Below are 138,545 nucleotides of genomic sequence, written 5' to 3'. Positions count from 1 at the left end.
ATTACCTGTAAGATTTGTTATTATAAATATTATTATAATCCAAAAAAAGAATCAAAGAAAAGGGTTCAGAATTCAATGTGTTGGCCGTTGGATCCAGTTCTAGAAAGTTGAAAGTGTCAAGTGCAAGACATGTACGAAGTTAATGGGATCTACAGCCAACCTGCCTTCTCCAATAGCCGTGTGTGGTACAAACAGGCAGGGACCAGCCTGGTACAGTGAGGAGGGAAGGCAAACATTGACTGTGGAATCTACAGTATTGGGTGTTTTCAGCTGCTTGTCTCCTTTGGCAATGTGAACTGTAAGGGTTACGGTGTCTGCACATGTTGGATGCGTGGTTTAATCCAGCTGCTAGAACGTGGTCTCCCAGCACACTTCCTTTTCGTTGTCCGGACATTGTGCCCTGTGACAACAGAGACGTCCGTTCGTACCGGAGTGGGCTCTACACCAGCTCCTACAGTGCATTTCGGCTGATCTCCGGGGGGGGAGATAAAACAGAATTGTTCTGGAATTCTGAAAAACAAAGCATCAGCACAGCGACAGATGGAAATACAATCTCACTTTTAATCCTCTAGGGGGGATTTATTGACCCTCTTTTTAAAATCCCATCATAGAATAAGACATACGACGATACTGTAGTGCAGGGTTACAGGTTATTTAGACCCTCCACTTTTGAGACTGTGTGCTGCTGGCTGTCTTCTTAGCTGCTGTCTACAAAAACGGGTGAAATTCCTCACTGCTTAAAAGCAGGCTATACACTTCACTTGATACACAGGTATTGTGTGTATACAGTCCCCCTTTGCAACAGGGATATTAAGAAGTGGTGTAAGGAATATGTACTAAGGGTTCTGTAGATCCTTATCATAAATGATGTGTGTTTCGTATGAAATGGACCGTGGCATTTTCTTTTAATTTCTTAATCTGAGCAGGTCTATCGAGGGTGAAAAAAAAGACCCAACGACATGGTTAATTTAGTTTAATGGAGTGAGGGAGTGTGGAATTGAGTGAACGATGTAAGCATCCAAATTACATATGCTTTGGGTAATCAGTAGATTTCAGCAGCAATTAGTCTCATCGTTCACCCTTCCTCGATCTGTTCTGTTCCCATAGTTTAATCCCCACGCCCGAGGTTTGAAATATTAAACTAAGGATGCACTCTGCTGTAATCAAATTTAAAAACCTCTTCACCTACCAGCTGAAAATCCGGCAGAAAAGGAAATATAGATTGTGATTTTCAGAGATGGCCATGTTCATAAGTTTTTTTTCAGCAGTCGTCCAACAATTGTTTAGCAACTTTCATTCTTTTGACACCAAAGGGGTTTTAGCATCGCTTATTAAATATTCTGCAATGGTAAAACTTATATGAACATATAGCCCAGAGTCCTGTGTGTTTTATATATGAAACGAGGCCAGTAAAAATTAATGTTGACTTTCTAAAAACTGATCTATATTTAACATCCAGAGTCCAATAAGCTGATGTTAAGCTCTAGCAGTCTGGCGCGTAGTGATTTTCAATGCATTGTTAGTGTTCTGCCTTCTGTTTTGTTTAATATTCTGTTCATGTTGCAATGGTTAAAAGGAATTTGGTCGTTTTTATTTTTCTCTCTTTGTACAAACCTGTATAAAAAACTTTCTCAAACGGTTGAAAGTCATTTAGAAAGCAGTGCTTTAGAATGAAAGTATGTGTTCTACCTGTCACGCCTGGGACGTGTCAAATAAATTGGTTTGCTAAAGGCTGGAAAGGTCGTTCCAGACTTTATTCTCTGCAGTTTTTCCATTACAAGAAAAATCAACATCAAGTGATTGGATATGAAGCGTTGGAAAGTAGCAGTCATTTTCCAGTCTTGTTTTTAATGGGCTACTATATGTTTATCTTGGTGAAGGGTAGGTTTGTGAAAGCTGTTCTATAACTTGGCACTATTGTATTTGCTGACATGTACAATGAATTGTGTTGCCAGTAGAGTGATGTTCACGTTACAGTGTGCAGGAGACAGTAAAGGGTTGTTGGGTTGTTTTCATTTATATTACTAGATGCCTCTTCATGTGACTTGCAATAGTAGCAGCTGATCTGTACTGATTAGCAGTGATCTTGGGCTACCTCATGCTACCTTTTAAGGTAGTCCAAGGTTAGTGCTAATCGAGGTCTGCGAAACCTAGCTGTAAATGCTACCTTTTAAGGTAGTCGGAAGTTTGCAAAAACTGTTGTAAGAGCTTTGGTAAACAAATGTTGTCTGGAATTCAAACTGTGTTGGTAATTAACATTTGAAGGTGTTTAAGCAATATGTATTGTGTGTGATGGGTTGTGACTCCTTCTTAAACTTCATTCACTGTAATGTGTCTATTAACAGATATTTCTAAGAGGAGCCTCTGCATTGCAACATCAGGGACAATTGCAGCAAAAGGTAGGCTAGTATATTACGTTTAGAACACTCCCCTTTCTGTAAAGAGATGAATGCAGTTACTGAACCCTATCCTTTTAAATGTAGATGGCTGGTTTCATAGCCCCTGCACTAATCTGGAACTACCTAATTTTACCTTAGGTAATGTAATCCAAGGCTTGGCTAGCGTTAATCAGGGTCTGTGAAACCAGCCAATAAACTTAAACTAGTCCCAGTTTTTTTTTAGTTAAAATCAAGCAAGCAAAGTTCCATCATTCAAGCTCATGTACTTTGTCTTTCTAGTGTAGGTTTCCTCTGTACAAGAGAGGCTGTGTCCACAGCACCAATAGTCTCCCTTAATTGCTTGCAGATAATGCTGCAGTAAAGATTTCCAGACCTTTAAATCATTTCCTACTAAAACACCTGCAATAGGATTTTCATTTTATCCTTAATGATTTCCTTTAAAAGCCAGAAAATTTGATTTATTTTCCAGTCTATATCCATAGTTAATTGTACTGGACCTAAGTTGACTTAGTACTGTACAATATTGCATTAAATGGATTTGGTATGCCCCTGGAATACATGGTAGTAGTAGTTCTTTTTTTGTTTTTTTCTCTTCGTTTCTGTAGTAGGAATGATGTTGGAGATGTGCATGGATTTCTATATTGGGAGGACTCAGTTTTATATCATAGGCATAACATTCGCAACACACTGGGTCACATTATGGAATAGAGTGTCTTGTGCACACTTTGGGTACTTCTGCTGTCGTTCTTCCTCTGAAGAATTGTTTGTGGCTGTTCTGAATTTGTCAGTTGATTGTGTAACAATGCTTAAAAGGTGAAACTCTATAACCACGACTGCACATGAGCCCGGCTCATTTGCATTGAGGCGGAGACGCTCACTGGCAATGTGCAGGCTGCCGGTTCATGCCCAGCCTCCTCTTTGTTACAGTTGCTTCAAGTACACGATGACACTTGTTGCTAAATAATCAGATGCCAAGGTTTTAAAATAACGTTTTCTTACATTCGGCATATCCACATTCTTACCAGTCCCCTGTCATTTTTCTGTTGGGTTCGTATTCCAGACTTCAAATTCCCTTTGACTCGGGTGAAGCCAGTTGTTCATCAACACCGATGAAGACTTTAGCCAAAAAATGTTTGTGTACTTGAATAATTTTCTTTATCCTCAGGTTTTTTAATTAAGCTTGACATTTGAAGTTGGGTGGACGAATTATATCCTTTCATCTCAGTTCATTAACCTCATTACTTACTAAAATTTGTTTCCATCAAAACCTTTGCTATTGTACACTATTACTCCAAAAAAAAAATAGTTTAATTTATTTTCTTAATCTTTGTGCCATAGTTGCTGTAGTGTTAAAATGATTTATGTTTTAAATTGGACTGAGCAAAAAAAAAAAAACAGACCCAGGCACACACATTTAGTCTTCACAGGGTTTTACCAAATGTTCTATTGCAATCATAAGTTCAAATAACGAAATGTGTTATATTGCAAATATATAATGTGTGGTTATATTTCATGCAGAATGAATTTAGAAGTAGAGCAAAGGCATTAGGGTTATGAATCCCAGATATGGTGTGTGTGTGTGATATTAGAAACGGTTTGTGTAAGCTGTTCTATTACAGATGCCTATGTACTGATTGATCAAGCTAATCAGATCATTCAAGTCAGAGTAAGATAACTGTTTAGATCCATAAGGAAGTTAAATACAATTCACAATCAGACGAGACCTGCTACAATGCTATCGATGGTTAGCATTTCTTTACCATTGATTTTATTATTATGTATGTTTTTAATTCAAACTTATTTTCTGTGCTGCTGCTGTAGAACATGTATAAAGGAAAGATAAAGAGAATGTCTGTGTTACACAGTATGTATATCTCTGAAGGCTGCTATGTATAGTTCCGATCCCTTATTGAGATTTTATGTCAGCAGACTGAGCCTAGCTCATTTTTAAGTACATGCCTTTGTAAAACAAAAGGTGAAAATGCATGTGGACAGTGTGTGGTTTCTTTGTTACCTATAGCCCTCCCACTAAGCACAACACTTTACTTTGCCCACCCCCCTCCTTGAAACTTAAGCCTCCACCCTTGTGCACGGTGCATGGAAGCACAGTATTACACAGCTGCTAGCTGATGTTCTAAAGGGAGTCTTGCTTAGGGAGATTCTTTCATAGGTGGTAGAGATGGTGATGTTATTAAATGTTAGTGAACACTCTCTACTGTTCCTGCCTCATTCTACAGTTAATTATTGCATTTTTAGCCATGGAAATTACTTGGACCCATTTTGTACATTATTCCACTGATCAGTTGCGGGAACGCTACCAAAGTAATTTGTCTGCTTGTTACTCGTTTGGAGAAGACCTGTATTCTATCTTCTGAGCGTCATATTGTGTAAACAAGGCTAGAAATACTAAAAGAAACGCAAATTAAATGACAGATGTTTCGACAAAGTCTTTTTCAATGTAATTTTTCAAAACATCCGTCATTTAATTTTAGTTTCTGTGTCTATAAAAATGAAGCACTGTTGAGTGTTTAACTGTTATGGATAAATCTGTCACTTTCAACCAATCCTTTTGTTGCTGAGGACAGGGTGGGTAGGGAGTGAAATGACTTTGGTAGCATTTCCCATCTGATTTGCACATATAAATATCCAAACAATTGTAATTGTATTTAAAAATGACATTCCCAACAATGCACAGCACACGGGGTACAGTCAGCAGTGTTCACTAATGTTGTTTTAATGTATGCTGCCACCTTTTGGCAATCTGCAAGAATTATGGGGTACAGTTTATTTTTTTTAACAATAGGTTGGTCAAATTGTTAATTTGTTGTGTGCAAGTTATAGGTGTATGTATCATTGGAATGCTTTACTGTATTTACAGCATGGGATAAGAATCCTTGTATTTGGAGGGGGGAGGGGGGAAGACGGGGTAGTTAATTGCTGCTATCAACCTGACAATCAACTATTTGGCCAACTCTTCTCACATCTGCCAATACTACTGTTGAGTGGGAATTAAAAATAAATACATAAATCAAAAGTTCTATAAACTTTACAAAATCTATGCAACAAATCAGGTGTAATTGTGTTATTTGAAACATGCTAGCTTTGATCACTTTGGCTGTTCTGTTTGTTATATGAGTGTAAACAACCCTCTAGCAGCAACAACACTCTCGCACGTCTCTCTTTGTTTTTTCTGTTTTCGTTTTCCTGACTGACATTCCTGCTCAGGTGAGGGCGACACCAAAGGTCACTTCCAGTGTTACAGGTAATAGGACGCACATGGAAAAACTAAGTGTGGTCAGGTGGGATCTTATTAAGTGTAACACAGGAAGTGAATTTGCAGAAGTACTTCTATTGGATTTAGTGGTGTGGCAAGATAAAAGTACTTCACCTGAGACAAAGAAAAAAAAAATCAGAGGCACGTGTGACAGTGTTGTTGTTTTAATGTGTGTTTTTTTTTTTAAGCCTTGATTCTGACACCTGAAATAACAGATAGTGAGACATCATTTACACACACTGTTACACACTGAGGCAGTCCTCTGTCTGAGTGTGTCTGATTTAGGGACTACATTTCCAGCACTGCAGTTCTGTATCAGTATTAGAAATGACCTACAAAACCTGAAAGCATTGTTTTTCCACAGAAGTGAGGTATCTCTGCCACTGCACAGACATACAGAATTGCTTTAAGTGTACAGTATGTGGGACCAGTGCAAAGACTTTCTTGTGACGACAATGTTTATTGTGAAAATATATTAAAAGATGCTGGGTATCCATTCAGGGGTCATTCAATTCATGCATGTAAGCCATTCTCTTTACAGCTGTTCTTGCCAATGGGTAAAGCTGTTGACATAAAGATGTGAACTGTCGTACCATTGATGATGTAAATATCTGTCTGAAATTAAAAAAAGGAGTATTTTAAATCCTTGTAAATAAAGATGTACAAAACAAATCGATCAGTCTGCAATGCAGAGAGAGAAAGATCTGTCTGTAATGTGTTGAATAAATATCGTGCTGTTTCTGGACAACTAACTGTGTCTGCATTTTTCTTTTTTTCTTATTATTTGTTTATTTAGCAGACGCCTTTATCCAAAGCGATTTACAGAGACTAGGGTGTGTGAACTATGCATCAGCTGCAGAGTCACTTACAATTACGTCTCACCCGAAAGACGGAGCACAAGGAGGTTAAGTGACTTGCTCGAGGTCACACAATGAGTCAGTGGCTGAGGTGGGATTTGAACCGGGGACCTCCTGGTTACAAGCCCTTTTCTTTAACCACTGGACCACACAGCCTCCTTATAGGTACTGTTTGGGTAACTAGAATTTTCAGTAAGTCAACAGGGCAACATTTTACAGAATTCTGTAATACTGTAAAAAATGTAGACAATCACAGCTGTTAGTAAGTAGCGGGGTCCTGAATGATATAGCGTTTCATGTCCCCACATGTTGCTACAACTGTTTAAATAACGTACGTGTGTTTGCCATCATTCTAAGTGGTTCTGGGTTATGTTGTTCCAATATTGATTAATTATGAATGTTCTCTAAATCTGCCATTGTCTGGAGAATCCCTAGTGCCAGGACTGAGCAGCCTTCCTCATTATATTCAAATTAGTGGACAATGTGACTTTTCAACTCTGTTTGCCCCAGCTACTCTGCAAATAGATAGACAGAGTTACTGAGTGCAATGAATCTCCTATTAACGGCTGATGAGTTAATAATACTAGTATCAGCATAAGACACTCTCTTTAGTTGAATGGCAAGGCTTTGATCTCTTTGATCCATATGCTGTAGTTTGTGGTCCTCGTCCTGCCCTTGCCTTTCCATTCAATTCAATGGGCTGAGATGCCAATTGATTACAACTGTCACATGATTTCAATGGAATGACGTCATGTAAAGCTACTTACTCTGCAGTCCCTGTCTGGCACGGTCATTTTAATGTCATACCATTGCAAAGAACTGTTACCTTAAAAAGTGGGGCATACTGAATCGTCAAAAACTAGTAAAAAAGTGAAATGACTCAAAATTGTATGCGCTTCGTCTTTTCCTCAATATAGTGTGACAGGCAGATTTTGCTGAGGTGAGTCACCTTGCTTAAGCATCAGAACCGTTAACGGTATGTGGCTGCAGGAAATAGGATTCAGACCGGCGAAGCGGAACATTGTGAGAATCATTTATTTAATGCAATATCAAAACCTCACTAAAATATGTAAAAATAATGTGTGTGTGTGTGTGTGTTTTTTTTTTTGTTATTTTTTTTTTGTATATTTACTGTTTATAATTAATTGTATTTACTGTATAGAGTTGTATTGTTATTTTTTAAGATTTACTTGAATTGGCGGTTTTCCTTATACAATGCTACATTCTAATACAAATATTAGGATAAAAATACAATTAAATACGTTTTGCAGAAATATACTGTAATAAAACCATTGATATAAAATGGGCACAGTAACTTTTTAATGCAGTACGACTGCTTCCAAAACACGGTAATATTACAATATAATCAACTACAACTCCCATACTGCTACGAGACACTACAACAACCAACATACCAAGTGCTGTGCTTGGCACTCTGGGATTTGGAGTTTTTAACAAATTCTCTGTTTTGATTGGCTAGATAAAAAGCATTTGCCTTTACCCTTTGCCCCTGTTTAAATACCAACGGCTGGCGGGAGTTTTTCATGTGGGTAACGCATTAAATAATATTTACAATTTGTTTATGTTAATGGAAATGTTCGAGACTGAGTTTTCTTTACAATATACATTTCATATTACAGTTGCGGTGCGTGAAGACTTGTGAGGCGAAGCTGGTTTGTAATTTTAATATTTTTTAACTGATATTATGGCAATATGGCCACCATCAGTCCAAGTTTTTAGATCTTTTTTATCAGAATCCTTCATGTTTTTTTTTTCCTTCAAACATAACACTTTTTACACTTACGCGTTTTTAAAGTGTGTGTATATATTGATCATAAAAATGATCACGTTATTTGCCTGTCATACATGTTACGTTGTATATTGTGTCAACTATAAGTACATCAAAGCTCGTGTTTATTTTTCTTACATTTGTTTTCTCGCAATTTCACGAGACGCGCCTTTCACTATCGGATCAAGAGTTTCTGGCGTTGGCACACAAAAGTCGTTACCCATGCAGCAAACGCCATTTCTGTGTGTTTCTCGTATAATGTGTTACACACTACACTACAGTGTTACAAAAACAGCGTTGCATTGCTTTCCAGAGATATCTGACGCTAACCCTCTTTCTGTTCCAACATGACTCATGAGCATGTCTAGTACAAGGCTCACAGCGTATGTGTGCCAAACAGGTGTGAAAGACGATTTTGTTGTCCAGAATACAAATAATTGTGATGAATGTATACGGGACTGTAAACCACAGAAGGCTAAATTATAGGAAATGAATTTGGTGAACAAACATTCAAGAAGTATAGTATTCATAATTTAGTATAAACAACTACTTTTGGGACGTTGCGGCTTTAATCATATTAGTAATTTTATTACCCCGAAACTGAAGCACACCGCACCGCTTCAGCTTTGTTTTTTTTATATTGTGAAAAATCTTGTATACTTTTCTTGATAAACTAATACATAAATGCACAAATGAACCATTTCAATAAGCTTAAAGTAAATCACACGTCTGCATATTTACATAAACACAAATCCACAGAGCAATTCATAAATAAATAAACATTTAAATGTCAGCTGAAATACAAAAGCAAAGCAGATTTGTACTTCTGCATCATCAGGGGATACAGAATTTTATGGAGGTACAGAAATATGCGTAACACCAGTGTAAGGCCAGAAAGTGGTACATCATCAGAATGTGGTAGGCGTACCAAAACATGACCCGTGTAGCATCAGAAAATGGTACGCTGTCACTGACAACTGCACAAATCCCTACAAACAAGGCAAACTGCAGTTCACCTACAACATTGTATATGTTTACAATTTTAGAAAAACATTGTTGCTCATCAGTCACATAAATTAGCTAAATTGTGAAAAATAACTAAATGCTGTTTACCAAGTCATTGGAAATCGGGCCCATTGTGTGTTTTTATTTAACATGAAGTGTCTTCTCTTTTCACAGTAAGTAATGAGTTCACAGAAACAGCCAAAAGAGGGCCGGGTGTTGGAGGTTCGCTTTGTAGGAGATGAAGAGGTTTTGCAACACATTGTGGATAAACAAGAAGGTGCAGTACTGACCATAGTTAAACACTGCCAATGTCAAGTGACCAAGGCTACGAAATGTAACATTGAACTGAGTTGCGTGTGCTGTGAGTGTTCTAGTAAATGCAGCATGAAACTAAATGAGAAAACTACATGCTTGTTTTGTACGCTAGGCGTTAAGGTGGGAAAGAATGCCGTTCAGACTTTGGTATCCCTCAAGACTCCTCGGAAGAGTGAGCCCGAGGACTCTGAGGATGAAGACCATGAGGTTTGCAATGAACAGGACTATGTGGAGGCGCTGGGGACAGCAGCTCAGGGTAAATGACTTCATATGAAATAGGGCAATGCTGATGTAGTCGCAGGGGGACGAAAGCCATTACAATCTACTGCTCCCAGTATGTGCTTTGTACCCCATGATCAATTTGAATGTCTTTTTATTTAGTTTGTAGGTTGTATGAGATGTATACATATGTCCCCAAAAAACTGAGGACCAAAGTGCTGAGTATGAATACTGCTGTTAGGTGCATGGGGGGGTAAGGGTGTCTGCTCAGAAATAATAATGGCTTCTGATTATTTGTTTCATTCACTTGGTGGTTGTTCCTGAAGATGCCAGCTGTGGATCAGGGGGAGGGGATGTGTTCACATTCCAAGCTGTGAAGAGATCGAACAGGATGGCTCAGCTGGGTAAATTCTGCATGCTTTCAGGGGTGCTGTTGTGCGTTTCCGTTACTCTGTAGATTGCATATATGCAGTTTTTGAAAGCAAATGGTTGCTTTTATTATTGTAAACAGAATGAAACCCAATTTTAAAGAAAGTTCTCAGTTTGCATGGCTTGCTATCTGGTCGTCTGTTACTGTGTTATAGTATTAAATATGTTAGGCATCCTTGGGGTAACTTCAAAACACAGGTGCATTACCTATTGTAGCCCTGCTGTAGTAACCATGTAGTGATATTAACTACATGCACGTAGCATACAGCTCTATGATTGAGTACGGCACTACCTATAAAAACAATTTCTTTGTGTTATAAATAAATAATGTGAATTTTGAGTTCCACATTTTCATCTGACACATTTGTGGTTTGGAGGTACAGCCCTCTTTTTCTATTGCACTAGTTTAGTATAACTGTGGGGAGACAGTGATCTCTAGTGGTTGATTTATTTTTCAATTCCCAATATGATTTCTACTACAGTAAATTGTATTCATTTGAATGCTACTTTCTCCATTAAGTAAGCAATGATTTTACTGTACCTACTGGGCATTGATTACAATCTTCATATGACTTGGAGCCAGACTGCACTGTCAGATTGCCGTTGATTTTTAGGCTTACAAGATTTACAAATAATGTCGGATTCCAGATTCGACAGGTTCTGGTTTGTAGAGGGTTAAATTTAGTTTCATTCAGCCCCCAAAAATTATGAATTATACAGGCCTGTTTGTGGAGGGGCTGGATCAGACCAGTTTTACTAAAACTCATTTAAAAAACAAACAAAAAAACAGTACTTTTACGCATTTCAATTCATGTTTCCATAATATGTGACAGCGCCTTTCGGTGTTTCTTGTTTTACAGCCTCAGAATTGGCCAGAACCCCAGGGAAGAGTGTTAAATTCAGCACAGCCGATTCACCCTCTCAAGAAGTCACCAGTCCAACCAGAGCAAGCAACAGTATGTGTTTGAGACATCAACCCAATACAATATTCCAGGGTGTGGTTTCATACATGTGGTAGAGCTGTCTCCTTTATTAACTATACTGTCATTCTTTTGCAGGACAACCAACCCAATACAAGACCCCCTCAAAGGTGAGCAGAGATTTGACCAGGGTAACTCTTAAGAAAAGTGTGTTTACTTGACTTGGCTTCTTTTAAATTTTACCTTGGAATTGTGATAGAAAGCTTTGGATGAGGTTTTTGTCTAATGAAATGAAAACCGTTAACGCAGTTTCACAGATGTTTTGCTTTAATTTATGTGTTTATATTTTCTGTTTGTTTTTAGGGGAAAAAGAATCAGTTTGTGTCAACCACACCACACAGGTTGAGAAAAAGATTATCCGGTATGCTTATTTACTTTTTACTCGTGCTGGCACAAGCATGTTTTTTTGTGTGTGTGTTTTGAATGTTCTTTCAAAATTTCACATGTTCTTTCATTTTGAATTGACGTGGAAACAAAAGAATAATTTGTGCCATATGACAGTATAAACTTCTTGGGAGGAAAATAAAAGCAATACCCCACCAAATTACTGTAAAAAAGGAGAAAACAGTATAATTTCTTCTGTACAGAATAACGTATGTTCAAATATCATTTTTGCATTAATTTCCTTTGCATGATATCATTTCCTTTGTGTGATCTAAATTCTGTTATACAAACACATTTCAAGAACTTTGTGTCCCAGACATCCTTTTTTCCTCATTAGTTTTTCTGATCTGAAATATAATGTTACATATATTCTAATGTAGTGTGAGTGGGTGACCCTGAAAGACATGCAGCTGATTTTTTGTTTTATTAGTCCTTGGTACTTTTTTAAAATTCTTCTTTAGTATAAAGTCTAGCTGCTATCTTTCTGTAACCTTTAATCCACCTCTCTGTATGTATCAGTTTAAAAATAATTTTACTGAACGTTTTGCATTAGACTGCATAGTTCCATACCAAGAGCATGTGTTCTTTGTATGTTGCGGGGAAGAAGGTGTAACCTCTGTGCAGTAACTTGCAGGTGTTCAATGTGTTGTTCTCTAGCTCCTAATCTGAGGTCGGACAGTGACAGCGACTTCTCTCCTTCCAACTCTGAGGAGGAGCTGGAGGCTGAGGAGGAGGTCCTCAAGCCAGCTCCAGAGCCCAAGCCTGCGAGCAAGGCACCAGCTGCAGGGCTCTACAAGACACCAGCCAAGAAAACCAAGAAGGCTCCGGAAGTACGTTCTGAGGGCTTGGGTCGGGAGCATTAGTTTGGGTTGAACAGAAAATGTTAGTTAAAGTAAATGAACTGGCCCTGTGCTGAAAATTCAAATTAGTGGAAAACTCAGTTGACAATATCCCCTTCATAGAATATATAGTTTTGTTTTGTTTTTCTGTAGCATTGTACTGGAAACTTTTATAGGCAACTTGGCCTTGAACACGGGTTCAATTGGGGAACAAGAAGGTGATGTTTGAAGATGTCCTGTATGGATAATCCAGGTGATTTGTGTGGAATGTCTGTTCAAATAGGACACACAACAATAACAAAATCATCTTGGTTTCCATGGAGATCATCTTTCTTTAATTGTTAAAGTTTGGTTGCTTAGGCAAATACGTTGCTACAGAATACTCTTCCAGAAATGTAGGCCAAAAAAATATCTATACTAGCCTGGCCCACCCCTCCGAGTTGCACTCTTTTATTTAAATATGCATTTCTAAAATCTCAAGAACTATTTGGATGTCATAATGATGGCACTACTGATAAATGTGTCTTTTTATTTAGCCCAGCCTGGTAGAAGAGTATTTTGAAGCGCACAGCAGTTCAAAGGTGTTGACCTCAGACAGGACTCTCCAGAAACTGCAAACCCCACAACTGGACCAGGTCTGTGATCCTTGCATTTCCTTGTTCTGCTCTAGTTAGCTCAGCAGCTAGAAGTCAATACCACTATCAGTTTATGCTTTTTTTTTTTTTTTTTTTCTTCCTGGACATTTGATTTCTTTTGTTTGTTTCTCGGTAGGAGACGTTATGCAGGCTGCTTGATGGCACTTCTACGGCGTTTTCTGCAGAACTGAAACAGTTAAACAAAGAACATGAGAGGCTGTTTCACAAGTGGATGCTGCAGTTACAGTAAGTAGTACAGAATCGGTCAAAATCAACCTTTATGGGCAAAATTAGTCTTTACGCTAAAAGTAATAAAAGAACAAAGACACGTTCTTGAGGTTTGATTTCAGGCACTCACTGTTGGGGTCCTGAACACACACTGCAATAAATGCCTCTGTCCTTGGTGCTGAAGTCTTGCATCCACAAGCAGTTCTGGTCTAGCCTGATGCTGATTCAGGTTCTAATAATGATTACATTATTTATTCTGTGACAAGAGTGGTTGTTCTGTGATTATGGATTCTTTAGTTGGTTAGTCATACTCAGGGTTTGGTATCAGGACTTCCCTTGTTTAGATATATTATTGAAATGACCAGGTTCCAGGAGTTTGAACCATCAGTCCCCTGTTAAATCTGCTCTGAACTGACCGCGCTTATCACAGCATGATTGGTTCTTGCAGCTATAAGGTAGGAGCAATTGACGTCTCATCGAACCCCTGGGTCCTGATCAGGACTGGATGGCTAGTTTGAGTTTCAAGCCATGCTAACTAATCCTTATTACAAAAAATACTACATTTTGAACCTCACCTAAATCCCCTATTGAGGGAAACTTTAATGACCTTTCCCTGATGAAAATCTCTAATGTAATTCATTTTCATTTGAAAAGAGTGGGCTTCAATATAGTGCTGTTTGGGCTGGGCTCCAAGAGGACCTTGCTGGAGAAGTTCCGCACCAGCATGCTCTTGGGTTCCATTCATGTGGTCATCAATGGCTTCTTCCCCAGCATCACCATCAGATCGGTACGACCTGTCACGTGTGTGTTTTTTCTATTCTCATTAAACAGTTGTCCTATCTGTATTCACATAAAAAGTGTAAAAATATAAACTGCAGGCTGTCCGTGTGCTAAACATGTGTTACTGTGTCTTTTATGTACATTAGTATAGCTGCATGGACCCGTCATTCAGAATGAGCACTCGATAGCAAGCAGGCTTCAACTGGAATCAACCCCACTGTCTCTCCCCCGGGTATCAGCACCTGATTGCTGTGGGGAGCTCACTCTGCACTGTCGTGCTGTTTGTGCAGCTCCATGCGTTACTAAGAAAAGCTGTAGAAGGGTACATGGAGAAGATCAGAGATATGACAAGGGTAGTGGTCCTCGCTTATGTATTATAACTAACTTTTGGCCTTACAGATTTTGAATTCAATCACAGAAGATGTTTTAGAACATGAAGGACATTTCCGTAACCCACTGGATCAGCTGGACTTCATTGTTGAAACACTGAAGGAAGGTAAGAACAGGCTTCCCCCAGTGGTGTAGTGGTAAATAAAAAAAGTGGCCCTGTTTGGTGGAGATGAACAGATAGATTCAACAGAGACAGAGTGAAGATGAACAGTTACATTGTTAGCGCCCCATTCAGTCCTTTTCCTCTCAGGTGCTGTTCAGACCCAACGGTGCGCTTCCTGTGAACAGTTCTGTGAGGGTCCTTTCGTGGGCTAGGATGAAGGCTTCTGGCTGGTCCAGTGTGCCTGACAACAGAACATTAACAAAATATAAACAACCAATCACAGAACACTCACACTTACACTCACACTCACACAAACAGAACACACAGTCCAGTGGCCACGCCCCCATGCTCATGCCACAGTTCTGACAGAGCTCTCAGCTGTCAATCTTGCACGCAGCAGCAACACAACACAGGTGCTCACTGTTAAAATATCTTGTCTTTAACCTAGTATTTGCATATCACAGGAGAGAAATGAGTAAACTCTGTATCCCTTATGAGAAGTGGGTAAAAGCTATATTGCCAAATTAAAAGTGGGTTAATGCCGTTTACCTGCGTATACCCTCGACTACGCCACTGGCTACCCCTATACTTATAACTGCTGTATGGGTATAGGTAAGTACATTGCGTATAACCTGAAGGATTTGCCTCTAGTTAAAGTACTTAATGTTAAAGTGTCTGGAAATTGAGTCGTCTTGGTATTCATTTATCGTCCATACAAAAGTATTTATAAAGGTAGATAATTGGTGAATGATTAGAAAAGCAATCCATTTAGTTTGTTACTTATTTAAGGGACACTTTTTGACTGACATCACTGCTCAGCTCTCTGCATTGATCAGTCACTAATTTGATACAAATCAAAGTTTCTTTCGCATGAAGCATACGTGTATATTTTGGACACGACAGAATCGATTTCATAAATCCTTTTTCTCGGAATACGTGTTTTAAAAGCTGGAGGATAGCAAGTGACATTGCTGTGTATTTTGGCAAAGCTGCAGTCATGGGTATAGCATTTAAAAATAAAAAAAGGAAGGAAATTTTTCCGTGATGTTTCTGGTTTTGCTTTTAATGTCACATGCAGCTCATGGCAAAACCAAGAATGTCTGCTTTGCAATGGGAGTGAAGCCAAGGCCAAACCTAAGTGTTTTCAAAGTGCAGCACGTTGCAGAGCAGGCTCCTACTTTCATGCATGTCCCGGTACTGATTTCCAAAGAACATTATTTTGCAGGGATGGAAATAAGACTCCCATTGCATAGTTCCTGGTTTAACTAGTCTGATAAGACACACCTGAGCTTGTTACCGCTACACTGTGGCTAATCAAGGTTGTATTAAAACCTGGAATGGGTGAAACTGCTATGCAATAGGGGTCTTATTTCCATCCCTGTTTTTGGCTGCTTTCCATAGGATGCAGATGAATATACAGTATAATAATTGACTTTATAAAGTGTAAAAACTGTCAAACATTTATTTTTTTATAACAGATCCGGATCTTCAGCTCTTCCTGCTGATCCACAATATCGACGGGCAGATGCTGCGAGGAGATAAAACCCAACAGATACTGGGACAGCTGGCTGCGATCCCAAACCTTCACCTCATAGCCTCCATTGACCACATCAACGCACCTCTCTGTCAGTAACATGCTGTCTTTTTACTACAAGCGCCCAGCTTAATCTGTTAGGATACATGCTTTCAGTTCAGTCTGCATATTAGTCAGTTTATGCTATTCTGTGGCTTATGATTTTCCTTCCTGTCACATTATACGCTACAAATATTTTAGTTTGACCGTTCTGGTTTTAAAACGTCTTTAGATCAACTGTGGCCGGTTTTGAGTTGAATGTGATTTCTGTCATTTTATTTATTCATCTTTTAACTTGCAAGACCACACAATAACATGTAGTACTATTAAAATGAACAAACTCTGTCTTTTGAGAATGGCCTGCCAATGAGAAATAAAATAACTTTGTTATATAACCCTTATTCTTGAGTAAAATGGATTCCTGGGTTCAAATAAATCACAAGTGCAATTTTAAATAAGGTGGTTTCAGTGTAGCAGTCAGTGGCACAATTGACCTAGAGACTAATCTGCTCCATTAATACCACTGCTCAGATACACACACAGTACCACTGATTTGGGTTTTTGTTTGTTTTTACACAGCATGGGACCAGTTCAAGATGAGCCAGTTTAACTGGTTGTGGTACGAGACCACCACGTACCAGCCGTACATCGAGGAGACTTCGTACGAGAACTCGCTGCTCGTCAAGCAGTCTGGAGCCCTGGCGCTTAGCTCGCTGACACACGTCATGCGCAGTCTGACGCCTAACGCAAGGTAACACATTCCCTCTGCAAGACTGAGATAAACCGGGGGGGGTGTGTAGTAACTTCATACACTGATGGCTAGTTTCACAGACCCTGATTCTCACTAATCTTGGACCTGCTAATGTTATTTTAGGTAAAATATTCCAAGACTAGGGCTAATCGGGGTCTGCAAAACCAGCTGTGAGTGTCCAGGTGGTTTGTTACGGGTAATTGCTAAATATAAAAATGATATTAAAGGAATAAAGACGACATCCTATGCTAATTGTGTGCTCATATTATGCTCAACAGTTACCTACATTTTACTAGAGTTTTTAAAACTCTGCTTCTAGTACCAGCAGATCTAAAGTAGTTGAGGGTAGTTTCATTGCCTTGGCCTGTGCTAGGATTAACAAGGGTCATTATAAATACATACTGTTTTTTAATTAATTTTAGGGGAATATTCAGACTGCTGGCAGAATTTCAGCTTGAAAACAAGGATAATCCCTCTTATACAGGTAAGATATAAAATCGGAAGCTAATGTTTTCGGATTAGAAATAAAAAGCATTTATATGTATAGCCCATTTATATTATATTAAATAAATAACCATCAGGACATTTTCTTTTGTTCTACAAACTGCAGAACCTTGGAATTGTGAATGAGAATTCTACATGGTGTACTGTACTCAAAGGTTACTTGCTTTTCATCTTACTTTTTCTTTGTTTATGGGGTTAAGGTTTATCTTTCCAAGACTTTTACCAGCGCTGTCGTGAGGCTTTCCTGGTGAACAGTGACATCACCCTGAGGACCCAGCTGACAGAGTTCAGGGACCACAAGCTCATCAGGACCAAGAAGGTGAGAGAAAGAGCACTGTAGCAGGGAGGGGAGATCAGCTCAAAGTGCATGGATAATACAATTCGTTTTGTTGTTTGTTTTTCCTGTAGGGTGCAGATGGTGTTGAGTATCTGATCATACCCATTGAGACTGGAACTCTGACAGATTTCCTGGAAAAGGAAGATCAAGAATAAAGGCACGCTGGTGGCCAGTGCTACCTATACAATATCTTGCTAATACCAGTGTGCTCAACCCTGTCCGTTTTAAACTTAGTGCGGCTATCCAAAGCTAGTAAATCGTATCAACCCTTGACAGGTGTATTTAGCACTTATTATGAACTGTGCAAATTATTCAACTGCAGCAAATTAGCAGGGTGCTTATCTATGGACGTATCCAGTGAGGTGTGTTTTGCAGAGATCCTGTTGAAAGAATTCTGCGAACTGGCCCCAGTGAGTTTCTCTGCACTGTGTTGTGCACTGTGTTGTACAACGTGCTGTATTGCAGCATTAAGTTGGTGGTTGTTTTACCACTCAGTAGTACCACGATGCCTTAGCAAACCACAATTTAATAATTCAGACTTGATTTCAAGTTGAATGAATTTAAAAGGTAGTTCACTGTAGCAAGCTTATTAGTAGCTTTTGCAGAAGTACTATCCATCTTTGTGTTGCAATCATTGTACAGTGTATTTTGATAGCAGTTAAAGGTCTAGTACTGTAGTAATTGTTTTCAATACTAGAACAATATTCATCCCCCATGTGGCAAAAAATATGATGTATACAAAATGTATTTGTATGTAAATTTTGTATTTGTAAAAACACAAAATAAATAAAAGCATTGAATATGTATTTATTCATTTTCCCATTCCTATGCAAATGTGAACAGTTGAAATGTAACAGTTAACTCACAAGCACATGACTTTGTCAACAATGTAATATATACATATGAAATATTGCTGATAGAGGCAGCTAACATATACATGCCAGGTGATAAATATACTGTACAGAATAGTCAGAGAATTATTTTCCATTTTTTTTTTTTTTTCTTGAACTCTGTTCTTGTACTGCTATACAGTAAAATGTAGTATCATTGCACATAACAGTTTATTCAGTGCTTTATCATTTAACATGATCCATATACAAGGAAAAAATATATTTGTAAATTATATGCAGGCCATTTACTGTACATTAAATGATTACCTCCATTAATACTGTGTGATTTTACACTATACCTGACATGTCTTTTAACAAACTGGATGCACTAATAATAAAATATTTATATAAATCCAAAATATATTCTTAGTCTTTTCAACCTTGTAGCCAATCAACCAATTACTAGTGTTTTACTGAAAACACAAGATTACAATGCGTTACCTTAACAAACACTGTAAACATATGGTACAGTAATAAAGTTAAACAAACACTGTGTTTAAGATTATATTATTGTATACATGAATTTCCATCAAACAGGCTCTGTACACGCTGGTTCAGATACTGGAGACACAGTGTCCAGCACTCTACTGTGCTAACGCAATGTTGCAGTTCTCATGACTGTTAAATTCAGGAATTTGACTGCAAGCCAACTCATTTAATACCTGGTATAATGTCTAAACTCTTCTGAGTTTACACTTAGTAATGTGAAAGAGAAACGCAGCAAGGGCTCTTGGTGCTTATTTTTAATTTCAGGCATGTTTCGTGTTCATGTTTGTGAATGCATGCTAAGCTTGGTTAAAAGATTTTACACAGGTGACTGATACTCTGTATCTCTTTGGCTACTCCTGAACTGCAGCAGTCAGAAGAGGGTTGTGGATACGGCGCTCCTGTGGCACTGTCCTATTCGTGGTGGTTATTGCTTGAAGACCTTTTGTATATCCAGCTGGGCCTCCTTCCTCTGCAGAGTGTGCAATCTGTTCTCTGCTGTCTTGCGAACCACCTCCAGACTCTGTGCATCCAGATCCTTTAGCAGCAGCAGAACCGCATTCAAAACATTACTCTGTGAGAGGATCACACACACAAGAAAGCATGAATAATATTTAGACCAGGCATGAAACTGAATTGCACAAGTCCTCTTACTAGATTTTTTTTTTTCAGTCTCAGAATGTTTGTCATTGCACAAGACAGCACTTATGGAAAAAGACTGGAAAGTCTGAGAAGTGTGCTGCGATTGTCTATTGAGTAATCATAATAATTACTAACCTTTCTACCAGAAGTAGGTCTTACTTCTTTGGGAGAGGTAAAGGATGGGAATTTATCTCTGGTTAAGGGCTTCATCCCCAGCTGCTCACGGATTGTACTAGAAAAATCAAAAGTGATGTTAACGTCTCTCTGCGATGAGACCTACTGCACTGGTACAAGAATGCAGCAGTTTATCTAAAGCATTATATTTGCATATCCCGAAAGGTAAAACAGGACAAGTGAAGTACCAAAAAAATCTCAGCACCTGCATAATGTGTTACTTAGAGATGAAAAATTCAAAATATTTGAGATGCTAAGTACATACTGTACATTGTTTATTAGGGCTCAGTGTTACTTGTTTTCTGGCATTTGTACTCATGCCCAGATTAAACAAACTGAATGTGCCGTCGAATACAGTACACTGTTTTTTTTTTTTTTACTTTGCTGCATGTTCTGGACTACCTCTCTGCAATACCGTGCCCAGAAGTGAATAATAAATTACAACTTGAGGATGTTCTCAGTGAGTGAGATTTGTGTGTGGAAACCATAATAGTGGCAAGGCAAACTAACCACAATAAAAAGTACAGAATCCAAAATGTTATCGAAACAGAATTGTTGGATACAGCACAAGTGTGACTTCCTCCAGCCACACTACAATTGCACAGTGCATTCCTCTACTCATCTGTGTTGTGAACTTAACAGAGGGGATCAGAACTCTTGAACCTGGCAGACAAGAAGTTTCAGGAAAAAATAGAGAAACCAAACCACACGATAAAGGCATTAACCTAAGTTTTTGTTTGACAGTTAAGTTGTACCAAGCATGAAGATCAACTCCTCCTCCCTGAAGTTAAAGCAAGATCAAAAGTTCATGAAGTATACCCTGACTAGAAAAACTAAAGCCCAGTAATAGAATAATAAAATGCATTCAGTTAGTGCATGTGCAATTGCCTGTATTGAATTTCACTTCTGCACCAAGTTCCTATTTCTTAGCAGCAGATAAACCAGCCGACATGAAGCATTACAACACAAGAATTTTTTTAATTTGCACCTGCTCAAACTCGTAGCACATTTACAGTAAGTACATTAAATATTTTTTTAATATTGTTTTTTCTATGTATTGAGATGTAGGTTCATGATGGTATTTAACTCTTTCAGTGCAGGCTTTAAACAGCTGTAATTCTTAAGGGAAAATTGATAACTCTACAAGAAAATTAATCAGATTTCCTTTAACCTGATTGGTCAATATCAGGTGCTTAATCAAGGAGCTTGATTTGTTATTTTACAAACTATGTTTAAATCTGTGTTCCAAACCAATATGTCAGAAAATTTGCAAATACAGTATTCATTTATGTAATTTAGCCTTTTTTCTGCTTGCCCTCCGAATATTGTCTTTCAATGTAGACTAAAGTCTGCTTCCTCACGGTCTTATACTTTCCGTATTTAGTATAACATTGACCCCACGAGCCTGGGATTGGGATATTTTTGTAAAATCGTGCTTTGATCTTTTTTAGTGACAAGAAAGCTTTTCAAGGGTATGAAACCTAACCGCTGAAAGTAACCCTGTTCGAGCCGTGCTGGTAATTTGTCAGGCTTATTGGTAAGCAAGTGCAAAAACAAATGGGATCAGAGAGGAGTAAAACTTCTTTTGTTTTATACCGTTAATTATGTTCTAAAAAATGTCCTTCACAAAAAAAAAAAAAAAAAGGCCCCCTGTCTGCTTACTTGGTCTCCTCCATGCTGAAGTTGAGCGGGTCGTTCTCTGTGTCCGTTGACTGGTCAGTCAGGCTTTGCTCCTCGGGGAACAGCGGCACCCCATTGCCTGTGCCCTCCCATAGAGGAGGTGCAGTGATCTCCTCTCCTTCCTCCAGAGCACGGGACAGCTCCTCCTCAGTGACCGCTAAAACACATCAATCAGTCAGTCAGTCAGGCTGTTATACAGGTTCTCAACAGCACCCCGATATTCCTAAACCACCCTAAGTTTCTATTTGCTGTAACATTCCTGAAATAGGGTGTGTGATTTGTATACCGAAACAATTTATAAACATTACTTTAACAGAGCTCAGTATAGGCTAACCCATTTGTTGGTAACTGTGCATAATGATATGTTTAAGACATGGGCAAACTTCACAAAGATGCAATTTAGAAAACCAACTCACACAACGAAAAGTAAAACAATCAGAAATATTGGATAATTAGGCTCTAAGTTGCTAAAACAGCCCCCTACACTGTAATTGCGCTGAAATATGCTGTTCAAGAAACAACACAGCAAACAAAGGTTCTGCATGAATTAATTAGATAATGTCTGATTAATGGCTTCACTTTTAGTAGTACTGTTGAAAACTGAAGCACGTAGTCGTTTAATCTTGACACCCCAGCAACTGGTGTATTTCCCGGTTCTATGTCAACATTGAATCTACTTTTGTGGACTATTTATGTTTGAACTTGTTTTCTAATACTGGAGAAACAGTCGAGGTTATAACTTCCTTTGTACCAAACACAATACCTTTCATAGTTCTAACCTCACTTTTTGCTAGTATGACTGACCACCATTCAGTAGTTCCTCTTAATATATAACGGATGCAGTCAGAACTAGAAATGTGTGGCTTTCAGAGACATGGAATATGAAGGTAAAATGTAATTTTAAAAAAACCAATATGAAACAGGGTGTGCTTACAGAAACTGTGATTGTTTGGTCATCTTTACCTAATTATGCTGACTTAATATAATCAATCAATAATATACTTCATGTCATTTTATAGTACATTTTCAAATAAATCATATATTAAAAGATGATATTAAGTTACCCTTTCAGCACTGAAAGTGAGATATACAACCTGGTCAATTAGCTATAACACTCACTAGGAAGATATTCAGTTCCTGAAGTTCAAAGAATAGTTATCAGAAATTAGAGAAACAGTCCTAATTATCCAAACATTTGTCTCATTTTTTTCAGTACTAGTCAATAAAAGTATCAGCATTCTACAATGGATAAAATTTAAATGAATGTCAATGTATCTGATTTACATGTTTAGAATTATGTTTAACTTTAAATAAGAATGCTTTATTTATTTAAAAAATAACTGCTTTGCTTAATATGTTGAAAATGCACATCATGGGTTTATATTAATAAGAGTAACAGGTTAGTAAAGCACAGTCTAAAGAATCACTGGACTAACGCAATACCTTGTTTTACAATCCTCTAAGGGCCGGACGACTGATAGGTTGTGTTTGTTGCAATTGAGAACATCTTCTATCTGGAGGTGTTTGATCATCCCCAGTTAGGACGCTACTTTTAGTTCGTAAGCAATTGACAATTAGTGACTGTCTGAACTTAAACTAGACTGAAGCATGGATGTGTTTAAACTTGCCCCACTAACCCCTTCATAAAAAAACTTGACTTTTTTTTATTCAAGTAAGGAAGTGGGCTTTCCTAAATATAAACAAAGTACATAGATTTCGTAATCAGTGACTCGCAGGATTTTTTCACCCAGATGAGCATACACCAAACAGTATGTTAGTAATCTCTGGACTTCAATTTAATTGTGTTGTCATAGGTATTACATTATTTTTAAAATAAATAAACTAATCAAAAATAATTAAATACAGTACTCCCTTGTTATTTCACTCTTACATGTGCACATCAAAAAACATGAAATATTGAGGCCTGTGATTTAGTGATGGGCCCTTATGGAGTAAAAAACAAGTACAATTTACAAAATGTCTTCGCCACAAATTAACTGAATTATTGAATTATCAAATTGTGAAATAACAAGGACAGCGCTGTAGCAACACATTAATCAACATAAAATATAAACAATGTAGAGTCTGCTGCCTCCGCGGAGTGTACAATGGTTCAATGTGTGACCCTCTGATGCAACAGGCTGCTTGCAGCCCTCTTTATGTAATGTGCTGCCCTGAGCAATCCGGCCCACCTTGGTTATCCAGCTTCTGCAGGTTAGGCAAGTTGCGAAGCACCGTCAGCCTGAACTTCTGGGAATCTGGACCACAGCAGGGGTTCTCCGACAGCCACAGGACTCGCAGGCGAGTCAGGGGCTTGAGGTAGTACAGCTCGGAGATATTGCAGATGTTGTTCTTTCTCAGGTACAGCTCTGTCAGGTTGTGACACTGGCTGATGTGCTCCAGTGAAGAGATTTTGTTTGCACTGTGAAATAAACAAATACAAAAAAACAAACCTAGCATGAGTTAAACCAATACTGAATGCAAACTAACTTCCTGCCTTCTCTTCATATATTCAAAACAAATTTTGGTGTTTGCTAGTATTAAATATTGTCATGGTTGTCGCAATGCTAGCTTGTATTTCTGCAATATTTTTTTTAACATACATCAGTGTGTTTTCTCAAACGTTCTGGGTTAATTATCAGCCAGGGAATGTAGCAAAAAACCCTCCAATACTCAGGAATGGGAGTACTCAAAAAAACTTTAGAACTCAACTTACTGCTGATGGTTACCATTCCACCTTACAAGGATATTCATAGAAGGATATCTCCTGCAGATAAGAAGTGCTTACCTTAGTGTCAGGACCTCAATGTTTGGCATTTCAGTGAATATAGATATCTGGGGGAGGTATTGTACAAAATTTGTATAAGATTTTGCAATTGAGAGAAAGCACAGCACACTTATCAGAATAGACTATTGCGCTAAAGAATAAATACAGACGTCAGTACCATGAAAAAGCAGGTCACCATTATCAATAGCCACAGTATTGTATAATAATCTCTCAACAAATGAGTGTGTGTGTTAGGATTTGTCAAGAACAACCAGTTCAATATACTGTGAAGATAGTGCCTTACACAGCTAGGCCAGCCAGGTGTCAGTTCAATAAAGTCACCAATTGGTTGGCCAAATCTGAAACCAGATCCATTTCCATTCCAGGTTTGTTATTTTGGCATTATTAGTGTTCTATTGGTATCTGTTGCCGGTGTCAAATCAATGTCCTTTGTTAGGCTCTAAACTTCAGCCTCTAGCATCAGGGCTGTACCTCCAGACAACACAGCATAGCCAGGACATGAGATTCTGGCACCTTCTAGTTAATCAGATATTGATTTAGAAATGGATGCGCCATACTGAACATACAGCATCTAAAATACCCCTGCCAGCCTGTGTCTGTTTTTGACAGATTCAGTACTGTCTGATGATTATTATTTATTTATTTATTATCAGGCACCTTTATCCAGGGCGACTTACAATTGTTACAAAATATCACAGTACAAAGTATTGCATTATAAAATCGAACATTACAAGTTATCACATTATAAAATATCACATTACAGAATATCATAATACAGATAACAGCAGATATGAAAGTACAATAAGATCAAATTCAAGTAAGAGCAAAATAAAGAATACAGAGTACGGTATAAGTAAGAGCAAGTTTGACTAAGAGTAGGTATAACTTATAGTAAATATTTGCTCATATGAGTAAAGTCCAGTAAGAACATGTAAGTATGATAAATGGATGAGAATGATTTCCCAATAGAGCAAATACAAAAAAACATGAGTTTCAGGCTTTTATTACATTCTTAAACAACTCCATATTTATTTATATAAACGAGATCAAGCTTTGTTAACTGGACTCTTAAGAGTGATGAAAATGTAGTGGTGTAGCAAAAAATAATACAAAAAGTACTTACATCTACTAGATTACTGCCCCTGAAAACAAACCAACAAAAAATCAGGATACTTTCTCTTCTGTGAAATGTTAGTTTTGTAGCACGAATATATATATTTGTAAATTATCTCATAATTTATAAACGGTCGTAGTAATAAATTGACGCAAGGTAATGAGAAAGGCATACGATAATTGTTACTTGGGGATAACAAAATGTAACCCAACCCACAGGCTACAGGGAGCACCATACAGCTGCGTGACGTTTTGCCCTGCAGCATACGTTTTTGTTTTTAAATAATGAATGATAAATAATGAATGATACATAATAAAATGTCAAACACCATAATGCGTTGAGTACAAAATTAACAAAAGCCCTGATGTAGTACTACAAACATTCCAGACACAAATGAACAGGTACATTCAACAAATTATTTTAGTCCATGTCGCCATAACTGTAGAATATTAAATCATAAACGATTTTTCAATAACATATGAACGTTATTTGTATTTGTAATAAATAGCTGGGAATAAAAACGTTCAAAATGTATTTTTATTTTTTTCAAATGATGTTATGATCTTTCTTGGTGTAGTAGTACAGGCGCTCTGTTAATGTTTACACCAGGCTTGATATACTTGCCTGCTCTACTCACCAGCAATTGAGTTTCTTGACGCTTTCCAGGTCTGAAGCTTTGGCCCTGGCTAGGACAAGCTTCCGAGTTAACCTCATGTTACAGTTGATTTTTTTTTTTTTTTTTTTTTTTAGCTTTCTGTGCAGATTCAAAATCCCCAAACAAACTGCACATCCATTGAATCATTTCAGTGGTGTACCACACGCGCATGCGAGGTTTCTAAGGAAAGAGGCGGAGTTCGGCGTGTGGCGTCAGTAGGAACACTTTGGTTACCGCCTCAACGTTACATTGAGAGGATGGAGAGGACTGCCAGACTATGCAACAAGGGTAGGTTACGTGTTTCTGGGTATTGCCGCAGCAAAAGTAAATCAGCCAAAAGCACCATTTCACTTTTAATTTGTAGTTCCCAACACTCTTAGGTGAAATGTAAAAAAATAAAGTCAATACCTGTCATACAGTAAGAGAAATAAGTCGCCAAAGTAAGATAACAATTACCTCCTTTTTCTCCCAACGTATTTGTTTGCAGACCCCAGGCACTTTTATCCACGCATATGTATGTTACAGGACATCCGAGTTTAATGACAATTAACTTAATTTGTCAGCATGGGAATATACTAGAGAACACACTTATTGTTACTATATCAATTTATATTAAATGATTTATTTATGTTTTAAAATGGAACATTGCCTGCAAACATTTTTTTTGTTACGTAAATATAAAAAAAGGTCTGACACGCATGGGATTTTAAACTATAACATTCAGTTTGCAAGCATGTTGTGTTATGAACTGTCAGTGCTACACAATTAGTTGAGACAAGTTGTATTTGTACCCGATAGGCGCTGGAGGTGAAAAGCGCTCAGTTCCTACTGGCGCTGGTTTATAACACCTGTAACATGTTAAACCGCCGGTGACCAGCAGCCAATTGCAAGCTAGCAAGCCAATATAGAAAGTGTCACATGACAATTGTTCGTGTGGTGTTTTAGCTTGCTGAAATCATTTTCTTTAGAAACTTTATTTTTATTTTTGATGGCGCACATTGTAAGTGATATTCTGAAGACGAGGCTCCCTTTTCAAAGCGCGTAGAAACAAGCAATCAGCAGCGACAGTGCTTCCCGGCAGCTTTTGCCGAAATTCTCTTTTTATTTGTATTTTCTGTTAACATTAGTTTATGGATAATCTTGTTTGCTTTTAAACAAAATAAATTGTTACAAAAGAAAATACTATTCTATAGTGCATTCATTTTAATTCCGTACATGGTCTTGTTGTACTAGTGCTCAAACATACACTCCCTTTTTTCTTTCTATATTTATCCGAAACCTCGCTTAATATAATTTTAGGAAATGACGTGTAAGCACTGTGCTTGCATCCAGAGCGCGTCTGCCGATGAAAATAAAAATACGGCTAAAAACAAAACAGTATTCGGTTCAACAGAGACAGTTAGTAACTTAAAAACAAATAAGCTAAGTGCTCCGTGTCTGTCTGTAAGTTTGAAATTTGAATGTGCCGCCCCTGCTAGCTCTGCGACGCTCATCCAATAGGCAGGACGTTGAAAAGAATTGTGGGAAATGTGGGATCAGGCATAGAAGCAAAGGTATATTTCATGGTCTTAAAACGACATTTCCCACAATTCTTTTCAATTCTTTGCGCTATGGATGCAAGCACAGTGCTGACATGTCATTTCCTAAAATTATATTAAGCGAGGACTATAGAATAGTATTTTCTTTTGTAACAATTTATTTGGTTTAAAAGCAAACAAGATTATCCATAATGTTAACAGAAAATACATATAAAAAGAGAATTTCGGCAAAAGCTGCCGGGAAGCACTGTCGCTGCTGATTGCTTGTTTCTACGCGCTTTGAAAAGGGAGCCTCGTCTTCCAGAATATCACTTACAATGTGCGCCATCAAAAATAAAAATAAAGTTTCTAAAGAAAATGATTTCAGCAAGCTAAAACACCACACGAACAATTGTCATGTGACACTTTCTATATTGGCTTGCTAGCTTGCAATTGGCTGCTGGTCCGCCGCGGTGCGGCACTGAGCGCTGGTTTAACATGTTACAGGTGTTATAAACCAGCGCCAGTAGGCACTGAGCGCTTTTCACCTCCAGCGACAGTGTGTCACTGACGCTGGCATGCGTATCGGTTGTTTAAAGATGAAATTAGTACATTTAATTTGTATATCAGGACTGCACAGTTCTGTAAATCAGAAAAGCAAATGCCTTAAAGCAATTATTGTTTAAATTTAAAATAAAGAATATCTTTTTACAAACAGTGCCCCATAAATTGGGTGAGACTACACTATGTAACACAATTTTTGTTCCTTCTTGACCGGAGGGTTGTGGGTTCAATCCCCAGTGGGGGACACTGCTGTTGTACCCTTGAGCAAGGTACTTTACCTAGATTGCTCCAGTAAAAACCCAACTGTATAAATGGGTAATTGTATGTAATAACATTGTGATATCTGTATAATGTGAAATCTTTTAACAATTGTAAGTCGCCCTGGATAAGGGCGTCTGCTAAGAAATTAATAATAATAATAATAATGAAATGGTTGTTGGTTTCTGTCAAATTTTATTTAAATAAATTGAAAACAGACTTTAAAAAAAATGAATTCTTCAAACAGCTCAGGGCCCAGGATGTTAATTCACATACAGTACTGTAAATTTAAAAAATGACTATAAACCTCAATAGATGCATGGTTGCATATTATACATATTGTAGAATATTTGTAGGTTTCTCAAATAATGTGCAACTTTTGCCTGTGGCGAACTTACGCACTGTGTCATTGTACACAGCTAAACAAGGTTTTAAAAAACACCATTCCGGTCTGCACACATTCTTGCTAATTCAGTGTAACCATTGTGAACTCCAGCACAAGCCTATTCATTTTAAAACTCGTTCAAGGTAGCTGCTAAAGCAGTAGGTAGCAACACAAACTGCACAGAAGTATTAAAACAAAACAAAGAAACAAAGTATTGTCAACGGTTGACCAAGACCTGTTCAATGTTCAATGGGAGAGCCTGTAACATGATAAGTTCTTTAAAAAAAATCACCCGGAAATGGATTTAGATCACTGTGTCACTGGCAAAAAAACAAAAAAAACTAGTGAGCAAAAAACAAACAAACAAAAAAAAAGTGTGGGGTATTCACTCCCCACTTCAATAATATAGATTCATTTACCATGGTTCACCATGATTTGCCATGATTTTAATATGATTTACCATACCTATCTGAGCTTTACAATGCTTAATTATGCTTTATTACACGTTACTACGCTTTCCCTATGCTATGATACAATTTTCTCAGGGGTGTTACAAGTAAATTCAGAAAGCTGGACACACAACTAACCCAAACATAACCATTTGTTAAATTAAACATGCAATTAGGTTTTAATTAAACCCTTAAAGTGAGTTCCACTGGTGCCAGCTGACCTGCAATTATTTTACATTATCCATTTTACTTGTTACCTGGCAACAATCCCTCAGACAATAGGTGTGAGGCGTACCTGCAGCTGAGATGTGAGAGATACATTAGACCAGCACGGTGTTGAATACTCATTCAATACAAGACCATTATAGTACAAAAGAAAAAAAGACACTTATTGAGGAATATAAAAACGAAATGTTTAATTTTAAACCAAGGCGCGTAAACAACAAGTAAAGAATATATTGGAATTAAAATACATCGGCCAGCTAGTCCTCAAAGGATTCATAAAGCATTTATTTTTGGAATTGACAAAAACACATGAGGATATTAAAGTTGCTTTAAGGACCCAGTAAACCGACCGAGGCATACAGACTGGAGTATAAACACAAAGGAAACTAGCCCCAGAAGCTGAAAACAAAATTAAAATGGATTCAAATCAGGGTAAATAAAAAAAATAAAACTTTCGATTTATAGATTGAATGATACGCAGTTGGTATTAATGGGTGCAACACGCAGAACTGTATCATTTTGGAGAATTGATACAAAATTAACGCATATTGTTTGGTAAAGTGAATTTAGATGTTTATTTTTTAAATGTTACAATATTTAATTACTAAAACAAAAATATAAGCCTATGTATTTTATTTATTTATTTAATTATTTTTTTGAACGGAAACATCAGTTTGAAAGATGTGCTTGGGGGAGCATAGCATAATCACGCATATACGGTTATGATTGAAGACAGCAATTTAATCGTAATACAGTATTAGATTTATCACTGTGATAACAAATCCCCCACCTGTTTTAAAAAGTGCCAAGTGCATCTCAAGCTGTGTTAACAATTATAATTAGGGCTTCTAGTTTTTGGGGTGTTATTTTTGATCACGTGATGTGCCTTTAAACATATTCTGAGCCGATTCGCTTTCTTAATCCAAGCAAGCTGTTTCTTTTTACCCTGGTATCTTGAATGAGTTAGCAAACGACGTGCAGATGTGACCTGATTCTATTTGAACCTGCATTTCGTTCTGGCTCTAATCGCCGAATTCAGTTTATTAATTTCCATTGCGTTAGTTTCTAGTCGCTAATTTGAACAATCTGGTATCGAGTTAAGGCTTAACAACTATTAATTAAGGTTTAAAGGGAGGGAGAGAAATGGAAAATAAAAACCGAAAACTAGAAGCCCTAATTATAATGCTGCAACTGAGATTCTGGGCTATAAATTGTATTTCCTTTAACGGAAATGGGAGGTTGAGCAAGCTGACCCTTATTAAATATAATATATACAGAATTCCGTTTAGTTTAATACTTGTAAACATTCTGCCATTCACTATTAACTTTTAAGCTAAACTGACATTAGACACAAAATGCAGTCAGTTGTGTTTGGATTGAATAGTAGGTATTTCATTCTGTATCGCTTACTAAATAGCAATGTAATTAATACACAATTGCTGAATGTTGGATGTACTTCATTGTGCAAGGTTGTCTTTGTGAATTTGGCACTATTAATAGTGCATTAGCTGTAATGTAGTTACTGTTCAGTTTTGTAAAATACGTTTTTTTTTTTTTAATCTGATAGTTTGATGATAATTTCTGCTATGGCTGAATTTTATGTACACTATTTAATTTAAAACAATCAAGATTACTTGTTCTAGGAGCTAGCTATTAAATTTACATTCAATATATTAAATATAGATATTAATATATACACAGATTATACCTAATACAGATCATGTACAAGCCTCTTTGACAGCCATATTTCTGGAATATGCTATTTATGTAATCCTCATACACTGTGCATATGTGTGCTGAAAATAATGGAATTCTGAGCTGGTCAGCCAGTGATTTTAATGTTCGACCTTGAATCACCCATCTCTCTTTCATCTGTCTCTCCTTCACCTTAACTCTAAAACTCAAAAGAGAAGTCAAGACATCCTTCAAATCAGGCCCTTCTGCTGGTTTCACCTTCTCAAGGGAGAAGCAGAACACACTTTCTTTGATTTTCTGGCAAATCCATTTAAAGTTTCTTAAGTAAAATCAGACAAGGCGATTCTATTTGTCTTTAGTTTGGTATAAACCCTTGGTGAAATACACATTTCATATAACTGTACGTACTATATCAGAGGTTGCATGATGGGAAATGCAGTCCTGAGTGGTCCATGCAGGTACATGGGAAGCCATCTTGAGGAGGGGAATACAATTTAAAAGTTTAAAAAAGTGGTCAAAATGTAAAAAAATTAATTAATTAATTAATTAATTAATTAATTAAAACAATACACACACCTTACGTAAACAGTTGTGGCAACACATGGGGACGTGTAACACAATGAAATAAAAAGGTCCTTATGTACCTTTAAACAATCTCAGTGTGTTTTTCATTTTGTAACATTAACATGATTTTTTTCTCCTTTCAAAAAAATAGGACTTAATTAAAGAATGACAGAAACTCTTTGAGAATATGGCCCTTAGAGCTTTAGAGTTAAGGTGAAGGAGACATGGGTGAAACAGAGATGGGTATTTTGATTGGTTATAATTAATTTAGTTCACAACTCAGACCCCTGCATTATTTGTTTTTCCCAGGACAGTTCCCCTAAGATATGTGCAGATGATCAAATGACTAGAGAAAACTAGAGAGCTCTATGCAAAGCTGCTGGATTGCTAACTCAACATGCTTACTGTACATGAAAATAAAATCCACCCAGATGAAGTGGATACCTACCACGGCAGTTTCATCAGCAGAAGTCAAATATTGTTCAGCACGAACCAAAAGGTATGTAATGAGAGAATCTAAGGAAAATCTAAGGAGAAGTGTCATCTGACAATCAACAACTCGGAAAGCTATACAACTGAAACCGTTAACACTGCTCACAGAACTTTTATCTATTAAGATATTTTTTTAAATGTTCCCTAATGTTTGTAATCATTAAAACAAACTACTAAAATTAGAAAACAGTTGCGGAAAGTTTTACTATTAAGAAATTACAGTCGTGAAATAATGTGTGAGTTAAACTGCATATTTGACCCATTTCCTGGATAACCGTGTTTGTTTCTGCAATATATTCCCCTGCAGTAGTCCCACTTTTAAGAATAGGTGCAGTCAGAACTACAAATAACGCTGTCATTTTAGAAAACATCAGATACCTCCAAACTTTCATCCACCAATCAGGAAGGACTGTTCCACAGCATTAGCGCACAGTATATGACCGTGGAACAGTTTGAATGTTGAGCTTAACGCAAGGAAAGCAAAACATTGAAAAAGTAATTAGGTACTCCATGCCATTTATAGATTTAAATGTGTGTAAGCAACCTCACTTGCAGCTGTCTTACCTTCCAGTCACAATCAATTACAGGGATGGAAATAAGACTCGTATTGCATAGCAGTTTGACTCATTCCAGTGTATAGGGAACAAACTCAGGCATGTCTTCTTAAACAAAGTAAAACCAGGAATGGATCAAGCTGCCATGTAATGGGAGTCTTATTTCCATCCCTAAACTACCTCAAAGGAATGCCCTCTGCTTAGGCTTTTATTGCTTAAGTGTGTTAGTAAAGCTTTAACTCCTGTTCACCCAAACCAAATTGTGTTTTAAATAGATGTATGTTTCTGCCACTTCTGTAATATTAAAAATTAGAGCTGTCAGTATGAAAAAAAAGGTTGATGACCGTGACATACACTACCGGTCAAAAGTTTTAGAACACCCCCATTTTTCCAGTTTTTATTGAAATTTAAGCAGTTCAAGTCCAGTGAATAACCTGAAATGGTACAACGGTAAGCGGTAAACTGCTAGAGGTTAAAAAAAAAAGTTTAGGTTACCAAAAACTGAAAAATAGTGTACATTTCAGAGTTATACAAAAAGGCCTTTTTTCAGGGAACAAGTAATGGGTTAACAACTTACAGCTGTTCTGCAGCAATGGAAGTAAATTAAGCCTTGAAAGTTGATGCTAACAATTCCTATAGGTGTCCCAACTTTTGTTGATTACTTACAAACCCTGTGTCTGTATAAAAGTAGTGTTGGAACAGACTGTGTTACTACACCCTCTTAAGCATTATTTGGACAGTATTGTACTGCAGGAAGTAGTATATTGCTCTCATAATGGCGAGAAAAAGGCAATTAACAAAGAAAGACAGACAGACCATTATAACCCTTAAAAGTGTAGGTCTTTCCTTTAGAGAAATTGGAAAGAAAGCCAAGGTGTCAGTGAGTACAGTTTCCTACACCATCAAAAGGCACTTGGAAACTGGAGGAAACTCTGACAGGAAGAGGTCTGGCAGACCCAAAGCCACAACAGAATCAGAAGACAAGTTTCTGAGAGTCAACAGTTTGCGTGATAGGCGGCTCACAGGACAACAGCTTCAAGCACAGCTTAACACTGGTCGAAGTAAGCAAGTCTCAGTTTCAACTGTGAAGAGAAGACTTCGAGCTGCAGGTTTGACAGGTTGAGTGGCAGTAAGAAAGCCATTGCTAAGATGGCAAAATAAGAAAAAGAGGCTTGCCTGGGCCATGAAGCACCGCCAGTGGACTACTGAAGACTGGAAGAAGGTCTTATGGACCGATGAATCAAAATTTGAAATCTTCGGTTCATCACGCAGGGTTTTTGTACGCCGTCAAGTAGGCGAAAGGATGGTTCCTCGGTGTGTGACACCAACTGTCAAACATGGAGGAGGAAGCGCGATGGTCTGGGGCTCTTTTGCTGGATCCAGAGTCGGCGACTTGCACAGAGTGAGTGGCACCCTGAACCAAAACTGCTACCACAGCATTATGCAGCGCCATGCAATACCCTCTGGTATACGCCTAGTTGGTCAGGGGTTCATCCTACAGTAAGATAATGACCCAAAACATACCTCCAGGCTATGTCAGAACTACCTTAGAAGAAAAGAACAAGACGGTAGGCTTCAAATCATGGAATGGCAGACTTAAACCCCATCGAGCTGGTTTGGGATGAACTGGACAGAAGGTTGAAAGCAAAGCAACCTACAAGTGCAACACATTTGTGGGAACTTCTGCAACGGTGTTGGGAAGAACTTTCCGAACAATATTTGATTTCCATTGTAGAAAGAATGCCACGAGTGTGTTCGGCTGTAATATCTGCAAAAGGTGGCTACTTTGACTAAAAAATTTAGATTAAATTTTGTTAAACAAAACGATTTCTGATTTCTTTTTTATCTCCAATTGTTTATTTGTTCTATGCTTTAATTTCAGAGTACATTGAGACATTAAACTGCGTAAATTTCAATAAAAACTGGAAAAATTGAGGTGTTCTAAAACTTTTAACCGGTAGTGTATATCAACAGTATGCACAGAATAGTACAGAACAAGAAATGGAAATGAATAGTTTCATGAGAATGGGATAAGTGGTATTTAAGACCTGGTGTCACTAGGTAACCAAATGAGGTGTTAGTATTTTGGTAAAGTATATTAAAATGACTGATTTACAGTATGTGGAATAACTGCTTGTGTTCTCAAGATACAAATGTATGACATAATTACATGATTCAAGAGATCTTTGAAATAACCTGGAATGTTTAGGTCTGTGCCAGCTTGTTAGCCAGCCTACTCATACTAACACATCTGGGGCAACTTTAATTGGCCATGCTCACACCTCAAATGTCAATCTTCTTTCATTTAGTTCAGTTCAGGCTTCATTAGGCTGTTTGGATCATAGTATAATTAGATTGGGTTCTAATGATATAATTTCTCCAGCATTTTCACGCAATCGTTCTATCTATGTCTATATATTGGCTGATTGGGGTCTTTTTGTAGGTGCAGGTGTGTGTGTGTAAATGCCAAGTTCCATCCCAATTTGATTTGTGGGTTTTCAGAAATATGGAAAAATGTTCTTTGAGAGAAAATAAACTAGATGCTCACATAGACTGTTACTGATGACAATCTTGATGCAGAACAGCCACTATTTTAATGTACTGAATTACTGTGGTATTTAGAACCACTGTTGAATAAGAAAAATGCAAGCTGTTGCCATTACAGTATGTTTTTATCCTCTGCTTACTCAATTGTTAGGAAACTTGGTAGTGTCATTATTTAACTTACAGTAAGTTCTTGAGAATATCACATTCAGGGCGGTGTCTGTCTAGCCGTACATCTGTATGTCACACATAGATTTTTGCATACATCCGGAGAATCACTTATTAAATTTCGATGAAACTTTTCATTGCTAATTCTTATTCTATACTATTCTGATAGCTCTCATTTTGAATCGCTGCTGTGGCACAGGATGTCTATTGCTGACATCATACCTGCATAATTCAAGCTGTACAGTGGGGGGTGGTTTAGAGATGTTGTTGTCATGTGACATGACTCTGTCCGCAGCACTGCTGGATCACTGCAGAGCACAATCGTATAGGGACTGCCAGTCCAGCAGACAGAGATGCTTTCTTTTTCCCTTTAAATAATGAAGGAAGACATTAACGAGCCTATATTTGTGCAGAAGCTTGCTATCAGCAGCACTAAAGCATCCAAGTACATGACTTGTTCTCCATCCTTTCAGCAACACTGCATTAGGTCTTGGATTAAAGAAAATATCAAGAAGAAAGAGTGCAAGTATTATGTGGAAAACACAGCAGGAGCATTCGTTGGGTACGTTTTCTTTGCTTTATTTTTGTCTTTTGCTTGCTTCAGCTTTCTTTATCACTGCTGAGTCATTGTCCAGGTAGGAATAACAGGCCGTTATGTTACATTTAAGGATGAGAGGACAGGGGCAGGCACTGTAGCTCATTATTGCATGAATGTGCACAAAAAGTAAATCAGCTGTTTATTCAGCTTTTTTTCAATTGGAAGAGTACATTTGCACAGTTACCTAGGCGCAAGCACCTGAGGATAGCTCAATGGTAATAACTGAATGTAGCACTATGTCTGTTTGGATCAGTGGCTGTCCTTGTGTCTTTGTTATCTGCATATGGGTATTTTTCAATATGTTTTGCATTTGAATAACAATGTTTTCAGAAAAATGTAGTCCTGGTGTGGCAAAGAGGTTAGTAGTGTGCAGGTGTAGAGGTGATGCAGTGCTCAAACAACGACAATAACACAGTATTCACGGTCCAAACAGTTCTTTTAATTGTTGTCACGGTTTGGCACCATCAAATAATAATGCTGCTGCACTAGTGGACCTCAATGGAACTGCCTCCGGGTATCGCATTGCACCATTAATATGCATATAGCAAAGGGCCCACTATGTCCATTGGAGTTCGCTCAAAGGGAGTGGAAATGATTGGCAGTGGGACCAAAGGGGCAGGGCGCACTCAACCCGGCGCTACTCGTTGGCAGTCTGGGCATGTGACTACATATTTCGACACTTCATTATGAAGGCCTTCCCTATGCGTTCCCTTGTTTTATCAGCTCCGAGGTCCCCCGCAAAAGAGATATCATGCGCCAGCCTCATGACCTCATGGCAGGCGTCGGCGTCGGTCATGGCCTGATAGGCTGCTTGGGCCTCACCGATTAGCCCGGAGCCCAGTTGGCTAGCCCACTACACCTGCGGCCATGACGCGGTGGTAGCCAGGCGCTCAAACGCCACCAGATACGCCTCCGGATCATGCTCCGCCATAATTTTCTACACCCGTGCCTTGTGATTGGTCATCACGGGTCCCACTGGTGCGCTGTTGCTGATACCGACCCTGTCAGTCAGAGCCATGTATCTCTCCTCTCTCTTTTTCTTTGCAACCTCCTGTCTATCATTGAACTTGCATCAGTACGGATAGTGCAGTGACGTCCATATCCGTGTTCTGACACCATGTGTGGCAAAGTGGTTAGTAGTGCATAGGTGTAGAGGTGATGCAGTGCTCAAACAATGATAATAACACAGTGTTCATGGTCCAAACAGTACTTTTAATTGTTGTCACGGTTTGGCACCGTCAAATAATAATTGGAACAGTGACAGCTCCCGGTTGTTAGCCGTCTACTAAATACAAATAAACAGTGGTTAACAAAACAAATACAAACACTCAACGGTTTTGTTTTTACTCTCTCCTGGTCCTTTTGTAAAACCGTAACAAAGGAACAGATTGCATCATCACATCCCCTAAGATACCATTAGTCATGCCCCCTCTGATAGCTAGTTCAATCGCGTCTCCTCCGATCAATGACTGACACATCGCTTACCGTACTAGGGTGATGACTTCTGGTATTGTGACTCTGCCCCCTTCCTGGATGGCTGGCTTCTGACTGACCCTGGAATGAACTGCCGAACCATCCAGTACGAGGCACACTATTCCTTTTATACATCGCCCTCACAGGTCGGGAGGGAGATTTACTGACTAGGATTCATTCGCTCTCTGTCACACCTGGTTTTTAAGTGTTCGAGAATCACTTAGGGGTTAATTAATTAGGTATATGTTAAATATACCTAATTAATAGGCTAGTACAATTATGGAATTGTCTGAAACATCAACATGCTGTATCCCCCTAATATCTCTTTAGGTGTCTTTGCATTATAGCTGGCAACAATTGCTATCAATGGAGTAACTGCCACCAAGAGTTCCATATTACACTATGTAACTTTTTATATTTCACAGGTCAATTCAATTGCTTATCATGGCAATGCTATTCAATTCCCAGGGCAGTTAAGGAATATGCATTTAATTCTTCATCACTGTGACGCTGCCTATTTTTATGTAAGAGCAATGAAGCACTGCTGTTCTGCAGGTTAATTGCATTGCCTTGTTTTATTTTTCTTGCAGAAAAGAAATCTGTATGTGTGGCTATATTAAGGCGTCTCATTCCGAAGAAGCTGTTAAACATGAAGAGTTCCTGGGTGAAACGTGGGATCCGAAGAGGCATGTCAGTGAAGAACCTACTGATGCGTACGGGGACATCAGGTTCACTGGCTCGGTGCAAAACATTGGCAAGGTACAGTAGGGGGTTTGTCTTTGTATGAAAGACTAGACCACACTGGTGCAGTATACTGGCCCCCATCATTGTACGAAGCAGTCAGAGTAGCATTGAACTTGTGTCCTGCCCTTGTGGAGAATATGCGTGTTGGGTCAGTCCTTCACTTTAATTCAGTATAAATAAATGCAGATCCCATGGTAAAGTAAAAATAAACAGTCCCTTTTTTATTTGCTGGGTGAATACAGTAGGAGGTTAACTTCACATGACTGAAAGACTTGATGGATAGTTGTACTGTGCAACTCTAAATACCTTTCCAAAGTCATATACCAAATAATAAAACTTAACCTAGTCAACAGCAAAAGTTACTGATGTTTACTGGGTAACACCATTCTGAAAAACAGACTTTCCCAACAGATCTCCTCCCACAAATTCCCTGATCGAATCGGTACAGATCAACGCCTTGCATGACTTTCCATGTTGAATCAGTGTTGTCCAGGTGGTCCTATAACCTATTGACTCCTGTCATTTGAGGACAGCAGTGGGGCAGCAGTGTGGAGTAGTGGTTAGGGCTCTGGACTCTTGACCGGACGGTCGTGGGTTCAATCCCTGGTGGGGGACACAGCTGCTGTACCCTTGAGCAAGGTACTTTACCTAGATTGCTCCAGTAAAAACCCAACTGTATAAATGAGTAATTGTATGTCAAAATAATGTGTAAAAAAAAAAAAAAAATATATATATATATATATATATATATATATATATATATATATATATATATAATGCAATTGTATGTAAAAATAATGTGATATCTTGTAACAATTGTAAGTCGCCCTGGATAAGGGCGTCTGCTAAGAAATAAATAAGAATAATTTTAAAATATCTAAAGTTATTTTTTTTTCAGTTTTATGTACAGTATCAGGTATGGTTTTGGTTTGAGGTTTGTGAAGTTGTACCCTACACTATGTGGCAACCCAGCATGAAAAGCTGCCCTCACCACTGGGAGGAATCAACCACACATTTCTTTGGTCTCTCATTAAGATCCTTTGTTTGTGTGCAGTTTGTGCGGGTCTCCTCAGACACTAAACCGGACACCCTGTACAAGCTGATGAGAGACCACTGGGGGCTCAACGTTCCCAACCTGCTGATCTCAGTCACCGGAGGAGCCAAGAACTTCCACATGAAGCCCAGGCTGAAGAACATGTTCCGCAGGGGACTCATCAAGGTGGCCCGCTCCACAGGTGCGGCCTGCCTGCCTGCTTTACAAGCTCCTACATAAATCGTTAAGATCATTGATAAGGTAGAAACTACATATTTCAGACCTATTTTGAGAATGGAAGGGCACGGCAGGTAATATTTATGGAATTATTTGGTCAGCTGCAGCCAGTTAAAATAAATTACCCTGTTCTTGTTGTGACTATGCTATTCAACCACATATACTGATAACCCTCTTGATCTACATATATATGTATACAGTAGGTGAACAGGTTTATCAGTATGCATATATTTATTTAGGGACAGGGCTTTGTAAGATGTTTATCCAAAAATGTTTAACTACACAATCCTGTACCTGAAGATGTATGTACACGTTTACATAATAGCCTTTGGTGCAAACAAGAATTTATATTTGAACTTCTGAACTACAAACTGTGGTTACAATGATATACTGTTGAGATATATAGTCTCTGTAAGTCGTTTTGGATAAAAGTGTCTGCTAAATGACAAATTAATAATAATAATAATAATAATAATAATAATAATAATAATAATAATAATAATAATAATAATAATAATGCATATTATTATTATTTGTTTATTTAGCAGACGCCTTTATCCAAGGCGACTTACAGAGACTAGGGTGTGTGAACTGTGCATCAGCTGCAGAGTCACTTACAACTACGTCTCACCCGAAAGACGGAGCACAAGGAGGTTAAGTGACTTGCTCAGGGTCACACAATGAGTCAGTGGCTGAGGTGGGATTTGAACCTCCTGCTTACAAGCCCATTTCTTTAACCACTGGACCACACAGCCTCCATATGATAGTCATTGTTTATTCTCGTTTGAGAGAACAAACATGGGGAAGTGACAGTATGGAAAAACAGTCCTTTGTGGAATGTGTGAGGATATATTATGTTACATAGAATTCATAGAAATACACTCCGTGAACCAAAGCCTTTGTCTACACCAATAGCTGAGTATTGTTGAGTCATGGGTTAAGGGATTGTGTTTTGTAGCCCAAATAATTTAAACAGGGTTGCCATGATATGGAATTAAGATGCTAAAGGCAGGATAATCTTGTGGTTTGTAAGTATGCAATGCTGTTGTTTGAGTAATGATGCAAACATTGCCTGTTGCATAAAAGAAGCATTGTACAATTAAAACACAAGTTTATGTAAAGTCTTTATTGAACTCTTTCAACACCTTTATACAAGAAATAGAACACCACTTAAAACTGTAGACCGCTTTAGTGGTATAAATTAGGAAATATAACTCCTTTGAAAAAGCACACCAAAAAACTATACCGTAGTCAATTTGTTCAGTATAACACACTCAAACTGTTTTATTGAATTATCCTAGGCTAGCTTTTCTGCAACGTTACTTAGTGCTGAAAGTTTAAATGTGATTATGAAGTCATCTAACATTCTCAATATAGCAACAAAACCTGGCAAGAGGACAAGAAACCAGACAGTGGACATTATAATTCCAAAGAATACGCAGTAAGTCATACTGTAGGGGGCATTGTAGCTAACATGTGTAGGTGACCACCATTTCCTTCGGCTGCAGGTGCTTGGATTGTGACGGGGGGCTCCCATGCCGGGGTAATGAAGCACGTCGGAGAAGCTGTTCGAGACTACACCATGAGCAGCAGCTCCAAGGAAGGGAAGATCGTGGCAATCGGCATAGCAACCTGGGGGATTGTACACAACCGTAAATGCCTGGTCAGCAGTGAGGTAAGGGGCCGCTGTTAATGTGTGATCCTATTGGCCGTATTACAGTACACAACAGCTTTGCTTTCAGGTTCACTAGCTGTTTGTAAACATATTTAAAATGTTATGCAGACAGTTTGTGATACCACCCATGAAATGTTCATTGCTGGTTAACACAAATGGTATTTCATAGTCTCAATTCTGGATTTTGACGTCCCTTTTCAGTGCAGATATGGGGCATTTTCCATTTTAATGTCCTTTTCAGAGAAGTGGTACCCCCTGAAAAAAGGGGCACCATTTTGCTTTCAAAGAGGTTCATGTGGCAGGGATCGGCCCTGGTACTGCCTGCTTAAAATACCACTGACTGCTTGGCAAATATGAACTCATACATGTGGAAGAATGCGTAAAGAATTAAAGCAGTCATAAGAATATCCCTCAGTGGCAGTGATCTGTACAGACCTTTAAGGTTCATAATATCCACTTAAGGTTAGAGTTTGTCTTGAATTTAAACTCCAAACCCTCTTTAGAACCATTATTTATTGTTTTAAAGATTTTGTGAAAGTAGGGCTTATTTTTACTGCGAGTGACAAAACAGTTTGTGCTTTTAAAATCTCTGGATGGAAAGAAAGCTTTTTATTCCAAAGTATAATTTACTCAAAAACAGTTGTTATGGACTAGAAATAAACACAATGTTGCCTCATTTAGGGCTCCTTAAGAACAGTGGAGTAAAAATCAACTTCTATTATGTATGAGTTAATGCTGAGCTGTGTAATTGCCCTTGACCTAATTTAGCAGGGGAGCTCATTAGAGTTCAAATTAGAATTGTGCTTCCAATGGTGTCCAGGCAACAGTGCAAGACAGCACAAACAAATGATCTTTGTGTCCAACATGGTAGTTCTGAGCCTTGGATTGTGATGTCATGTTAGAGAGTAAAACAGGTTATACCTGGTCAGCACAAGAAAAATTGAAACCCAACAAGGAACCCCCGGTGTAGTAGCAAGTGGTGTAGGATGCTTAGTAATCTGTCCTTTGGGGCTAAACTGAAATGTCCCAACATGGTGCTTGGGGGCCACTGTTCTGTTGGAACTCCTTCAGATATGAAACTAAAACCCTGTCTACAGCATCGACAGCATCCCACGGCATGAAGAAGGGTCAGGGACTGGCTACTGCAAACCCATCCCTGCCATGAGCTTATATCTCATTCCAATATCATACTGCATTGACAGTAGTGGTTAGGGCTCTGGACTCTTGACCAGAGGGTTGTTGGTTCAATCCCAGGTGGGGGACACTGCTGCTGTACCCTTGAGCAAGGTACTTTACCTAGATTGCTCCAGTAAAAACCCATCTGTATAAATAGGTAATTGTATGTAAAAATAATGTGTAAAAAAAAAAAAACGAATGTAATTGTATATAAAAATAATGTGATATCTTGTAACAATTGTAAGTTGCCCTGGATAAGGGCGTCTGCTAAGAAATAAATAATAATTGATATTGCTTTGGTGCCAATGAAAAAGAACAGGAATGACTTCAAATGGATTGTACCTGTCCCTGTGGATTCAGGCAATCAATAGTGTAGCTTTATTGCCCTGTTCAATGGCGCTATTTAATCAAACTTCAGACACAAATCTGCCACTGACAGAAATGGTAGTCATTCTTTTTTTCATTTTTAAACACATAATAAGGCTGTATTTTGCTTGATTAAATCTACCCCTTGATGGATCTTTACTGATATAGTTGAATGCTGTCTTGTTGGTGCTAGGGAAAGTTCCCTGCCGAGTACACCCTGGATGAGGAGAGTCAAGGCAGGCTGTCCTGTCTGGATACCAACCACTCCCACTTCATCCTGGTAGACAATGGCACTAACGGTACATATGGTGTGGAGATCGCACTGAGGGGCAAGCTGGAGAAATTCATCTGTGAACAGACCCTGGAAAGCACAGGTAACATGGGGACAGCTGGCTTCTGGCTGGCCAGTGAAGGGTGTAGTGTGCCATTTCAAACCTGAGCTTTTGCTACTGAAAAGTATATTGCACAGTATGTGCATAAATCCTTTTAAGAATTGGACAAGTATATTTTTATTGAGACAATGAATAATAATCAGACAATAATGTGCAGATTTCTATTACCATTGTCACGTCTCAATACATCTTGTTCTGTTTGATTTGTTTTCAAAGACAATGGAATAAAAATCCCTGTCGTCTGTGTAGTACTGGAGGGAGGACCAGGCACATTAGACGTGAGTATGCCTTGGAGGCAAACAAAAAATGAACCATTTTTACACTTGGTGTTTCTGGGTTTTAATGTTCCAATATTGATTTATTGTCTCTAAATCAGTTTTTACCTGACTTTGAAATTGCTTTGAACTTATCTGGAGAATTCTAACTACCTAGCACTGAACAGACTTCCTCGTAGCAGTCAAACCCTGTGACAATGTGACCTTTCAACTCTTCTGGCCCATCCTCCTCTACATATTTAAAGGGAAAGTAGGTGGGACCAGCTAAGTTCAAGGGCCATTTTGTCACATGATTTGAGTGAAATGAGGAAGTCTATTCAGATCTAGGCAGTTAGCATTTTCAAGAAAAAGCTCACAGAGATCAAGACAGATACAGAGAAAAAAAATGAGAACTCAGTTTTGGAGCAATATAACCCAGAATCACCCTTCAGCCTGCTGTTTGGTGATTTCCTTGCAGACTATCTACAGTGCCATGATGAACGGCACCCCATGTGTAGTGATGGAGGGGTCAGGGCGTGTGGCGGATGTGATTGCTCAGGTGGCAAACCTGCCTCTGTCTGAGATCACAATTTCACACATCCAGAAACAACTGAAGACATACTTTGCTGAGGACTTCAAAACCTTTTCTGATATCAAAATCTTGGAATGGACTAAGAAGGTAAGGCGCAATGGAGCAATACCCTTGGGTTGTGAAGTCACTGCTGTGGAGTGGACTACAGAAATATCTGATGGTTTATGAGTGAATTATCTGATGTTTTCTCTTTTTTTTCCTTTAAGATAATAAATTAACAGTACATATGTATTAAAACTGTATTGTGTTTTTTTTAGATTCAGGACATAGTGAGAATGCAGCAGCTTTTGACAGTTTTCCGGTTAGAGAAAGAAGACCAGAATGACGTGGATGTAGCCATCCTCCAGGCACTTTTGAAAGGTATTATTGAAGTGTTCCGTTAAATTGTTCTGGTGGTGGCTGTATTGTGTCCAGCATTGATTCTTTGTTCTTGCACGGCATGCTGTTCTCTCCCTCCTCTTCAAAGCTCCATATTGTGTGGAGCCATTCCATCTCCAGGTGACCAAATTCTGGGAAGGTTTTTCATTTGGTCAACTTTATCTGGGATGACCCTGTAATAAACTGTTGTTCTTCTCAAACTGCAGCTTCGAAAAGCCTTGATAATCAAGGTAAAGAGAACTGGGATCACCAGCTCAAGCTGGCTGTAGCCTGGAACAGAGTGGACATCGCCAAGAGTGAGATTTTCACAGATGACAAGCAGTGGAAGGTGAGTCCTGCTTATGTCCGTTTTCTCCATAAACACAACCTCATAAAAGAGCTATCTTTCGGCTCACATTCATGGCTTACTTCTGTGTAACTGGAAAGTGTTGTCTGGCTTACCGATTCTGCATTGTTGACATTCAGATGGATACATTTAAAGTACATAGAGAGAACACAACAATTCCAGTAAATCTTACATCATATGTATTGCCATCATTTCCCATTGTCAAAGACATTTTGCATCCATAGAAAACATGTGAGCCATTGGAAAAGCTGCGATTGGTAAAACGTTACTCAGCTCCTAGAAGGGTTATGCTTTGGCTCTCCTCAGTACTATGACCACTATTTTTCATCTTCTTAGCTTACCTTCACGTGACCAGGCACGAACAGTAAATTACAAATTATGTGAGATCTACAATTCACAGCTGTACATGTTAGTTAAGATTTACTGAAATTTTGAAGATGTACAAGCATCACTGTGCCAGATGTTTTCCTCTTTTGTTCCCCCCTTTAGTCCATTGACCTGAGTGATGTGATGCTGGCAGCGCTGTTGGGAGACAAGCCTGACTTTGTGAAGCTGTTTCTTGAGAATGGGGTGCACCTGAAGGAGTTCCTGACTGAGAAGAGGCTGCTGGCACTCTACAACAACCTGCCACCCACCAGCTTGTGCCTCCGCAGGATCCTGAAGAAGCAGGAGGAGGAGAAGCTGTACGTGAAGAAGCCCAGGACCTCCTCCAGCTGGAGCATCCAGCTGTACCACGTGTCCGACGTGCTCTGCGACCTGCTGGGTGGCATCACCAAGCCCCTCTACCCCAGGCCCAGGGACAGGTCAACGCATGCAGTGCCAATACCACACATCAGGATAAACGTAAGGAGAGAACCAAAGACACATCCAAGTCTGCTAGTTACAAACTTTAAAACAAGTGTCTTTTTTATTTTAATAGTTTTTTTGCCATGCTTTTTTCTTTTTACAATGTTTGCAATAATTTCCTAATAGTTGTTCTAATATTTTATCCTACGTTCATATAGTCATCACCATAGTGTCCATCTGTGGCCTGGTGCCACCAGCGTTATTATCACAATAACTTAAAGGGTACATAAGGACCTTTTTATTTTATTGTGTTACATTTTCCCATGTGTTGCTACAACAGTTTACGTAAGGTGTGTTTATTGTTTAAAATTTTTTTTTTTTTACATTTTGACCACTTTTTTAAAACTTTTAAATTGCATTCCCTGCCTCAAGATGGCTTCCCATGTACCCGCATGGACCTCTCAGAACTACATTTCCCATCATCCTCCTGCTCACTGGTAAATCCATCTCAGTTACGTATGTGAGCTGGAGGATGATTGGCCATCTGTTAACATCAGCTAACTCTAGTTCTTCATTGCTCGATCTAACTGGCCATCTTTTTGCTTGCAACCCTGTGTTGTTTTGCCATGTGTTTTTGCTTCCTGGACTTGAGAAATCATGTGAATTTCATGTATTTCTATAGTGGAATAAAAAGTAACCTCTCCCAACTATTGTTTGGCGTTCCAATCTTACTTTCCATCTGCTTTTGAAACACCTTTTACACAAGTGTGAGGACATTATATTGATGAACTTTGCTAACTTGAGCAACATTCATTCTTTTTTACTGCAGCTTGGATCAAATGACCTGGAGAGTTCAATAGTTGAAGAGGAAGAGCTTGATCCTACCAGAGACCTCTTCATTTGGGCAATTTTAGAAAACAGGAAAGAGATAGCCGACATTATCTGGCAACAGGTAGATTATCATCTATATACTGTATATATATATATATGGTAACCTACCATGTTTTTTCTAATTGTATCTCACTGGCATATGCAGTGCACTACTTTATATTTTCTAAGAAACAGGAGTTATATTGCAATTTCGTATATTTCTCTATTTGGAACGCCATCTTAACTTTTATACAGTAATAATTTAATAATCAAACATCCATTTTGTGAACACCCCTGGTCCCAGTTGATTTTGATAAGAGGTTCTATTGGTTAACTAAACCAGTAAGTGTGACACAGCCATCACCACTACAGTAGAACCTATGTAATACGGTAACACTAGGGACTGGAAAATTGTGGCGGATAATACAGCACTGGTTTACAGAGGTACTGTAACATCTAATACTACACCTAAAAAAATGAATAAATGACAAACTATTTGAACACTTTAAAATTACAGTTGATACAGTAAAAATACTGCGTAATGTATGCAACATACATGATTATACACTTAGAAAAGAAAAATCATGTGACTTGGGGTCGGATTGCACAGTCAGATTTACATTAATTTTAGTCAGACAAGACTAATCATGTATAAACAGGCTCTGGATTGTAGAGGGTATAACAGCGTTCATTTCAGTAGAGATTTGGTCGGGATCCAAATAAGATGCCGAATTATACAAACGGCAGTTTGTAGAGGGGCTGGATTAGACAGGTTTTACTGTATATCCCTGTCGCCTACCTCACAGTTAATGTGTTTTGAATTCCGATAAGGAAGCTTGTGAGGTTACAAACAAAATGTTTCAATGAGGTCATGCCAGCTACATTCTGACTGTGGCACTTGAAGAAAGGGATTTCTGTACTCCATCACAGTCACACTGATTAGCATGTCTTTTTTTAGAGCCAGGATTGCATTGCCACAGCCCTGGCAGCCAGCAAGATCCTGAAGGAACTAGCCAAAGAGGAGGAGGACACAGACCTGTCAGAGGACACAGGAGCTCTTGCAGAGCAATACGAGAAACAAGCCATTGGTGGGTATTTTTTATCCAAGTTTTACTCTTATTTTTGCTACTTAATTTGAAATACCCAGTTTGAGTGTCGCCTCACGCCTTCAAGCCACTTACCAATTAAGAGGACTGAAGATCAATGTCTCCTTTCACCTGCCCAACCAAGGCAACAGAAACCTTGGTGCAGCGGCCCAGTCTGCGTAGTCTATGCCCAGACTCCTCAGGCATCTGTCCAGTTGTGGTTGCTGGGGCACAATGAAGTGACCTTGACCCATTTTTTCTCCCTGACTGCGGGAGCACAGGAGACAAAGCAGCACTCCCTGTGGATCCCCAGCCAAGATCAGCAACTTGGCTGGAGTGGGATTGGAAGCACAGCACCACAGCACCACTGTGGTGCATGAGTCACCCACCAGACCAAATGGCAGTGCTTTTAATGGATCCGCCCCAATGTCAGTGGTGTATATTATTTGAAGCCATATTTTCAGGAATTTTGAGAAGGTCCTCTTTTATGCAGTTGTGTACACAGACACCAAACACATTATTTCTTGTTTCAATTTTGTGATGTGGTAAGAGGTAGGTTTGGGAGCACTAAAATGATCTTTTCCGTACTTCCAGGGGTGTTTACAGAGTGCCACCGGAGAGATGAACTTCGTGCCCAAAGGCTGCTGACCCGGGAGTCGGGGACCTGGGGGAACACGACCTGTCTGCGTCTGGCTCTGGAGGCTGACGACAAAAACTTTGTGGCGCAAGGAGGAGTCCAGGTGCAGTTCTGCTCCTCACACGGGGCAGTCCGTCTATAGTGGCGGATCACAGTGACTGCATGGAATACCAGCTAGAAAGTATAGCAGAGAAAGTAAACTGAGATTGAATAAACAGGTGTTTAGATAATGTGAAGTACATGCCCACCAGATCAAACACTAGTCCAGCATTATGGGGACACACTCCTCCAGTTCAGATAAAAAGGCAGTAGGATAACAATGTTCAAAAGTAAAAGCACAGTGAAAAAGTGCTGGGAAGGTATGTGTTCTTAATACAGAGCTAGCTGTGCCAAAAGAAGCAGGCTGCATTTATGGAGTAGGCAGACATAAATTTTTATACAACTCAACTGCAGTTGATTACTGAAGGAAGGCTTTGTATGATGTCTCATCATACTGTCCTGTATTAAACGAAAGCTCAATTGTTCTACCCTTCAGACCCTTCTTACACAGATCTGGTGGGGAGAGCTGGCGGTGGACACCAGGATGTGGAAGGTGTTGTTGTGCATGTTTATCTTTCCTCTCATCTACACTGGCCTCATCACATTCAGGTATGTTTCTGTTCCAGCTAAGAGTTGGAAATTGGGAACAAAATATTTACTGGCTTCTTACTAGGCACCAATTGGGTTTTAAAATCCCAGACAAGGTTTACACCAAATACATATATTAAGTGTAGAGAATAAACGAGAAAAAACAAATTCTGATCTTAAAGATTATTTCTGAATTAATATTCAATATATTGTTTTCTGCTAGTTATGTAACATTGCAGGTTTTTTTTTTTTTTTTTTTTTTTACTGTGCTATAATGTACTGTATATGCTGTAAACTTGGCACTTGGGTATATGCTTTTGTGGATATGAGCCCAAGTTCAAACTACATGTTGTATAGCTACTGTATCTTTCTGTATTCTCTAGCACCGAATTCAGCCTTCTAACCTTTCTAAAGTATTTTCTTTGAATTTCAGACAGGACGAGGAGATCAAAAAGAGAAACCCTCAAAGAGACATTATGGACAGCAATGACTCTGTGGCACTGAACTCCACTGACAAAAAGCTGCAATCCCGATCTTGGTCAGCTTCTACTTTTGCTCTAGTTTCCAGTTCAAATACTTATGGATTGGTGTGTGTGGGGTGTGTTGGGGGGGGGGGGGGGGGGTTAAATTCCTCCCTGCCAGAAAATCCATGGGAATGTGGCTGGGGCCATAATTGAATGTTTATGGTTAATGAGGCTCAGTGTGCTGTGCTGTTTGTGTAGACCTTTTATTTTGGCCACTGTGCCTTTTTGTTCGGTAATGTGTTTTGTTTGCTGTTTATAGTTGTTAATAAAAGTGTGTGATAGCACTTAAAACCTGCAGTTCTCATGTCTGAATCTCTCTCCCTGAAGGAAACAGCCATGCCAGTGATGCTACCCTGTCACAATTGGTCATTTTTGTATTGAGTCAGGCCCCACATGTCAGGTTTTTTTGGTACTGTATACTGCATAATTAATGTTATCCCAAATTGTATTTTCACTGTTCTGTGTGGGGTGCTTGTTTGCCTTTTTTATTACTATGCTGCAGCCTTGCTCTTTGTTCTACACTCTTCAGGAGGCTCTCTGAGGAGAACCTGAAGCCACTGACACGTTGCAGCCGCCTCACAGGTTTCTACAGCTCTCCCGTGGTCGTCTTCTACTGGAACATCTTGTCCTACTTCGGGTTCCTCTGGCTGTTTGCCTATGTGTTGATGATCGATTTCCAGGTCACTCCATCATGGAAGGAGATACTGCTCTACATCTGGCTCTTCACTCTGGTTTGTGAGGAGATTAGGCAGGTGAGCGAGTGGGCATCCGGAAACTGTGTGCATTCGTTTATTTATTTTGTTTATTTAGCAGATGCCTTTATCCAAGGCGACTTACAGAGACTAGAGTGTGTGAACTATGCATCAGCTGCAGAGTCACTTACAATTACGTCTCACCCGAAAGACGGAGCACAAGGAGGTGAAGTGACTTGCTCAGGGTCACATTAGTCTTAGTGATGCTTAATTTAGACACAGTAAATGCTTCTTTTTGTAATTGTTATGCCCTCTGTTTACAGACTGCCTACTTGCAGTATACAAATGTATTTTCTTTTGTTTATGTTTTCTCATGAACAGTTTTTTCATGATCCAGATGGATTTGGGTTTCGTAGGAAGGCAGCCAATTACTTCAGTGACCAATGGAACCAGTTTGATGTGGTTTCGATTTGTATTTTCATAGCTGGACTAGCATGCAGGTTTGTGGGTCTTATTAGGTTTTTATACTGTAAAAAAAAAAACCCTTCATAATTGTATTTTGTATTTACAACTGTTTCAGCATTTACATATTTACAACCCTATCCATTATGTGGAGTGGTAATCCCTAAAAACATGTAGATTTTATGTTTTATTTGTACATTCAGATCATTATTTTGTATATTGATAAACAACTGATCGCACCATGTTTTGTTTTCAGGTTGACCACCACTGCTTTCTATGAGGGCCGGATCATTCTTGCCCTTGATTTTAACATTTGGTGCCTGCGCCTGATGGCCATCTTTACAGTTAACAAAAATCTTGGACCAAAGATTATCATAGTGAAAAGAATGGTAGGTTCAGTACTGTAACAAAAGTAAACTCTTTAGGTTTAATAGTGTAACACTCCCACATTCTGACTCTACCTTCTCAGAAACTATTAAACTGTTTTACATTTATAAAAAATAGATATATAATTGCTGTGCAAAAGTCTTAGACATGTTGCATGTTTCTACGCTGATGCATTATGAGTATAAATAATTTACTTAAAGCCTCCACTACTGTTTTCTACTATTAAAGAAGGAAAAACATTGAGTGAAATAGCTCGCATCACTTGATTTTCAAGGTGTGGTATCTGAAGCATTATCAACAGTACAGAGAAACATCATCTGTAATTGACAAACCCAGGACTGGAAGACCCAAAAAGCTGTCTAACAAGGATGAGCAATACTTGAAGATAATGTCCTTCAGGAATAGAAAGAAGACAAGCATTGAATTGACAACAGAACTGGCAGAAGGCACAGGTGTCGTTGTCCATCAACAGTCCAAAGCACCTTTGACCATTGTTCCATAGTCCAATTTCTGTGTTCTTGTGCATATTCTAGCCTTGTTCCCCTTTCTTAAGAGGTATTCTTACTGCAACACATCCTTTAAGTCCTGATTTCAAGAGTGACCTTCGTACTGTTGACTTGATGGACAACGACACCTGTGCCTTCTGCCAGTTCTGTTGTCAATTCAATGCATGTCTTCTTTCTATTCCTGAAGGGTATTATCTTCAAGTATTGCTCATCCTTGTTAGACAGCTTTTTGGATCTTGCAGTCCTGGGTTTGTCAATTACAGATGATGTTTCTCTGTACTTGTTGATTATGCTTCAGATACCACATCTTGAAAATCGAGTGATGCGAGCTATTTCACTCAATGTTTTTCCTTCTTTATGCAAGTCAAGGTTGTTATAATAGTAGAAAACACTAGTGGAGGCTTTGAGTAAATTGTTGATGCTCATAATGCATCAGAGTAGAAAAATGCAACATGTCTGAGACTTTTGCACAGCAGTGTATATATTTCAGCTTTCATATGAGAAATTAATATGAGGATCTGAAATGTATCTGAAAGTTTCTCTATGGATCTTTTATACATAATTTTGAGAGGGGGTTGAGCAATCACCTTTGGACCACTTGAGAAGGAATGAACCTTTTAAAATTGGTGGGGTCCAGCATTATTAGAAGTAGTTTTACATTTTCCACTGTCCCCGATATGATGTCTGCAATCATTTGGAGTGGTTCTTATATTAATTACTGGTACTCATATACTCTTTTTTATATATACTTTCTGTGTCAAGATGTTTTGACTGAGTTCAGGAGCTGCTCTTCGCTTCCAGTTGCCTAACATAGACATATATAACACAGGCTAGAACTGCTGAAGTGTTTTTAAAAAAGTAAGAGCCAGCACCATCTAGTATATGATATAAACAATCAAGTTTTGTTTTGTATTGCTGGCAATACACTGCTGCTGTAGATGGTGCTGGTTCTTATACCTTGGCTTATCTAGCCTGGCCTACATATCTATGGCAGTATTAGTATCACAGAAATATTATAGTCCTCCAGTAGCAGCAATACATTACTGTACCATTGGAAAAGCAGACCAGCTTCTTTCAGTGTACCAACTCATTTCACCCTCCCATTGCAGATGAAGGATATCTTCTTCTTCCTGTTTTTGCTGGCAGTTTGGGTGTTGGCGTATGGAGTTGCAAACCAAGCCATCCTGATCCACAATGAGGAGCGCCTGGACTGGATCATCCGGGGAGCTGTCTACGAGCCGTACCTCACCATATTTGGCCAGATACCGTCAAGAATTGATAGTACGTATGGAGCAATGCCAGTGTGAAGCCTCTTCCACATAAACTGCGCCGCACACGAGCCTGGGGTGCGAGTGTGTAAGCAGTCAGTAGTGGGTTACAGCCTTAGGGAGGAAATATTAGAAGTGCATTAGGCTGATGTGTACTTTTCAGTTTTAAAATGCATTAAACTCTTGAACGCCACAAGAGAATATTGATTAAGTCAAGAGCTTCTTTTTTAACAGCAAGTGTTAAAACTGTAAGTTGAATTGAACAATTTAACATCAACATACTGTATGGATGACTCTTCATATTATTGCGTACAAACAGGGTAGAGGGCTATGAAACAAGAGCTCCCTTTTCACAGATTTGTATTGTTTATTTTTATACAGAATAAGATATGATTTATGATTAAAGGTTTTAGGACACAGTATTTATACAGTATATGTCCTGTATCTCTGTTTACTTCGAATAGCTATTGAATGGTCAATGCAAAACATCTTTTCTAAGGTGGCACCTCAGAGCCAACGTATACTTGTACTATTTGTATGCAGCCTCAGAGGTTCACTCCCCTCAGGTTTCATTGTCATGTAATTGGATCTCGGTTAACCAGCTGTAGTCTTAGTTAAATCCTTTGTTCTCCTTTTCTTCTTTGCAGATAATGATTTTGACATCAGTCAGTGTACTGTAGCTGGCACTGACCCTCTGAAACCAAAGTGCCCAGTTCTCAGTGACAATAACCAGCCTGCTTCCCCGCAGTGGATCACCATCATTTTGCTTTGCATTTACCTGCTTTTTGCGAACATATTGTTACTCAACCTTCTGATTGCAATGTTCAAGTGAGTGTTTTTGTAAGCCTCTAGATATTACTTAGTATTAATATATAGTACAAAATGTGACCATTGAGGCTCTTCTAAATACTCAGGGGTTGATGTACTAAGGTGCGCCAGTCGCAGGGCAAACATACCGCAATTTTTATTTTCGTTGCTACAACATTTTGTCAGATGTACGAAGAAAAAATATGTTAATGAAGAGAGCCGCAATACACTCATTTAAATATTTGCTGCGTCACCTTAGCAAGATCTCTAGCATTGTGAGAGTTGTGCGACACTTCTTCGAATAAATAACAGGAGCTGAGTTGTGGTTTGCTGCAGCAGAGGGTGCCTGAAACATAACGTCATCACTCTTACCTGACCGGGTCCGGGTCTGCCTCACCAAGTCCACAACCTGTTCATGGCATTAGCGGTGAAAGGGAAGGCAGGAAAATAAAAATCTGCTTTTAAGCACCCCAACGGTGCGCTCAATCACAGCCCTGGTCCGTATATGTGCCTCGTTATAACGCTCCTCCGCGGTTGAGATTGGATTTAGGACAAGCTTCATTATCCACGCCTTTAAATGGTAACCTCTGTCTCCATAAAACAAATAAATATAATAATAAGCAATACTATTAATAATCATCATATTTATAGCGCATTTTATGCAACATAGTAACACATACAAATACACAAGCTCAAGGCATTTGTGGCAGGGCACACCCCGCCCCTATGTATATATGGGTATTTTGTATTTGTATTATGGTTCTTATAATTATAACTATTATAATTATTGTGATTTTTGTCTTAAAATAACATCTCGTGAGAATGTGTGGTCGGCAGCTAATTACTTTTTTTGTTGTTTTTTTATTCATTTTCCAATTTTCTCCCAGTTTGGAATGTCCAGTTATTATCGAAACTCGCTCACCGTTGCAACCCCCGCACTGACCCAGGAGAGACGAAGACAAACACTCGCGTCCTCCAAAACGAGTGCTGTCAGCCATCCACTTTATTTCACTCTGCAAGCCCGCCATGCAGCCATATCCAGAACTTACAACGTTAGATGACCACGCAGTTCTGAACTGCGTACAGGCCGGCCTGCAGGCACCCAGCCAGCCACAGGGGTCGCTGGTGTGCGGTGAGCCAAGGACCCAAGCCGACCTAACCCCTACCCCACCGGGCAGCGCTTGGCCAATTGTGCGCCACCCCCTGGAAACTCCCGTCCACAGTCGGCAGTGGCATAGCTTGGATTCGAACCGACGATCTCCAAGCTATAGGACATCCTGCACTCCAGGCGGAGTGCATTACCGGATGCGCCACTCGAGAGTCCCCAGCTAATTATTTACTGATGAATTGGCTGTTGGCCATGCTTATTACAGAACCTGTGTAGAATGTGGCTAAGAGATAAATGAGGTAATTGACAACCACTGGCAGCTTTTGCTGAGGGAGGAGGAAGGAGGAACCGAGACAGAGTTTTCGAATGTTAAATGAAAGATACACTTGCTTCCGAGCCATAATCGCTGTAACCGCACGGCTTTTGTTTGGTGTTTTGGAATAGTGTTTGTTTATTTTGGCCCTCATGCCGTTTGCTTTGTTTCTTGTTTAAAGTGTTTATTATTTAATAAAAACCCTGAGCGCATTAGCGTCTCACCCCGCAGTACTTCCTGTTGTGTAGCCATCATTTCCTGGTCTGACATCACCACAAAGCACATCCGTGACAGCACTGTACAATTTAAAGCAAAGCAACTACTGTACATAATGACATAATTATGCTGAAATGCCAGTGTAAAAAAATATGTTTAGTCTTGTTTCAAAAATAGGTGTTTTAATCACCATCAGGAACACATTATTTGAATCTTTTAAGCAGTTGTACTTACCTAACAGCCAGCCATCTCCATGTTACTTTTTGTTTGTTATAAATGCGGCGGTCATGAACTGAACCGGGATACTTGGCTATTACATTTGTTATTAGTAACTATGAATCACAAACCACCTGCACATTAATAGGTGTGCTCAGAATGAGCTGGAGGGGTTAACGGCACATGTGTGCAGTCTATTGCTCCCAACACATTGGGGAAACCAGAAATGTCATAGAAATTTGTTTTCAAGGCTTTAGGGAAAAATAAGTATTTTGGTGTTCTCCTCAAAAATGCATTGAGCACAAGAAAAAGCAGACTGGGAAATGCCAGAAATTGCTGTTACAGTCCCCTGAAAGGACCTACAGCAAGATAATGCAGGGTGGACAATAGTTTGACCACTGCAGGGATAGCATGGCTTCTCTGTGTGACAGGCTCCAGGTCATCTTTTAAATCAGACAGCAGCTCAAGAATTATGTGGCTGCCCAGCCTGTACCTGTGCTTAATTTGGTCTTCATTTAAATCGAAGAAGATAATGCGGGTACGAAATACCCTTTCTCTTCTCATCCTACAAATCGCTTGTTCTTGCTGAAGACAATGGCCCTGAATATCAAAAGTGTCTTCCAACAGTCCAAAACTCGCTGTCTCCATCTGTTTTAACCTGACTTATCCTGAACGTTGTTTCCATCATGAAATGAAATACTTTTCTGCTGTTTTCCGACAGGTGGAATAGGTGCAATTTACATAAAGTTGTCGGAATAACTATTCAGTATTTAAATAAGAAAACTATATGTTAATGATGCAAATGTCATTTCAAGATTTCAATCAATGGACAGGTGGGATTGAAAGGTAGTTACGGCAAAGAAAAACAAAACAGGTGTGTGTTTCAGGAGATACAGAGAAAGAAGAGAAGATAAATTTAACAGAACATAATAATAAAGCAAGAGCTCATTTTAATGTAATTTTGTAAATGTGTGTTCTGTTGTTATTATTATTATTATTATTATTATTATTATTAATAATAATAATAATAATAATAATAATAATAATGTATTACTTAAATTACAGTTTCATGAACCCGATTGCACTTCATGAAAATGAAGAACACTTGAGTGAGTGATACTGGTCACACAAATAAAATATCGTAGCTTTGTCCATTCGATATACTTGTGGCACTTACTCTTCTGTAAGGTCCAAACAGGTGGCCCTTTGACCATACACTCGCGAGGTATACCTTCAGTATCATCTGCGATTCCATACTGGAATTTATTTTAGCAGAGTCTGTTTGAAATATGTAAACATTGCGATAGCTGCAACACTTTAGTACATCTTCCCCTCAGAGTTGGTTCATACTTCTGTCGTAGATGAATGGGATACGTCAAGCGCAGACAGCTATAAAAACTGTGCAGCTTCACTCTGACCATGCAGCAAATGTTGACATTTTTACGACCCTATGCGATTTCAGGTCGCAGACCATAAGAAAGGGCTATACGACTTTCCAAAAAAGACGCACGTCGCAATTGTGTGGATGGCGTAATTCCGACCTGTCGCACAGGGTGAAAGACAGGGTCTGTGATGGTAAACAATTGTGTTTGTGAGGGTTGTAGCAACTCCAATTTGTCTGGCCATCATATCCACAGGTTTCCGAACAAGAACTTCAAGAGTCCTGTGTTTCGCTCATGGGTGCGCTAGGATTTCTCGGCCAAGTCCGTGCATGCAAGGAACTCAGTGGTGTAGCATAATCATGATGCTTAGCAATGAAACAGGTGCCACACTCGTTATTAAACGCTAAAATATACTTTATTGTTTCACATGTTCGAAACAAAAGAAAAAGTAAGGGGCAGTGGCTCCAGGTGTGTGTGTGTGTGTACAGTTGTCGTCAAAAGTTTACATACCCCAATGTAGGGAAATTTCCATACATTGGGGAATGTAAACTTTTGACGACAACTGTATTTGTATATGTACACCTACATTGCGCACACACACAAAGACTGTACACACTATTAAATGCCCCGACGGTACAGTATGAAATCACTCGGCTTCCTCAGCCTACCTGCGCATCTGAAATCCTGTTTACAGCGCTCTCTCTCTCTCTCTGAGGAAGGTCCCGTTAGGACCAAAACGCCAGATTTTTTTTTGTTTTCTCTTGAGATTATCACTTTTTCTTGTGTATTTAACACGTGCAACAATAAAATATATTTTAGTTTTGTGGCCCCCGTGACCCAAAATCATTGCCAAAAAGTGTCAACTCATCAGATTCTCTCAGAATTCGCGCACTCTTCATTCCTCGCCATGACTGTGTACAGCAATGTTGGCCCACCATTACGTCACTTCCGGTCTAATCGCATTTTTTTCAGGAAGCGTTCACCATTTAAAAAATAATGTTTCTCTTGTTATAAGTATTTATAAGTATTACTTATCTCATTTTTGATAGAAAACTTAAAATATGCTGTGTAACACCTATAGTCCAGTAGATGGGGCTTAGCAAGGTTTAGCACTTGGAAACATTATTACTGGTGCAACTTTTCTTGTGTTCAGGATATTTTGGTTCATTGCTTGTTTTTTTTAAATGTTGCTGGTGCTTCCAGGTTAATTTCGTTCAAAGAACACGAGACTTCAGAACAGACTGTGTTCATGTACCAGCAAATACCTTTATATACAGTACTGTGCAAAAGTTTTAGGCAGGTGTGAAAAAATGCTGTAAAGTAAGAATGCTTTCAAAAATAGACATGTTAATAGATTATATTTATCAATTAACTAAATGCAAAGGAAGCAAAGTTTGTGGGGACTAATAGCCATTTTCTATACTTTTGAGGCATAAGCAATTAGGAAATAACACTTACTACCCAGGAACAAAAATTGTGTTACATAGTGTAATCCGGTTTATATCCTGGCCACCATATTTCTTTACATCGTCGAGTTGAATTTGTTTGAATTTCAGAAAGTCAGAAAACAGTGACAGTGACGTTTTAATCGCTATTTTAGTGTTTGGAGCATCTTTCTTTTGTAGTAATTCATTTTCTGTTAAGTTACAGAATCGCTATTCAGCAGTTTTCACATCAGCCAGTGCAGGAGTGAAGGGTGTTCCTTTGAAAAGGATCGAGACTTAGTGATGTGAACCAATCACAGATCAGAATTTTCAACCACTGATTATCATGTGCGGCTAACCCCTCCAACTCATTCTGAGCATCTGTATCAAAAACACACCTATTCTATTGATGTGCAGGTGGTTTGTGATTCACAGTTACTAATCACAAATGTAGTAGCCAAGTATCCCGGATATATATTTGTATCTCTAGTACTTGAAAAATCTGTATGTCCTGTAATATAAATAACAAAAGAACTTCATCACAGCGAAATGTGGAACCAGTGACAGGGTTGCCAATGCTAATAAGAACAAAGAGGATGGATTTTAAATCACTATAATTGTGCTTCAATTCACAATCCTAGCTGCTCACTTGCTCACTGACAGTTGTTGGTATGTTCAAAAGGGTATATATGTGACATTTCCCACTAACTAAATACTGTAAATAACTATTATTGTGTGTGTTTGTGGCAGCTACACATTTCAAGATGTTCAGGACAACACAGACAAGATCTGGAAGTTCCAGCGTTATGGTCTGATTGTGGAGTACCACAGCCAGCCTCCATTCCCGCCCCCTTTGATCATCTTCAGTCACCTCCACTTTCTCATAGAACACATCTTCTGCAGGCCTAAGACTCACAAGCAGTTCAGTAAGTAACAGCACCTTCCGCTGCCTTCATAGTCTCAGACACTCAGAGACCTGTTCTTAAACAAGTGCAAAGACAAATATGCTGACTGTAATCAAACAATAAAGCAATAGTAAACATATGAATAATTACTGAACTGCTGATTCCTGTATAAGTTAATGCTTACTTGTTGTTTACTGTTAATTATTTTCTTTCTCAGAAAATGTGACCCTTGACTAGGTTAGTCAGTAGTAACCTCCACATTCTGAATATTATTTTGTTGTTTAGAGGAGAAGTTGCCATGGAACCAAGAAACTGGGCTGCTTTCATGGGAGGCTTTCATGAAAGAAAACTATCTGACAGACCTGCATAACGAACTGAATCAGAGCACTGATAACAAGATACGGGACACTTCAGAAAAGTATGACACTTAGAGATTCATTCACATTAGCAATACCAGATCGATTCCTGTCATTGCCAGCCACTCATTTGACCTCAACCCAGACATATTTATTACAGTATGGCAGTCAAGGACAACTCTAGTCCTGGGGGGCTTTTCTACAGGTTTGACAGATATAAGATGGCTGTGTGGTCCAGTGGTTAAAGAAAAGGGCTTCTAACCAGGAGGTCCCCGGTCCCCGGTGATCCTGAGCAAGTCACTTCACCTCCTTGTGCTCCGTCTTTCGGGTGAGACGTTGTTGTAAGTGACTCTGCAGCTGATGCATAGTTCACACACCCTAGTCTCTGTAAGTCGCCTTGGATAAAGGCGTCTGCTAAATAAACAAATAATATAATGAGATCATTACCCAGTGTTGGACCTGGAGGTAGTTTGAGAGAACAGAACCAGAGGGAAATGGAAAAAGGCGTGACATGCAATAGGACATATATGCTGCTAAGTGCTGTGGAAACTTGGCAATTTGTATGTGTATTGCTTCATTTTCCTTCGGTTAAGAATGCTATTTCATGGTACCCGTACTTTGTTCTGTCTCTGTGATTAAGCTGCGCTTTACCATGCTTTCACATTGATTTGACTATTTTACAGTAGATTCTCCTGCAGGGTTCCTCATTTGCTTTTGGTTCTTTTTTCAGAGTTGGCATGATGGTGGATTTCTTGGAAAGAGACAAGGAAAGACAATGTGGTATTGTGGAGAAGAGACTGGCCCATCTCGAAGAACAGGTTTTCCTTTAATACTTCCTTTAAATGATGAGGCCCGATTCACAAAACCTTAACTGATTTGATTTGTTAAAACTTTCAAATTCATGAGCAACAGTCAAGTAAATTTTCGTGAATATCAAACTTTATTTATTTACAAAGACATTAAAAAAATAGCTTTTCATGTGAACTATGTTCCTTGTGGAGTTTATTGTTTTTCAGTATAACCCTTATGAAATTTAAATTAGAACAACGTATTAGGGTTTGATGCTAATTTAATTGTATTGTAATTTTTTTTGCATTATTTAGGCGTTGCTGTCTGCTAAAGCTTTAAACTGGATTATGAATGCTCTAAAGAGTAAAGGTTATGGTTGTCAAGACGAAGTTCCACTGCTTTGTAAGTTCTGTAAGCCACAGCAATGCTGTTAGCACTATTATACTACAGCTTTTTAAAGTCATTTATTTACCTTTGTTTGTTTGAAATAATCACTGTAGTGCACTGTTGTACCTTAGGAGGCTGTCTAGCCTCTATGAGAGAGTAGTATTTTTGTGGGATGTCGCCGACGCCCTGGGTAAAAAAAATTGTTGATTTTTCACTGATAAAATGTAGTGTGTTAATCAAAGACTGAATTTCACTGTTAAGAAAAATCTATTTCAGTGAGGTCATAAATTAACTGTTAACTTTTGTTAAATATTTTAACTATGTTGTACCAAGTATTTCAAGACGTTAAGATATTATCTAAAAAAATATACATATATTATTTCCTTCATCAGTACCCAACAGTAAAAGTATCGATACAGCAGACATGAACTCCACAGAGGAGAGTGACGATGGAAATCCTCATTATCACCTCAATGCTCGACAGCTTCTCTACCCTGCTTCCAGTGTGAAACGCTTTCCAGTTCCGGATGAGAAAGTACCTTGGGAGGTCATTATTTTTTAAAGATGTTTTTTTTTTGATCAAGGGAAAGTTTTCATGTAGTGCATGTGGATCATGTTTTAGAACTTGTACACGGAATTGCCTGGATCTGGTATTCAGACTTGAGTTAAAGTGGTTTGTTTTGTATAAATTATTGACGGCTTCCACGTATTACAAAAATAATATATATATATATATATGTATGTTTTTTTACAGGTACAGTTTGATGCATACAGCCCTACAATTTATAATTCAGATAGTGTATCAAGAGCAAACAGTGAGAATCACAAAGAGTAAGTACTTTAAAAACGTATCACAAGTCTGTTAACAAACAATAAAACACATCAAGGGGTGCGTTGTTGTGAAACTGCAATTTCTTTCACACAAAACAGGCAGGACCTTATCTTTTCTTAGTACAGCAGAGAAAACTATATTGGAGAGTATTAAAAACATAACAAGAACTAGACACAGCATTTTTAGTATGGCACAGTTTATGAACAGTCCATGCTGAACTGGTTCGGATTAGCGAGAGTCTACTGTATGATAGATTCTCCTTTGGACTCGGGGACACTTCACTTTTGTAGAAACAGTAGTTTCTTGGAGTCATGACTTGAGCTGAGATGCTGGGCTCAAAAGGTTACATATACCCTGCTACTTTTTAAATCTTTTCTGAAATGTATATTTTTTCCCCCAGATCTTCAGATGTTGCCTCCACAGCGAACTGCAAGTAAGCCTTAAGCAGCTAATTTCCATAGAGAAACTAAGAATGGATTATTAGCTCCTGTTGGCAGTAACCCATCAATACAAACAATACTTAAAAAAATACACTTAAATGTTATAAACGTTTGCTTACTGTCGTTGTAAAAGTGTGGAGTTCCTTCTGATTTCACAGCATATCATTTATCTTTCCTGACTAATTTGCAACCGGTATTTTCAGAAACCCAGTAGGAAGGACTGGTTTGGAAGGAAAGGGGAAGTTATACTGGTTGGGACCAAATCATGCCCTGGACCCAGTCATTACACGGTAAGATACATTTTCAAAGATACTAATCTATTTACTATGATGTTTTTGTGTTTACTGTATTTACTTGGAGTTGTACCCCACGGCTGTCTTAATAGACTAAAATGCTACGTGATTTCCTACAGAATTTGTTTAATTGAGGTTTATTCCATATGAACGAAGTTTCGATTAATGGTACATTTTAACACTTATTCATCCGAGCGAACCTATCCATATGATGAAGCCGTCTCTGTTTATGATGGATACATATTATGCTCAGTTTATTATGAATTTAAAAAATGTTGACAGGGGATAAATCAAATTTAGAGAAGCAATCTATGGAATTGCAATTTGCATTTGTAAGAAGAAACAGTTACAGAATTATTAAATTGAAACTAGATGGTAACTTTACAAGTAAAGTTGTGGGGCTTGCTTTATTGGGAAAGTGGTCAAAGTAGCTGATTTGTGTCAAAAGTCACATTGTTTACTAACTGTCTCATGCTTAGAATGTGCTAGAATTTGAAACTTGCTCTATTTGAATTTGAAGATTTGCTTTAAGTAGTTGTCTAACTTGTTGGTGAAGTGGTCAAAACGGCAGTTATTTCTAAAAGTTCACAGAAAAAGGAGTTGGTGTGGTTACTAAAACAGGTGTACCTGTTGATTGGTAAAAGTTATTTCTGTTTTGATTTCATATTTGAATAGCAGAGAAGTAGAGGAAGATTCCATAACTTTTTGTCTTACTTGTTGGGAAAGTGGCCAAAGTAGCTGATTTGTGTCAAAAGTTTCATCGTTTACAGTAAATAGAATGTTGGAAGTCTGGGAGTTTTTAAACAATGGGGAGCTTTAGAATGTTGAAAAAAGTCCCATTAAAGTGAATGAAGATGGACAAAAAATGACAAAAAGCTTAATAGTTTAAAAAGTATAAAATATATAAAAAAGTTGTATACAAGCACACTATTCCAGACCGGTCTACACGTTTTAAAGTTTGAACGGTGTTTCTAGCTTAAACGGTGTAAGAGGAGTAGCGTGCCAAAGAAGAAGAAGAAGAAGAAGAAGAAGAAGAAGAAGAAGTAGAAGTATGTCGAAGATTTAAAGTGGGGACTCTTGCTTCGCAAACCCCACTAATTATTAAGCTTTGAGTTGCTTTTAAATTAAATGTGCATGTAATCATACAGTACAGATACATTAGCCAGCTTTTGGGTTACACTCGAACAATCTGGATCAAAGGACAATATGCAGTATTCCGGACACTGTTTTAGAATGTTCTCCTTTGACTGGTTTTGTTGCCATTTTTCATACTTCTAGCTGGAAGAGGAGCTCCGATGACTCAGTGTCCAAGACAGGCACAAAGAAAGTTTTGGAATTCTTTGCTATCAAGCGCAAAAAATATGAGCTTTGGGCCTTTCCAGGGGTATGTACCACCACAGAAAAAAAATGATAACAAGGTTTGAAATGAGTCTTCAGGAAACAATAATCAATAACCAAGGACAAGCTGCTACTCATTTTGGTTGAAATATTTTGAAAGATTTCTTCTCCAGTCTGTAATTTACATATTAATGCTACAAAATGAGAAACTAACCACCTAAAAACTGTATTATTACTACACTTTGAATTACTGCATATTCATTTGTTTGGTTCAATAAACATGTTATGAAATATAAGAGTTCTCATATGTGTTCGTCTTGGTGATTTCAGTTTGTATATCCTTTTCTGTTTCAGTCTTTACGTCCTGGTGATTTTTTCAAACTCAGAAGTTTAACCCTTCTTGAGGGGTCAGTTGAGCTCTCAGAATTATTTCCAATGTCAGAATACAACTGATACACCACAGCATATCTACTGACTGTTACCCGTCCCCCTACAACACCCTGCCCTTAATAAATCAAATAAATAACCACATTTGTGGTTTATACAAATTGAATTTAAAGAACAAGAAAAAGACAGGTTTGACATTCCATACTCATACCAAGTTGCTCTTCGTTCAGTGAATAGTCATTTCTTATTGTTTTCTTTGGGTCATTTTCTTACAGGGAGTGCTTCAGCTGGGTGAGACTTTACCAAAAAGGCTGAAGCAGCTGCTAAACACCAAGCTACAGGAAGAGGTCCAGAGCATGCTGGGTGCCGCCACCAAGGTAACTTCCTTTGAATAGGAACGTGAAAGATGTTCCAATCATTGTCTTGGACTTCAAAGTTTTGTGAATAGGGCCAGCAATGCAGTGTGTATTAGTTACACTGTGTATTAGTGTAACTATGTTTGAAATGCGTGTCTACACCTTTAAATGACAGGTTTTGAATTAATGGACGTTTGAGTTAATGGACGTTTCCATCTGGATGATTAAGGTTCCCGTATATTGATTGAGGTTGACCTTTTATTAAGGGGATACAGGAAGTGAGAATGAGAGAGAAACATGAGTGAGATTTGTATGCAAGACTAAAAACAGCTGCACTCTCCCTTTTGCTCTGTACATCTCCTCATACTGTGTACTCTCCCAATAAAGCCTTTTGGCCCCACTTATTGTATATCGACAATGAATACACATATTGTGAAACTAGTAGATACATGTTCTGGCTGATTTCTTGATGATTCAGTGTTTTAAAGGTATGGATGGTCCCTGTTGTTGAAGAAAGGCACTACCCTTCTAAAAGTTAACTATACATTTGCGCAGTCATTTTCCAATGATCTCCATGCATACATCATGCATGGTTTGCCATATCTACCTGTGCTTTACCGTGTTCTGACTATCTTTTATTTCACTTTTCTATGCTTTTGATGATTCTGACCTGCTAGTGTTCTGTTTGATTGTAACCTGCCAATGTTCTGTTTGATTCTAACCTGCCAGTGTTCTGTTTGATGATTCTAACCTGCCAGTGTTCTGTTTGATTCTAACCTGCCAGTGTTCTGTTTGATGATTCTAACCTGCCAGTGTTTTGTTTGATTGTAACCTGCCAATGTTCTGTTTGATGATTCTAACCTGCCAGTGTTCTGTTTGATGATTCTAACCTGCCAATGTTCTGTTTGATGATTCTAACCTGCCAGTGTTCTGTTTGATTATGCTAACATGTCAGTGTTCTCTGTTCTAGGTTTATGAGGGATATGTTGATGACCCCAGGAACACAGATAATGCATGGGTTGAGACTACTGCAATCAATATACACTTTGATGATACCAAGCACTCAGTGCTTGAATATTTAAATACAATGGTAAGTGTGTTTCTGTTCCTGCTGTCCCTGTTATTAATGTCTGCCACTGTTTAGACAGTTAGAATATAACTAGGATTTGAACTGCGTAGATTCCCAAATATTGTGCATGTTAACTCTGCAGTGCCCCACATTCATGTTCAGTTTAACCTTAAAAATATGATTCCTTGGGGAAAATAATTGCAATGAAGGTGCATGGGATAAGCAGAGACAGAATTCCGCAGAATCTCACAGTAACCCATGTTTAATGGATGTTTCTGTTGTTGTTTGCAGTGTCTACAAGACTCCAATACAGACGTCTCTGTCAGGTGGCAGGTAGTGGATCAAAAGATCCCTCTGTATGGGAACCACAAAGAGATTCTGCAGAAAGTTGCTCAAATCCATAATGCACATTACTGACGCATGCGACTCACACTGCTGAAAAGTTTAAAGAATGACGGTCTTATGTGCTTAAATACCCTTCATTTGTAACATGCAATGTGAAAATGAATGTAATTTAAGAGTGAAATATACATAGGAAACAGGTGGTTATTTTTTCCTTACTAGTAAAGACGCTCCGCGCGGAGTGCAGGATGTGCCCTATAGCCTGGAGATCGCAGGTTCGAATCCAGGCTATGTCACAGCCGACCGTGACCAAGAGTTCCTAGGGGATGGCGCACAATTGGCTCAGCGCTGCCTGGGTAGGGAGGGCAGTGGAGCCGCCAGATCTGTGTTGTCCTCCGGGACTATAGGTTTGGTGGCATTGCTGTGGATCTGCAGTGCGAAAAATGGCGGCTTGGCAGGAGCACGTTTCGGAGGACGCGTGTTCCAGCCGCCGTTTCCCGAGTCGGCGGGGGGGGGGGGGGGGTTTGCAAGCGGTGAGCCGAGGATACAGATAATAATTGGGCATGCTAAATTGGGGTGAAAACCGGGGTAAAATAATTGGCGACGACTAAATTAAAAAAAAAACTTTTGTACTTTAAAGCATGAGTTTTTTTTTTTTTTTTAAAGAACATTATAGTTGATTTTTTTTAATTCATTCATTCATTAATCATTTTTAAGTAAGAAAACTATTTTGCCAAAGATCCTGAGAGCACTTTATTACGTTTTGTCAACACAATGAGACTGTTAGTAGCACATACAGAAAACTTTTGCAGATTTAATATTTTCCAGCAGGCTGATTTCAAAAGTCAATGTTATAGAATTACACAAGGTGTGGGGGGCATAGAAGAGAGGACTGTGCCTAATGTTGCCCCCTAATGAAAGCGACCAGTTGTTGTCTGTCTGTCATATACAGACACTGTGTTCCATAAGTAGGCAGTTTCCTTTTACAAAACTTCCATCTTCGTCCATGGAAAATGAATACAGCTTATCTGTGTGCTGTTAGTGGTCACATACTTAAGGAACACACAATACAGACATGCTGTTCATAAGTAAATAGATGCTATATAAACACTTATTGCATGGCAATCAGCAACAGTGAGTTTTAATTGTATGTAAAACTATTGTATGTATCTTTAAAGTCAAAGAAAACCTGAAAAGCAAGTACAATTAAGAATAAGCATTACCTCAAAACAAATCAATACATTGTATAATCTTTCTGTTTTTTCATGTGATATATACATCTTGAAATGTAGAATGCCAGCTTCATGTAGCACAGCCGTATCATCTTCTTCAGCCCCAGGCCGATATAAAATAAGGAATACTGTACAAATACAGTATAAAATTGAGAATGTTGTTGTGTTGCTATTGCTGTAAAGTAGGGCTCTAAATCTGTGGTTCCCAACCCTGGTCTTGGGACCGCCTGTGTCTGCTGGATTTCATTCCAACTGCTTAATTAGACCCTTCATTGAAGTGATACTTTGCTTAATTAGACCTTCTTAATTGTTTTCAGCTCATAAACAGTTGCAGATTTCAAGTTACCTACACAATGTTATAGCTAACTTGAAATCTGCAACTGTTTAAGAGCTGAAAACAATTAAGAAGGTCTAATTAAGCAAATTATCACTTCAATTAAGGGTCTAGTTAAGTAATTGAGAGCTCAGTTGGAATGAAAACCAGCAGACACAGGGGGTCCCCAGGACCAGGGTTGGGAAGTTAAATGATCACTAACCCTGGGATTCATTTGACTTGGATCAGCCTTGATTGAGAGAATCATAAGTTTAGCTGTGTATGTTCCAAATTCAATGCCAATATCTCAGTTTGGTCTACCATCATCTAGAAACTGAAAGTCACGTAAATTATTTGGAGCACAAGCATATGCAAGTTAAGATACTTGGATAAATTATCAGGTACATGATATGGGGGAGTGGGGGGTCTATTATAATGATCTACAAAGAGGAGAGTCTTCATCCTGCCGTTCTCACAATCATTCAACTACACGATCTCTTATTTTCATGATCTAGTTAAATGGGAGTAGTTTATAGGTGTAGATCATTAAAATAGTTCCTGAAACCTCAGGTGTTTTAGCGTTTTTGCATCTGTGTATTCTTTAGATATTTGATTTCCTTTTAAATTTATTGACATCTGTTTAGCATGTTCCTCTAAATCAAAGACTAGAGGAACACAGATCTGAATCCTTATTTGCACGAATGATCTTTCCTTGGGATTTATATATTTGTATTACATTTTTTAATACTTTTGTGCAGCTTGTCTTCATAAAAGTGACACAATATTGTTTGCAAAGCAATGCAATCAAGAGTTTCTTAAAAGTTTTATATTTTTTGACTGTGGCTCATATAGTCTAAGTAAATACAGTCTGCATATATATATATATATATATATATATATATAGTGGAAGACTTGAAGTCTTTTATACATTCTTGAAAAATTATAGTGACAGGTGACACATGTTTATTTTATTTATATATATATATATATATATATATATATATATATATATATATATATATATATATATATATATATATATTTTAGCTCAAAGAGCCAGCTGCCCAACGTTTCGATATGTTGTACATATCTTTCTCAAAGGGAGCCTGTGTTTGAATCAAAACATTGGAGGTATTTATATCATGCAATGCTGGCTCTGAGGATCAGTCTAGATTTGGCCTCCCCAGCGCATCAGCATGCACAACTTTTGAATGAATTTTGTTTATTTATTCAAATGTTATATATTTATTGAAGTTAATTAGTTCATTCTTTTCTGTTGAGTCCTGCTGGCATAATCATGTTCAGTCTATTTATCCATTTACTTTCTTTTATTCTTCTATATGTCGCATTGTCTAATTTTAGCTGTTCTAATACTACAAACTTTACATCATTTATGTCATGTCCTTGACTGGTGAAGTGCTGTACTATTGGTTCATTCATTCATTTATTTCTAATTAATGAAAGGTGGTTCTGAATTCTTTTATATAAAGTAGTTCCAGTCTCTCCAACATATTTGATTTCATCACATTTTTCACAGGCTATTCCATAAACAACATTGCTATTTTTACAGTAGGTATTAGTTTTTAGTGGATATGTGGTGTTCTTATGTTTAATTATATTTTTACTTTTGTCTATGTATTTACACACTTTACATCTACTAGTGCACATGTTCATAGAACCTATTTTGTCAATTATTCTTTTATGTTTACTGTGAACTAAAATATCACCTAAATTAGTTTCTCTTTTGAATGCTACAACTGGGGCCTTAAGAAATACTTTTTTAAATTTTTCTGAATTATGTAGAATCCGCAAGTGTTTCCAAACTATTTTAGAAATATTGGGCAAAAGTTTAGAGTAAGTCATTATTAATGGGACTCTTTTGACCTTTTTATCTCTATTTTTATAATCTAGTAGATCATCTCTTTTTAGTTTATCCACTTTTCTTAACTCCGTCTCTATAATTCTTTCTTTGTACCCTCTTTTTTTAAGATTTGTTTTTAATACATTTCTTTGTTTTACATAGTCACTTTCTTTTGAGCATATTCTTCGTATTCTTATTCCTAGACCCTTTGGGATTGCCCTATTAGTGTGTATCGGATGTGCAGAGGACATGTGTAAATACTGGTGCATGTCAGTAGGTTTACAGAAGAGGTCAGTCTCAATTGAACCTTCTTCAAGTTTTACTATGGTATCTAAAAATTATATTTCTTTCCTTGTCCATCGAAGGGCCACCTTAATATTACTGTGTATTTCATTTGCCATTTTATGAAACTGGAAAAGAGATTCTTCTCCATGTGTCCAAACCCCAAAAATATCATCTACAAACCGAATGTATTCTAAAGGTTCTCTTTCCGATTTTCTAAGTAATTGTTCTTCCAATTTCCCCATGTATGTACTGGCAAAATGCATTCCTAATTTAGATCCTATTGCTGTACCATTGTTTTGTTTGTAATTCTTATCAACAAATGTAAAATAACTGTTTTCTAAAACTATGTTGATCATGTTCTAGTCTATTATCTAGTGCTTTTTGACAAGCTTCTAAAGTTTCTTTACGAGGGACACTTGGGTACATTATGCTATGGAGTCCAAATATGAAAACACATAATACAGGACAATAAAAATATGAATCATAAAATATGTGTTTTCTTCTTTTTATTTTATGATTGTATATGTGTTATAATTAATATAATAGAAAGTTGTTAAGGACAAATCAAGCATACATGTGAGCAGAAGTAAAGGTTAGTTAGGTTAGAGACTTCCTTATTGCAAATCTTTAATCTGTTGGTCATTTTTATACTGACCTCGTTACACCTTTTATGCTGCAGATGTTACACCTTTCTCAGTCTTGCTCAGAGGCTGCCCCAGCCATACAATTTGCAGGAGGCACTATTAAACATGTTGAGTGCAGAAACAGTGGTAAAAAATGATGAAGTACAAACATAGGCAGGAAACTCAATACACCTGCAAAAATGATCATTTGATTCACAGGAAAATCCCTGAAACTATAACCTGAGTCAAGCACAAATTGGACTACCGGTATGGAGGTAAATCCCTCATTCAGGTTTCCTTCATTCAGTGTGAGTAAACAGTATTATTCAAGCCAGGTAAATGTATAATACAGTTAACTACACTATATTTGGTTAAAGAAGAATAATTAAACAGTATATCTCATTGTGACGCCATTTCTATATCATACAAGCCATCTCATACAAGCTATTTAAAACAATGTAGATGGCTGTATCACCTTTTATATATACATCAAATTCATGGGGGGGATAAAATATTGCAATTGAATCAGATCAAATAAAAGGGTGAGCTTCTTTTTTTATTTGTTTTCTGATAGATTCGAATGAAATGATGTACTGCTTATCCAAGTTCCATTGGATACAAACACTATCGTTGATGAATGTTTTGTAAGAGTGGAATTTAGGGCTGTTAAACTTGACAGATACAAATTATTATTGCAGTGAGGATGCTGTAATACTGGCTCAGCGTTCCTCATTTGTGTGTGCTTTCAATTTGCTTCTGATCTGCAAGAACTTGTAAGAAAACACACCCCACTAACGTGGAAATGCAGTAAAAGAAAGGTATAGTTTCTTGTAGTAATAAAATACAAACAGAGCAGCAAGCACCAGTCTCAGTAGAATGTACACCCGAGCTCCGGACGCTGGGTTACGTCATCATTTATACATAAGAGAGTTTCATCCCTCAAGCACAAGACATGCACAGCATTTGAAATACAAACAATTTTCATATATGGTTATTAATAAGTAGTTTAATTAATTTATACATACATGGCTCTGAGAGAGGTGTTATTATTAAGCAGATAATATACCGTGAGAATGGAAGACAGGACGGCATGGCTCCAGTTGTTTTCGTTCTTGCACTATATGTTTTCACCGGTGTGATGGGTTTCTGTGAGATTCTGTGGAGTTTTGTATCTGCTTATCCTATGCCCCTGACAGTAAGCTCAGAATAGACAATGTCAAAACTGCACTCACCCCTGACGCTTAAGAATAAGAAAAGACAGAAATTGATACAATTTTGATACACTCATGGGTTTTTATATAAACCCTTTATTATGCAGTATATGCTTTATTTAATCACATTTTGATTACATTTTTAATATCCTGCCAGTAACTCCAATAATGGTTCATTTTTCAGCCAAGCATGGCAGGGTTAGAAACTCCCACTATACCTTCTGGGTTTCTGAACTCCCCTTTATTACAACAGGTATATTATTGAAATAAGGTATATTACTGAAAATACTACCAGGTGCCAGGAATTTATATACTCAGGCATGTATTTCAGAATGAATAAAATGTGCAGTTTTATTGCAGTTGTTCATGCAGTTATAAGGAAGGCATAATTTATTAAGTATGTTTATTTAATTTATTTTGGCACCTAATTTCATGTAATATACTTTATTAAGTGTAGTTCTGAAACCCAAAACTATTGTAGGCGCAGGGCCAGTGTGAGTTTCTAACCCAGCAGACTTGTATGATTCTGTATGTGTGTGTAACTGCTGTCTGCTTATGTTACTGCAAAAATGCTGTGCGCTGAGCTAATTCATCAGCAGATCTGCACTGATTGCCAGCTCTTAACCTGCCCACAGGGTTTTCCAGTTCTGTGAGTTCTCTAAAAAGATTTAAATAAGAATGCCAAGGATTCCTGATTAACTCCCTCCAGGCACAGAATCTGGACGCACATGCACACACACGTGTATAAAATGTATTGGCTGTGTTTGCTGATCATGAAATGTAAGGCTGGTAAATCATCCTACATCTTAGTGTGGTTAATAAAACTCAGTTATACTCTTCAATGGCTAACACTCTTGGCTGAGGTCCTTAAACACAGTACTGCCTGAGCCACTCAGAGCGCTGTGGCATCACTGTGTTCTGTGCTGTTCTGAGGACAGGACAGTAAGGCTTGTGTCAGGTGTCACTGCCTGACTCTCCCACAAGTGTATGGCAGATTCTCTGGCTGATTTAGGGAGACACACCCTAGGATATAAAACAGCTGAATTAGCTTTGTACTAATGGCCAGTTATGCAGTATGAAGCATGGGTGGAGCTGTGCCACAGTGGTAACATGTTCATTCTTTGGCATGCAGTACTTATGGATTCATAGTGCTATGAACCAATCCGCACTAGTTATCCATTGTAGTTTTATATCACTACCAGACAGTGTACTACCATATCAGGAACACTGTTTAATTTTAGTTCTTATCTAAATCCATTGTATTGCTGGTAATGTTCTGCTAAGGTTTCATTGGGAGGCTGTGGTCCAGTGGTTAAAGAAAAGGGTTTGTAAGTAGGAGGTCCCCGGTTCAAATCCCACCTCAGCCACTGACTCATTGTGTGACTCTGAGCAAGTCACTTAACCTCCTTGTGCTCCGTCTTTCAGGTGAGACGCACTTGTAAGTGACAATGCAGCTGATGCATAGTTCACCCACCCTAGTCCCTGTAAGTCACCTTGGATAAAGGCATCTGCTAAAATAAACTAATTATGGTAAAATAATGGTAATGTGTGTGTGTGTGTGTTTTTTCTTTTTTTAAACTTTTCTATGAGAAATGTTTGATAATCTATAATGTATTCTCCATTTTAACACCATCAGCCATTATTGCTATTCCCTAACTAAAGTCCATTTTAAATACACTCTTGACATTTAAAAGACTTTCAAATAAATGTAAAATTATTACATTTAGAATTTATAAAGATTTTTTAAAAATGGCAAAATAATATTTGAATCTTTTCTTTTTTTTTTAATAAATGCTTATTGAAAAATGATCCACTTGGATTATAAAGTTAATTCCAGAAATGACACACCAGAATGTATTACACATGGTAACCTAGGAATAGTACTATTTGCAGAAGTTTTAGTTTTTGGCCAAACTTTAACCATTATAAATTATACATAACAAATTGTATGACTGTATTACAGGATCTTGCACTTCTAACATTGTATTACAGCACACAATATTCCCATTCCTACAGTACAGGAGTGTAAATGTAAACTATAGTGTAAATGAGGTCACATGAATCAATTGCAATACAAAATAAATCCTGGACGTATTCTGCAGTATATATAAAAGCACACTTTTGCCTGTCTGAGTAGTGGTTAGGGCTGTGGACTCTTGACCGGAGGGTCATGGGTTCAATCCCAGATGGGGGACACTGCTGCTGTACCCTTGAGCAAGGTACTTTACCTAGATTGCTCCAGTAAAAACCCAACTGTATAAATGGGTAATTGTATGTAAAAATAATGTGATATCTTGTAACAATTGTAAGTCGCCCTGGATAAGGGCGTCTGCTAAGAAATTAATAATATAATAATAATAACAAAACAGCAGAGCTGACACACTTTAATAGAGGGCTGATAGAAGGTGCTCAGTAGACAGGATATTCTGAGGTTCAAACAGAGACTGTAGCTACTACACAAAAGCTTAACGCCTGGTCATGTTCATCCTACATCTTAGTGTGGTTACTACACAGAGCTTAACGCCTGGTCATGTTCATCCTACATCTTACATAAGTTGGATTGGTGCGGAAAGAAAATAACTGTTTCACATGCCTTGGAAAGTAAACCTCAATGCAGCAGTAATCTCACTGACATGTACTACAACACAAGCACTGAAATGTTGATCCTCTTAAACAAAGCACATCACAATGCGCATGAGAAGCCGTGATATATTTTTTCTGACACTATCAAATATCTGACTATAGCCTTCATTATATCTATTTCATAATAACTTAATCATTTTGATTTTCCAGACCCAGAGTCTGTATAATGGGATCTGGGTTTCACCTCTAAAGCGGATCGTTACTGTAGTTACATGCATGCCAACAGTCCCTATATGGTCGGTAAATCATTTATTCTGCACAGCAGAGTCTGCTGATCACTAACTTATACAAAGGTAAGAACGCTTCATTATGTCTATTTTTAGTGGCATGATGGTCGTGTCGTGTTGAGTTGGGGAGGGGGTACCTCTATTATATGATGATGCGTATTTTTGGCTTATGAGTCTTCCATGCCCCCCCCCCCCTGCATTTTTAATTCATTACTTTGCTACTGCAAAGTAATGAATTAAAATAACTGTTTCTGTATCAAACGGACCAGTTAGGAGCGACAAGACAAGGGTATAACAGGAACTGTCTGAAGCGATGGTTATTAGATTATTTAGTTTCCTTGGGTAATATGTTTTAAATACATACGACAGAGATAACGCTGACAGCCAGTCTTCCTAACAGCTTGTCAGGTGACCCGTTTGTGTGAGCTTACACAGGTGTATGGAATGACAATGAGTGAGGAAGTGACGTTGCAGCTCAGGACAGCAAATACGGAGACGGAGAGGGAAAGAAAAAGTGGATTTTATTGTCTTTAAAAAGGTATCGGCGTTTTAAATAATTTATTATTTTATTAATTTAGTGTTCTTCCATGTGGGCATTATGACGGCTGTCTTTGTTTTTGGTCGAAGTTTCCCATTGTAAGCTTGGTTTATGTAGTATCAGTATACGTGGCTGAATTTGTTTATATGGTGCAATACGGCACATTGTATGCCGAACATGTTTGGGGGAATTTAAAATAAGACACATGGATGTTTTTGGATCGGAAGTGCTTTAACAATGATTTAGTTAGAAATTATTGAGGGGGTGGTGGAGCCGAGTGTTACACAGGGATAAGGAATCGTTTCCAAGCTACCAACAACAGAAGCTTGTTTAGTACATTGTGCGCCTTACTGAGATTACACTGTCAATGGATTTAATTATGTGAAAACACAAATACAGGTCAGAACATTCAGCCATTCTGCCTTTCAGTTTCAGACTGTGGGTTTACATTGTAGAGAAAGTTTAATCTTATCGAGTTTGTAGATTTAAACAAAGCTAAGCAAAAGTTTCGACGTTGTTTTAACGTAAATGTGAAATATGTTAAAGCTCGTAGTGCATTGTAAACCACAATTTACACCAAATCTAAATAATTATACACTAGTTTAACGACCTTTTGCACTCTAGTAAAAACATACTGTGCTGACAGTCCAGTTTGTGTGCAGCACAGGTTGTTAGGGGTTGTGACCAACGCTTTCTCATATAAACCTTCTTGCCACAACGTGAGACAATACTGAATTGTCATTCTGGTGCGCCTTTAATTGCGGAACAAAAATAAGTCAATAAAATTATTTGAAATAGTAAACGTTTTCTAGTATTTGAACTAATAAAGTGCTCCGTCTTTTCATTTCGGTAATAATTTGTTAATTAACGGTTAGATACGGATGGGTGCCTTGACAAATTCCTCCATATTTCACTTTTTATCTGTCAACAGAAAATAAGTATAGAGTCCTGTAAATGTTTGACATTTTAAATAATACTCATCATAATAAACAACTATAACATTCTTGCGCGCATCCTAGGGATGTTCCAAAGAACAGTGACTCGTACTATTTTCGACCTAGCGCACAAGAGAGGTTTGTGCACCGTCAGTGGAGCCAGGAATGCAGCAGCTAGCTTGATAGCTGTGTCAGCACGCTTGGGAGTCGAGTAAGGGAAAACTTGGCCGAGGTACTGTACCGCAGAGCTACTGTAAATAATGGGAGTGTTTGTTTGGTTAAATAGCTGGAGGTCTTTAGAAATTGTCACGTAAGCTTTTAAATACACAAAACCAAAACCAAACACAAATAACATGTTTTAGGTGTGTGATGCTATCTCCAGTACTGTAATGGCAGCCAGAGGGTTGTAAAAAGAAAATAACAAAAGGTCCTGATTGTCTAAGGTTGGACGTGCCAATGTCTGTTTGCTACTGTAAGGAGTGGCACTAGTTTTGTCTGGTTGTTTCATATCTGAAATGAAACCCTATAAAGTGCATTTAAAACAAACAAACAAACAAAAAAAACCTTAGTTAATTTTATTATTTTTGTCAAACATTGTAAATAACACTACTTGGTTATGCACTGTCTCTGACAGTAAACCGCTATTAAAACAACTGAATAACAAAGGTATTAAAATGTTAAACCTGGGTCATCTGAGATCTTATTTGTATTTATTTATTGTTAAACATATCAACAATTTTATTGAAGTCATAAGTGTCTCTACTGCAGTAGGGTTTAGCCCAGAGCTAGCATAACAAAAATGTGTTTGATAGTAGTTATTCACTTGTCATTTTAATTTGCCAGACAGCTAGATGTTTTGAAAGAAACACATTATAGCCAACATGGATTTTTATTTTTAAAATGATATCTGGCACAAGGTTAAAGAAAGTTCTCAGTTTGTTTGACTTGTTTTCAGGAAGTCTATTACTGTTTCACTTCCTAGGTCATTTCACCTGCTTCTTTGGGGTCAAAGCATGTTACTGGCTGCAGAGCATGTCAGTCAAATAGAGTAGGCAGATTGGGAGGTTAATAACAGGAAAGAAGGCATTGAAGTAACAGGAAAATTTCAGTCCAGGTAAAATAAACAAGGAAGTGCAAGACAACCTGAAAACAAGGCTTGTTAACAGAGAATTTTCTTTAGCTTAGTATAGAACCAGATATAATGTTTTAAAATGAAAACACATGTTTCCTAAAAAATATGTTTTTATATAGTGGATGGAAGTGCATGACAGGTTAAATGTATGAAATTATTTTGTTAACTGCAAACAATTTAGAGGGTTGTATACAATCTACCATATTAAATTGAGCTTGTAATAACTCCAAGACGTCTACTTCAAAATGGAACCCCTGAAACAGGCAGCACTGGTTGGCACTGGTTATAAGTATCAATTATCCACACTTCCAGTGTACAGATAGATACCACAATCCTCTCTTTTCTCATAAAAAATTAATTAAGTTTCTAATTTTAAATAGTAAACAGATACAGTGTTACCTTACTACTACAGTAAGGGGATCCATGTTTATTGCAGCTTTGCACAAGGTCACATTTTTTTCTGCAAAGGCTGTGAGGGAATCTAACAGGTGACAGAATTGATACCCTTATATAGTATAGGTAGAGAGAAAAACAAACACTGACAGTGCACTGGCAATCCTGATAAATTTATTCTCAATCTTTATGTTGAATTAAAAGGTCAGGTTAAATATCAACTTGGTATAGGGTTAAACTAGCAGTTATCTTAAAGGTAGTCTTCTCGTTTAGATCCAACTTGGTGACTTTTTAAAACTCAGAAGTTTAAAGCATCCTGTAAAACTTGACCCCCTGCAACACTTTACCTCTAAATACATCAATAGGAAATACAGTACCACATATGGTACTTACAGGTCTAGTTCAGGTTCCTGTCTGGTGCGTAGGGTAGGCTAATTCACAGAATGGAGAAGCAGAAGTATGCTCTTAGTTCCAAGCCAGCAAGTCAGTTTAAATTGCCAGTATCGGAGGGTCTGCTATTGTTCCAGTCACGGTGTAGAACAACTTTCAGGTTCTCATCGATAGATGGAAAGGTAGGAACAGTGAGATCAACAACAGTGTTGCTACAGGATTCTACAGTGGCTTCTTTCAGAGCAGTCAAATCTTTTACAAAACAAAAGTGTGTTAAAGTTCAGCTAAACACACGTACTGACCAATTAACCCAAACACTGCCTGCGAGTAATTCTCTGTCCGGCTATTCTTCCATCCTAATCCTCAACAATCAATGACAAGTTATAACAAAAAAAAAAAATTCTGCATAGATTTTGGTACTGGTAATTATTAATAGAATTAAAATGCAATAAGTGTTTATGTGAAAAGCCAAATGAGATGCTGAATAAAGCACTTAACATGCGGTGGGGTTGCTTGGCATTGTTATGCTGAAGTATAACAAGACATGATTGCGGCTTCCAGTAGCATTGAAGTGAAAGCTTCTCCTTGAAGAGTCTGGTGGAGCGAGAATCCCAGAACTGATCTTCTCAGTCTTGTCCAGATTTTGTTTTGTGAGCGAGTGGTTTTGTAATGTGAGAAGGTGACATCAAATACTGCAGCGCTCTTTTTGTCCAAATGGTGATTGTGTTTCCATCAACAGTGCTTGCTAAGCGGAATGTTTGGGTGCCATTACCAGTGTTTTTAGATGATCAGCTATCTTTAGCCATGCATTTTTGGATTGTGAGTTTATTACACACACAAATACACACACGCTCCAAACACAATTGGACTGGGGCCAGTTCTTCATTCTCTGTGGAATAACTCAAGTTGACTCCTTTGTTTTTTCAAATGAAAGGCTTCCACGTTTACGAATATAGGGACCTTGTCACGCAATACAAAAAAAAATTCAAACTAACATTCATTCCAGCATTTATTCAATTTACAGTATTATGCAAAAATAAACTGTACTTTTTTTTTTTAAATAAAAAAATACAACAAACAACAAAGGAAATGAGTAACATGCTGAATGAATTTAGTGGCTGATATTTCTGGGTTTAGTGAATGGCTAAGCATTTAGTTGGAGTAAACATAAGCATGTACTGTACATGTTTAAGCTTAAAACCTCTACCACACTGTGACATTACATAAAAGGCTGTGTGACTTTATGATGTACTATCATTTCAATGTTCTTTATTTTCATTGCACATTTTTTGTTTGTTTTATGATTGAAATCTCAAGACCAATAATCTAAACAATTAGTCCAATTTCATCCAAAATATCAGGACAACGGTATATGATACAGTATATTTCACTCCCTTTGAGCCTCATAAGTGCTTGATTATTTGTACATGTCTCAGTCCGTGTATGGCTAACATTTAGAATTTAAATGTTAACAAACACCCTTATAAAACTTAACAGTTGTCACTTATTAAATTTACCTGTGATCGCCCAGTTATTCATGAACCAGGAAATATTATAGTTGATCTGTGATTTTGTTTCCAAAGCACATTTACAACAATACTTGATACACAGAAGGACTCTGAGTAATGAGATTGATTCAGCAGTCAGATGGTGTTCCCAAAGGCTTTAAGTTTTGGGAACACAAATAGCACATACTATATTGGAGTATAAGCGCACACTCCAATATAGGTGTGTGTATTCACAATAATTGGACCTCTAAAGTTTAGAACTGTTCTCCCTTGCCAGTGTGTACCTGATACAGCACCTCTTGCACACCGCAATGTAAAACACTCTGTCAAACGTCATTTTTCTGAAACATTTAACACATGGGTGTGAGAGGGTCAGTGAATGTTAGTGAGTAAGTGAAGATGCCATGTCCCCTGGTGTTGTACAGCTTTTGCAAGGGCTGCAAAGATGGAGGACACTCCCAAGTTTTACAGTACATGCACCACTCCTTCCTGGAAAGTTGTCCGCGTGTGGCAGTGGTCCACAGTAAGCACTGTTAAGCAGCAACAGCAGCAGTTTCGTATTAATTTAGGGGCACGTGAGCTGTGAGTGTTGCTGTTCCGATGCTTTTGAAATAATAATGAGCACCTGTAATTGAGCCCCGGCAGTGTGGTTTACATCCAGTCCAGTCATCAAGGTTTAGGGTGCAGAGTAGGAGAGATTGCAGCTGCGCTTCAGCACTGACTGTGACCAGCTGTGTTTACTTGCTTTGCTTTAGGGGAGAACTTTTTAGATGACATTCACGATCTGACATTGAGACCCCCAGTAGGAGGTAAGTAGGTTTTTGTATACTTTGTGTGCTGATGGAATGAGCAGATTACAACTTAAAGGTAGCAACAAAGCAGTAGGAAGAACTTAGGCTAGTAGTGAGCTGTTAGTGACAAATCTGAAAGGATTCTATTGTCATGGGAATTTCTGCAAGTGCCATTTACAACAGATTCCAGTTGAAGAGTATTGCTGTTGTATTTTACATATGAAATGTAAGCCAAAGGCACAGGCTAGTATCTAGCATATGATTGTTGCATTGTTTCTTTGTATGTTTTTGCATCTGTTCTAATCATTCTTAGTACTGTAATTTTAATAATTAATAGATATTTTAAATGTAAGTAATCCTATTACTCAGCTTAAGTAATTTTTCACAATATAATTCAATAGAAAGATGCTTTAATTCACTTTTGTTTTAGTTAGTTTCATATAGATTTGCCTGGGTGGGATTTATGGTGAACACGCATAAATCACTCTACAGTGAATTATGAAACTCAAAAACTTAAAGAACCTTGTGGCCTCAATGAAGCCCTCAGAATCATGTCTAAAACCTCAGCACTTCTGGTACAGCAGACTGTGTATGACCCAAGTGCTTGGCAGGTTTCACAGTCTGAACTGCTCTAACGCACATTTAAAGTAGACGTGCCCAGGGTATATATGAGGTTTGGAAGCCTCTTTGGTTACAAATATAGATTAAAAAGGCAGAACGCCTATTATGATTAATCCGCACTATAGTTTCCTGTGACACTGTACACTGCTCTATGCCACAAAACGTTATCCGAGTCAGACATGAGATACTGTAGCCTCTCCTGTTTTGCAGTTGTTACTTTTCCAAACACTTTGTTTTTGTAAAGTAAATCCTAAATGATAACATTGGTTTATTCAGACAGTTTAACTAATGGCAGGCTACTGTATTAATAGCAGACCAAAACAAGTGCCAGGCCTAATTAGAGGAGTATGATTCCTGTAGCAGCTATAAAAAATTAATAAAAGCATAAGCGCTTCTGCCCTGTAACACCTGTAAGTCGCATTGGATAAATAAACTAATAATAATAATACTACATAGTGTTGGACATGTTTTGCGCCCATTAATTGCGACCTTCTCCATACAGTAAGTACCTAGTAGTATACGTTTTTTTTCTGTCTTTGCTTCTCGCGAGCTGGCTTTTTTTTTTTTTTTTTTTTTAAATACAGCTAAATTAAAGTGACTGAATTAAAGTAATTTTCCCTTGCCAAATTCAATTAAGTGAAACTTTTTGAACACCTAGAATTTCTTTATGGACAAATCCTTTAGATGATTTATCAGAAACCCAACTGCAGTATCACTGGCAATACACTTATCAATATTGTTTTTGCACTGAAAAATATTGATCAATCTTGTTTATTTGCTTTTTTTAATGCACAGTATGTGTCTACAATATAGGTACAGTAATACAATAATACTGGTTCGAGGACCTGAGGTGGCTAGTGCCTACCTTTGACTGTCAGAATGTGTTTATACAGTAATGGGGTGTATACAGTTGCTCAAAACAGCGTCAGATCACCACTGAAATATATGGCTTTTATGACCGTTTCTTTTGGCCTTTTATTTAAATGACATATACAATATAAAGTAGTAGGTTTTTATTGCTTTTAATGATGGTGGTATTGTATTGGGATCCACCACAGTTCAGATCAGTTGAATAGACCCCAGTGTCTGTAATTAAAAGCAGCACAGCGACTGACTTAAATATGTTTTACAGCCGGTGACAGTTTCCTTGTTTATAGATTTGTGTGCAGAGATCATTTTAGCAAATAATATCAAAAATGTTTGTCTCTTCATTTTACCATAATCCTGGATCCCTGTTGCTGTTAATAGCCCAAGCCAGTAAATATTCTTGTTTCACACTTTTCAAATGGATGTAATCACTAGCAAGATGCAGCAGCTTTAAAATTCATAGTCCATCTATACGCAGTCCCTAAACATACAATATGCTGTCCTTTTTGTTTTATCCGTCTTGCAGCATGAAAAGGTGTACACAGCTAAGGACGACATTTTGCTGCTTTGCAGTTTTGGTTAATTCTGCATGCTGCAGTAAATCTGCATTGCTGTCATGATCACAAAGTAGACATCAGCTCCACCTCCTTAATATCTAGAAAGTCTCATTCCCGGGAGGTTGTTCAACCCCACATGCCAATGAATTGCGACAATTGTGATTTTTGTGAAAAGACTTTGTGCAGTAACAACCTTTTAATACATTGGTACCATCAACCGCAACTGGATCCACTTGAGCTGAAGTTTATTTTTTTTCTTTCTTGAAGTATAGTAAGTAGATTGCAGACACTGTATTTTCGAGTCCTGGTATTAATACCCTACAGATAAATCACATTCATGTGTTCTGTGTTGTTGTGCATCTTACAGTAAGTGCGTTCCTATTGTCACGTATCTGACCCTCTGTACTGTAACTGGGGATTAAACTTGACACAGTACCACAACCTCCTGCCCAATTACTGCTCCACTTGAGCTCTATGGTTGGCCAGTTTTCACCAGTTTTCCCTTGTCTAGATTTTCTCTGCAGCATTAATGGGGAGACAGGTAATCTGGGATCTTTTCTATTTTGGTCTCTGATCAGATGGATGATCCTCATGTGAAAAAATAATGCTTTCTTGTGCAGGCTAACACTGTTTCTCCAATGCGGCTACCTGGAAGATTTTTTGTGTGGCCCGAAGTAACTCCCCAGTAGCCCTCTCCTAAGAAACATTGCAATTAACTTAGTTCAAATAATGGCTATGATACTTCCATTCAGCTGTTGACATGGTTTGAGCTTACATTCAGATTCCTCTTACTGCTTCCTTTTGTTTTACCTTCCAGTAGCTGCTTGAGAACCTCTACACTGAAAATGTACAGCAAATTGAATTAGGGGTTCCCCCCAAACACTTTTATTTTTAAATATTTAATAACTTTATTTTGTGATCAATACAGCAGGTGAAATTAATATCAACAAGAACACCAAAGTGGTGTGTATTTAGGTCTATTTTTATTAGGTGGGGAATTCTCAGTGTCTCTCTCTCTCTGTCTCTAGTCAGATTTTCCTGGTTTGCAGTTTCGCACAATTAGAACACATGCAAGCAATTAGTTGACCTTTGGAATATGAATGATAAGCCGAAACTAGACCAGTGCTGCAATAACAAACAAGCCAGACTTTTTCTTTGCACAGTTGTGTGAGATTACTGTAAACAAAGCTACTGTGACTTGAATCTCATCATTTTGTGTATTCCTGCTCAGTGTCTTTATGAAACTTCCCACAGTGAATTGCTATCAATTGTATAAGTCCTGTCGTGAGGGAACTGGTCAGTGATGAGGTGACTTTCAAAATGGGAAGGAAAAAAAAAGGAAAAACATAAATTCTGACCCAAAACCAAACTTGGACTAAATCAAGAGGTAAACATACATACAGCAAACCTTTAGTGAGGTAAAAGGAACATTCTTGTCCTCAATACTTTGTTGTGTACCAAACACCATGTGTGGTGGGTACTGAAACACTTTATACTGTGTATGACAGACCATCTTTTTTCTTTTTTTGGTTATGAAACATTCACAATGAGATTCTCCAGCAGGTTCTACAGCTGCTACTGTATCTGGATCTTGATTTGATATCATTGGAAGTATCTATTATAATTCAACTGGTTAACTTCTGATTTTCAATTGCTTTCATTAAAATGGTGAATTTATTAAACACTGGAGAATAGTTGTGTGCATCAAATTGCTTATTTCTATAGAATCGGGGATTTTAATCCACATTAAGCACAATCTAGAGGTGTTTTTTTTTTTTTAAGAATCAGTCATCCTTGAAGGTCAACTTTGAAAATAAACATGTGTTCTGTTGAATCATACTTCCTAGAACAGGCTGTTAAACACAAGAACAGATCCACGCAGATATATGATTAGTTTACACCGATTTAAAATAGAGGTTGCAAATGGGGGGGGGGGGGGGGGGATCACCAAAAGATATAAAAAAATAAATAATGATCAGCATTTCTGAACTCGTCGGGAAACCAAATGTCCCTTTTAATGTTTGAGTTGGCGTGGAATGACCTATATTGGAATGAAATTGAAATGATTGGTGTTTGGCTTTCCTCATACCTACCCCCAAATGTTAGTAGTCAGTGCTGATTCTGCTGTCTTTCTCAATTTCTCTTTTAGTACTGAGCTGCAGTATTGGTTATGAGCAGTGAGAGTTACTGTCTAGATAACCCAACTACAACACCTGGCGGGTAACATTGTAAAGCTTTATTGGAATTTTCCCTGCTGGGAGCTGCACGGCTGTTTGTTTTTATGACAGACATTTACAGCCTGGTAAACTAAGTAAATGGCCATTTCTGGCAGGTGGATTTCGATTGTACTGTTCCTGAGAGTCATATTCATGTTTTTGTCTTTTGTTTGTTTTGTTTTTCTACCTCCCCCCCCCCCCCCCCAGCCATTGCTTTCTTCCTTTCTCTCTGAATCTTTGTTATTATTCTGGTCTTGCAAGTCTTCAGCTCTTTATTTTTATTTTACTTATTGTGATCGGCTCAGTGCTAGTAAGGGGTTCCTCTTTGATTGACAGTCCCCTCCCCCCCCCCCCCCCGAGACAGTACAATGCATATAATACCAAATTAGTAATTTAATCACAGGGATACAGAGATACAGTTTAACCTGTATTAAAGTCCACTGTCTGTTTTGACCCCTGTATAAATATGTGTGGTGTACTGTATGACCAGTTATGGTAAACAGACTATGAGGTTTTCTAGTATGCCATGCTAATAGTTTGCAAAAAGCACATGTGTTCTGAAAGATTGAGGTACAAGTTCCTTACACAGCAAATAATTAGCAATATACAGCAAATATCAGCAATATAAATTACGCAGTGGTGTGCATAACATAATGATTCATTTTGTTATATAAACAATGACAGTATCTTGCTAAATAAAAAACCTTCAAGACAGGTGAAATGTTAGACACCTGTACAACATCAACTGGATAGATTAGATTTTAATGCAGAAAATAAAATGAGTATAAATTAAAGGCCATTGTTTGAAAAGAAAAGCATAAGGAGCAGCTGTTCCCTGGACATTAGGGGAAAAGAAACACTTAAAGATACATTCTTTAAACACATGCCGGTGTTTCTGTCTTTATCATTACAGTACAGTTTTAAAAATAGATGTTGGACTGGAAGGTGGTGATATAATTGTGTGAGCGTCGCAACGGTGACCTGTCAAAACACTAAGAGAATGCTTTGGGACTTGTCCTTGTTTTGTGTAGTCTGTGTTTGCAGCTGCAGCAGGCTGTTAAGTGGATCATCAGCCTCGGGGCTGAGATTCGATATTTCCTTTCCAGACACATGGCATGCTTGTCAAATCGGTTTCCTTTCAATGTTACAGAGGCATCTGTTCCAGCCCATCTCTTTGTATTGATCCGGTACTGCTGGCTCGATTACAATGCAGAAGCTCTTTTTTGTTCAGACTCTCGGTCCATCTGCTCAGGGTCTGATGGCAGAGGGAATGTGGAGACTTCAGTGGGGGTGGTGAATGGTTGTCTTTGTGGTCTGCACTCGCTTTCAAGCTACAAAGCGAACTGCTCCTTGTATTGCTGTTACCATTTTCACAAGCATGTGCAATACTCGTATCTTTTAATTGTTACCCAGATTCAAAGCTCAATTCAGTGTCCAAGTCTTCTGTTTTTCTCTGTTCTTATTTACACCTTTTAGCCAAATGGTTCCAAACTGTTGTAATCTCGTGGACATTCCTCAATCATGTTGAATATGGTTAATGTTTTAGTAATGTGTAACATTTTTTGTCAATTTCCAATTATCGCTTGCAGGCATGGACGTCACAGACGACAGGTATTGTGGAGGCACCAGTTCATACAGTATACATCACCCTTACATAACTGCTAATATTCTGATCCAACTTGGTACTGACATTCCATAACAAGTTAATGAGTGGTATGAGTAAAGAGCATGGTGACTTATTTATGTTCTATGCTTGTGATTTAGTAGGACTTACGAAGGTTATATCTAACTGTTTTACAAAAATTTGCATTAGCATTTATTTATTTAGAAAAAAGTCTGGGATCCCTTTTTTATGCAATAGTAAAAGTGTAGTTTCTCCCTCATCCTCGCTACCACCTGCTGAATTGCGTCACCCTTTCAGGGAGAGGGCTCCCTTATCTCCTCACTGGCTGAAGCGCCCAATCCCATTCGATTTATGGCAGTCACAGGACACTGATTAAGGTTTGTTGCTCTTTCTGCCTTGTGATCAGTGTCAGACCTCAGACTCTGACCCTTCCCTAACAGATGAAGACAAAAGAAAGACGGTTGCTGATTTGGATTAGGAGAGCGAGAGAAGCAAGCCTGCCTGCCGGAAGGTATTGGAGCTGCACACAGGACTAAATAAAAAGGCAGAGGTGCTGAACCATGACAAGCTTCTCGGGTATAGTAAACGCTAATTGATTATCATAGAGTTTAATATGCGTCTTGGGGCTGGCAAAACAAGTTACTTTATTTTGAATGTGTTGGTAATCATAGTCTATTCTAATGCTGTAAAAACGTGTCTGTTGGAGTTGAGACTGTATTGATGGGGGTTTGTTTTAATTTCCATCCTCTTTGATTAAATTACCTTATTTTAATTGAAAAGTTTATTGATGAACACTGCTCACACCTAAACCTGCTGGCTTCCCTTCTGGCAATCAAGACATCCCTCGCACTCCAGGCTAGTTAGTTAGAGAGGACAGCATGCTATTCCACAGTTACTTTGAATGGGCAAATAATTAGTCATCCCATTTTAATCTTTTAAATTGAAGGTCCTCCCAGTAAATGGCAAATCAGATCAATATTTCATTTACTAAAGCTGGAAATGAGACCAAAATAACATTCGTTTGAGAGAAATAGACCAGTTATATTAAAAGGCTGTCTCCTTACATGCGCACATACAGTATGGCTCCATACAGGTAGTAAAGTGGACTGTTTTTAAATCTAATATTTTTATGACAAAGTTTTATAAATGAAAAGTAGGGCTCGTGCTTTCTTATTGTATGCTTTCATCATATATACGCATTCTATACCACAAAGATTCTCAGAATCTACCTCCTATGATATAGATGAATTCGGCTTTTGAACCATTCACCAGAAAACGAAAATTTAGATCTACTGTCTATATAGATCACAACATAGAGTTTTAACAATATTTTTTTTTTCAGCATTCCATGTAGCTGTAGCAATAGGTCGTCAACATTTCCAAAACCCGCAATGATGTAATCTGAACCCACTGTAAATTATTAACTGGTTATTTTGGACATTATACCTGTAAACTGGACCTCTCCCATATTGGGTAAATAAATGGTGTCCACATTAACAGAAACTTTATCTTAACAGACAAGGACACACGTTTCTATTAATATTATATATTGGTAGATAAAATGTCAAGTTTAGAAATAGTTACTAGTTAAAAGGATTTTCATGTCTTGAAGATGGTCAAATAATGAGTTTTGTCTTTGATGTTTTCTTCACCATAACGGTTAGATGTGCACAAGACACCTGATGGATACATAAATGAATAATGAATAGGTAAATCCTTGTAATGAGCAATTTGAATACATATGAATTATCATCCTGTGGCAAAAATTGTCTGGACTTGACTGGGCTAACTAATACCTAACTTTGACTGTGGATTAATAGGTCAGCCTATGAGAGAAAAAAATGTAGTGTTTGTTTTTACAGGGGTTGTACACAAAGGGGTTTGTGCAAATGGACTGTCCTTGACATTTATTCTGTTCATATAAAAGCTGTGTCACACTGTTGCAAGTCAAGTTCAGTTCCGATGGGCAAGACAGCTGCACAGATACTGTAATAGAGGAGTGAGGGTAAGTATAGGTACTCGGTTGGCAGGTGAATTCATATTATAACACTGCATAAATTGCTGAGGTTTCACATGGTACAGTCTCATACACACACTAAATAGTCCAAGATATAAATTCAGTGACAAATGTTTTCTACTGTAATTCTTTTTCAATTTTTCCAAAAAACATTTGTTGAAACATTTGTCTCTGGATTTGTAAAGGTCCTTCAGGATTTCTGAAGGTACAAAGAAAGGCTGTATTGTAATGCAACTGCTATGTTGTAGAAGTATATACATGCCCATGGCAAGTTTCAGTACTTTCTGAAAGCATTAAGATTCTGAGAATTCCCCAGACTGATTCAGCCTTACATAACTGCAACAGGGATCGAGGGGGTGGGGTGAGCGTTGTTTGGTCCTCCTCTCGCATGCACACAGACATGGGAAGCGAGACACACATGCAGACACACACACACACGCACGCAGACACACACACGCAGACATCCACAGGCACTGTTACTGCATAACTGTTACTGCAGTCCGGCCATGTAATACATCAGTTAAATTATTCTTCACTTCATGACTTGTATGCTAACCACTGAGTCATTTGAATGGTATTCACAAGTTGTTTCTGCAAATTGAGTGTTTTCTTGACTATGAGTAGATATACTCTTCTGCTATTGTCTTGCCGTCCTCATTGTCACACTTTGGGTGATTAGCGATTCCTGACCATGTCTTTTATGGAAGAATTCTGCAGTCCACATGAAACTGGTAAAACTTTTGGGGATGCTTTTGGTGATTTAGTTTTTTCACATCAGTACAGGATATGCAAATATTTCAAATGCCATGCTGTAGATAAACTGCGACATCCTCGTACCAGTTCAGTACTGTAGATCACATAGTCTGATTGCAGCGTGACCACTAGAATTAGTTTGTACTACAGCATAGGAAGGGATTAGCAGCAACTTTTATTTATATTTATTTATTTATTTATTCATTCCAGGAAAAAAAAACCTTTGAGACAGAGGCCTCTTTTACAAGAGTGTCCAGAAACAGACAGCAGTAATTTCACATCCCTAAAAATAACATCACTCTAAAAGACAATCGCATCATACATTCAATCTGGGATCAGAAACATTTACCCTTCAATAATTCTTGGAACCTACTCATTATTCTTTGTTTAGCTGATACATTTTGCTTGGTCATATCCCGGATACTCTTGTCCAGACCATCCCATGCCATAGGGGCACTGTAGCTAAATGCTGATTGGCTAACCCAGGACCTTCTCCAAGGCACTTATATATCCAGAATTATTATTTATTTATTAGCAGACACCCTTATCCAGGGCGACTTACAATTGTTACAAGATATCACATTATTTTTTACATACAATTACCCGTTTATACAGTTAGGTTTTTACTGGAGCAATCTAGGTAAAATACCTTGCTCAAGGGTACTGCAGCAGTGACCCCCACCTGGGATAGAACCCACGACCCTCCAGTCAAGAGTCCAGAGCCCCAACCACTACTCCACACTGCTGCCCCTGAATTAAAATATATAAAACATGGAAGTAACAAAAAGAACCTCAACACATAAAAAGGGGGGGTGGGGGGGGGGGGGTGTAATATAAATGTTGCTAACTAATAACAGGTAAGAAATTTATTTTTTAAAATCTTGGTTAGCACACCAGTGCTTCACAATCAACCCTGTTGCTGCTTCTGCCTATCCAATCCACCACATGCTCTCCATTGAACTCTTGTGACCTCTGACATTGGCTGCCCCTCCTCTCCCTTACTGCTCTCCCCCCCTCCCCCCTCCTCCTCCTCTCTGCACACTGCACACGCCAGAGCTCTCAGGGCAGGAGCTGAATCCTTAAACAGTCCAGTTCATTCATGAAACCGTGACGTCAGCAACCTCCTTTGCAGCGGGGTTGGTGTGTGGGTGGAATTTCCTCTGAATTCTGCATCGTCCTTCCATCTCTCCCCCGCCCCCTAACCCTCCTCCTTGTATTTCTCTTTCTGTGTTATTTTCTCACTACACTGCGCTGGAGAAAGATCATGCATCAGACCTCTCTCAGCTGTAAGTAACCAACTGGCCATTTAATCTTGTTGAATTTCTTGATTGTGGATGTTGTATTTTGATGGGTGGTCTGCCCTTTGATGAAGGACAGGCGGTAGGTAGGTTATGTATACTCTGAGCAGAGCTGCCTTTTTTTTTTTTTTTTCTTCCCCCCCCCTCCGGCTCTGGGAAGCTGCAGCTGTCGAGGCACTTCTATAGAAAGTGCAGATGTTAATTGAAGATTTTCTTTTTTCACCCCTCTCTACTCTCCACTCCTTTGGCATATTCAAATACGACCCTTATTCATCAGTACGTCTGCATTGTTGTACAGGTACTAAGCCTGGCTTACATAACCATGCTTGGATTGCTCAGAGCATCTCTGCTTTGGTGCACGTCGAATATGGATCAGCTGAAAAATAAAAGTCTGTGGTGATTTGACTAAAAATGTATTCCTGAAATCAGTGAGGCAGGATGAACACGTAACCACCGATTTGCATTGCTTAATGTTCAGCACTCTCCACTGAAATCAGAGGAGTACATGTCCTTTGCAATCCTTAATAATCGGTTGCAATTAACTCTCTGCGCTAACATTGAGCTGTGGGGGGTGGGGTTTGGTCTGTATTTGCATGTAGCCAAGAGATCATTTCTGCTTTACTGTAAGTAGCATTCCCGTATTTTGGTTTGTTTTAGAGGATAAAAAAGTGTAGGCTGTGTGGTCTCTGCTGTTTATTTTGGATTTGGCCTACAGATATTTCTATTTCTACCCTGGTTTCACTGTTTTGTGTCATGCTCTGTTCTATTGTCTTTTGTGCTTATGGTAATTATGATGTTCTTTCAGACAGCCTTAAGCAGAATGGTAGTCTGTCTTGTCGTGTGTGACCCTGTATGTACTGGGTACACAGCTGCCACTCTATTTGACTGACGGATCTCATTATTACCTCTAAAAATGACTGATTTTATATCGCCTTATCCTTGACATTACCCTGGAACAAAAATACTGTACGTATACCATGTGTGACATTTGTAATTCCATTTAAATATGTAAATATATTGCTTTCAATGTGTAGCCTCCCCACCACCACCAGTATATATTTTATTTTGTAATATATTCTAAATCCTGCAGCATCCAGGTGTTGTAATCTTAGATTCATTCATTAGAGTATTCTGAATAATACATCTATGTGAGGGGGTGTGTGTCTTAAAATGCCAGTTTAGATCACTGTCTTTGTGTCCAGTTGTTCACCGCTTACTGTACGTGCGTCAGCATGTGACAAATAACATTGAAATCTCAATCCAATGATGTTCGGGGGCAAGGCGATGAAGCTCTCATTCATACTCCTGCACACTGTCGCTCTCAGTGTTTCAATGGAGAAAATGGCAGAAGCAGTTTCATGAATGAATCTCTGCCCTGCTGTTTGTATGCAGGTCTCGTTTTGATGCTAGGAGTATACGGCACGGCGCCTGCATATCAACCTTCTTCCACCTGACGCAGAGCTCAGAGCTCCAAGCTGGAGCACAGTAGCAAAGACTCTGCATCACAGCGAAGGAACACTAGAGGTTGGATGTGTTCTGTCAAGGTCTGGGTATACAGTACGAAGCCAGACATCTTTTGATAGCCATCATTCTTCAGTTACAAGAGATGCAAATAAAAATGGAAACGGTCATGGGGGTTGAGTTGAGTTAACCTCGAGATTACACATGGTTGTACTGGAAGCAGTATTACAGTTAATCTTATTTTGGAAGCATTGAGGTAACATTAGGTAGTTCAAGATTAGTGCTAATCAGGGTCTGTCAATCAATCAGTCTTTTTTTTCTTATATAGTGCCTTTCACGATGAATCGCCTCAAAGAACTTTACAGATAAAATCAACAAAACAATTAATAGTATCCAAAACAATTGAGAAATAGTAAAAGGTGATAAAATACCCCTTAAAATGACATGCATTAAATTATAAAAATGTGTTTTTAATCTTACTTTAAAAAGCAGTGGCAAAAGGCACTTTGTTCTTGGAGAAAAGAGCATTGCAATAATCAATCCTAGATATTATGAAAGCATGCATCAGTCACTCAGCGTCCGGCAGAGAAAGAGAACGTCTTAGTCTGGCAATATTTCTTAAATGAAAAAAGACACTTTAGTAAAATTCATAATGTTTGAATGAAAGATCTGGATCAAAAATGGCATTCTAATTTCTGCCTTCAACTACCAAAAGAGAAATCGGACGGATTGATCTTATCTTATTTGTTTACTTCTATGGTCTCAAAAGTATCATCTCTGTTTTATCTGAATTTAACATTTTAAAAAAAATAAAAAATAATTGACATCCATTGCATAATGTCAGCAAGACCGGTAGTCAGAATATTTTTAGCTGAGGTGTCCCCTGGTTTCAGAGTGAAATGCAATTCAGTATCATCAGCATAGCAATGAAAATGTATTTCATGTCTACAAACAGTATTACCCAAGGGTAAGCATATACAAGGAAAACAAAATAGAACCAATATTGGAACCCTGTGGAACACCACATGTAACCTCAGATAAAAAATAGGTTTCTTCCTCAATTGTAACAAATTGAAACCTATTTGAAAGATAAGATCGAAACCAGAACAGAACACAACCTGACAATCCTACTGGAAAACACCTGCTAGCTGTAGCACACACCTTTGCATGGAAACGTGCATGGACATCTTTTGCAAGACAAGAATGGCTTTGATGGAAAGATGATGATAATTGGGGGGCTTGTTTGGCAGGAGTTTCCATATCTAAGGTGAGATGAATCTGGGCCATTCTGCTGAACAGACTTGACTGAAGTAATCCGTGCTTTCCTGGCGACCCATGCCGACACTACATTCCTCTGGGCAGTGCTATGGAAGTGGTCGCTGTCATGCAGTGTGCATGTATTGATAAAGAGAGAGTGTAATGAAAAGAGAACGCATACAGAAGATTAAGTGAAAATGAAACTCGACTGTGTACAGGGCTCTGTGGGGATATGCACTTGTGATTTACTGCTCGTCATTCTTAATACATTGCACCACCTTGCACTTTCTTAGCCAGTCTTCATGCTTTTCAGTATTAAAATGTTTTTAAAATGTCTTTTGAAAATGTTTTTTTTTGTTTTGTTTTTGCTTGCAGTACTGTTTGAAAACAATTCTTACTCTGTCTTACTGAAAAATAAGACGGAATACCAAGGAGGAATAAACAAAAGTCATTTTTATAAATAATGCATAACCTAAGAATAAATATACACTTTGACTCATTGGGCGGTCATTTATAAGCATTCAAGTCTATGTATTTGGTTTATGAGTCAATAAATTAAACAAGAAAACATTAAAAACCTTTTAAAAAAATTACTATCCAAATGTGTGTTAAACACAATAGTTATTTCAGTTGCCAATAGCAGCAGGAGTTTTTGTGGGCCTTGGCTTTAATCACTGCTTGGCATGGTCTGGATTGTACCAGACAACAAGGGCCTGGGTAGTAGCGCTTGTGTGGCTCACAGTACTGCACACCCTGGAGCTTCATATTCCTACTGCTACGGGTATCACTGTGACAACTGATTTCATTATTTTGGTGATAAAACACAAATGTCATAAGAATTGCTGCATGGATGTCAAGTCTCAAGGTTTACCCGTGAAACTCACGGTTTTTCACAATTTTGAGAGTGTCACGGCCGAGCATTGGATTCTCGCATTTGTGGATAGGTTTGTTATTGTTTGCGAGGCTGCGAAGCCCTTTATACATGATACAGCGGTAAATCCAATACAACTGTCCAAGCGTATTATTTAATTTGGGGGGGGGTGGGGTGGGGTTACCATGAAGAGGTGTACATTACCATTCTATATTTTAAAATAGAATTGCCTTGTCTCAAACTGACGGTTTGTCTGCGCAACCCTTCTATGTTTCTGTACACAGCACGTCATTACTCGGACAGAGTCGAAGGCGAGGGTGTCAGACTGTAACTGTCTCGTTCACACAGAAATTACCACATGAATAAAAGAGAAATGGACATCAATGAGAATTGAATTATTAAAGTCGAAAAATATAATGCTCTTTATGATGCCAGTGTCAATGGTTATCAAGACAATAAAAAGAAAGACGCCATATGGTAAGAAATAACAGAACAATTGGAAATTGACAGTATGTCTATCTCTCTTTATTTCACCTTAATTTAGTCAAAGTTACAGGGAGCGCCACACTCTGGTTTCGTATTTCTGTAAAATAACGCTTCTTTGATTTAATAATGTTGACCAATAATAATAATCACATTCACACACTAACTGAAGATTTGATTAAAACTGAAAAAAAAAAAAAGTATATTAAACTAATTTCCACAAAAGGTGCAAAAGCAGACAGTATTTTCTTTTCATGACTAGCTACAGTTGTGTTTTGTTTTTGTTTTTTTAAATGTACTTGTGCTGTATTCATGTTGTTTGCTTCGCTCCCGGTGTGCATAGCCCTTATGTCGAGGTCAGTGGTGTAGCTGTCAGCCATGTGCAAAAATGTTGATCTGTCATCAGCACCACCCCCCCCATCCCCCCCACCCCTCCAAAACAAAATCTATTGGTCTAGGTTAAGGTTTTTCATCAATCCCAAGGTTTTTCAGCAGGGGTCTCACTGGTATGAACACTTAGGGGTTGACATGTCTGTTGCTGACAGATTTAACATGAAGCAATATCCATGACCAGAAAAACTGATTGTATTACAAATGACATCCAGCACTGGACCAGGGCTGTAGAAGGGCTGGCGGGGTATTGTTCTAGGAACATGACCCCAGCTTGACACACATTTAAGGAGGGCCCGGGGGGCTTTACTGTAACAGCAGATGTTTTCCCAGTTTTTTTTGGTTGTTTTGAACCCCTTACTGATTAGTATTTGTATCTTTCAAACAAAGTTCACTGGCAAATCCATCTGGTACATATGTGAACAGGAGGATGATGGGAAATGTAGTTCTGAGAGGTCCATGCGAGTACATGGGAAGCCATCTTGAGGCAGGGAATGCAATTTTAAAGTTTAAAAAAGTGGTCAAAATGAAAAAAAAATATATACAGTATATATTTAAAACAATACACACACCTTACGTAAACAGTTGTAGCAACACATTGGCGCATGTAACACAGTGAAACAAAAAGGTCCTTATGTACCCTTAAATGATCATATTTTAAACTTCCATCCTTGTGTAGGATTGTGCTTGTTCCGACATTGCTGTTCAAGACAGCCATAGAACAATGGGATTCATGGGTATCTTTTTGATGGCACGATTGAGTTGCTGGGGAAGATACTGTAGTCTTGTTAGGCTTGCATCTCCATACGTGTGTACACTTGGTGTTTGTGCTACTCCTCCGAACAATCCATTTAAGTATTTAGTAATTTTGTAATTAGTTTTTCTGTAAACCCAAAACAATCTATCATCAAACGGCACAGCTAAATCGTGCGCTGGCACGTGTTTTATGAAAAGTGTTAGAACTGGTAATAATGATTTAACAAATAATCAACCATAACTGGATTCACCTCTTGGTAAGGTCAATCCAACATCTCCGAGTAGAGTTTCCAAGTAACTCCTGTAGAAAACGTGTTTTTACACCGAAAAAGAACTTTGATTTGTATAACTTGGCACTTCAATGGCTCCTTCTGTGAAACTTTCTTCCCCAACTCATGCTCATCAATGAGAGCAACTCTCTGCAGCTTCCTGTGTTATTTCTGCATGATATGTTGGTCCGAAATTCTCATGAGCAAATCTCTCCGCCTCCTCACCCACAAGCCACTGGGGCAGCGTTTTCTGCTCTCCTTATTTGAATAACTGGCTGACCAATTAATTCCTGACAGCAGACAGCCACTTTTACAAACATTCTCTGTTCATCATTTAACCATTAAAGGGCTGCTTTTGTCAATTGTTTAGAAATTGCAAGTGCTTCTTTGGTTTATTATTGCACTTTAAATAATCAAAATAATTAGCAGGGACTGCGTTGACTGTGGCTTCGTAAGTCACATTCCGGCATCCGAAGAGAAAAAGGTCATTTGTTTCATTACAATAAAATATGGCTACTTACAGTAAAGTACCGTTAACCGTGTTTCAAACGAATCGATGATGATGATGATGACGACACAACGGGAGCAACAATATGTTTTGTGTTGCACTTAAATAAAATAATGAACGTTCAAGCTGGTGCAGCCCTAACAGATTCCAGCTGGGATAATTCATAAAATGGACCTGTTGTAATTCAGGGGGTGTTAAACTCCTCGATGTCTAAATATTTTTGGTGTGGGTGCAGTAGCCCTTTGTGTAAGAGGGTAATGAGGAGTTTGGAGATGACCTGCATTGAGAAGGCTGACCAACTCTCCTACCGTGTGGTTGGGTTTATTTGAGGGTGGTTGTGCTAGTGCTGGCCTCTCTTCCTCTACAGCGCTAGATCATCAGAACAGACCCTCATTATCAGTTCTCTCTTGTTGCATTAGCCCTGCCTTGATCTGGTACCCCAGGCTGAGCTAATGGATTTGGAGCAAGGCTTGAGTTCACAGCATTGATTGTTTTCAAGCAGGGCTGCTGTGGTGTGTAATTTCAGCCAGCCCCAGGCATGTTCCTGAGGCTGTGCGCCACTGTTGTTCACCTGCTTTATTTACAGAACAGACCGCTTCACACGAGAGCGACCATTGTTAACTCCTCGCAGGTTTTTACTCTTTCAAAAGTAATAGCTGTCCTTTTTAAGTTTTTCACTGTTAAAACATATTATAGAAAAGTTAAGAAAAATATCATTTTTGGAAGCTATGAAGATTTTTTTTTGAGTTGGAAATAAATTGAATAAAACCTTGTCTCACCAAGACTCTGCAAAACCTCTGTGGTTATAAATGAGCACCATAAGAATAGTGAGTTTTCATAATCCAGCTATGGGGACCCAATTGAGCTCCTAGCAGAAACAAATGCAGCTAGGTGATGGAGAATCTTAGTTTTTGTTGTGGATGTCATGTAAGCATACTGTATGTTTACTGTCCAACTCCAAAGGTCAACACAATGTTTCCACCAAGACCAAATGAATTGTAAGCGATATCGGTCGCCACGGTCTGTGTTGATAAGATCCAGCTATTATTCATGGGATAACAGCAACTAACATCATGTATAATTCACACAATGTTCTGGATTAATGTTAGCCTTGTTGCCCTCCCATTACAAGCGAACCCATCAACTTCAGTGAACTGGTGTCTTGATTAAAAGTATAGCAGGAGAGGAGGTAGCTGGAGATGGTGTATTATTGTCTGAGTTTTTCATTACTTGATCAGATTATCATCTTAAAGAATTTCCAAGAGATAGATACACACAGGATCTTGTTTCCAGTAGCAGTTCACATCAGGATTGGTACTGTATACCTGTGCTTTCATTTGAGCCATAGCTAGTTGCCTTGAACTGCATGCTCAGACAAGCTATTCTCGTTTTTTGACATGAGTTTTTTTCCTTGAAAGAAAGAAAGGAAAAATGTATAACTTGTTTTGTAATTTCTCCAAAATGATTATTTGTCTTTTTCCAATAACATTATTTCTATCCAAGACAAAGTTTATATTCTTCGATATTCATGGAACAATGACACTTCTGTTTGCACTGATTCTGTTTTCACATTTGGTTAATGGAGTGGTCCAAAACTCCCAGGAAATTATCCATTACCCACCGTGGTCTAATTTGCAAATCTGTAAGCAGCTACTGATTTGCAAAACCGTTTGTGTTTAGTTTTTATGTTTGTACAGTAACAGGGTAGCAGCGAGGAAGAAGTGACTCTGGTAGAGAGGGTCCAGTGTCACCCCACTCCCCAGCTCCCCCCAGGCTGGCTGAAACCTATCTCTGTGAAGGACTCCCTGTGTGGAATTACAGAGTGGCACAAACACAGACAGACTCGTTTTCTATCAAGCAGAAATCAATTATTTATAGCGTTACCTGAGAGAACAGTCTCTCCTTCCGCTTAATCTTTCAGCGTCAAATCATTTTCAGCCCACAGTGTACTGACCCTGCATAATTCATGGACTCCTGGCAGCTCGGAGAGACTCACCGGGCTTGGGTTACCTGTGGCGAGGAGGCCTGGGCTAAGTTACTGAAAGCCAAAAGGATTTATTCACAGTAACCTTGTGCTGAACAGTAGAAAACAAACAAACTCATTTGGCTCACAGGCTAGTAAAGCCAGTGGACTTTGTATTCCACTTTCCAGGTGGTGAAGCGATTGTTTAGTTCTGTAAATATTAAACTTTATCAGTGTCTTTTAGTGGTTTGAAACAACCCAATTTATTACCCAAAGGATGTAGATTTCTCTGTAGAACCAAAATAGAAAAATGCCCTGGTGCCAGATTTAGTGTATGAAAGGACAAGAACATCTGCTGAGGATAGAGAGGAGAGGAGTGCAGTACAGATGCTTTGATTTTGTGTGCGTTTGCATTCAGAACATTTATTTTACTTATTTTTTGTTACAGCAAATTGGAAAGATTCCATTGAAATGTAAGGTTTTTAGTTTATTCTTGAACAAACATTTCAACAAGAACTCCTTGTCAGGACAGAATATGTTGGCAAAGGCTTATTGCTAAAACATCTGTAATTGTCTAACTAAACTGAACTAAAAACCTTATCTTAGGTCAACTTATCCTTGGTGTCATACAATGTGAACAAGTCTGATTGTGACGGGTTGTGTTGTGTGTCTTCCTGCAGGTTTCTTCTGGCAGTGCAGAAGCAGGACTGTGCTTTAGGACCCTGCTGAACGTGCCCAGACCCCACCCTCTCCCTCTCTCGCTGTAGCCCATGCACACCCACAGCACCATGGGCAGCCCTCCAGAGGTGCTGAACTGGTCCTCTTCTTCTCCCAACCTCATTGTGGACACGCTGAAGGAAGAGCTACTGCTGAGTGCCAGGGATACTACCAGCAAGAGCCCTTTACCCCCCCTCCTCTCCCCACCGGAGATAATCGAGAACCTTGTCCCCTCGCAGCAGCAGCAGCAGGACCTACCAGAGGAAGTGCTGGTACTGGGGAGCAGCCCCCCAACGACGGCCCTGATCAGTGTGAGCGAGGACTGCGCGCAGGAGCAACGGCACTTTGACAACAGCGTGCTGCAACTGCAGGAGAACGAGGACCCTGAGCACCCCGTCAGTCCCCCCCCGGGGCACACCTGCGGAGGGAGTGGGGGTGAGGGTGGCCACGGCAACAGCCACACTGGCTGCAGTGGAGCACGAACTCAGGATGAGTTCAAGATGCACTTCCACCGGTCAGGCAGCGGCAGCGGCAGCAGTGGCTTCCTGGAGGGGCTGTTCGGCTGCCTGCGTCCGGTCTGGAACATCATTGGGAAAGCCTACTCCACGGACTACAAGCTGCAGCAGCAAGGTACACACATACACATTTCTCTTTCTTAGATTCTTTGTGTGTTGTAAGATCACAATGCACCATATGTACAAATACCAGGTGGTCGCTTTTGAAAAAGATATATCAGTGGGTTTATACAGTAAATAGAAAAAGGAAAGTTCATCAACAGATATAAAGGCATTGTAAGAAACAGCCCCGCAGCCTCCTGGTAGAGTGTGTACATTTCGTCTGACTGGGTGTTTTTGCCCCACAGATACGTGGGAGGTCCCTTTCGAGGAGATCTCGGAGCTGCAGTGGCTGGGCAGTGGTGCCCAGGGGGCAGTCTTCCTGGGCAAGCTCCACATGGAGGAGGTGGCCATCAAGAAGGTGCGGGAGCAAAAGGAGACAGACATCAAGCACCTCAGGAAGCTCAAACACCCCAATGTCATTGCCTTCAAGTACGTAGCACTACCCCTTCCCCTGCACCCACCTGCAGTAATATTAACTAATATTAAACTGTCAATCCAGAATTATTATTAATAACAATGCAGCCCCAGAAATACCCTTCACAGCACAATGTGTGAAAGTTTACTTCTCCTGCACTTCCTTTCTGGTTGAGACCCTGTAAAAAATCATCTCTTAGCTATTCAGACTTCTCCAACCAGTAATAAGCCTCACCTCAGAGCTGATTCTGTTTTGTCTTTTTATGGGTCATCATGTTCAATCATGCATATGATGGCTGCAGTATTCTTCTCCAGGCTTTCTTTTGTAAGACCTTCAGTTTTGTTTTGACTGCTGTTAACCAGTGTGTTCCCTTTTGCAGGGGCGTCTGCACGCAGGCTCCGTGCTACTGCATCATCATGGAGTACTGTGCCCACGGGCAGCTATACGAGGTGCTGCGGTCAGGGAGAAAGATCGCCCCCCGGCTACTGGTCGACTGGTCTACAGGAATAGCCAGCGGCATGAACTACCTGCACCTCCACAAGATCATACACAGGGACCTCAAATCACCAAAGTAAGTCCAGACAAACACCTGAAAACCTGCACACACATTGCCTTGCAGCATAGTACCCTCTTTTGAAACTTTTGAGCCCCCCCTGTGCTGGGCCAGGACAATGGAGTAATCTTGAATTAAAGGGGGTGGGAATGTGTTCTTGCTACTGTTCTGTTGAGAAGGTATACACAAATATTGAAAGGTTACAGCCTGGGAAAACCGCATTTAGGATAAACACCATAGCCCGCAAAGAGCTTTACTCTTACTCTTGTGTCCAAAGCTGTCTATTGACCCGTCAGACACTGAAGTCTACCTATGTTCTAAGTTGTAATATTACTGGAATGTTTTTTTTTTCCTTTCATAGCAAATGGAAGAAAAATGTTTGCCCTGGAGTAAAAAAAATAAATAAAAAAAGCATGCTTTTAAGGGAAATTAGCTATCCAATGCTTATTTGTAGCATGTCAGTACATCTCAAAAGTTCCAATTTTTCTGATGGAATCAGACCTACCTGTTTCGCGCGAGGGCCTTAATCCACTTGACTGTCTGTTACACTAGAGCCAGGTTCATTATTCATAAATTCCACAACGGTTGCAAAGGGCAGAAAGATTTACAATATTCCTAGACTCTGCCTCTCCCACATTCTTTACAGCAGTCACCTGTTATATAATCAATGTCGAATGTATGCATTGTCAGTAGAAAAGATCGCCCTTGTCAGTAGAATTACTGAATCTGACGGATTTAGGAAGAAAAGAAGAATGCATAGTGCTGTACAATCAGCATTCTGTTTATCGATTTTGCTTTTTACTGTTTGTTTTTAAACCCAGACACTTGTGTTTTATTAAGAATATTACGAATTTCTTCAAGCTCTTTTTTTTTCTAAACAAAAACTATTTGGATTGACAAGAGATGTGGTGAAATCAGAGCAGCTTGCATGTAGTCTGTAGGCAGGAGCAGATGTCCAGCAGCCTGCCAGGGAAGCATTGCATGGGTTTGGTTCATCAGGGCAGCTGTCTGTCTGTAGCTAGCTTTGTGCAGCTTTGCAAAAGGGGATGGGTGTGGGTTTGTTTTTGAAAACGGTGGGGCTTGTGGACAAAAACTGGAGAGGGTGCATGAGGCAGAGCTGGCTTTCATGCAACAGACCAGAATAAAATGAAAGCTACCACTTTTTTATGAATATCACTACGGCATGGGAGGCAATTCACATATTAAACATTGGATTTACAGTTTTAATTTTATGACTTTGAAAAAAGACAGGAGCATTTCTCCTACCCAATATAGCGACAGCGTCTACTGTATAGTAAAAGGGTTAATCCTGGTGCAGGCTGCTATCCCAGAGGCTACACTGGCAGGCAGGAGTAAAAGGTGTGGTAGTTAGCAGCTGCTCCACTGTGAACTAGTACTTCAGCTAATGCTGAGCTGGGACATTCTGTGCCTATGCCCAGTAGAAACAAAGGTCTTAGTCTTGTAGAAAACTGTTTTAAAGCTTTTTTTAGTTTTACTCAGATTATGTGATTTGAAATTATGGGTGGATTATATTTAAAGACATTTAAAATTATACAAATAACAATAATCTCCCAACAGGCACTGTTACAGCACTTGACAGGCCCTATGATGATCAAGGAGTATAATTTAAAGAAAATACATCAATTTGCTGGATATAAAATGCAGTTTATTTAAATATACATTTGAGGTCAAACGAATGCCCCTTCAGTTATAAACATACGCTTGATTTGGTTTCTAACGTTTTTAACTTTAACCTAATCTTGGATTTTCTTACCTATGGTAACATTAAGTAATATAAATAGTAAGTCTGTATAATGTATTCTTTTCCTTGAAAACATGTGTGTAAGTTGCTAATAAGTTTTATTTTGGTTATACATCTGCTTGTTTGGATGTAAAATTAATTATTTTCTTGATTCCAGTGTATTAGTCACACATTACGACGGTGTTAAAATATCCGATTTCGGGACCTCTAAGGAGCTGAGTGACAAGAGCACAAAGATGTCCTTTGCAGGGACTGTGGCGTGGATGGCACCAGAGGTGATCCGCAACGAGCCAGTGTCTGAGAAGGTGGACATTTGGTAAGTCAGATTACAGTATGTGAGGACTGGCACATATTCCCCCAGCCTCTAACAACAATCAGTGTAATTAAATATGTTAGGTCTCTATGATGTATATTTACAGGGAGGGGCAGACATGCCGCAGAGTCTGTGGCCTGTAGAGTAATTGCTTTTGAGACTGTTACTGAAACCAAAGTAATTGGTGCAGTCTTGGTTACAAAAGCAGCTGCCAACCTGTCGGCCATCTATTGCTGTCAGATCTGCTGTCTTGCAGCAGTGTAGAGTAGTGGTTAGGGCTCTGGACTCTTGGAGGGTCGTGGGTTCAATCCCTGGTGGGTAACACTGCTGCTGTACCCTTGAGCAAGGTACTTTACCTAGATTGCTCCACTAAAAAACCCAACTGTATAAATGGGTAAATGTATGTAAAAATAATGCGATATCTTGTAACAATTGTAAGTCGCCCTGGATAAGGGCGTCTGCTAAGAAATAAATAATAATAATAATCATGACTGAAACAGACTGATATGGGGGGAAAGCAGCTTTTATATGTGACTGAATAAATGTCAGGGATTTATTTTGCATAAGAAATGAATGTGACAGCCCATTTACACAAGTGACCCCCATTCCCCCCCCCCCCCCCCCCCAAAAAAATTACAATATAGCTTTACGTTGATTTACAAACAAATGTGTATTGAACCCCCTACAACTGTGCTTTGTACATTTCTCAGCAGTTACAGCTTTCCCCACCAGAACCCAGATTCCCTTTATTCTCCATGTTGACAGGATTAGACATTCTAATTCCTTCTGCTTTCATCACAGCGCACTGTAACACTTTCATATAACCAGCCTTTTATTTGACCCAGGATTCTTTAATCGCTCTTCAAGCAAATGGCGGCTATTAAAAATGTCACCTCTGATTCCCCTGTGTGCATGCACATGTTACAGAACCTAGTCAACGAAAATGTATTCAGATTTTATGTTTATAATGATTGTTGATCATTTCTCCTTTCGCTCCCCCCATGTCTGTGTCCAGGTCATTTGGAGTTGTACTCTGGGAGTTACTAACCGGTGAGATCCCCTATAAAGATGTGGATTCCTCTGCTATCATCTGGGGAGTTGGCAGTAACAGCTTGCATCTCCCAGTACCCTCCACCTGTCCTGATGGCTTCAAGATTTTAATGAAGCAAACCTGGTGAGAAGCGATATTTATTAGTCTGATACTTTGTATTACTCTGTAATCTTTTTTGCTGAGGTCATGAACGCAATGCAAACAGCCTTTCACATTGGGGATGTATTGGAGGCCGTCGCCCCTCTGCAGGTTTATCCAGCTGTGATCAAACTTGTTTGGGACATTTCTAAGCAATCTAGAGGTATAAGGAGTCATACTGATTTCTTTTCATGCTACTGATGGCTCTAATTTACTCTAAATTTGTGGTTGTGGGATGCATGTCACTGTTTTGTTTTTTTGTTGTCCAGAATTCTTGTTTGCTGTTTTTGTAGATAATCTACCAGGAAATAAACCAAGTGCTCCTGCTTGGTCTAGTGGATATAGTGATACTGTGCTTTCTAAAAGTCTGTGCCTGTGTTTTGCAGGCAGGGTAAGCCCAGGAACCGTCCGTCCTTCAGGCAGATCCTCCTCTACCTGGAAATTGCCTCTGCTGATGTGCTCGGCACCCCTCAGGAGACCTACTTCAAATCCCAGGTGAGTCCCAACCTGGTAAAACTGAGCAAAGGCAGTGTGTAGCATTGTGGGGCGTTTTTTTGCTTTGTTTTTTGTAATGCATCTTCTAGAGATATGTTTTGAGACTGGTATCGCCCATCATTAGTACATCATTAAAAAAAATATGGAAAATCGCAGTCCTAAGTTAGCAGAAAATAATTTGTGCCTTTACTAATTGCCAGTGATGGAAGATCTGTAGCGATGTGCATCATAATAAGCCTGGGTCGCACTGCAGTTCCATCAGTGTCCTTAATGAGTATTGTTTGATCTTGCAGTCAGAATGGAGAGGCGAAGTAAAGAAACACTTTGAAAAGATCAAAAGCGAAGGCACCTGTATCCACCGGTTAGATGAAGAGCTGATTCGTCGCAGGCGAGATGAACTCAGGTGTGTAACTGATTTGTTCTTAAGAGCCTGGTAAAGTATGTGGGGGGCCCCAAGTGGCTGTGTTATGCTAGGTGATTATTTAACTCACCTGGTACCCCCCCCCCCCCCCCCAATTGTTAATATTCTGATCGATAGATTTGACCTTATGCTTTTTATAGTTTTACTTCAGAATAATATGTTATAGTTTCAATAATAATAATAATATAGTTTCAACTTGGGTAAGGTAGTGCTAATCAGAGTCAGTGAAACCAGCTGTTAAATTATGGATTAAATCATACATAATGGCGATTCTGCCCTATAAGGACCAGATTATAGTAGTCAAATTAATCCCAAGTGTTATTGCTTAGTTTTGTTGTAACATCTGGGGGTGATGAGTAGTAAGGTCTAGTCCACTGTGATCATTCAGAAATGTTGTTCTTGGTCCCAACGTGTTGAATTTCTGCCGGCTCCCTGACAGGCACGCTCTGGATATCCGCGAGCACTACGAGAAGAAACTGGAGAGGGCCAACAACCTCTACATAGAGCTGAGCGCCATCATGCTGCAGCTGGAGGTCCGGGAGAAGGAGCTCATGAAGTAAGTCCTTTAGGAAAAGATCACCAGGGATTAGTCCATTGGGCCTGCAACCTGATCATTTTGGGGGTTTGTGATGGGGTGCAGGTGTAGGGTGTGGAAATGATGTCACAACAGTTTGTGTTTAATACAAACAGCCCCAATACCAGCAATGGTAAAGGGGTGTAATTTATTTAAAACCGGAACTCCGTCCAACAGAAAAGTAAACAACAAAAAGTTCACACTGAGCGAGGTGCGAGGTGCGGGTTTGTGGTAGTCAGGTGCAGGGTGAGCAGTGTCCAGGTTTGTGTGGGCTGGCAGTAGTGTGGCAGCTTTCCTGGAATTGTTCACGTCTTCCCTGGTCCTGGCGAGCACAAACACGGAACACAAACAAACAAAACACACACGGCAGTGCAGGACAAACATAAAGTCTTACCTCAGAGGCCCCGCAGTCACAGAATGACTGCCCTTATATACTAGGAGACTCCACCCCTGTGATCAGCGCGACTGGGCACACCTGACCGCAGTAATCTTGTCCCCTAATATGGTCCTTCCGCCCAGCACCAAGATGGCCGACTTCCTTTTCCGCCCTCACCTTCAAGCTGGCCAATCTGCGAACAGGCGTGCAATCACCTCTGCTTAGCGCCCTCTTGTGTCGGGAGAGAGATTTACAGCTCTGATCCTCTCGCTCCCTATCACAGGGTTATATTTGGAAGTATGCCAATGTGAGCCACATTGGTCATGAACATCCCTCAAGCCTGGCCAGCATGGGCCACCCATTTAGAGGGTGAGGGAGTAGTCCAGTTTCCATACTCATTCAATCCACTCCAATCTTATATTTATACTGTTTGCAAAGGTGCCCGGTTCCAGTTGTGTTTTTAGACACCTGTGTACTTGTACTACTGTATTTGTACAGAAATTAATTGTTCAGGTCTTGTTTGGATAATAATCAGTTACCAGAGACTCCTGCTTCACTGTGTCTTTTCCCCGACAGGAGGGAGCAGGCTGTGGAGAAGAAGTACCCCGGTACATACAAGCGACACCTGGTGAGACCCATCGTGAGGCCCAACGCCATGGAGAAACTCATCAGGAAGAAAGGCAGCATATCACACAAAGCAGGAATGCAGGCCAAGAGGTGAGCAGCCATGTTCATGCCAGCACTATGATTTAGTTTTAGAAATGTTCTTTTTATTGTTAGCCACTAATACAATGTTGACCATTGTACCCTCTTCTCATTCCAGGCCAGACCTGCTGCGGTCGGATGGGATCCCCAGTGTGGAGGTGTTGCCTTCCCACTCGCCGCTCTCAGGGAGCCCCAAAGTATCCACCCCACCGGGCAAAGCGAGGTACCGCAGCAAACCGCGCCACCGCCGGGGCAACAGCAAGGGCAGCCACAGCGAGTTCACCGGCATCCTGATGAGTGTGCCTACCGCTCCAGAGGAGCAGCAGCACCTCGCCCACAACCACAATTTCCACCACCCCCAACCCCCTCACAGCCACCTTCGCAGAGAGGACGCTGTGGCCAACTGCGCCAACAACCTGCGCTACTTCGGCCCGGCCGCCGCCCTGCGGAGCCCCCACACAGACCACCTCCAGCGGAGGTTGTCCGGCTCCAGCCCCGATCTCATCTCTACCACCATGGAGGCCGACACCCGCCAGAGAGCAGCTTCTGAGAGTGCCAGCCAGAGCCCCCTGTGTCCCTGCTGTCAGGCTCACCCCTACCCTGGTTGTCTGCGCTGCCAGGAGATGGCTGCGACTACCACAATGCCAGCCGAGAGACTGGCTGACACCAACGGCCCTGCTCCCAGCCAGCCTGAGCTCCCTGCCTGCTGCCTCCTTGGCTCCTATGAGATTCCCAAGCAGTCAGAGCGCTCCGCAGCAGCTTCTGAGGACAGAGAGCAGACCGATAGTTTCCAGCAGGGAGTCGCTCCCGGCGCCACCCCCCAGCACCTCACCCCGCAGGGCCTACCTCGTAAGCTGCAACCCCTTCGAAAGGTAAAGCAACAACAAAGCAAAACAAAGTGCTTTTTTTGTAAGGAATAAAACAATTCATGTTGTAAATGTAACATGAAGCATCCCAGCCCAGTACAAAAATGTAACTGCTCTAACCTGCAAATTACTTTTGTTTCTTTATAATACTTTCCCTTTCACTGGTTTCTTAATTGGGTCCAAAATGTGCATGTTGTCCCATTTCTGTTTTTTTTTTTTTTAATATAATTTAATTTTTGTATAGTAGCTGCATGCTATTTTCCAACAGGATGTTGCAACTCAATATGATCCCTTCTTGTGTTTAGAATGGGGACTACTCGTCCGAAGAGGAGGAAGGAGAGGTGGACAGCGAAGTGGAGTTTCCACGTAGACAGAGGTAAGAGTCTGACCTTGTTACCATCACACATACGTAAGTGGCACCAGACAGTCTCACTTGATAAGTCCCAGTTTCATGCCGAGAAAAAAAGCTACCTTGTTTAGGTATATTTGACCAATCAGCTTATCACTCTTATCACAGCATAAGTCTCATATAAGTCTATAGGTTTGTGTAACAGTTGTTCATGTAGTTGTAGTGGAGGAACAATTTTTTTACCAGGGTATTTAATTGAGAGTAGTTCTGAACCCAAGGCCTGGGTGCAGGGCTAATGTGAGTTTCGAAACCTACATAAATACTGCTCTGGGGAGCTTGACACATTTTTTGCTGAAATGATGGTGCTTAAGGAAAAGGAACAGTAGTTGTGTGCAAACCTAATGCCCCCCTATGCTGTTTCACTATTTCTGCCAGTCTGCTGTATGATCCATACACTACATTTTTCCATTAAAGGGGATGTAAATGCAAGCTGTGTGCCTTGTTCAAAAGTAACCGCCTCTGTTCCCTTGCAGGCCTCACCGCTGCATGAGCAGCTTCCAGTCCTGTTCCACCTTCAGCTCTGAGAACCTGTCAGTGTCGGACGGGGAGGAGGGCAACACCAGCGATCACTCACACAGCGGGCCCTTGGACGGTATCGGGAACAGCCAGGAGGAACAGCTGGATGAGCTGCTCTCACAGACCCCCGAGATCCCCATTGACATCTCTACACAGTCTGACGGCCTGTCAGACAAGGAGTCCGCCGTGCGAAGGGTCAAGACTCAGATTTCTCTCGGCAAGCTCTGTGCCGACGAACACAGCTATGAGGTCAGTACGTTGCTTAATCCGCTTTGCCTCCTTCACAGTATTGCAGGCAGCAGGTGACTAATTGATTTGATTGATTCCCATTAAAGGGGTGCTAGCCAAGGTTTCCTCTTACCGTTTATTAGCTTTATTAATATTATTACTAGTGTGCATTTTATTGTGCAAGAGAATATTTTTGGTTCTTCACTTGTTTTAAGGCTAATTCGGAATATGCAAATATGTCAGATATAGCACTAAAGATGAACTGCTGCATCCTGGTACTTGTGCTGTAAGTCACATTGTGATTGCCGCTAGACCATTGGAGTGGATATGAAACATAAATGTATTTAAGAGCACATCTTTGAGTTTTATTGTTACATGAGGTTTTTATGATCACCCATTGTGACAAGAATGCATACAATTACTGCAGTAAACTAAACTAATCGGATTTACTTTACTGTAGGAAATGCTGGTGGTTAATAAAGCCCATTCTTTCTCTGTTCCAGAGCCCACTGCACTTCGCAGAGTCTGACTGTGACACCTCGGAAGCAGAGTGCTCCGATGCCACCATTCGCAATAACAAGCCCTGCAGCACCTCCACCTGGTGAGCAGGGGAGTCCGGCTGACTGAGGCTTCAGCTGAACAGAGACTGCTCAGCGTCAAGGAACAAGAAAACAGGGCTTTTGTAACAAAACTGCAATAACAGAAGAAAAAACTAAACGGACCCAACCTTCCTCTACCTGCCCCCTTTCCCATTCCCGAAACCGGTTCCAAACCTAAACATTGCTATCATTTCAATTACATATGGCAGGGATTACATATTGTTGAATAATGTAGCTAGTGTAACATTGATAATTTATTTTTGTTTGACATTTAAAAACAAAAACAAAACTTTGTACTGTATAGCGTGGAATATATTCAGACAATTTATTGAGAAAAACAGAAAGAAAAGCTGAATGTGAGTCTTATAGGTTATCATGCGAGGACCAGTCTGTCTGCTTATGCCAGGGACCAGTTGAGTAATTGATAGGTTTCATTTAGGGAACTTGGATTTTAACAGTGGAATACAAAACTGTTATTAATGCTGCTGCTGCTTCATTTTCTCTACAGAAACAAAAAAAACACTGATGAATTTTACACATGAACTTCACTGCAAACCTGAACTTAACCACAGACCTCTCCAGTATCATATGTGTGCAAATGCATTTTGTTTAATGCATAATCCTCAAGTACTCTTTGGGGTGGATCAAACTAAACCACCTGGAGATTTGCCTTTTTTTTTTTTCTTTTTTTCTTTTTACTTTCTTTACTTTTATAGAAACAACTCGTCCCTTCCAAGTGCATACAAGAAGAAATGAAAAGCCTCAACACCAGCATGAAAAAGCAGTTTTTTCACCAAGCATGTCCGCCCAGCTTGTGTTGCGAAACCCCAGAGATTAGCATGAACTGTATCTCGATAGGATGTTGCAAACAAGCCAACACACAAGCAGCGAAAACCAGCAAAACAAATCCACCCCAAACCAAGGATTTGCTTAGACTTGGAATGCAGTTTGCCCTCTATTCTAACTGCTCTGTGGTTTTTACACATGTTTTTAATTTATTATTTACGTTCATGAACAAGAACCAAACCAGTGTTGAATTATTTTACAGAAGGAAATTCCAGTATCTTCAAAGCAGCTCTTTTAAAGACTGGACCATCATAGTCTCTGGGTTAATCAGCTTGGAGACAGTGAGTCCGCCAGCATATAGGTTTCGTTTTGTGTTGTTTTTATAAAGCGAGTTCAGTTCAAGTCCTGGATAGTTGGTTACAAGATGCAGCATCCCTTTGTATGTACTCCTCAGCTGAAATGCCTCTCTTCGCTTTCCTTGATGGTGTAATTTAGTTGTTGTTGTTGTTGTTAATAATAATAATAATAATAATAATAATAATAATAATAATAATAATATTATTATTTCTATATCGAAGGTTTTTTTTTTTTTTTTTTTTTTAATTTTGGCCTGATGTTTCACTTAATGGACTAAACCAGTTGAATTGCAGAACTATTCACTATGCCTGTCTCAAAATGTTGGTTAAGAAAGGACCCAACCACATTATATATATATATATATATATATATATATATATATATATATATATATATATATATATATATAATGCATGCACAGGCTCCCCATAAAATATGAATCTTTCTTGATGGACAAAAAGAAGCATTTCAGGCAAGCATAGCAATTTATTAAGTTAAGTTTATAAGCTTTTATTCATTACAAATGTATATTGTAAAGGGTATCGCACAGCAGTAGCAGAGTAGACATCTAGTAAACCTGGAAATACTAACTGGACAATCCTAGTACGGTAACCTTTGAGTCACACTAATTATTATTGCTGATGTATATTTTAGGCAGCAGTGACAATATTTATCCACCAGGTTGAGACAAATACTAGACAGATGCATTGTTTTTATGTACCAGAAAAGGGATACTGCATCTTTCTCATCTGTATGATTGGCTGTAATTCATCTCAGGCTTTTGAAATAGTGAGACAGCTCTCTCTCCCCCCGCCCCCTGTTCATTAGGGAATGAAATCAGATCACAAACCTTCCACTCAGCACAACAGTTGGAACTCTGACCAGCTGTTCTGGGCTGAATAGGGCTGTAAGCTGGAGACACTCCCTGGGCTGTCAACAACAGGACTTTCACTCACCAGTCATTACTGTTGAGATGAAACCTTCTAGAAATCCAAAATAGAAAATGGCTCTTGCATGTGGCTATGCAAACAGTCTAATGACAGGTTTGATTGCTAAACCCTTGTAAAAGTTTGCAGAAAAAACAATTCTGATACCATTATAAAACCCGTAAACCCTAGCAGAACCATTAGCAAAACCCAGCATTACCAACACATTTTACAAAGTGGTCCAGATACGGTAACATTACAGTGGAGTACCAGTGTTGGTTCATACCATTGGCATGACCAAAATATGCAACTGTTACTGCTGTGGTACTATTGGCTTATAGTAAAATGTAGCTGCCCTTGCACTTTATTATTTGTGGGGGTGCTGGTCACATAAAAATACATACAGTCTGATTTAATCTGTTTGCAACATGACCTGGACCTTGTACTCAACACTCAACAGTGTCGACACACAAATGCAGCTCTTCTGTTATGTGCAGTTAAGTTCATGGTAATGATGATGAGGATGATATGCTCCAAGTGAACAGCAGGGGGTACTACAACACCAGTAACACACATGTATCAGCACACTACAAATCACCCTTCAGAAAAATGTGGTTAGAGAAAATCGGTTCCATTACTGTGAAGTGTGCATACTGTTCAGCACTTCAGAGTACAGTACTGTGGTGATGACATTTATATGATACAGTGGAACATGTATTCATACTAACAATTAAATCTGATGTATTTATTTATCAAGGGTCCCAGTAATCCTCCACTTGCAAGCTTGTGCCAGCTCCTCAGTGATGTTTTAATGCAGCTCATTTGTCTCCACCAAAACTGTTTTACAGCCTAAAGTGAATTGCAGCCTTTCTCCTTTTGTTTACAATGTCTTTAGAAGTATGTAGATTTTAAATCATAGACACTGTAAATTAGCACAATGTCTTAGAGTGAAGGAAGATGTCTTACTGGCACGAAAGTCGTGTTGGTCCATGTAAATTATTCAATTTTAAAGTTTTAAATTAATTTAATTACATTTTAATTTAATTGTTTGTGTTTTGTAGCTGGCCTACATCAAGATCATTTAAGTTATGGTGCAAATCTCAGTTGTATCTGTAGATCAGAAGTGTTGTTAATTTGTGGCCGTTGTTTTTTAAACTGAATTGCTTTAGTCGTATCCTGATGACATTTCCTAATAAGTATTATCATAGCGCTGTATCAGTGAATGATGGAAGCTGTCCTGAATAGGTATGGAAAGAGCTGTCGGCATTGGTTTTCATCAGGGACTCTTGGAATGTCTCAATCTCAAGACGTTCCTGTGGGCACTGTTTGAAATCCATGTCTTTCTCATCTGGAAGCCGGGGGTGCAGTCTTGAGTTAGCCACCAGTTAAGTGGATTTGGCAGGCAGATCTGTAATCATTATCATTCACAGAATTTGCATAGACTGAAGGTTGAACCTATCCAGCTTATCTTCCAAACAGGCTGTGAATATCTCTCTCTTCTTTTTAGGCTTCATTAAAAATGCCGACAGCCTGAGATATGATCAACCCTTTTCCTCTGTGATCTCTTGAGCTTTCCCTTGTCTCTCCCACTTTCTCTAACCCTTTGTTTGAATGGCTTCCTGATAAAACAAACTGGACTATGTCATGTATTAACCAGTGTACAGTGATGGAAATAAGATGGGAAATCAAAGCAAAAACAACTGCATGGAATAAAAGCCAGTGTACTGTACCAGAATCATGTGTGTCATCTTTCAGATTGGCGGTGATTGGTTCACTGTTTGAATGTGCAGTAAGGGCCTTTTAGAACCATTGTTTACTAGCTAGGGGTAAAAGAGCACCTCAGACATTTTTTAATATTAATTTTGCATTGTGTATTACATTATCTGATGCTGTTTACTCTCTACCCAGTTAATTAGGCCATGCTGTCCTATTTGAAAGAATTAAGAAAAAAGATACAGTGGATGCATTCTGAATGTATTTATTTATTTATTTATTTATTTTTACAACAATGGTCACACAGGAGTCAATATTGTATTATTCTGCCATACGAATTAAAACGTGTCATCTCATTCTCCTAACGAGTCGCTGAACTCAGACTTGATGCAGTCTGTCCCACACCCCTATCAAAGTATCTTCAATTTTCTGTAGATTCTGTGGCTGTGCCTGCTGCTGTGAAATAGCAGTAAGCAGTATGTTCTACACGTGTTCAATTGACGACATTCTTACTTAACACACATGACCAGGTGTTTGGTTAACTACACATTTAAAAAAAAAAAAAAAACAGTTATCCTTTCCTTAACAAATTTTGAGTAGTAGCACAATCACATTGGAATTTGAACCTTTTTTTCAAAGCCAGGTGCTGAGATACTCCTGTACACAGTACACATTTTAATATCACCAGAAGAGCAATGTGTTTTTTTAGTTGTTTTTTTAATATTCAGCAACTGTAGCTGCAGCACAATGACAACTTCTGCTGGTATTCCTGTCTTAATACAATACACAGTACATATTTACTTAGAAATAATCTTGCTTATCAACAGGTTATTAGGAAGCCCTTAATAGATCTCAAGGGGGAAAGAATAAGTTTATTTATTTATTTCTTAGCAGACACCCTTATCCAGGGTAACTTTACAATTGTTACAAGAGATCACATTATTTTTTACATACAATTACATTATTTTTTACATACAATTACCCATTTATACAGTTGGGTTTTTACTGGAGCAATCTAGGTAAAGCACCTTGCTCAAGGATACAGCAGCAATGTCCCCCACCTGGGATTGAACCCACAACCGTCTGCTTAGGAGTCCAGAGCCCTAACCACTACTCCACACTGCTGCCCAAGTTAGTAAAGAATAAACATTCCTGAAATAAGAAAACTGTTTTTTAAAAAAATGACACAATTTAAAGATGCTGAAACTAAATGAAGTCCTTATTAATACAGTAATTGGGTTTTAACTTCAAGCTGGGTTTGAATTACTAATTAAATGATTAGTAGAAGGAAAGATGATTTAGAGGGAGGTCTAATGATTTGCAGTACATGCAGTGTGCTTGGTTTTGCTTGAACATCCAAATGTATTTGAATATTTTGAATATTTTCTTCAGAAATTTCACCTGTTGGGTTGCATTTATGGACCCCTGCCCCAGGCTGAAATATCAATTCCCTCTCTGAACTTTGCTCAGTATACAGTGGTAAATAGGTATCATGGGGGTAATTAAGTCTACTGTAGATAGACTAAAAGGCACGCCCTACGACTGGATCATTTTGAGATTCACAAACATCGTAGTGGCCATACAAAGTTGATATGGTTGATTTACAGGATTATCACAGAAGCATTCATTTAGCAAGATGGGTTTCAGATTCCATTAACATTGCTGTGCTGCATACTACGTATAGTTCAAGTGCCTATTATTGGGAATTGCTTATGACACCAGTTTGTAAGAAGACTTTCCTTGGAAGTTGAGACCGGTTTGGGTATCCCACCTGGAACAATGATACATTTTACTCTGATAACAAATACAAATATAATAATAATAATAATAATACAATTACAGCACATGTAGTCCTGCTAAAAAAATATATTTGGACAAAAAGGCTTTTGACATCGTTTTCACAGGAGAAACATAGTTTACTGACTACATGCTGGCTAAGCCTAAAAAACAGACGTGTAAGGTTAATGATTACCATAAGGAGGTTAGATATATACATTTCATAAAGCAATGCAAATAGTGTGCTGTAGAAAACAACGCAGTATATATAGTACATGAATGATTGTATTTTATGAAAGCAATACAGATATTACCTGAACATGTTTATAACACTACAACACTGTATACACCCTGCCAGTCGCCAATAGGCTAATGTTTAAAGAACTTGGGACGTTTCCTGAAGCATTGGTCTCGCTTTCGTCCCATTTCTGGCCACGGTAGCGGTATTGTCTTGCTGCGTTATTCTCTGTTGAGGCATGTTTTAACCCTAAACCACACAGTGTTGTACACTATGTGACTTATTACGAAGTGTTGTATTACACCTGCAATTTACCGTGATGCAAACACCTTTGTACAAAGCCTCGTTTTTTTTGTAATTTTTTATTTTTTTTTTTAACCTGAGAATTGCTTTTTTATGAACCAGCTAGAAAAAAAACAGCCAATCCGCGTCACAGAAACTATCATGCAAACCTGACTGAGGCGGAGTTGCAGACTGAGTGAGCGAGGGACCTAGCAAATTCAGCAAAAGACATTCGCTGTGCGTCCTACAACAGAGGAATTCTAAAGGGAAACATATTTTTAAAGGAGCATATTATATATATATAATTATCTTTGCTGTTTTAGGGTCCAAGTTATTCCTTTAACACCATGACATCTGTGGATTTGGAGAAGCTGCGGATGACTGGAGACGGGAGATCTATCGCCGTGCTGACAAGTGGTGGGGATGCACAAGGTAAAGACGCACTGCACAGTCCGAGACTGCATTAATATGAACACGAATTATAAAATATATCTGCAGCATAAAAACCCGCAGGAAGGATGGAGCGTTTGTGTCGTTGTAATAGAATACACTGCCGTGTTTATTTATGTATTTATTATTTATTTTAAACATTTTAAAATATTTGTCAATTAAAAAAAAAAGTATACTGGACCAATATAAAATAAATAAATACATAAATAAACAAATGAACGAATGAATAAACAAATAATGCAGTAACATCGGCTTTTTTTGCAAACATCGAGCTACAATGTATCTACTGACGGGAAATCCTTGTCGAGCGGTGTATATCTTTGTTGTCAGATATATTTTGTGCTTGCTTTATCGTATTGATTTTAATTTCTTGCTGATGGACGGATGTGCTGTGCTGTGCTGTGCTCTACGTACTCGAACGACCCTGAAGTAAATGCAGTTATGTTCTTGGCAATCGCTAACACTGCCTTAACACACATGCATTTTTATCCCGTGTAATGTAATGATATAGACTTCATGTTCATGTAGGTCTGACCCCTGAAACGAGCTGTAGCGTCACGTGACGTTCAACTCTTCAAGGGAGGTGTTGTTCTGTACGTGCGCTCAGTCAGGGTTTGCATAGATCCGTACTGTACATTGCAGTTTGGCTTGGTTATTCCAACAAGGCGCAGTTGGAAGGCTACGGGGAGAGAGCTGATGTTTGTTTTCCAAAGGATTATAAAAGCTTACTTTCAAATGCACTGTACAGGAGATTAAATGTAATCTTTTTTTTCTCTCTCTCTCTAGCTGCTGCTGATAAGCAAACTGATTTTTTTGTGCACGTTTGTGCCTAGGAATTCATAGATAATCTATTGTTTGTGATTAATGATCAATAGGGGCTGGGTCAGGGGGCACACATAGCATTATACAAAGAAACCCGCGTACAGCAGGTGCAACGAATGAGTACTGAGGCAAATAAAAACCAACACTGCTTTAAAGGGCTTTGGAGGAAAAAATAACCAGATTAAATTCGTTCCTGACAATAAACTTCACACATACTAATGTAATGAAGAGTTCTTCACTGCTTTGCTTTTCAGATTATTATTATTATTATTATTATTATTATTATTATTATTATTATTATTATTATTATTATTATTATTAATAATAATAATAATAATAATAATAATAATAATAATAATAATACTAGGGTTTCTTTACTGTAATATGCTACTAAATACATATTTTAGCAAATTCCAAAATAAAGAATATCCTTTTAAAATTTGAAAAAACATTTAGAGATGAAAAATCATTCTGGTCCTCCCAGCAATACAAATACGAGTTATGCAACACTTGTCCTCTCTGTCTTTTTTACGCATTCCTCCTTTCCCTAGGGGACCTATGCGCTTCTTCTGAGCTGACCTTCTAGCACATGCTAGAGTATATTGTGTTGCTGGGAAACCGCCTATCTCACTGAATCTGGTTAACAGCAGTACTTATTATTAAAGGGGGAAAAAAAGGTTCTGTTTTGTATCTAATCTGCTGGTTGAATAAAACAGTATCTGTCTGCAGTGATGTCAATAAGTAACTTGTATGCAAAAGATCAATATCTGTTAGTATGAGAGTCCAACCAACGTTTAGAGTGTCACAGTTGCATAGCAGGTTGACCCATTCTCGGTTTTAAGTGTGAGCCTAATTTAACACACCAGAGATGAATAGACTGTGCATGTACTAATTTAACACACCAGAGATGAATAGACTGTGCATGGAAGCCTCTTGTTGACAGTATAGATTACATTGGTCAAATCTAGTTTTAGCTGTAGGACACAAGCCATTGTAAAGCAACAACTCTTAAAGTAGTCCTTAACTGTGTGAAAGCTATTCCTAAAACCAATAGGAGACACTCAGGACCTAATCTAGGCATGATATGCAATGGGTTGCTGTACGATACAAGCTGTATACAAGGTCAGTTTGGGGAATCTTTTACAGTGTTTCCATCACTTTTGAGTAAAGATTAGAAAGACTTTTTATTGTATTTAATACAGGCTGTCCTGTGGTCCTAAGCATTTGAGTAAAATGGTCCTAAAAATTTGAGTGGATGTGGAGATCCTGAATTTGTACCCTGCTGGATCTTTGCTCGATAGAGTACCTTTTACCGAGGATACATTAAGTAGTCCATTGCAGAAGGACACTGAAAAGCCCAGGAGCAGCAGCAGCAGTAATAAAGACAGCAGCCAATAAATACAGGAAAGGTTTCCAGGGGAGCAGTCCAGAGAGCAGTCTCTCACCCTGATGTGTGATGTAGTGGCTGGCCCTGTATCTCATGGATTTGTTCTTGAATTGTCTTGGAACTTGGAAGGTATAACAACAAAAAGCAGTGTGTTGAGTGACCACAATAACCTCATATCCATTAGGACTGCCTGGAAGCCATCTTGGAGGTTTTTCTCCAAAAATGGTTGCTCCAAAATGGCTGACTGAGTTTCCCTCAAATTCATGACCTTGTGTTGTGTGTTCATGATGAAGATGATCTGATTAAAGGTGGCACTCTTTGGCTTTTTATTTGCAAGTGGGTTTTGAACCCACATGACATTCAGAATTAATATATAAAATGTGTATATCTGTTCTCCATGGTTTGGCCTTAATATTTATTATTGTTTTCCCCCCTTTGCAGGTATGAATGCAGCGGTTCGAGCCGTCACTCGTATGGGAATGTATGTTGGAGCTAAAGTTTATTTAATTTATGAGGTATGTAGCACAAGCTTTTTGGCAGCACATCTCAAATCTTGGCTGAGAAGACCATTAGCTTTTCATGAAAGTGTTTTAAAATGTTGTTACAGTATATTCGGTGGTATTTGATCATGCAGTATAATATAATTTTAAAATGATTGTATCAAAAATATATCATGCATAGGATATCAGTGCATACATGGCATTTGAAATAAATAACGTCATTCTGCTGTACAGAAGTGTTTTTCTCCTTTCTTTAATAAGGTAGGTCAATGGGTCCCAGGTTTTATAATATGATTTATATTTTGGTTTACCAGCTAATTTGTAATTACATGTTTTGATTAGTCATTTCAATTTTCTTTGTCCAAACACTAATTCAATTTAATCTGATTTGGATATGTTTAAAAATACCGTAAAATCCATGGAGTCATCTGTAATTAACTCCTATTTATTTTCATAACTGTAGCTCTCCTTGCAACGCGTCTCCCCATTGCAAGTTCAAAGTGTTGTGCCTCTAATGTCTTGCAAGTCTGGAAGAATCTTAAATTTGTTGTTAAAGAGATTAGGGTAGCTGATGACAGTAGTCCTGTCTATTAATCCACAGCGCAATGCGGGCTCAGGAAGATTTACTGAGGTCTTTATACCACAATGCGATTGCAACAATGCTTGTCATAAGGAAGATAAAACTGTTAATGTTACAGAACCTAACTAGTAATAAGCAGCATAGGCTCACTATTTTGAGTCAGTTAAATCAGCACTCCAAGTTCTTATGTATTTTGTAGCATAAGCAAAAATAATGGTACAAATTGCAATTTAACATAAGACCTTGATAAACCAGGCTTCACCTGTAAATTATGTTAAACTGTTGGTGGTTTTGTGGTGTGTAGTTCTGTCCATTGAAGTTGAGACTACCAACCCTGTCTTGCTTGAAAGACAGATCCTAACCTGGGCCTTTGCAGTAAAAAGGCAAGTGCGTTAATCCATCGTGCCACCTACCCCACCCCACTCCATTGTTCTGCATCTTTATCGGGTGTTCGATAGATATTATTATACATTAATACGACTTCCAGACGTGTGCTCTAGCTAATCCAACCTGCTGAGTTTGTGAAAGCTGACAGGAGATAGATCCAGTAGGTCATTGCTGAGGATGACTTCTTTTTCAAATCAGTTATCTGTGATTCCAGTCAGCTTGCTATATGGTTTGGTAGAATTTAGGATAGGAAGTATTTGCATTACAGTACAGGTGTTAGTGAAGGCCCCAGTCCGACCAGGCCTTGAAGCTAGGCCTTGTCTTTAGAGCTGAAGAGTAGGGCTGTCATACAGCACACTGAACATCTCAGTCATTCACAGATCGGACCCAAAACAAGAAAAGAAATCCAGCGGAGAGGACAAATCCTGTTTTGCACACTGATCCGAAACACACCTTTATTGATGACGTTTTTTTAAATATATTTATAATTTTTGATGTTTCAATCGTTCAGAGTGAATCCTAGTTCTTTTGCTTCATTTATTGAGATACATCCCTTTTTTTAGTTGTGGCTCTGTCTCAGTAGCTACTGTAGGAGAGTCTGTCGTCTGGCAGTTTTGTCTGCTTTACCTACTCTATAGTAGCAGGTGGGCAAGAGTGACCTGTTCATCCTAGCAGGCTTCTGTCTTTGTGACCACAACCTATTCTCTCTCTCTCTCTCTCTCTCTCTCTCTCTCTCTCTCTCTCTCTCTCTCTGCAGGGTTACCAAGGTCTAGTGGATGGAGGGGATAACATTAAACTGGCAAACTGGTTGAGCATCTCCAATATCATACAGCTGGTAAGTCTCACAATGAGCAGGTGAACACACAGAGAGAGCGCTGACCATCTACAAGAGATCAGCACCACTCAGGTGGCTAGTTCAGTTGTTAGAGGCTCATTGAAGAGGGCTCCTATTTTTAACTACAGTGCTGTTAGTACCTGTAAGATGAACATTTTTTTTCTCTCTGTCTCTTTTATTTCTCTCTGTCTCTCTCTTTCTCCTCGTATGGCAATGTCTTGCCCTTGTGAGGAGAGTGTCATTGAGTGGTAATATGCTGGTATGGTGTCATGCTGCATGTTGCTCTGGCTGCATTGTGCAATCGAGCCATTTTCTCCTGCAAAGAATTGTGAACCATTGGTTTTAAACAAAGTTCTTCTCTTTTAAATAAAACAGTAGGTTAAACTCTAAATATGCACATAGTTTGATACAAATTAAAAAATATAGTTCTCCCTCATACACTGGTTAAAAGGCAGTACTGCAAGAGTCTATTAATCTCTGGTGTGTTAAATTAGTACATGCACAGTCTATTCATCTCTGGTGTGTTAAATTAGGCTCACACTTAAAACCGAGAATGGGTCAACCTGCTATGCAACTGTGACAATCTAAACGTTGGTCGGACTCTCATACTAACAGATATTGATCTTTTGCATACAAGTTACCTATTGACATCATTGCAGACAGATACTGTTTTATTCAACCAGCAGATTAGATACAAAACAGAACCTTTTTTTCCCCCTTTAATAATAAGTACTGCTGTTAACCAGATTCAGTGAGATAGGCGGTTTCCCAGCAACACAATATACTCTAGCATGTGCTAGAAGGTCAGCTCAGAAGAAGCACTAGGTCCCCTAGGGAAAGGAGGCATGTGTATTTATGCTGAGCTGTAGCAAGCAACAGCAGGACAGACAGGGTCCCTCTGGGAAGAAAGACAGAGAGGACAAGTGTTGCATAACTCGTATTTGTATTGCTGGGAGGACCAGAATGAGTTTTTCATCTCTAAATGTTTTTTCAAATTTTAAAAGGATATTCTTTATTTTGGAATTTGCTAAAATATGTATTTAGTAGCATATTACAGTAAAGAAACCCTAGTATTATTATTATTATTATTATTATTATTATTATTATTATTATTATTAGTAGTAGTATTAGTATTAGTATTATTATTAATAATAATAATAATAATAATAATAATAATAATAATAATAATAATAATAATAATAATAATAATAATAATAATAATAATCTGAAAAGCAAAGCAGTGAAGAACTCTTTGTTACATTAGTATTTGTGAGGTTTATTGTCAGGAACGAATTTAATCTGGTTATTTTTTCCTCCAAAGCCCTTTAAAGCAGTGTTGGTTTTTATTTGCCTCAGTACTCATTCGTTGCACCTGCTGTACACGGGTTTCTTTGTATAATGCTATGTGTGCCCCCTGACCCAGCCCCTATTGATCATTAATCACAAACAATAGATTATCTATGAATTCCTAGGCACAAACGTGCACAGAAAAATCAGTTTGCTTATCAGCAGCAGCTAGAGAGAGAGAGAAAAAAAAAGATTACATTTAATCTCCTGTACAGTGCAATTGAAAGTAAGCTTTTATAATCCTTCGGAAAACAAACATAGGCTCTCTCCCCGTAGCCTTCCAACTGCGCCTTGTTGGAATAACCAAGCCAAACTGCAATGTACAGTACGGATCTATGCAAACCCTGACTGAGCGCACGTACAGAACAACACCTCCCTTGAAGAGTTGAACGTCACGTGACGCTACAGCTCGTTTCAGGGGACAGACCTACATGAACATGAAGTCTTTATCATTACATTACATGCATGTGTGTTAAGGCAGTGTTAGCGATTGCCAAGAACCTAACTGCATTTACTTCAGGGTCGTTCGAGTACGTAGAGCACAGCACAGCACAGCACATCCATCCATCATACACTGGTTAAAAGGCAGAACTGCAAGAGTTGCAATGACCCCAGCAACAGTGTTTCACTTCCACTCTTATGTAAAACAGATACGCATATAGGACGACCTTTTTACTATAGCTTCTGACCTCATTATAATGAGGGAGCACTGTATTTAATTCCCTGGTTTAGTGAGGTTTACAAGCCTGTGGAGCAAAAGCATTTAGCACTGTGTTTACTTGCACCATTTCCTTCTAAAAAGAAAACAGAACATTGATGCTAAATAGCTTAAAAAAAGCTCTGGGGGTTAATTTAAGATATTGTTTCTTGCTAGTTCTATGACATTAGCAGTTGGTTTTACATTTTTACAAAAAGGGGTGTAATCTTAGCACAGTAGTAGCATTATGAATAAGGTTGACAGTGTTTTGCTTTGCATCGTTTACTGGGCTTCTCAGTGGTTCTAAACGCTGCCTGTCAGGTTTTCTTGCATGTGAAATTCGCAGTGTGAATATACCATAGTCTCATCTCCACTGGCTGTCTGTGAAGCAGCTCATTGGTTATCTAGGCTTGCTGTCGGAAATGTTCATTTGCCTGTCTGGGCTTGTGCTGTGGTATGCAAAGTGAGGATTTCTCGCGGTGTTCCATTGTATTTGTCAGATGTTCTACACGTGGTGGCTTGTAGAGTTCACTTGCAGCCATGCTATGGAACTCAACCATCTTGAATCCTGCTCTTGGGCTGGGCTGGTTTGTGGATGAGGGTCTTCAGGGTCTTCCTGTGACAGAGGTGGCTGTGTCTCGGTTGAGGGCATTGCATTCTTTCAGAGATGAGAAGGTCTGTGGCCTGGGTTAAGCACCCTGTCAGACCTGGTGTCAATTAGAGTTAGAATTACAGTTACAATGCTGTTTTGTTCAATTACAAATACCTGCAGTAATTACAATTCTAATTACAAATATACTAAAAAGTAACATAAACAACTACCCACATTAACACATTGACTCTATTTATTCTAAATAGCCTAGCAATATTCACAGGTACAAATACATAAACATTCTATATAACTTATTTTTTTCAAACAAATGGGGTCACTAAAAGTGGTTGAAAATAGGAGAATAACGATTGTATTGCAAATAAATGCATAACGGAACTGTAATTCATCAATGATCTAGTATAAATACAATGATGCAGCTGTGCCAATGTTTAACTACAATTACACTTACGTTGCCCAGGCAAAGGCACTGAAAGGGCCTTCAGGTCCATTTTCATGTTCCTATTTAACAGCAGTCAGTGAAAGTTCATGAATATCAGAACTTCAATGTATTCAATCCCCCATCCCCTGTGTTTCTCCAGGTTTAGAGGAGTTCTGTTTGTCCCTGACACTCTTGCTTATTCCCCCCCCCCTTGTAGGGTGGCACCATCATTGGCAGTGCCCGCTGTAAGGAGTTCACCACGCGGGAGGGGAGACTGTCCGCCGCCTACAATCTGGTCCAGCGAGGCATCAGCAACCTGTGCGTGTGCGGCGGGGACGGCAGCCTCACCGGAGCAAACATCTTCCGGACAGAGTGGAGCGGGCTGCTGGCAGAGCTCGTCGAAGCAGGTGAGCACCAGACACCCCAACTCGGGGGGAAATAATACTGGATATGGGATGAATCATCTTGTTTAAAGAAGGAGTGTGCTAATACTCGTACTCTTACTAAGAGTATTAGCACACCCAGCTAGGAGCAGGAAAATATATTACTATCTCCGCATGACACATTTAATATAATATATGCACTTAACTGGCAAGGCATCTTAATATTTGTCTCAGTATTTTTACAGGAACAAAGATCTGTCTGAGGCTAGCAATCTAAATGTTGCCAACATGGTCTTGTTTTTCTGTCTTTTCCAGGGAAGATCACAGAAGCCCTCTCCCAGCAATACACATACCTGAACATTGTGGGGCTGGTGGGCTCCATTGACAATGACTTCTGTGGCACTGACATGACGATCGGGGCTGACTCCGCCCTGCACAGGATCATGGAGGTCATCGATGCCATCACCACCACTGCTCAGAGGTACTGCAGGAGCCCTAGAACAAGTACCACATGCATGCTGTATTTCAGTGTGTTCTTTCTCAACTGTCCCACCACATCTGAACTTTGTTGAGAATGGTTCTGTTACTTTCATGCTTATATCCCTGTTTTCTGTTCTAGTCACCAGAGAACCTTCGTGTTGGAAGTCATGGGGCGGCACTGTGGGTGAGTACTGCTCTACACAGCGTGGTCAGCATATTCTCCACTAGCCTGGCACATTGCACTCTATGCAATATATATTGTGGCAGAGTAGGGGGAGGAGAGAGGAAAAATGTAGTCGTGGGGTGGGATACAGGACTACATCACCCATAATGCCTTGAGGTTTATAATTCGAGCCAGGATAGAACACTGAGTGAGGCACAGGACTGAATAGGAAGTCTGAGCATCACACTCACAAAATACCAGAATGTAAAAATACACAAATAAATGAGAGCCCTGTTGTGATATGCATGCAATAGAATGCATCTGGGATGAGCCCGACAAGGCCAGCTGTGAGTCTTAGAAATGTTGCTTCAGGGCGCTGTGCATTATCACTAAATAGAAGAACTTCCGCTGCTGTTTTATATGTGGTGTCTGCCTATCTGTTTATGAAGCAAGCGTGTGTGGTTGTGTCCACTGTGCAGGTACCTGGCTCTGGTGTCGGCTCTGGCCTCGGGTGCAGACTGGCTCTTCATACCTGAGTCGCCCGCTGCAGATGGTTGGGAGGATCGCATGTGCGAGCGACTGGGGGAGGTGAGGAGAGAGAGAGGGGGGAGTGTGTGTGTATGTGAGTGTGCGTACAGCGAGTTATTTTTGATGAAGAAATGTTTGTGTCTGAACCTTCATCGGAAATGTGCGTTAACATCATTATTTACAGCTGCTTGTCAAACAAAGGTAAGTAGTACGTACAGTACTAGGATTACAGGGCTATAATAAACTTGGATTATGGGTAGAGTTGTGTGGTTTACTGCCAGTATAGATTCTGACCCCCATGGTGAGCTCTGCTAGACAGACTGCATTGTGCAATGGATAGGACTCTTACTTGCAGAGTGATGAATGAATAGGCCATTTTGGATTGCAGACATCCCTTCATGGTTTAACGGTGGTAATCATTGTAACATCTTGCAGAATCGGTTCTGTAACCATATAAATGTACTGACGTAAGACATTTCCTTAGCTGCATTCAAATCAATGGCAAGTAGTGATGTTTTTGCACAGAACTCCACACAAAGCCATGGCATAAAAGTGGTTTGGAAACCATTGACTGACTATGCCTTTGAAATTGCAGCTGGAAATTCTGCCCTTGCTTATTCCTTGTCCTCTCCTGTTCTGTGTGTTTGTGTTTGCCAGACCCGCAGCAAGGGATCCCGACTGAACACGGTCATTATGGCTGAGGGAGCAATCGACAGATATGGCAAACCTATTTCCTCAAACTACGTGAAAGAGGTAAAGTGTCCAGCAGAAAACTACTGCGTTAAGTATGATTATTATTATTATTATTATTATTATTATTATTATTATTATTATTATTATTGAAGTGAAAAGTGTGTTTCTTCTTTGTATGCTACACTTGCATATTAAGACATACCTAGAGAAGCAGTCTTCCAATTGTGAAGAGACTTGGTAAGGACATTCATTTGCACATGTTACTGATTGGTTGGGGCTGATGAAGGTGGAGTTTTTCAGCTCTAGTGTGAATGTGGGTCTGGGTCCCTCCATGTATACATGTCATACTCATGGCCTTCTCTTCCTCTCTCTTACGTTTCTCTGCAGCTTGTGGTGAAGCGTCTCGGGTTCGATACGAGGGTGACTGTCCTGGGGCACGTGCAGCGAGGGGGGACACCCTCTGCCTTCGACAGAGTCCTGGTGAGCTCCTGTGTGCACATGTGCTGATGATTTGAATTGTGTTACAGCTAATGGAATAATTCTATAAGTCTACCCTGTCATGCGCTTTGTTGGCTTTGTACAGCAAGTCGCCCATATGAAGTTTGGAGGTGTTAACATTTACTCCAGAATGTCGCTATACTAGGATAATTTTTTAAGAAAGGAAAAACCCAATAAAGTTATCAAACCAGAAGTATGGCTTGCAAGTAGTCTTTCAAATATTGAAATGGGTGTTTTTCATTAAAAAAGTATGAAGCTTTGAATATATGTCTGTCTTGACATCAATGATGTGAAGGAAATTTGAGCCTTGAAAAACGTGTTCTCCACAGAGCAGTAAGATGGGGATGGAGGCGGTGCTGGCCCTGCTGGAAGCGACTCCGGAGACCCCAGCCTGTGTGGTCAGCCTGTCCGGGAACCAGGCCGTGCGCCTGCCGCTCATGGAGTGTGTGCAAATGGTACACCCTCTCTACAGCTGCTACTGTTTCTGGAATTATACTGATACAGATTTAGCACATCTTTGGAGAATCTAGCGAGGCACCATTCAGCTTATAACCACAGACCTACATACAGTCACTGATTTTTATACATTTAAGGAAAATACTTCTTTTTTTTAACTGCAGACCTGCATTCTGGTCCAGGAAAAATAACTCCACTCGAAACTGCAGACCGCTCTAGTAGTATAGAAAAAAAAACATCACACCACTTAAAAATGGCGGACTAGTGAACTAATGTAATATACTAATGTGTGGTTACATAGACCTCGTATCGGCGTCTAATCCTGGACTGTCCCCTTAGGTATGGTAGTCTGAGATGAGTGCTAATTTGGGTCTGTGAGACCAGTTGTGAAACTAATCAGTTATCCTTGGGTAGCCATTCTATAAAGTTACATCACTGTGAGGAGGGAGGCCCCTAACATTCTGAATAGCTCCACTGTTGAAAATAACATTATTATGGTCTTATATCCTTATGTTAAAAGTGATGGAAATGAAATGAACCTGCCTGTCTGTTTCTGTGTTTGTGGTTTTCAAGACCAAGGAAGTGCAGAAGGCCATGAACGAGCTGAGATTCGATGAAGCTATACAGCTGCGTGGGAAGTGAGTGACAAGCTTTAATTAGTGGCTCAGTCCTGCACAAGATGCTGTCTCTATTACCCTTTGAAACATCAGCTTCTGGTCTCAGAATATACATTTTAAACCTTGTATTTGAGCTGCTTCTCGAAGCAGTGATAACTAAGATTTAAAAATCCATTTTATTAGGCAACATTCACTGCCCCATTCCCCTTTTCTTGTGTTGAAAATGTAGGTTCTGTTTTTGTATTTAATTCTTTTGATATCTTTTTATAATTCTATCTTTTATCATTTTGGGTATGCAGATCTTTAAAAGACAACCCTGTAGATGGAAAGTTGCTGCTTCTTCCTGGTACCTAATCGCTTCATGCGGTGTAGTTCAAACTCACCCCAATGACCTTTAGTAACTGAAATCAAACCATGTGACCAAGGTACCAGGATTCAGCAACTTATCTTTGCCATTCTATTTGAAATGTAAGCACAATAAAAGGGGAATCCATTAATAATGATGATAAATCTAATATTTTTAAAAAAAATAACAGCTATCAGAAAGGAATGGTTCACTGGTTTATCGGATCACAAACTAGGTCAATTACAGGATGTCAGGGTTCCAGGCACCCGTGGGTCAGAGGGCCGGCTCCTGCTCTGAAAAGGTCCTTGTCCTGACGTTCTGTACCGTACTTCCTGTTTTTATTTGCAGGAGCTTTGAAAATAACTGGAACACTTACAAGCTGCTGGCACATCAGAAACCTTCCCAGTCAAAGGTAAGGAGTTTATTTTTATTTATTTTTTCACACCTGGTGGAAACCTGCTTAGAATATACAGCTGCTGGGCAGCAAGATGCACTGAGATTCTCAAACACTTGCATTCTTTGTTCAAACTGCAGTTTTTAATAAAGTCTTCCCGTGGTGTGGGTTCCTCATGCGATGTCTGTCTGTTTCCTCAGAGTAACTTCTCCTTGGCTATTCTGAATGTGGGGGCCCCTGCAGCAGGGATGAATGCTGCAGTGAGGTCAGCTGTAAGAGTTGGTTTGGCACAGGGGCATAAAGTCTACACTGTCAACGATGGCTTTGAAGGACTGGCCAGAGGAGCGGTAAGGCTTTTGAATTCTGTGGTCATTGCAATTATCACATATTCCATACTGTATAAGAAAGCATAAGAAATACAGAGACGAGAGATGGCCAATCAGCGCATAAATGCTGTTCCGACTCCTGGTAGCTGACTCATCTCAAAACATCAGCATCAACAACATGGCTAAAAAAAATAAACATTTCATTCTCTCACCACTCTCTATGTATAAGAAGGGAAAGCCAGTAGTAGCACTTAATGCAGAAGACAGAAGCTTGAATATAAAAACCTACACTAACAGTCAGTGCAAATACCCTTTCATGCCACTGGGCCTTCTCAAGAAGGAATGGTATTGTTCTCAAGTACAGTGGCTGCCAAAGCCAACTATAAACGCGATTTAAATCTGTTATTGCACTGCGACAGCCTCGCGACAGGTGAATAGCTGGCCATGGCTACCACTGCACATCCAGTCACTGACAGAGTGCAGTGCATAGTGGGAGACTGACACTTGACAGAATACAGTGCATGGTGGGAGACTGACACTTGACAGAGTGCAGTGCATGGTGGTGACACTGTTGACAGAGTGCATGTCTCCTGCTCCTCTGATCACTGTCTCTGCTCGCAGGTCAATGAAATATACTGGCGGGATGTAGGCGGCTGGACTGGACAGGGAGGGTCCCTGCTGGGAACAAAGAGGTAAGAAAGTCTGTATTCCTGCCTCTTTTCCTCACTCACCAAAACCAGCCTGGCCGGGGAGTGAATCTGTGGATGTGTGCTTCTCCCTCAGTGGAGCAGAACCAGGTTCTTCCTAAACGTCATGCAGCGGTGCTAGTGAATTGAGAATGCATAATTTAGGAACTACACAGTAGGAGTTATCAAAAAGGAATTGCACTTTTTGCAAGTATTTAAAATGTTACGGTAAAAAATATAAGTACTTTTTTTTTTAATGCAGTCATTAATATTTTTTACAATTAAATCCACTTGTTGTCTGAACAGCATTACTATTTTAGGTCTGACACAATAGGCTGGAATTTTAACCAGATTTGATTATTTGCAATTCTTTCTTATTTTTCAGAACCCGTCCCAAAACTTGTCTGGATAAGATAGTCGAAAACATTCGCAAATACAACATCCAGGCCTTGCTGGTTATAGGAGGATTTGAGGTAACAACCATTGCATGAGTACTTGGGGGAAACGACTGATGTGTCAGTGAATGTGTGTTGGGATACTTGCTTGCATTATACTGTACATATAAAGACAGAGGCTATGTATCGTGATACTGTACAAGACCCAAAACGCATAGATACGTGTCCTGTATATGCAGATACTGTATTGTAACGTTGTGGTTAACTCTGCAATTCCAGTCCTAATTTTTACTCAACCAAGCAATTAAAGGAGAATCAACATTGGAGCTTTTTTAGCCACTTGAGATAATAAGCACAGAGCCATATTTTATCAGGGAAGAATACCCTGAGGAGACCTTGCCAAGATTACCAACGTTTCCACAATTAAAGGCAGCTCAGCATTCAGGCATAAGGTTTCAAAGCAAATTGGTGATTTTTAGCATTTACATTATTTGAAATGCATGTGTGTGTCTGAGCTGAATGTGACAACACTTACACAACACTGTTTTTCTGAAAATGTACTGATAATAATAAATGCTTCAATTGAGAAATGGTTGTTTGGATTTCACTTAGTTGTTCCCACAGCAAAAGAGTAACCAGGGCCGTCTCGCTTCAATGCACAGCGGTCTGCGTCTCTGCAGTCTGTTTTGCACTTGGACAAACACAGAAGCCTCTGTAATTTCGCTTGTCCTGCTGCCAAAAGTCTGCTCGCTCAAATCAGGGAGCAGTCTGGGTAATAAAGGTTTCCCAATGGCATTCAGGGAGACGACTCTGTTAATCTTCCAAATGACTGGAGATCATTTGGAAGATTAACAGAGTTTCACAATGGAGAGAGAAAAAAAAAAAAAGCTGATGCAGAATTTTCCAAGGCCCTTTTTGTCTGTCTCTCCCTATTAGTGCGTAACTAATTCCCTGCCATCAACAACAAGCATAATGCATGGGATGAACAGCTGTTCTCCAGTAATAATAGGAAATAATAATATTGCAGCAATCTGTTGGGCCTGTGCCACATTTTTTCTACCGAGAAAAGCATCAGACAGTTTGATATGATATTGTAATAAAAGTTAGTAAGCTGCTTGCTTTGAATAGGCACCCCATGAATTCTGCTGATACCTCACTTCTATGGCTACCGGTTAAGCCACTTGCTTACAAGAAAAGCAGACTTGAGAGAACATGTACTTGCTGTGATGGCTTCTTTTGATACCCACTGTACACAAAGGTGTCAGACGTGCTTCATGAGAACAGGACGGGGTTTGGAACCTGTTCTGTGTCCTGGCTGACCGGTTCTCTGTTCTGTGTCCTGGCTGACCTGTTTGTTCTTTGCAGGCGTATGAAGGGGTTCTGCAGCTGGTGGAAGCCCGTGGGCACTATGACGAGCTCTGCATTGTGATGTGTGTCATCCCAGCCACCATCAGCAACAACGTGCCAGGCACCGACCTGAGCCTGGGGTCTGACACTGCTGTCAACGCTGCCATGGAGGTGAGTGGCCTTCTGAGTGAGGCAGCTCCCAGCCAGCACACTCACGCTGCACTGCCTCTGACAACCTGAACATTAAAAAACAGGGCATTTCTTTATGGAAAACTGTTTTCTGGGATTTATTTTTATAGCTCATGGAAATAAATGTGTGTTTTTGCTGCTTGTGTTTTTTGAAGTGAAGCAAGTGAATAATTAAGTAATATTAAGATTATCATGTTTAAAATGTTTTATAAAAGAAGTGTGACACAGAAAACTGTCAACTAACCTTCCCTGTGAAGAAATGGTCCTGGTTTATTTAGATATGTTGAGGAACCTGTGGGGGAAAAAACACCAAGGGCTTTTCATGTCAGTTCAATGGATTGAGTTGCCATGGTAACCACTCAATATTGTTTGCTGTTTACTGATTTTGCTCCTTATAGTTCAATATTTAGATGAGTATTTGCTTGTCCCACCAGGTTAAAAATGGTAATTAAAAAGAATATTTAAATTATAAATTCACCTGGTTACTTCCTGTCCCCTTTAGCTGGAAGGTGAGTGCACCCAATGGTGGGCAAGAAGATTATCCAAGAACACCACCAACAACAGCAGATTGTTTGTTTGTTTTTTCCACAACAGCAGTGAACATGGCAAAGTGACTTTGCCACAAGCAGCCTGTACAATGAATGCTTTAGTGCTTTTAAATTGCAATGACTGTTTTGCCCATGACTCTGAAAGCTAAAACCAGGTTATTTTCTCTATTGAAACTGTATCAGTTGACATTTCACTTAAACTAGTGCAAACTTCAAAATATCAACGCATCATAATTGCATACGACATACAGTACTAAATATTTTGATGTCAACAGCTTTGTTGAAAATGTTGCAGCCTTTTTGGTGTAAAAATAAATGCACATTCAGTGGCACTGCAGGTTCTATTAGGTTGTGGTACATGTCGGCTCTCCTGGTAACTTTGTGCCTGTCCCTCTGCTTCCAGAGCTGTGACAAGATCAAGCAGTCGGCCTCAGGAACGAAGCGGCGAGTCTTCATCGTGGAGACTATGGGTGGCTTCTGTGGCTACCTCGCCACCACCGCTGGCATTGCTGTTGGAGCCGACGCTGCCTACATCTTCGAAGAGCCTTTCAATATTCACGACCTGAAAGTGAGCGCTCTGGGTTCAAGAGGGGCCTAGAAATCACACTGAGAACACAGCACGACAGTCACTCCAGTTTGAGTTTATTTGCAATCACGTATTAACTCCTTACAGCCACCTGAGAAGGAGAGCTGAGGGAGGCATTGTAAAGCTACATGCTGCTTTGAGCCAAGGAGAAAAGTGGAGTTGATGTGAATCAAGCCTGGAATGCACATCAAAAATGCTTTAAACTAGAAGCCCCGCGGCAGTCATTTTGGCGGTTTTAAAATGTAACTTTCTCCAGTCGTGTAACACATATGGGGCTGTGCGTTCATGTACCTTTCTGTCCGTATGTATTAAATATTCTCACAAAGCATGAAACGCGGGAGTGCAGAAATAAAGGAGGTATATTACATTATACCTAAAAGCCCCGGGAGCAGTCACATTGACGGCCACACAGAAAACAACTGTATTTTGATTATACAGAACGGTATTCTACTTTATTATTTTTATTTACTAGTCCGCAGTGCGCTTAGCTGTAATTAGATTAGTCTCTACTCTCTGCCTGAGTGAATGACTGACAGTCTATTGTTTTTCAATCAGCCTTTTCAAAGGCTGGCGCCTGCTTGCCAGCTGTGCTGTTTTGGTCAGTCAATTAGCATCGGGACTAGTAAAAATAAATACCAGAGACCGTGGAGTTTTACAACGCAAGACTTTTTTTTATAAGTTCTTGTGCTGTGCGCTTCTGTAAAATGTTTTTTTTCTAAGTTGTTCAGTTGCTTTTGCTCATCTGATAATAAACAGATTTGCTGTTGAAAAGTTAAAAATGTATTGCTATCGTTTCAGTTTTATAAATATGAATGTTGTAAACCGATGTCTGTTCAGATGTTTATTTACATTTTCATATTTTGATTTGTAAAATAAATGTTCATATATATATATATATATATATATATATATATAGATTATATATATATATATATATATATATATATATATAAATATAAATATGCTTCGGTTGTTCAGATGTTTATGTAACGTACTCAATAAAAAAAACTATTTACATCCGACTGTTTCTCCTTTCGTTATACTATTCACAATGTTTTGAATACAGCCGTCAGAAAGACTGCTGCGGGGCTTCTAGGTATGAGTATATCTCTGGTCCTAGTGTTAAAGATGATGCTTCAATTGAAATTGAAGCTTTTGATGTGTTATATTATCTGTTAGCAGAGCTGTATTTTTGTAATTTGTCTTTTGTATTTTTCACTATACTAATATGTACATATCTTTGTTGACAGGCCAATGTGGAGCATCTCACAGATAAGATGAAGACGGATATACAGAGGGGTCTTGTGCTGAGGTAACGTCAACACTGGGAGCTGAATTTTGAAGCCTTGTTCGACTAGATCCTGTAAATACTCTAATAAAAATGTTGTCCGTATCTTCCTGTGTATAATGGGGTCTTGTGATGCCATGTACTTCATCCATAACTTCAGACACATGATGTAAAACTACAAGACACTTGGTCAAGCAGACAAGTTCAGTGCGATTGTTAAAAAAGGATTGTGTAAGATATTGAAACTGTTACAATAGCCAAAAAGTCCTTTAGTTTGTTATGGTTTTACCTCTGTGCACTGTATTGTGTGCTAAAGCATGGCACCTTATACAGTATGCCAACCTTGTGCACCCTTGTGCTTTGAATTGTGTGACCTCCAAACATTTCCACATAGTAGACCTCCAGATAGTTACTCTGTGCCAAAACCCAACCCCCATATCATTCTGCTGTTGCATGTCACTGACCTGTTTAATTCCTGTCCTAACATGCCTTTGTCTGCCCCCCAGGAATGAGAAGTGCCATCACCACTACACCACGGAGTTCATACACAACCTGTATTCTGCGGAGGGGAAGGGTGTCTTTGACTGCAGGATGAATGTACTGGGCCACCTGCAGCAGGTGAGTGGCCGTAGGCATTGAACCCCCCTTTATACACCTTGGTATCAGATGGACTGTATTGTGTGAATATGACTGTGAAGCGTTGTGTGTAGTTTGTAGAGCTAAAGGGCTCTCTTGCTACCACCCCCCCCAAAGCAGGATTAGTGCTAATTTGAGTGTGTGATACCAGAAGTGATACTGCATCTTAAAAATAGTGCTTCAGTGGGGTAGTGATCCACCCCCAGAAGCTTGGTCAGGGTTTCAGTGTGCATATGTGCACCTGTGTGGCTTGTGAGACACGCATCTCTTTGCAGGGAACTGCTGACCCCTTCTGTTGTTAACTGGTATTGCTGTCATTATTTGTTCCTCTGGGTAAATCTTGGGATTTTAGGGACCATTATATTAGAATAAAAATGTTTTTTTTTAAAAACTCCTGTATTTAAATCAGTAATAAGAGAATTTGAATGTATGGTTTGGTTTAATTCCAGCATAGTCTACAGTAACATTTGAAACTACAGTTTATTGTGTTTTTCATGTATGTCATTTTTTTGCCTTGAATTTACTCTGTTGTAACTTGAAAGGGAAGCCGCTTGCATATTTCTAAGTGCTTTATTGTCACTTGAGCCAATCTAACATGTCCCTCTGCTTTATAATAACAAAGGTCAGGTGTGGAGCTTCCAAAGTAAGCTTAACTGATTTACTGCACACTTGTACTGATGCACACAGTGATTTTTTTACAACATTATTTTTTTATAAATCTTATCCTAAAACCTTTTAGGTGCTGCAAGTCCCTGAAAACATATTGTATTCATGTTAGGCTTGGAAGTGTAGAAATGTGTTGCCCAACACGTTTCATTGCTCTGCGGTGTATTTTAAACACTAGGGCCCTATTCACACCGTTTCTTTTTTTCTGTCTGCTTTTATGAATCATCTAAAGTTGTATATTTATGAAACTATTCATATAATGTCATTGGCTTGTTCTAACAAGTTTAATGATTTATTACTTTGAAAAAAAACATTCTTTAAATGACTCCTGAAATGGAGCTGTGTGAACATAGAACCCCAGCATTGTGATGTCACTCCTCTGTCCCTACAGGGTGGGAGTCCCACGCCTTTCGACAGGAACTATGGCACCAAGCTGGGTGTGAAGGCTGTGCTCTGGATGACTGACAAACTGAAGGAGACCTACAGACAAGGTATGTGACTGAGGGATTCACATGGTTACTTTCTTAAACAAAATCAGAAAAAGTAAAAGCTTTTGTCTCATGTTAGTTAGCCAATACAAGATATTATTAGAGCTCACAATTCTGTCAATGCACTTTTTTTTCTTGTGGCTTTCCTCTCCCCATCTGTCAGTGGATTTTCACAGGTGCAATACAGTCCCCAGTGTAAATTGATTAAGTAACACTGATATTTCTAACCCTAACCCTAACGCTCTGGATCCCCAGGCAGAGTATTTGCCGATGCTCCAGAAACAGCCTGCATGGTCGGCATGAGGAGGAAGGTCCTGTCCTTCAACCCTGTCACAGAACTAAAGGAACACACTGACTTTGAGTGAGTGAAACCTGCTTGTGTTTTACCTCCGCTGTTGTTTAGGGGTTTTGTTTGAATATGTAATCAGCCTTTGGAACATTTTTTTTCCCAGCCTCATTCAATGCATATTCATAGGCTTTAGCTACATAATGCTTTGTAAGCATATTCTTTTTATGGTTTTAAATTGTACTTTCTCCATCTAGCCCTTTTGAAAGTACATTAAATGTGCTTCTGCTGTAAATGGAAAGCACTGGTTCACCAATACATATCTAGTAATAATAATGCGGTGTGATTCAGACCTGAGACGGTACATTTATATACTGTGGTTTTAGCCATGAAGGTTTCCAATTAGGTGGTTCATAGTATTCACATACGTCCTGAACGTCATTATTTTTCAGAGGTTATACAGGCAGCCTACATGCATAGAAAACATCTCACTTTCCAGCTGGCAATGAATTGATTTGTCTTTGCGTTATCGTTAATAATGGTAATACAGTGCACTAGTAATACAGATGCATATCCATGTCAATGTGTATGTAGTCTGATTTTAGGGTTTTACCCAACTTGTAGCCTGATCCTTTTAGTAATGTTGTGTGCTGGATATATTATCCAGCACAGTGTGGAGTAGTGGTTAGGGCTCTGGACTCTTGACCGGAGGGTCGTGGGTTCAGTCCCTGGTAGGGGACACTGCTGCTGTACCCTTGATCAAGTTACTTTACCTAGATTGCTCCAGTAAAAACCCAACTGTATAAATGGGTAATTGTATGTAAAAAAGAATGTGATATTTTGTAACAATTGTAAGTCGCCCTGGATAAGGGCGTCTGCTAATAAATAAATAATAATAATAATTATTATTAACCAATGATCAGGGTTCATTTTAAAAATAAAATGCAATATTTCCCTTAACATGCCCACTAAATTAAAGCATAAATTACATTTAAACTGCTGTTCAGAGTAAAAAAATAAAATAAAAAAGAAAGCCAATTTTATTTTGTATAACCCTTAAGATATGATGACTGCCAGAACATAAACATACATTTTCCTGAATTTATTATCATTATCGTATTATTATCATTGGCGGGGATACAACAAACATATCGCCCGGCTATTCCATTTATTGGACAGTAGAGCTGTTATAATAACTAACTTCTTTCTCATCTCACAGGCACCGAATGCCCAAGGAGCAGTGGTGGCTGAACTTGCGCCCGATGCTAAAGATGCTGGCTAAGTACCCCACCAACTTCAACGAGTATGTCACCGGCGAGATTGAGCACGTGACCCGCAGAAGCCTCAGTATAGAGACTGGCTTCTGAAGACCCAGTGCCCAGCCACTCCACCCTGAGCCCTGTGTCTCACGTTCTGTATCGGCCAGAGGAGACACATGGTAGTATCGTTCTCCCAATAGCTCAGTACAGACTCGTGTTCCTCAGTCTTTTGTTGTCTGTGCCTAACCTTAAAAGCATCAAGAAACGTCAGCACCTGTAGAGTTGCAGCTACCCCATGACCTTTTAGAAAGAAGTTTAGGAAGACCATGACTGTCTAGAAAGAAGCCTTGATGAAACAGTTCAATATGTTTATGTTCAGGATGTCGAATGTTCTTTAAAAAGTATATGAGTGTGGAAAAGAAGGAAAAACCACTGCAATCTTATATTACCTTTTTAAAGGAGTTTTTTTCTATTAATATCAGAAAACAATCCTGTTTCATTGTAGAACAGATTGTAGTATAAAGCCTGTGGTATTTTGGGTATGCTTTTTAGATGGTGTGAAAATGTCAATGTCTAGCTTTTAAAAAGGGATCATTTCACAACACTCCTGATAACAGATGGAGTTTTTACCAGTCAGGCTTTAGAATGAGATCACAGCAAAAGGGCGAGTTCAGTTACGGGTACTTTTTTAATTTCTTCATTTGTTTTTAATTAAAATCTAACATATACTAATGTAAATATGTGTTTCTGTTCGAGAAGCAGTGGTGGGGAGTTGAGGCTTTATCACCATCAACACTGAAGATCTTTATACCTGTCTAGGGAATGCAGCTTCACTCAAATCACTCCACTCAAGACAGAAGGTCTAAAGAGAATTATGTTATGGCTTTCAGAACTAGACACTTAACTTGCAGTGAGATTTCTGTATATCGGTGGGTTTTTTTTTGGTTTTTTTTTTGTGCTGAGTTGCTTGTTGCCAATTGTGTGACCTTAATTGTTCTAACTTTCCTTTCACGAAGATGATGTAAATTGCACTGTGGAGTAAAGACACTGATGAATATGTCCTGGGAAGTGGCAGTAGCAGTTTGTTGCTGAACAGGCTGTAGGGTTTAAATTACAATGCATTAATTTCCCTAGCTTCCTGCTTATAACCGTGATTGTCTTGATATTTTTTTTATTAACATATCCCTGGTCAGTTTGGATCAGTTATGTTGGTTTCACATCTGTTATGCACTCTCACGACTCCATTCATGAAGCATTTTGATTGGTTCATCTGCCTGTGCTCTTTGACAAGAATTCTACCTGCTTGCTGGTTGGAGCGAAGGTGCAAGATATACAGGGGGTGTACCTTCAAACATACATGACTATTTATGTTTGTACTAAAAACATGCCTATGACTTTGTTACACAGAACACTGATAGCCTAGGCAGTGACCTCTGCTGTCCTAAACACTGTTGTGTTGCTTAGCGTGTAGAGTTCTCGCTTAACCCATCAAAATACTTTTATTTATTGCCATTATACGGGGCTTGTCATGCATATCCATAAACCTGGTCCCACCCCGTTGAACCTGACAGGCAGGATCTTGGCAAAGATGACGGACAGATGAACCAATCAAAATGCAGAACTTTGTGAGAGGAGTCGGGAACCAATGAAATGTTTCTGATTGAACAGGTTGGATTCAAGCAGCAGATGTTGTGAATTCAGAAGACATTTTGACAGGAAAACCTGATACATAACTGATGTAAAACGAGTCAAACCTGATTTATGGCCAAGGATATGTTAATAAACATATCAAAACAATCGCAATTATGTTGAAAACTATTGCAGGAATACATGCAACAAAGTAGAAAGCTAGAGTAATGTAATGAGTTTTTTAAACCCTACAGCCTGTTCAGTAACACTTCTAAGGTTTTTCCTAGAGTATTTTGCACTACGAACTTGTGACCTTGTGCAACTGAGCCAACAATCCTAATGAGGCAAAGAAGTATTATTAATGTTGCATGTTTTTGGTATGTATTTAACACAGGCATTAAACAGTGTTAGTTACTTGTTAAATGAAATAACCCTAAAAAAGAATCTATTAAAGATATATTAAAAAATTAAAAGGTCTCTCAACTTGTGTGCTTACACCACCACCCCCAAAACACATTTTTATTTATTTTTTTACCTTGTTATCCAAGATTGTTTTAAGTCATAGTTAAATATTTAGTTATTCAAAATCTGAAAGTATGGCTAACAGTAAGGAAAAGACTTATTAGGTCTGTCTAGAAAAATATTTACTCTTTTGTTTTCACTTTGTATGTTTTTTTGTGCACAATGTATTACATTAGAGAAAAGCCCTGTGCTTACCATTTTAGGGAAAAGAAAAACAGGGTAAGTTTTAAAATAAGAATAGCCTCCCTTCACCAGAGTTTGACTCGGGCTTCTTTGTGTGGCTTAGGAATTATGGTCTGGTCTCTGCTGGATACAAAAACACAAATGCAGTCAGTGCCTTATTATTTTGCTATCTAGCTTACACATGAGACCATTTGAAATAATAAATACAGTGAGTTAAGGGCCCTAATACGGTAAAGTACAATTCATGTACAATTTAGTGACAACATGACCTGACATATTGAAATAAGGAGCTAATAATGGAAAAAAAACATGATTTAACTGTTTACTTACAGCTGATTTATCACAAGAAAATTAATGAGCTAGTCAAATTGAAAGTGTTTTTACTTGT

At 39.1% G+C, this 138,545-nt stretch overlaps 6 protein-coding genes across 14 annotated transcripts in view; 5 read left to right on the top strand and 1 right to left on the bottom strand.

The window, feature by feature from the left end:
• Positions 1-6,425, top strand: part of LOC117408428 (hyccin 2-like) — a 63,131-nt gene extending 56,706 nt beyond the window's left edge. The window contains exon 12 of the mRNA XM_034013422.3: positions 1-6,425. This exon is cut by the window's left edge and continues 1,471 nt beyond it. The gene's annotated coding sequence lies outside the window, so the exon portion shown is untranslated.
• A 907-nt stretch (positions 6,426-7,332) lies between these two features.
• On the top strand, positions 7,333-18,613 carry LOC117400765 (origin recognition complex subunit 2-like). Of its 4 annotated transcripts, XM_034001093.3 has the most exons (18): positions 8,004-8,076; positions 8,171-8,203; positions 9,499-9,601; positions 9,752-9,895; positions 10,185-10,262; positions 11,148-11,243; positions 11,346-11,377; positions 11,571-11,628; positions 12,309-12,481; positions 13,027-13,125; positions 13,262-13,371; positions 14,008-14,140; positions 14,533-14,629; positions 16,105-16,251; positions 16,779-16,950; positions 17,373-17,434; positions 17,655-17,773; positions 17,863-18,613. In XM_034001093.3, the coding sequence occupies exons 3-18, from the start codon at positions 9,505-9,507 to the stop codon at positions 17,944-17,946; spliced, it is 1,701 nt and encodes a 566-aa protein (XP_033856984.2). In that variant the 5' UTR covers positions 8,004-8,076; positions 8,171-8,203; positions 9,499-9,504; the 3' UTR covers positions 17,947-18,613. The 4 variants fall into 4 exon arrangements, with proteins under 4 accessions (XP_033856993.2, XP_033857001.2, XP_033857009.2 ...); XM_034001102.3 differs by lacking the exons at positions 8,004-8,076; positions 8,171-8,203 and adding an exon at positions 7,333-7,470; XM_034001110.3 differs by lacking the exons at positions 8,004-8,076; positions 8,171-8,203 and adding an exon at positions 7,482-7,553.
• Positions 18,614-18,798: 185 nt separating this feature from the next.
• cfap410 (cilia and flagella associated protein 410) lies at positions 18,799-26,387 on the bottom strand. Of its 2 annotated transcripts, none has more exons than XM_034001122.3 (7): positions 26,203-26,387; positions 25,575-25,593; positions 24,452-24,498; positions 23,856-24,085; positions 21,646-21,820; positions 19,945-20,041; positions 18,799-19,741 (listed from the first exon to the last, which is right to left on the bottom strand). In XM_034001122.3, the coding sequence occupies exons 1-7, from the start codon at positions 26,277-26,279 to the stop codon at positions 19,595-19,597; spliced, it is 792 nt and encodes a 263-aa protein (XP_033857013.3). In that variant the 5' UTR covers positions 26,280-26,387; the 3' UTR covers positions 18,799-19,594. The 2 variants fall into 2 exon arrangements, with proteins under 2 accessions (XP_033857013.3, XP_058888094.1); XM_059032111.1 differs by having other exon boundaries at positions 26,190-26,296.
• A 3,311-nt stretch (positions 26,388-29,698) lies between these two features.
• Positions 29,699-67,227, top strand: trpm2 (transient receptor potential cation channel, subfamily M, member 2). The gene is made up of 34 exons (XM_059032110.1): positions 29,699-30,050; positions 32,187-32,376; positions 36,109-36,197; positions 38,297-38,465; positions 39,505-39,685; positions 41,229-41,395; positions 43,131-43,311; positions 43,546-43,607; positions 44,062-44,262; positions 44,433-44,535; positions 44,760-44,881; positions 45,389-45,742; positions 46,515-46,637; positions 47,514-47,643; positions 48,235-48,380; positions 48,813-48,925; positions 49,338-49,442; positions 49,958-50,180; positions 50,502-50,620; positions 50,839-50,971; positions 52,585-52,756; positions 53,391-53,571; positions 58,960-59,135; positions 59,400-59,532; positions 60,201-60,288; positions 60,574-60,661; positions 61,039-61,193; positions 61,401-61,477; positions 61,879-61,911; positions 62,122-62,208; positions 63,490-63,595; positions 64,212-64,313; positions 65,263-65,382; positions 65,653-67,227. The coding sequence occupies exons 2-34, from the start codon at positions 32,275-32,277 to the stop codon at positions 65,776-65,778; spliced, it is 4,467 nt and encodes a 1,488-aa protein (XP_058888093.1). The 5' UTR covers positions 29,699-30,050; positions 32,187-32,274; the 3' UTR covers positions 65,779-67,227.
• A 7,246-nt stretch (positions 67,228-74,473) lies between these two features.
• Positions 74,474-112,589, top strand: si:ch211-45c16.2 (mitogen-activated protein kinase kinase kinase 13). 4 transcript variants are annotated; one of them, XM_034007372.3, is made up of 15 exons: positions 74,474-74,636; positions 86,111-86,246; positions 98,377-99,043; positions 99,276-99,459; positions 99,825-100,016; positions 101,918-102,076; positions 103,089-103,247; positions 103,649-103,757; positions 104,051-104,160; positions 104,618-104,734; positions 105,705-105,845; positions 105,952-106,705; positions 107,005-107,075; positions 107,582-107,873; positions 108,356-112,589. In XM_034007372.3, exons 3-15 carry the CDS (start codon positions 98,467-98,469, stop codon positions 108,455-108,457), a joined length of 2,967 nt encoding a protein of 988 aa, XP_033863263.2. In that variant the 5' UTR covers positions 74,474-74,636; positions 86,111-86,246; positions 98,377-98,466; the 3' UTR covers positions 108,458-112,589. The 4 variants fall into 4 exon arrangements, with proteins under 4 accessions (XP_033863263.2, XP_058888091.1, XP_033863271.2 ...); XM_059032108.1 differs by having other exon boundaries at positions 86,077-86,246; XM_034007380.3 differs by lacking the exon at positions 86,111-86,246.
• Positions 112,590-114,479: 1,890 nt separating this feature from the next.
• Positions 114,480-137,925, top strand: LOC117412121 (ATP-dependent 6-phosphofructokinase, liver type-like). 2 transcript variants are annotated; one of them, XM_059032107.1, is made up of 23 exons: positions 114,480-114,766; positions 114,853-114,961; positions 117,630-117,703; positions 119,413-119,490; positions 122,783-122,972; positions 123,264-123,429; positions 123,568-123,612; positions 124,071-124,179; positions 124,777-124,872; positions 125,200-125,292; positions 125,640-125,765; positions 126,340-126,404; positions 127,078-127,141; positions 127,324-127,470; positions 128,071-128,141; positions 128,521-128,608; positions 129,896-130,048; positions 131,018-131,182; positions 132,451-132,512; positions 132,995-133,106; positions 134,182-134,281; positions 134,534-134,639; positions 135,784-137,925. In XM_059032107.1, exons 2-23 carry the CDS (start codon positions 114,877-114,879, stop codon positions 135,929-135,931), a joined length of 2,343 nt encoding a protein of 780 aa, XP_058888090.1. In that variant the 5' UTR covers positions 114,480-114,766; positions 114,853-114,876; the 3' UTR covers positions 135,932-137,925. The 2 variants fall into 2 exon arrangements, with proteins under 2 accessions (XP_058888090.1, XP_033876019.3); XM_034020128.3 differs by having other exon boundaries at positions 114,480-114,961.
• Positions 137,926-138,545: the final 620 nt, after the last annotated feature.

Source organism: Acipenser ruthenus, chromosome 10 (genome assembly GCF_902713425.1).
Source record: "Acipenser ruthenus chromosome 10, fAciRut3.2 maternal haplotype, whole genome shotgun sequence".
NCBI classification, from domain to species: domain Eukaryota; kingdom Metazoa; phylum Chordata; class Actinopteri; order Acipenseriformes; family Acipenseridae; genus Acipenser; species Acipenser ruthenus.
Note: the sequence above shows the minus strand (reverse complement) of the source record. Positions and strands in the feature narration are given on the sequence as shown.

What these genes read in the sequence shown, in the direction of transcription:
- LOC117412121 (XM_059032107.1), top strand. Translation starts at nt 114,877, where the DNA reads ATGACATCTGTGGATTTGGAGAAGCTGCGGATGACTGGAGACGGGAGA. An exon ending in AAGTGGTGGGGATGCACAAG is followed by an intron (nt 114,962 to 117,629) that starts GTAAAGACGCAC and finishes CCCCCTTTGCAG; the next exon opens with GTATGAATGCAGCGGTTCGA. An exon ending in TCAATATTCACGACCTGAAA is followed by an intron (nt 131,183 to 132,450) that starts GTGAGCGCTCTG and finishes CTTTGTTGACAG; the next exon opens with GCCAATGTGGAGCATCTCAC.
- si:ch211-45c16.2 (XM_034007380.3), top strand. Translation starts at nt 98,467, where the DNA reads ATGCACACCCACAGCACCATGGGCAGCCCTCCAGAGGTGCTGAACTGG. An exon ending in GAGTTTCCACGTAGACAGAG is followed by an intron (nt 107,076 to 107,581) that starts GTAAGAGTCTGA and finishes GTTCCCTTGCAG; the next exon opens with GCCTCACCGCTGCATGAGCA. An exon ending in CCGACGAACACAGCTATGAG is followed by an intron (nt 107,874 to 108,355) that starts GTCAGTACGTTG and finishes TCTCTGTTCCAG; the next exon opens with AGCCCACTGCACTTCGCAGA.
- cfap410 (XM_034001122.3), bottom strand. Translation starts at nt 26,279, where the DNA reads ATGAGGTTAACTCGGAAGCTTGTCCTAGCCAGGGCCAAAGCTTCAGAC. An exon ending in ATTGAGGTCCTGACACTAAG is followed by an intron (nt 24,086 to 24,451) that starts GTAAGCACTTCT and finishes TTTATTTCACAG; the next exon opens with TGCAAACAAAATCTCTTCAC. An exon ending in TTCAGCATGGAGGAGACCAA is followed by an intron (nt 20,042 to 21,645) that starts GTAAGCAGACAG and finishes TGATTTTTCTAG; the next exon opens with TACAATCCGTGAGCAGCTGG.
- LOC117400765 (XM_034001102.3), top strand. Translation starts at nt 9,505, where the DNA reads ATGAGTTCACAGAAACAGCCAAAAGAGGGCCGGGTGTTGGAGGTTCGC. An exon ending in AAACCCCACAACTGGACCAG is followed by an intron (nt 13,126 to 13,261) that starts GTCTGTGATCCT and finishes GTTTCTCGGTAG; the next exon opens with GAGACGTTATGCAGGCTGCT. An exon ending in GGATAATCCCTCTTATACAG is followed by an intron (nt 17,435 to 17,654) that starts GTAAGATATAAA and finishes TATGGGGTTAAG; the next exon opens with GTTTATCTTTCCAAGACTTT.
- trpm2 (XM_059032110.1), top strand. Translation starts at nt 32,275, where the DNA reads ATGCTTACTGTACATGAAAATAAAATCCACCCAGATGAAGTGGATACC. An exon ending in CAAGGTGGCCCGCTCCACAG is followed by an intron (nt 39,686 to 41,228) that starts GTGCGGCCTGCC and finishes CTTCGGCTGCAG; the next exon opens with GTGCTTGGATTGTGACGGGG. An exon ending in TAAGACTCACAAGCAGTTCA is followed by an intron (nt 59,136 to 59,399) that starts GTAAGTAACAGC and finishes TTTGTTGTTTAG; the next exon opens with AGGAGAAGTTGCCATGGAAC.